General features: G+C 37.3%; 6 protein-coding genes across 12 annotated transcripts; 3 read left to right on the forward strand and 3 right to left on the reverse strand.

Annotated features, from left to right (window-relative positions):
• The first annotated feature begins 11,340 nt into the window (after positions 1 to 11,340).
• Positions 11,341 to 43,090, forward strand: LOC114353500 (uncharacterized). The gene is made up of 7 exons (XM_028305527.1): positions 11,341 to 12,040; positions 29,269 to 29,425; positions 32,033 to 32,588; positions 32,764 to 32,826; positions 33,499 to 33,666; positions 34,107 to 34,402; positions 42,367 to 43,090. The coding sequence occupies exons 1-6, from the start codon at positions 12,037 to 12,039 to the stop codon at positions 34,200 to 34,202; spliced, it is 1,044 nt and encodes a 347-aa protein (XP_028161328.1). The 5' UTR covers positions 11,341 to 12,036; the 3' UTR covers positions 34,203 to 34,402; positions 42,367 to 43,090.
• LOC114353504 (regulation of enolase protein 1-like) lies at positions 36,211 to 38,087 on the reverse strand. Of its 3 annotated transcripts, none has more exons than XM_028305536.1 (4): positions 37,881 to 37,896; positions 37,553 to 37,761; positions 37,039 to 37,195; positions 36,211 to 36,646 (listed from the first exon to the last, which is right to left on the reverse strand). In XM_028305536.1, the coding sequence occupies exons 2-4, from the start codon at positions 37,751 to 37,753 to the stop codon at positions 36,408 to 36,410; spliced, it is 597 nt and encodes a 198-aa protein (XP_028161337.1). In that variant the 5' UTR covers positions 37,754 to 37,761; positions 37,881 to 37,896; the 3' UTR covers positions 36,211 to 36,407. The 3 variants fall into 3 exon arrangements, with proteins under 3 accessions (XP_028161337.1, XP_028161335.1, XP_028161336.1); XM_028305535.1 differs by lacking the exon at positions 37,881 to 37,896 and adding an exon at positions 37,965 to 38,087 and having other exon boundaries at positions 36,212 to 36,646; XM_028305534.1 differs by having other exon boundaries at positions 37,553 to 37,897.
• On the forward strand, positions 38,297 to 53,237 carry Fib (rRNA 2'-O-methyltransferase fibrillarin). 2 transcript variants are annotated; one of them, XM_028305529.1, is made up of 8 exons: positions 38,297 to 38,445; positions 40,053 to 40,229; positions 40,771 to 40,852; positions 49,702 to 49,804; positions 50,361 to 50,531; positions 51,196 to 51,317; positions 52,266 to 52,389; positions 52,881 to 53,237. In XM_028305529.1, exons 1-8 carry the CDS (start codon positions 38,433 to 38,435, stop codon positions 53,046 to 53,048), a joined length of 960 nt encoding a protein of 319 aa, XP_028161330.1. In that variant the 5' UTR covers positions 38,297 to 38,432; the 3' UTR covers positions 53,049 to 53,237. The 2 variants fall into 2 exon arrangements, with proteins under 2 accessions (XP_028161330.1, XP_028161329.1); XM_028305528.1 differs by lacking the exons at positions 38,297 to 38,445; positions 40,053 to 40,229; positions 40,771 to 40,852 and adding exons at positions 46,535 to 46,645; positions 48,264 to 48,440; positions 49,055 to 49,139.
• On the reverse strand, positions 44,422 to 48,263 carry LOC114353503 (regulation of enolase protein 1-like). Of its 4 annotated transcripts, none has more exons than XM_028305531.1 (4): positions 48,190 to 48,263; positions 45,759 to 45,967; positions 45,203 to 45,359; positions 44,422 to 44,869 (listed from the first exon to the last, which is right to left on the reverse strand). In XM_028305531.1, exons 1-4 carry the CDS (start codon positions 48,221 to 48,223, stop codon positions 44,631 to 44,633), a joined length of 639 nt encoding a protein of 212 aa, XP_028161332.1. In that variant the 5' UTR covers positions 48,224 to 48,263; the 3' UTR covers positions 44,422 to 44,630. The 4 variants fall into 4 exon arrangements, with proteins under 4 accessions (XP_028161332.1, XP_028161333.1, XP_028161334.1 ...); XM_028305532.1 differs by lacking the exon at positions 48,190 to 48,263 and adding an exon at positions 46,170 to 46,269; XM_028305533.1 differs by lacking the exon at positions 48,190 to 48,263 and adding an exon at positions 46,086 to 46,141.
• Positions 53,238 to 54,345: 1,108 nt separating the features above from the next.
• On the reverse strand, positions 54,346 to 65,191 carry LOC114353508 (WD repeat-containing protein 43). Its single transcript, XM_028305538.1, has 11 exons — positions 64,950 to 65,191; positions 64,311 to 64,640; positions 63,620 to 63,786; positions 62,811 to 63,080; positions 61,507 to 61,654; positions 60,419 to 60,592; positions 58,467 to 58,591; positions 57,787 to 57,915; positions 56,851 to 56,973; positions 55,499 to 55,611; positions 54,346 to 54,475 (listed from the first exon to the last, which is right to left on the reverse strand). The coding sequence occupies exons 1-11, from the start codon at positions 65,121 to 65,123 to the stop codon at positions 54,372 to 54,374; spliced, it is 1,857 nt and encodes a 618-aa protein (XP_028161339.1). The 5' UTR covers positions 65,124 to 65,191; the 3' UTR covers positions 54,346 to 54,371.
• A 412-nt stretch (positions 65,192 to 65,603) lies between these two features.
• Positions 65,604 to 81,572, forward strand: LOC114353507 (uncharacterized; the record flags this gene model as incomplete). The annotated part of the gene is made up of 3 exons (XM_028305537.1): positions 65,604 to 67,415; positions 69,020 to 69,333; positions 81,499 to 81,572. Coding segments are annotated over exons 1-3 (1,917 nt in total), but the record flags the coding sequence as incomplete, so codon positions are not given.
• Positions 81,573 to 111,971: the final 30,399 nt, after the last annotated feature.

Consider the following 111,971-nt stretch of genomic DNA (forward strand, 5'->3'; position numbering starts at 1 on the left):
AACTGGGACCGCAATTAACTGGGACCGCGGTCCCAGTCGCCGGAAGCCTCAAAGTTGGTAGGTACTGAAATCATTAACAAAGCATTATTGGGTTAATAACACTTAAGTTTTTTTTAAATAATAATATGATTTAGTAAATGACGTGACGTGTTCAATTAGCTAACAACAAGCCACTTATTTTATTGTTACTCATGTCACAAATACATTATTAAATTGCCACGTATTATTTTTTGCTTTTTTGCATGACACAAATAAATATAATTAATTAGGTATAAGTCAAAGGTGACTGACTGACTGACATAGTGATCTATCAACGCACAGCCCAAACCCCTGGACGGATCGGGCTGAAATTTGGCATGCAGGTAGATGCTATGACGTAGGCATCCGCTAAGGAAGGATTTTACGAAACTCCACCCCTAAGGGGGTAAAACGGGATCCAATCGTACGAAGTCGCGGGCGGCCGCTAGTGTAATTAATAAATTTTAATTATGCCCATCGGCCACGACAAGTCAAGACGACAGCAAGCGAAGACATTTTGGTTAAAAACGGTAATGGGCGGGGAATCACGTGATTGTATTGTATGAGCCGCACGCTGCGCCACTCCTTCATACAACCTGTATGGACAAAGCGTTGAATGCATTTACAGAATAAACTCAATGCAGCAATATTAGCTCTATATTTTAATTTTTGAATATAATAAGAGTGGAAGGAGAGACTTGTTAGTTTTTCAGAGACAATAATGTAGAGTTTAGAGAAAATTCGGCTAATTTATATTAATAATATATGTATATTTAATATACTATACTATATACATGTATATATACATTATAGTATATTATATATTTTGTGAATGAGAACTTAATTATTTAATACTAAGTGTAATGTCAGTAAGTCATTAGAGATATTATTTATCTCTAATGTATATTTCAATAACATTATTACTTTCTAGTAAGTACCAACTTAGAATGTAAATAATTCAGTACTTCAAAATTAAATTCCCAATAAGTTGACGTCGCACTTCATAAATTAATTATGCAATTTAATTAAATATTAATATACTATTGTTTGCGTTTCAATTTCATATTCATATCTTACTTCTCTTTACAAATGAAATCGCAGACGAGATCGATTTCCGTGTAACATTCGGCGAGACGCGCCCTTATTGTGTTGTGGTTAGGGTTTATATTTGCGCGAAAATAAAATAGACAGTCACTTCGTAAATAAGGTAGTCAAAGAGCACTCTTTGATGTTACGTGCTATATTAATACGCGTTTGAGAATATATTTTAATATTTTTTTATTTTTGACGAAGCACCTGTCCTGCCAGGTGCCATACCTGATGGAAAGTGATGATCAGGCCTAACGCCCGTATCCACAAACGATGCTTGCTTGAGTGAAGCAGCAAATCGGACGCACAGCGTTGAATAGAGCTCTGCGATTGGTTCATGTGTCACCCTGTGCGTCCACTCGCACTGTGGGATCTCATAGTAATGTTTCTGTATACGTGCGTAAAAGTTGCAAGCGAGCTTCACCCGGAATCCTCAACCACAGAGGAACTGTCTATCTTACTCACCAACAATGCTGTTAACGTAGTTGTTATGGCGATAAACTTAACTAAGATGGTGGTAGCTAGCTATCCGGACTTAGAACCAGCTCTATCACCAACCAAACTGTGCAAAAAAATTTTCCTCCCACTGGAACCACGAACCAGGGACTTCTGAGTCTCGAGCTAGGTTACCACTAGACCACAGAGGCAGTTGAATTTCCCCACGTATACAAATAGCCGTAATTCCTTCATTCCAACGTCCAACCAATAAGTTATTGACCGCGATTTGACACTTATAAACGTCAAAAAGCTAGTTAAAATCACTAGTATATCAATGGCTGCGATTGGCCGAAATCATGGCAACCGCCGAAACTTTAGCATGTTTTCGCCGAAGACACGTTTTCCCATTTTTTTTTACAGTGACAGCACTTACCGCTAAAAAGGCGCCATTTTTCTTACTAGTGCTAGCTAGCGCTATTTTCTGGTAAACGCCCCCAATGTAAAATAGAAGAATCAAAACAATGGTTTAGTAGCACGTTAATTTCATAATACAATTGTAGCAGGCTTCAGGGCTTGCACATAAAGCTTGACACTGTGTTATCTTATGCAGTTGTAATACGGGCGATTTTGCAATAAAAATGTATTTGTATGGTCTGATTTGCTGTTCGTACGTTACACGTCGATGACTGACTTATGACTGAGTCATCCTTGAGCGACGAACGGATGTTGTTTATTAAAAAATAATTAATAATGCTCGCTGAGTGTACTTAAAATCGTCCTAACTCCATTTTTATATTTCGGTTAAAAAACCGAAATATACACGCGGAACAATATATTTTATAATTTTTTAATAAGCGGTTAAACACACCTTCTATTCATTCATTCATTCATTGTTAAAATTTTAATTTCAATTTTTTTTTATTAAATATAGAATTATTAACTTCCAACATCGTAAAAAATTAACCAATAAATTATGAATATTAAAAAATCATCATCATCATCATCAACAGCCCTTTACAGTCCACTGCTGGACTATGAGCCTCCTCCACTATAGTGTAAATATTAAAAAATAAATAAATACATTATGTAAATAAATGCATTCGTTCATAGGTGTCTACATAATTTTTTCAGTGGCATGTGTTCATAAACGAGATTGAAAAAAATAATAAATAAAAAGGAAGTGTCATTCATTTATTTGTTTCTTATGTTTTGTCTAAATAAACTTCATGGAATAAATACCTAAGTATTTATTGTATATTTAATAGCATCTTCCCGAAATACCTGAGCATTGTATTTGTAAGAAACTCTACTAGTGTTATCACTTCCTAATATTACATACATACAGTGTATTATTGCACGCTATAGAATAGAATAATGTGCGTAGGTAACGACGAAGGTCGATTCATTTTGACGATGTAAAATTCAAGATTTATAAAATGTTAAATTAATATTTAAAGACATGTGAACAACCTATCTGAAGACTACACATTTTTAATGTTAAATTCCGTTGTATTTTTACTTAATTGGTAGAGTCATTGCGGTTAATGCGGATGCTCGCGACTTTTTTTACATGAAGTTTGAAATTTTCAGTTACCCTGAGTATTTTTAGAAATTCTATTCGTAATCCATAAGCCTAGTATTTTGATATTATGTAAGTAACTAAACTTTCATAAAAAAACATGTAGTAGATCCAAATATTTTGGATAGTTGAACGGAAGTTTTACATTTTACGCAAAAACTACTCCATGATTTTTTATGAAAGTTTTCAGTTACTTACATAATTATAAAAGTACATATTAGGCTATTACGAATAGAATTGCTAAAGATACTCAGGGTAAATAAAAATTTCAAACTCCATGTATTAAAGTCGATATAACTAAGTACATAACTACATATTTTAATGGGATATTATGATATTTAATTTATGGACGTATAAATTAAAATTAAATACGAATTTTCCTATTTTATATTATTATCACCTTTGTGGTAACCGACTCTACATAATTATTACCATACCTATTATTATATTATTAAATATTAAATGATTAATGAAATAATATCATTTCTATTGCTCCAAGTACAAATACTGAATACGAACGGCAAAAAATAAATAAGAATTTACATAATTATATTTTTATCACCTTTTCCGACTCTACATTTACTGTGATATTACTGGCTTACTGCGAATACAAAAGGAACACGTATCCGCGATAATTAAACACTCACAAGTTTGTAACGCAATCTTAGCGTAGATTTCTTGATATCTGACGACTACCTACCGAGGCTCTGGCTGGCAACAACCTAAAGTGCACTTTCCAAAACCGAATCTTACCGGCTGACGCACTGCGTTTTACCCGCCTTTCACATGCACCTAAAGCAAACCACACAGACCCAAAAATTACTATTTCTTCACATCAATATACATTTTCATATCATATCACAATAATCTACGAGAAAAAACTCGACCATCTACTTCGAAGACGCATAAAACTCACGGCAACTAAATACAACAATGCATTGCCTAGCAAACAATACATCACCTGCTTAACTTCAAAACTAACGCTATACACCGTGGTAACTTTGCAATGTACAGCGAATCTCAATGGAAAGTCAGTTATGTGGACTAGAGGAAACCTGTAGTGGTACGAGCGGCTTCGTGACTCAATCGCAGAAGGGGCCGGTCCGGACATTTATTCATAGAGTACTTTACAACATCACTCGGGCTCTATACAATCCATTGCCTCCTCGATGCGTTCACAACCAAATCATTTACCAATAAAACAGGAATTGCAACGGCATATTATACGCGTGAATGTATCGCTCGATGTCCGAAAAAATATTATAAATTCAAACAGGTTGCCTTTAATTTTCGTATCCTATATTTAGGCCTTTATTATCAGCGAGTTTCTCGTATCTGCCGCATAAGGTGCCTTGATAAATTATTGTCGTACGCTAAATAAATCGAACACTGACATAGGGCGACGCGTTCACAAAATGGCCGCATAGCACCATTATCCGTCATTGAGAATAATACGCGCTCACAAAGTGCGTGTAAAGTATTTATAAAGTAACCGCTCGAAGAAAAAATTCAAAACGTGTTTCGGGGCAGAGTTAATTTTGACAATTAGAATCGCTTTTGTTCTATTACAAACTATAATTTGAATTTGGAACCGGACGCGCTCTGCGTATTTTTAAATAGTTCATTTGTTTCTTTTTAATAACACCATAGACATTATTTGCGACCTGCATTGACTGAAATTTAGTTTTTTTCACAAATCGGCACACAACCTCATTCTTAGCGTTATGTAACAAGCTTAGTTTTATGTTTTTATCCGCAAACCTTGATGCAACTGCTGGTGAATGTTGAGAATCGATTCTACCTTACCTAGTGACTAATTGCGGGCTTTTGTTTTAAAATAATTATGTCTTTTCAGTGAAATTCAATAAGTAGAGTCCCTATACTTTTTTTGGTATAAATTAATAAATCGTTTTTATTTGAAATCATGTCAGGATGATTATTTAACTATTTGATATAATAGTATAATTTATATAAAATATAATTATGATTAACATTAATATTAAATACTAGCTTTCCGCCCGCGGCTTCGCCCGCGTGGAATTTTGTCTGTCACAGAAAAACTTTATCGCGCGCGTCCCTGTTTCAAAAACCGGGATAAAAACTATCCTATGTTCTTTCCCGGGACTCAAACTATCTCTATGCCAAATTTCATCAAAATCGGTTGCGAGGTTTAAGCGGGAAAGCGTAACAGACAGACAGACAGACAGACAGAGTTACTTTCGCATTTATAATATTATAGTTGGGATTGGGATATCAATATAAAAAAAAATTGAAATAAATAATACTAAATTAACAGTAATACAAACCTGAAAAATATAATAAAGCTATACGTGTCTAGTTATTATTTTGGACAGACATTTCGAGACAAATATTTGGCAAGTGTAGAATAGAAATGCCGGAACCAACTCTGCCAGTTTGTCTGCCACTTCAAAATTAAAACATAGTTATTAGAGGCATAAGATAGGAATCAAGTACCAACCATTCTTAGTCACATGCTGTACAATAAAGTATATTATACTAGCTTTCCGCCCGCGGCTTTGACGGCGTGGAATTTTGTCTGTCATAGAAAAACATTATCGCGCGCGTCCCTGTTTCAAAAACCGAGATAAAAACTATTCTATGTCCTTTCCCGGGACTCAAACTATCTCTATGCCAAATTTCATCAAAATCGGTTCAATGGTTTAGGCGTGAAAGCAAGATAGACAGACAGACAGAGTTACTTTCGCATTTATAATATTAGTATACCTAGATTGTCCCTAAAACAAGGCGAAAGTTAAAAAATAATCCTCTCTCTTACTCGTTTATACAAGTCTCTGACTATATTTAGCATGTGACCGCCATTTTCCATTAGTAAGGGACTGCGAACATTTTCTAGATATGCTTCTAGAGGAATATTTGCTTTTCAAATGTCTTATTATATTAGTACTAGCTTTTCCCGCGGTTTTGCCCGCCTGAAAATCAGCCTGTCTCTCAAGAACTGAGATAAATCTCAAAATCTTTTTTAAGAGTGTTAGAATTTGATTTCTGTTTACTATACCTGTATTTCCCTGGATCTCTACCATCTCATCTAAATCGGTTCAGGCCCGATTCAACCAAATTTTTATCCGAGAATAACTCCTGGTATAACTGGCACAGTGACAGTTTCAGTATGAGAAATATGTCAAAACTGACGATTTATTCTGAGATTAATATTTACTCTTGTTTGGTCGAATCCACCCTCAGTGATTTAAGCGTAAGAGAGTAACTAAAATCCATCCATCTATGATCAACTTTAATGGTATATACTATAATACTAGTAGGATATCATAAGGATAGGATTTAGTAAATAGAGATACATAATAAAGAGTGATACCTAATACAGACTGGTAGCGCGGCAACGTGACTACTGCGTTCCAGATACCGTGAGCCCTAACTAAACTGGGTTCTTATGCAGTTACAATAAGATCTATTTTGCTACAAATAGTTTGGCGTGCTGTGATGACCCGGTTGGCTGCAAATTGCTAACAACGTCACAATAATTATATTTATTTATTATAATATAAATAAACTAAATAATAAATATATTATATTTTTATGAAACCAATTTATGCTCAAAAATAATATTTTTTAAATAGGACTTGTTATTGTCTCTAACATGTCTTGTATGTATTACTATCGCGCAAAATTATTATAACACGCTTTCAAAGAATACCGTGATTATTACCAAATGTGATTTTAATTATAATTTTTGACATTTATTAGACAGCCTTTTGCAATGTTCATTTGTTAATGGACTATTACAATAACCATTTAATAATTTTGTTCCAAATCGGCAATTCCAATTTCGAGGTAGAGATAACCATTAACCATAGACAATATTGATGGCAGTTTTTTTGTTTTCCTGTTGCAATTGTTTTTAAATTCCGAATGGCGTGTTTATCCGCACGCTGAGTCATGCGGCCAGTACGTGGAGAGCGGCGTGTAAACTAGTTTTTAATAAAAACCTTTTTTGAATTCCTTCTTCTGACTGTTTTTGAAATGTATTCGAACGCATATCCTGCACTAATTAAAAGTAATGCATTTATCTGTTCCATGTTCAAATATTTTTGAACCAGAGAGAATGAACTTTATTATAGCCTGACCAGGAACATAAAAACCCTCGCCATGTTGCGGAAAACTAATGGTACTAATTTCTTTTAATGGCAACAGTAACTGAAAACTTCATTGACATGTCACCTTGCATGTCAGTCTATTGTTGTCAAAGTGTAAACAAACTTTATTTTAAATGTGTGCAATTGATTTTGTGAATTAAATTGCTAAAATATTTTTATAGTGGTGAAAGAAAAGTGGTTCACGATGTGTTAATGTGTCGAAGAGAAATACTAAGGGTTCGGACAATATTTTCATTGAATAATGTTTCCGACAAAGGTTGTCAAATTGACTGACATGTTTATCGTATAGTACAGTCCACTATGAAAATTAGCTGTAGTCTGTTTCAACTACCTATTTTAAAGTTTTTTGTCACTTTCTAAGTTTTGAATTTTATGGAATTGGGAAAGAAGTACCGAGTTTGAAGCGTTCATGAGCAGACATTGCAGTTGAATATTCAAGTTCTGAATTTGATTATTGATGAATAATAAAATAAATCCTACTAGCTCGATTGATGGTTTCATTTAATTTATTTAAACCAGGTTACCTTTAATAATATTTTTCGTTAATTTATGAAAATATCAAATTAGCCCGTAATCCTGAATCCTGATACATAAATTTAGCCTATTAATTTAACACATGTACGACTGTACTCAGTGTTGCACTATCAAATGCAATTGAAGCGCCTCTATGCCAGGGTTTTTATGTTCCTGGTCAGGCTATAATTACAAAACTTTTCCTGTTGTGTTTGGGTTTACAAAGATTAATCATCCGGCCATGCGTAATCTCTTAATACACAATATTTATATTGATCTTTTAAAATCTATTTACCATAGGATTCGTGCGCAGATATTCAGATTAAACTTTCCGAGCAATATCTCTCAGCGTGACGTCTTTAGTATTCAAGATGGCAGAACAAATCAAGCGAGGTAACTTTAATGAGATTTTATTTAAATACTTTAAGTATTGTGACCATGTAAGTATTTAACGGCTGAAAAAAAACCGAAAGTCGGAAGCCATTTTCTATCTCTACATTTCAATGTGTCAAAAACTAACTGCCACAATTACTAGTATATTTCATCAGCCGATAGCATTCGGAAAGCGAAAATGTAACCAGTAATAATGGCGGCTTCGACGGACGCTAATGTAATAAAGGCCGACGTGCGCCGAGTCGGGTAGACGGAGCAGATAGCCGCGCTGTGTGTAGCGAGATTGACGCTTGCAATTATGTAAAATATAAATGGCAAAACTAAGGACCTATTTAGTTTGTTTATTTTAAAACTAGTTTTCCGCCCGTGGCTTCGCCCGCGTAGAATTTTGTCTGTCACAGAAAAACTTTATCGCGCACGTCCCTGTTTCAAAAACTGGGTAAATAAAAACTATCCTATGTCCTTTCCCGGGACTCAAACTATCTCTATGCCAAATTTCATCAAAATCGGTTCAGTGGTTTAGGCGTGAAAGAGAGACAGACAGACAGAGTTACTTTCGCATTTATAATATTAAGTACTAAGATTGACGCTTGCAATGATATAAATCCAATCCATGACAAAACTAAGGACCTATTTAGTATGTTTATTTTAAAATTAATTATCAACCCGCCCCAGCTTCGCATGGGTGCTAAGTATACAATTATTATAAACTGTCCTCTTAATCTACTCTATCTATTAAAAATTCCGTTGCGTAGTTTAAAAGATCTAAGCATACATAGGGACAGACATCGGAAAACGACTTTGTTTTATACTATGTAGTGATAGTGATATAAGTACTTGCTGTAACTCTACATATTTTATTACATTTTTAAGTATCCATGAAAAAACAAAAACAAAATTTTTGTACACGCACGTGGATAGGAAAAAGTAAATATAATAAAAGTTTGTAAAATATAATTTTAGCTCTGCTTAATGTATTATGACAAGCATAATAACAGACGGTTACTAAGTATATTAATAAGCTACCATGTCAAATGAAAAGTCCCATTCGTTGTGTTATTTTTTTAAAATGGTATTACTTATAAAAGCCAGGTAGATACGTCCACAAACACAGACAGCTATTATGCGTGTATATTATAATGGTAAGTCATAGCTACTATGAGTTCATGACAAAACAACGACCTATTCGGTTATAAATTCATGACAACAAGTAAGAAACGAACTATTCTGTGTATTATATTTAAACAACGTTACTTCATTGTAACTCTACATATTATTGAAAATCGGGTACACAAAATTTTAGATATTATGACAAAACGAAAATATTTTTTGACGTGGATTTCTTAAAATAGGTTTACATTAAATAGCTAGTTAGTAGGTACATAATAATATGAGTTGATAAAGCCACAGATAGTTACTATGTAAAGTGCCGAGCTAGATGCGAGATTGACGCGTGCATATCCATAACAAAAAGATACGGCCTCCTGCACGGCGTGTTATTTTTCATTTAAAATGAATTGTTAGTTGTTACTTCACTGTATCTTTACATAATATAATATTATTTGTACTCACTTATGAACAGATTTACTAGTTGATGGTGGCTGATAAAACTAAGTAATATACGATTGAGGAAAATTAAATAAGTAAATGTGCATTTTCTTTTACTATACATAATATTATAATAAATTATAAAAATCCTGTCAGACCATCAATGTTACGTATACTGTAATTCATATACGATATCGTTAAATAGTTGATTAGATTAATAATCATGTATTTTCATTATGAATTACTGTGATTGTACTCTGTAAATTATCTTGATTACATTATTTGTAAAGGCACAACATAGTGGCAACTGTACTCAAATTTGAACCCTGCACAAATGAGATTATGTAGTTCAAATTAATTAGGTAAAAACATCGTAAGTCCTACGATGTAAACTTATTCGTATTTAGCTTACTCTCTTAGCTAATATTATACCTATTATAATCCATTGTTTAATAAGGAAGACTGCAAACATTGACCACATTATGTATGACCAGAATATTAAAATGTCTGTGAAGTAAACACTGCCTAATTTTAGGCACAGGCACATTATTAAATTTAAAATTATACATAATTCAAAAGCTAGTACTAATAAGTATACTGACAGACATACAAAAAAAATGTCTATGAAAAGACAGACGACAGCCACGCATGCTAAAGAAACACTGTATTAATTTTTGTAGTTCAATAAATACACTTACAACAATTAAAAAGTGTTATTATGTAACAAAAAATAAAGTTTGATGTGCTAACTACTACTTATTGCCAATAAAAAGTTACATATAGAAAACCATGTGAAAGTAAAATGAAATATAATAATGTAGCGAAAACACTGTACTGAAAAATGTCCCTAAAAAATAAGCTTAATCTAATACCAAAAATTATATTGCATGATTAATGTGCCCAATCTAATGCCAGAAAGTACATTCAGATTCAGACGCATCACAGCTTAGTACAATATAATTTATCTATAGCACAGCCGACAGGGGTTAAACTCCGCCAGTCGGACCGCGCCCGTCCCCCCACCTTATCGTCTCGTCGAGTGATCGCAGTCATAGGTAGAAACGCGTCGCGCACCAAAATCTTAGCACCTGTCGTCTCATGCCATCCTGGTACCTGTTGAGTGATAGAATTCGGGTTATTATGATTATTGTGGCTATAAATAATTATTAAAAGATTTTTTGACGAAATAAAAATATCGAGGAAAAAATATTAGTCATCGTTGTTAAATAAATAATTTGTTACTGTAATTTAGAATAATAATACCAAAATTATTAATTATATTTTATAAAATTATAATTTTAAATTATATTTAAAAAAATATACTTAAAAACATTTTTATATAATTTCTTATTTTGCTTCAAAAATTGTCTATAATTATGTTTCGACCTTTGTTATTTTTGACAGAACGTAATAAATTACAGCCGATAACAAAACAGCTATAACTGGTAAACCAAGTAATAATAAAATCAAATACAAATATTTTTTCTCTGCTGCTTTGTTCATATCATATTCCAGCTGGCAAAATAAGACATAAAAAATAATCTACATAATTTTAGTGTTAAAAATACTCGTGCAATAACAAATTGAGTCAAACGGAAAACAAATTCTAGAATAGTTCACAAATGCGTAACTATGTAATGTAATTGTTAATCACGAATACTCGTCAGCGAAAACCGGTTTTAGAAGTTGGGCGTTGAGAATAAAGACAACAATTACTAACGATTAAATTTTATCATTCATACACAATTTAAACAAGCGGTGAAAATCTGCCTGTAGGAGGTACGAAACCTCTCATAGGCAATGCCAGTACTTGACTATCGCCTTCGCGCGCTCGCTCTTCGTATGAAAAGATAATCTTTCTTTAGTGTTCGTTTCACAACGCTGGGGAGCGGAAAACCGAACGCATTCCATATTTAAACATTTAAAATAAATTCAATTTAATTTGCGCGCGACATTCTCTTTTTGAAAAACGTTTCTGCTAGTTCATCACGCGGCCATATTGTTTCCGCCTTTGTGTTTTGAACGGCAAAAGTTCCTCGCTGCATTTTCACTATTAATTTTAGTGCGCGCATAGACGGTGGCGCCGCGTCATTCTGTGAAAATAAATATAAATCGTGTCTTTGATTTTTAAAGGGAAACTACAAACTAGTCAGTGCTATTACAAAATTTATGTCGGACAGATATCTTTTGTTTGACGACACAAAATAAGCGAAAATAAGTTTGACTTTGTGATAACGACACGGATTCGAGTGATTCAAGGCGGAGTTTTGTTTGTGCTGATGAATAATTAGAAATCTGGAGACAACAATGGGTGTGTATAATAATAAAATTATTGTAATAATAATAATTTAGCTATCGTTAAAGTTACTTTAATAGGAAAGGTAGATTGGTTAGCTCCAAGTTATTTGTGATATTTGAAGGACAGTCATGTAGTCGAGCCGGTTATTTATAAAACTACAAATACAGTCATTTATTATTAAATTGTAACCGTTTAAAGTACTTCGTGGGAATGGTTTTGTGTTATTGTGTAAGATATTTATTATAAAACAATTTTTTTCTCGTGTATTTCTTTATCGTTACAAAATGCTTACTATCAATTTTTACAAAACTAATTTACCCAGAATTCACGGTAATTAAAAAATAATTACAAGCAGCTATGAAGTCGGTCGTTGTATAACGAATACCTACCTATTCCTATTGTCTTTTAATGTAGATACCTACTGTTGCTATATTAGTTTAACATTTTCTGGAAATTATTCAATGCTATTGTTATATTTTTGCGTGTATATTCTTTGCCATATTCTTACTTCATAATTATTATGAATATTCTATTAAAATAGGTATTTACATAATTATATTAACATTTTCAAAAAAATATTTATGCTGCATTGTTATATTTTACCGTCCGGCGTCCATAATATGCTTTATTATTACCTCATAATTATAAATATTGCTGTAAAAATATTAATTTTACAAATAAATAATATTTTTTTATATTATACTATTATCCACATATTATTTTACATATTTAGATAAAATATTTATGAAATCAGAATAATTGTTTCTCAATTTATTAATTTTGAGATAATATTTTAAATATATGTATAACGAAATATCCCACAAAATTAAACTATTAAAATAATAAAAAAATATATATTAAAAAGACGTTTGCCGTCGAGTTAAGTATAGTTTTGGCGAGTTGGTCACACCGCGTCACGAGGTATCGACCTCTATGGAGGTCGGCCATCTTGCCGCACAAATATACCATTCGCGTTAAATAACAATTTGAATAATATTTTCCTCGTGTTTCAGGAATTTCTAAAACCCATCAATAATTTGTTAATTTGTTTGTCCAGATAACAAAGGAGATTATTTTATAAATACAAGTCGACAAATAATCATTATCATCGTGAATACTTATTTATAATTAGCGGTTAACAAATGGAATATCAAACCACAAATATTTTTTTTAAATTGTCTTAATTTTACAATTTGTTTGTAAGTATTGGGGAATTTTCACATTATTATAGTTACTGTTTATTTCTTTATAATATAATTAAAATAATACACAATTTAGTACAAGCCCGTACAAGGCACAAACTAATATCATAAAGACAAAAGAGCGGACTTTTATAGTTGTTTTAAATGTTTTTATGTATTTAATAGGTAGAGTTTGATCTCTGTGACCAGTGCTTTAATTTCAAAAAATATTTCTCTATTGAAGAGGTCGGATCTTTCCAGTTGGATATTAAAGGCTAACATCTGTATTCACAAATGATTCTTGCTTAAGTGTAGCAGCAAATCGAACGCACAGCGTTCAATAGAGTTCTGTGATTGGTTCGTGTGTCACCCTGTGCGTCCACGCGCACTGTGAGACCTCATAGTAATGTTTGTGAATACGGGCGTAAGTGCTATAATAATATGTTAATCGAGCGGCATGAGCTACTGGGATATAATAGTTTTAATATCTAACTACACGGACTAGAATATTAAAACGATGAATAAAATTCATCAAATTCAAATCCCTTGTCATTGTATTATCTATACTTCTATACTAATAATTGTAAATGCGAAAGTAACTCTGTCTGTCTGTCTCGCTTTCACGCCTAAACCACTGAACCGATTTTGATGAAATTTGACATAGAGATAGTTTGAGCCCCGGGAAAGGACATAGGATAGTTTTTATCCCGGTTTTTGAATAAGGAACGCGCGCGATATAGTTTTTCTGTGACAGACAAAATACGCAGGCGAAGCCGCGGGCGGAAAGCTAGTCATTCTTAAATTTATAATACATTCAATTATTGCATAATTATTATTGTTAAACTACTGTATTACATTGATAAAAAAATGAAAAAAAAACGAAAAATGATTTTTAGTACTTACCTACCGTGAAAAAATGTTTAAAAGATTTGAAAATAAAATACGATTAGTAAAAATATGCAATAATAAAATCTCATTATACGGTCCTGTTTATAAATCGATTGTCATCGCAATGGACGTTTCGCAATCTGTGGAGCAGACGGCAGACTTTGCGACTCTTCGCGCCTTTCCAACGCTTACACAACTGCTTATTATTTTGTAATTGTTATAGATAATGTACACTCAGGTATTATATTTATTAATATAAGACTAGGAAGCTTTAACGGTTTTATTTATATTATATTATTTCCAATTTTACCCTACTGCGCCAGAAGAAGGGTTTGATTTGAGATGATTTTCCGCTTTAAATCGTAAATCTAAAAAAGTCAGGACCGTTATTTACATATTTAAATTTTTTTTTGGCACAGACAAAAATCAAAAATTCCAAAAAAGATTGTAAAAAAGAAACGTACTAAATCACTATTAAAGCAAAATGTAGAGAAGGTCACAGTCTCAAACGAATTCTAGTTCAAGTGAACATAATGATTTTCCTTTTATTATACAGAAACAATAAATAACCTGGATTTGATATCTATACATATGATACAAAAACTGTTTTATGATAAACCCGACTAATGGAAACTAGTTCGTTGAATCTACTTTATGATTCGACGTAAATAAAAATTCCATATTAAAAACGTATACCATCCTATAATATTTTAAAAAGTTGTGGATTAACCATCTTTAGTGTGTGAGGAAAAACCTGCAATAACTCGCACCTATTTTATAAACCGACTTCAACAAATGGACGAGGTACTCAATTCAGTTGGTATAATTTTGTTTAAGAGCGTTGTAGCAAAAAGTTGGGGTTCGAATTTTAGGTTTTTATTGCTTGACGTTGCGTGGTGAGTGCGCAAACTGCATTTATCTGTACAATTTCAACGCTGCGTCGACTAAACGATCTTAATCCGTAGTTGTATCGTAAGACAGTACATCATACATAATAATAAAGAAATAATGTATAATTTACCTATTTGATTTTTTCTCAGATCAGACTTTTAGCAAAATCAAGTTACGTAATTAATGTATTTTTTACACAAGTAAATCCCGCGACAACTTTTTAATCTTTAAATTGAGTAAAGTAATAAGTTTAAATAAATTTGTTGTAATATTAGTTCAAAGTTGTGCCTTCGCGAGTTACCTGGAAATCGGGCTTTCGAAATTCGCTGTTTTCGTAGGCAAAAATCCAATTTGAACGAGATTTTGTCAATAGACATTCCGTAAAAACGTATGATAACTACGATGATATAAGTCAAAAGAAGCTATAACAATAAATTATATGACTAAAATCATTTCGAAATCTGCCAAATTCTCGATTTCTGCATGAAAAATGTGACAACGCTCTTAAGAAAAAATGTGCTCAGAATGCCTAGTGTGAGTTTATATCAAACGCGCTCACTAGTGAGCGCGTCAAAAAATCTAATTTAATTAGTAAATGTATGACGGATTGTACAGCCCTAGCGGGAAACGTTCAAATACTAAAATTTTCAGTAAAATTCTCAGCCCACAGTATTATTTGCACTATACATTTTGGTGGTTAAAATCTCATCTATTACAAGTAAGATGTTAGTTAATTAGTAATATTCCTAGATATTTTGTAATTTAATCTTCGAACTTGGATGGATTTTCCTAATTTCGAAATAGGAAATAACCGCGTCTTTTGAGTGTCAAGGACAGGATTTAAAAATAAATTAAAAAATAAAAGAAAGACGTCAGACTTTCGAAAAAACGCAATACGGCTTTTCATTGTTGCTCTCTTCTATTTAATTTCGAAGTTTACTATTGTTAAAGTCTATAAATCTATCTATCTATCTACAGATATACCTACAATCCTACATACAATAATATTACATACATAAGTAAGTAAAACCCTTGTAAGATGTTCAGTCGGGTTACCGGGTCAAGGTGAGGTCTGTACCGCGGAACTTTGGATGGTTCAACATGAAAAAAACATATTTGATCAGCTTGGAAATATTTTCATGGGTTTGAAAAGTTAGTACCTACTTAGTTTTTTTTTTCAAGCGCTGGCAGGGCAAATAAAAATAATGACGTAATATTATGTAAAGGCTCTTTAAGAAGCCTAAGCGCAGACCACCGATTTTGAGTTGGCCATTAGTTTAGTCGGGTTGGGCTCTCAGTGCGCACACAAGTAAGAACTAATAATAATAAAATTAGTCTGTACAAATAAAGATATTTTTGATTTTGAATCACCGCCTTCCCCTTTCAACTCAAACTCCCTGGGTTGCTTTTGGAAGGAGGAAGATCGTAGAGCGATCGATGAACGAAATAAATTAAAATAGTTAAATTAATTTCTTACACTTACAACAGACATATATTATACAGAAAACAGAGCCATGGGGATCCACTTAAGCTACCAAGAGATTCTCTGGCTACGTTGATATTCAAGTTTTTTTCACCTATCTCGAGTGCGTATTGGTACTACTGGTACCTCACCTTTGCGTGTGTACGTCATAGTATCACGTGAGTCACTCAAAACGGTCATTTGATATTTGGAACCTATACGTTAATAGTATTACGAGTATTACTAGGTTTTTTATTGCGAGCTTGTTACTAGTTACAGCTAGCAATTTCACTTGCAAAAACTTTGACTACATGCATCCCTTTAATAAGGCTTTAGATTTTACTTCGTACCGCCTATGTTTATTAGAATTAATGTAGAATTTAAATGGTGAAAGAATTTTCGGTGCAGAGATTTCAGAGCCTATTATTTTAATACTCGTACAAACAATCAAATCTTTCCTTGTATATTAGTGTACAAAAATTTGTCAGAAGACATTATTAATTTATTTATGCATTCAAATATTATTGTGATCTAACTTCAAACCTGCAACTTTTTTAGTTTGAAACCTTGGTGGGTCGATAACATCTGGCTTGGTTCGTCATACAGCCTTCAGATTGTATCTATGGTCAAATATCGCCAGTCAATTGACTTAAGCACCATTTATTGGCTGTTAAGACGCTTCTCCCATGGTAATGATGGCGAAAAGAAGCCAATGGACGTCTTGGTCATCAACTCTGATTGATTTTCAATTTTGTTTACATCTAACTGAAAACTGTTGAGTAATCAGGGCCAATAACACCGAATTAAATTATTTTCAAAGAAGTTGTGCCTCAAATTTTTGTTATTGAATAATGTTGTCATCTATCGAATTCAGAGGAGTTAAAAACAACATGATTCACTCAAATCCTCAATAACAGAACAATCAACATCTTAAGAAATATTTTTAAGTGTGTCTTAATTCGAAAATATTTTGAAGTGAGGCATAAAAATGTATCGTCACATAATCGATAAGTATTTGCAGTTCGACTTTTTCAAGTCATTTTAAAAACTTAGATCGATAGGCGACTCTTAACGCCAGAAAATTTTAATAACTACATAATAATATGTAGATAATAACAAATAAAATAAAATAAAAATAAAATAATTACCAAATAATAATTATTGTTTGCAATAAATAAAACTTTTACCTAAAACCTTCATGCTCACATGCTCACCTACGCCCACAATATACTAAAACATATATTTTAGAAATAAACTATTAATAAATAATCCCTCAAAAGAAGCTCATCCCACATCTGCATATAAAATCGATGTATGTATGAATTTATAATGTTCATTATGCAATAGGCCCTCAGAACAACCGGGCCCACGCTGCCTTTATGCCCTTCTATTATTATCTATTGCCAAAAGTTTCATTAAGATGATTTATGAGTATGTATCATCATCATCATTTCAGCCACAGGACGTCCACTGCTGAACATAGGCCTCCCCCAATGATTCCCAGATTAGCCGGTTGGTATGAGATCTGTCCATAGCGCAGTGTAAAAAGTCCAAGATTGTTTACCTATTCATTTGTTAAATAGACTTCGCCCATTGTGTGTTTGGAAAATGATGATCAGGCCGAAGGTGGAAGCGAGCTTCACCCGGAATCCTCAACCACAGACGAACTGGCTATCTTACCTCCTTCACTGGTTGGGTTTTTATTGGCGGTCAAGCTGTAGATCCTGGCTACACAGGAGTTGCAGTGGTGGGAAATTGTGGGAATAGTCCCGTATTTTACCTCCTTCCAAAACAACCTTCAATTTCTTGCCATTGTTTTCAACCGACTTCAAAAAAAAGGAGGAGGTTCTCAATTCGACCCGTATGTTTTTTTTTTTTCTATGTTTGTTACGCGATAACTTCGCCAATTATGAACCGATTTGAACAAATCTTTTTTCGGCGTATAGGTAATACCTTAAGGGTGGTCCCATTTAAATTTAATAATAGAAAAAACAACCCCCAAGGGTGGAAAATTGGGGATGAACTTTTTTATACGCAATATCTCTGCCGATTATAAATCAATTTGAACGATTATTTTTTTGTTGAATAGGTATTATAAAAAGGGTGGTTNGATCTCGTAAAGAAACACCGATATGCTCGGTATTGCGAGCTTGTTTCTAGCCAATTTCACTTACCAAAACTTAGACTATTTATTAAGCCCTTTGCTTTAGATTTTACTAGCTGACTCAGCGAACTTCGTACCGCCCATGTTCATCAGAAGTAATGTAGAATTTAAATAGTGAAAGAATTTTCGGTCCAGAGATTTCAGAGCCTATTTAATACTCGTACAAACAATCAAATGTATCCTTTTATATTAGTGTAGAAAAATTTGGCAGTTAAGACATTATTAATTTATTAATGCATTCAAATATTATTGTGATCTAACTTCAAACCTGCAACTTGTTTGCAACCTTGGTGGGTCGATAACATCTGGCATGGTTCGTCATACAGCCTTCAGATTGTATCTATGGTCAAATATCACCAGTCAATTGACTTAGGCTTAGGCACCATTTATGTCAAAGTAAAAGTCAAAGTCAAAATTTCTTTATTTGTTTAGACTAATAAATAGTTCTTACAAATCGTCATTTTGCTCTTAAGGAGCCTCTACATGTCTCATAATCTTTTTACCCTACCAGCGCTTCGAGACCAACATTTGGCAAGTGCTGAGAAGAAGCGCCGCAACAAACTCAGTCACCACCACTGTCTGCCAGTTAATATAAATAAATAGAAATAGCAGTAGTAGGTACATTCGACGCTGTTTTAAGACGCTTCTTCCATAGTAATGTATGGCGAAAAGAAGCCAATGGACGTCTTGATCATCAGATCTATTGATTTTCAATTTTGTTTACATCTAACTGAAAACAGTTGCGTAATCAGGGCCAATAACACCGAAATTTAATTATTTTCAAAGAAGTTGTGTCTCAAATTTTTGTTATTGAATAATGTTGTCATCTATCGCATCTAAAGGAGTTAAAAACAACATGATTCACTCAAAACCTCAATAACAGAACAATCAACATCTAAAGAAATATTAAGTGGGTCTTAAGTCGAAAATATTTTGAAGTGAAGCATAAATTAATGTATTGTCACAGAATCAATAAGTATTTTCAGTACGACTTTTTCAAGTCATTTTAAAAGTTTAGATCGAGAGGCGACTCTTAACGCCAGAAAATTTTAATAACTACATAATAATATGTAGATAATTACCAAATAATAATAATTGTTTGCAATAAATAAAAATTTTACGTAAAACCTTCATGCTTACATGCTCACCTACGCCCACAATATACTAAAACATGTATTTTAGAAATAAACTATTAATAAATAATCCCTCAAAAGAAGCTCATCCCACATATGCATAATAAAATCGAAGTATGAATTTATAATGTTCATTATGCAATAGGCCCTCAGAACAGCCGGGCACACGCTGCCTTTATGCCCTTCTATTATCTATTGCCAAAAGTTTCATTAAGATGATTTATGAGTATGTATCATCATCATCATTTCAGCCACAGGACGTCCACTGCTGAACATAGGCCTCCCCCAATGATTCTCAGATTATGCTGTTGATAGCCTGTACTTGATTCCTGCTCCTTCCTGCAACCTTTATGAGGTCGTTTGTTTGGCGCAGTGTCCAAGATTATTTACCTATTAATACATATTAATACTAGCAGCCGCCCGCGACTTCGTACGCGTGGGTCCCGTTTTATCCCTTCAGGAGTTGCATTTTCCAAAATCCCGACTTAGTGAGCACCTACGTTCTAAAAGGAACCCCCATACAAAATTTGAGACTCCTAGCACTTGAGATTCCGTGATGAGTGAGTCAGTCAATCAGTGACCTTTCGCCTTTATAGATATAGAAGGTACTACACTTTGCCCATTGTGTGTGTGTGGAAATTGATGATCAGGCCGAAGATGGAAGCGAGCTTCACCCGGAATCCTCAACCACACAACCTGGCTATCTTACTTTACTTTCAAAATAACCTTCCGTTTCTTGTCATTGTTTTTTCTCTGACCTTATTATTCTCATATTAGTATCATACAGCGTATTAGATACGCCATAATAATGACTTATGACAGCAGATCGCCCACATTCGCGTTGCGCACGCGTCGCTTTAATGGCGGACGATGGGGCCCCATTTCAAAACATCAAAACAAAATTATAATCTTTTCTGTTTTTAATTGCTAGCTGACTACTTGGATTCTAAATCTAGTTCTTATCTTATTTTTTGGGAAATCAAAATTAACGATATTATTAAGAAGAGATATTTTATTTAAACGTCGCTACTGGCGACACACTGAAGTGGAGATTTTTTGTCGGAGGCGAATACTAATTTTGGGTTGCTGCGCCATGTTCAAATTCAAATTATTAAGTTATTTAATCATCAAAAATATGTCGAAAAGTAAATTTCAATCAATACCAGTCCATTGCTCAAATTCAAGACTTCCCAAAGAGCTCCAAAGCGTATGATTTTCGGCTTTTCGTGACTTAACTTTTAAAGGTTGCATGCAGACAGCTGTTAGATGCGGGTCGCTTCCAACCGGCCAACCTGGAAACTTTTGAAATAAAGAAAGAAACATTTATTACAATGAACATCACTTAGTTAAGGACAGAGAACGTATACAGAAAAAAGACAGAAATAGCAAATCAATATTACAAGGAAATAAAAAGTGAACTGAGCAGTGCTATCCTGTCGCAACAGCGATGCCCATCGCAATGGGACTCCACTCAGCATATGCCGTGGCCCACGGTGGGGAAGGCCACGACGCTGGTTTTTGCGGAGCGCTTTTGTTCAGTAGTGAACGTCTATGGCTGAAATGATGATGGTTATGACTTCTACAGTCAGAAGAATTCTTTCTTGAGGTCCATCAAGCTGTTTGTTTAGTCATCATCATCAACAGGTAACAGCCCGAGTCTTCTGCTGGACTATGAGCCTCCCCCACTTTAGTGGAATTTTGCCATAATGTCCACGCTTGGCAGGCTGTTACCGCCCGTATTCACAATCACAAACAATGCTTGCTTAAGTGAAGCAGCAAATCGAACGCCCGCGAATAGAGCTCTATCATTGGTTCCTGTGTCACCCTGTGCGTCCACGCGCACTGTGAGACCTCGTAGTAATGTTTTTGAATACGGGCGTTAGTGTCTTACATGTTCTATGTAAAATAACAGTAAGATAATATGTAACGAACAATATGAGTCGTTAAAAGATAAGGCTATTATCAAATCGTTGCGATAAGCCGATATGCACATGCCCTGATAGCGATAGCGAGGGTGTTGGTGCCTGGTACCATGGTACCATTGTCACCACCCTCGTAGGATAATGGCACGTCCAGTTTGACATTACAGCTTATGTGGTTGTAAATAGGAGTTGTATTGCAACGAAAATGTGAAGATCAATTTGCTGCTGGTGATAGTATATCATTAACATTTTAATAATGATAACAGCTACTAAATATTTTACATTATAACCCTGTATTTTCAGAGTAGTACAGTTTAGGCAGTTTGCATTTTTAATTCATTGGCTATTTTCATTCAGCATCATAATCATTTCAGCCACAGGACGTTCACTGCGGAACATAGGCCTCCCCCAATGGTTTAAACACCGCCCGGTTGGTAGCGGCCTGCATCCAGCGCCTTTCTGCTATTTTCATTACATCAAACTCAAAATCCGTTAAGAAAATTCGTTACATTTGGTAGGTCATCCACTCCGTCTAAGATGACCTTTAAATCCAAGAGTTTATTTTGCATAACTATATTTTTGCAGCCAATTAAAATTTACATAAGTGCTAAAAGATCTATGTATGTTGTGTGTATACTGGAGACGTATTTTGGAAGCATTTGTATACAAATTCGCACACGAATCTGCAATCGTAAATTCTTGTTCGATTTGGGGCGTGATGCGCATTCAAACTCCTTAAATATTTAAAAAATCTGAGTAAGGTTTCTTCAGTCACTTCTTCTCCACACCAGCCGATATGTATGTTCTTCTCACCAAGTAATGATGTGCAAGCTATAAATTGTATTGGGACGTGTAAGTGTAAGGCCCAGAACAGACGGTGAAACGAAACTGCATCTTTGTGATGATTCTGATGAATGAGACTGAAACTGAAAGTTTCAAACTGGTCGCGTCATGTGTGGTCTCTCAACGGACGCTATGGCAGAAACTTAGATGCAACTTAAAAGTAACTAGCAGTTGCAGTTGCGTTTCACCGTCTGTTCTGAGCCTAAGTGCTCTGAAATGGGCCTATATCTAAAATTTACAACAAAATATACTTTGTACATTTTTACATAGAAAACACCAAGACCCAATGATGTATCATGTATCATCCGGGCGTGATCGGTTGAACTACTGATCTGATCAGTAGTAAGGCGGCCAACTTTATAATAAGTCAATGCGGGACACCCACCCCTATCCACAATAAGACTTAGGATTTGTTGGAATTGTTAATGGTGTACTTAAATTAGAAACAAACAACACTATCTACTACCGAATTAACATTTATTTTTAAAATCATATTTTTCACATGAGTGGCATTTTTTTAATAGGGTTTTGGTTCAGAATGTCCAAAAAGTTTTCACAGCTGCCCATATTGAATTTTATAATTAGCATTGCACGTAACTTTTAGTGATGACTTTTCGGATGTCCATAAGCTGTTCAAACAAAGTAGGTACTGGACGATGGCTAGGCAAAAGTCATTTGTATTTTGATGTGGAACACTTTTATGCGAGCAAAACGATGGGAAACGAGGAATGCGGGACATACGGGACGCCTCGGACGATTTGCGGGACTATTTTATTAAATATTGCAATGCGGAATTGCAACTGTCATTACGGGACGGTCCCGCAGAATGCGGGACGGTTGGCCGCCTTAACTGATCATGACTCATGAATCACTCTGTATAATAACAGTTTGAAACGAGATTCATTGCCGAGATACGCGTGATATGAGTTTCATCTTTTGGTGTACAATTAGTTCTAGAATGGTATAGTAGGTTGTGCATAGTCAGTTGTTGTTTGTTGTATCATCATCATCAACAGCCCTTTACAGTCCACTGCTGGACTATGAGCCTCCTCCACTATAGTGGAGGGTTTTGCCATAATCTCCACGCTTGGCAGGCGGGTTGGAGATCGCAGTTTAAAAGATTGATGTTTTTTCAGAGAGCGCTGCTGCCCATTCTCTGTTTGATGTGTAGTCCCTAAGTCGCCTCTTACGACACCCGCGGGAAGAGTAGGGGTTGGTGACAAATGTATTCTACTCTGCCGTCACCACACGGCTTGTTGTATGTCTGTATTTAAGTATTAGTGATTCTTCACTCTAGGTTTGCCTTCGACTATCTAAATACTAAATTAACCAAGATCAGTCTGAAATCTGTGCTTGAGTTTACATAAACACCTATCTCTTTTGCGGTTTGGATAGGCGTCGGCAGTTTCTGAATACGGACTTATGTCCAGTACACACAGACGCAATGTAAGCACGATACAAATTGACTAAAATCGCACCTATCTTGATGTGTCATCCTCCATAATACACTCACTTGAGCCTCCCAAGTCCCAACCAGTAGTGTTTTTCATGTGTCTAGTTTATTTGGCAGATTTTCTGACCTTATTTAAAAATTTAAAGCCAACTAGATACATACATACTGAATTGTCGAGAAAGAGCTTATCTACCAGTTATTTTATCAGGTTTTGGTACACTCGCGAAAAGCCATTTAATTTTGCGCGCATGCCATGGCTTTTCGCGCATGTGTCGCGGTCTTGGTGTCGTCGCGCGAATGTCTTTCGCTCAAGTGTCCCGATAGCATTTATCACAGACAAAGTTGTTGTCAGCTGTTGCAGCATGTGGCGTGACGTCACGCGCGAGCCCGCGACAGTGTGACGTCACGGCCTTCAACTTGATCGTCCGCTCGCGACCTCGCCGCGCGTACGCGGAACGTGTTGTTGCGATCAGTATTTAAAATTAAATATAGTACATACTATTATGTACGAATGCGAAAGTACGAGTAACTGTGTTGGTCAGCCAAAAATCTTTTCTTTAGAAACTCAACGTGCCTTACGCGATGAAAACTGGTGTAAAATAACATTTCCGTACTAAATTCACAGCTAAATGTCAATCTATTTAAACTAGGGATCAACACAAGTTTAGCAAACTTCCACAGTTTACCTATTAGTTATTCCGTGACTCTTCATTTTCAAGATAACTTTGAGGCTGTAAACAATAAGCTTCTTACTAAGCGTAAGCGTAAACAAATTTAGGTGTCATGTTTATTTCAACTGCTAATAAAAACAAAATTCTTGTTACCATAGAAGTCCCTTAAAAATTAGGGATTGATGGTGAAAACGGGCATAAGACTAATAATATTAATAAAATCAGTCGCCTGAACTGTGAATTACTACTGCCTAAGTGCCTACCTTGAAATGAAACTAAAGCGCGCCACTAGTGCAACCGGTGCATTTCGCGAACTCTGCATAATAAAACAAAACGCAATGCAGATGTTACAAAAATATGTTTAAACTTTATTTTCCACTAGCTGACCCGGCGAACTTCGTACCGCCTTAGCGTAGAGATTTTCTTAATATTTTTTTCCGTAAGAACCATCCTTGGACTTCCACAAACATTTAAAAAAAAGAATTATCGAAATCGGTTCAGCCGTTCACACGTGATGCCGTGACAACGCGAAACGGGTTTCATTTTTATATATATAGATATTATTATTCACTTATGCCAATATTGTCGTTGTAACAATTTCACACCTATACCTCAGTTAAATTTAATTAATTTTCTTGTGCAGAGTAGAGGATTTAAAGTTGGATTGAACCTGAAAAAGGCTTTTTGTTTAAAAACGGTAAAAGGATTTATATATATATCTATGATGGATTCTCCATCATTTCTCATCATATTAGGAATTTATGACGATGAATTTATTTATACTTCTGACTAGAAACACACGAGTAAATCTTTACTTTATTTTAGATATCCCCATCTACCGCAGGACTTTTGTTGAACCCACTCCTAACAACGGGATATTACTAATTTGTTTACGACAAATAGTTTTTTTAATTTTCTACTTACTACCCCTTTATCTAATAGTGACAAAAAGCCATAATATTTTTAACTCCCTATCGAAATAACTTACAAAATGCAAAGCTTTTTCTAATTCTATACCTATTCAATATTGCACAATTTTTCCGTCACTCACGCCACGTAAGTGGTTAGGGCGTGTGTCAATCGCAGAACTCATTTTAACTGACACTAAATGGCGGTTAAAACGGAAAACCAGCGTTTTGTGTATATTTAGACCACTTTCTTGGTGTCAGGTGTCATTGGGAAATTAGATAATTGATACCTAATAATTGTTACTTTTGTGCCTTTGTCAAATGGTTTTATTTTACATATTATACACTAGCTGACCCGGCGAACTTCGTACCTCCTATGTATATCAAAATAATGTAGGATAGTGAAAGAGTTTTTCAAATCGGTCTAGTATTTCGGAGCCTATTCAATACAAACAATCAAATCTTTCCTCTTTATAATATTATTGTAGAAATAGAGATATATGTATAACTTTATGAGAAAAAGATATCTACTATAACTAAATTAAACTACAGATGGGAAATTAAGTTGTAATAATTTGTCGGCCGTTTGGTGTAGTGGTTCAGAACGGACTACTATGCCGAGAGGTCCCGGGTTCGATTCCCGGCCGGGCAGAAATTGCAATGATGAATTTTAATTTCTGTGACGGGTCTGGGTGTTACTATGTATAATATGTATGTATTTAAAAAAAAGTATATAAAGTAGTATATCCGTTAAGCTAGCACCCATAACACAAGCATTAAGTTGCTTACTTTGGGGCTAGCTGGCGTTGTGTGAAAAGTGTCCAAAGATTTATTTATTTATTTATTTATTATTTAATAATCTCAATCTCACTGTGACTGCTATTTAATATATTTAAGTAGCCTAGACTGTAAACTGTTTGTATACTCGTACCTGCCTGTTACAAATAAATAAATATATAGTTTTGTGGTTCGTTATACGCACCTAAGATATCATTATCTTAATTTGGAAAAATATTCAAGCCATTTAGTAAAATTCGACGATGAAAAGTGTAATTGGGGAAACCATAAAAATGTCTTCAAAATCCAAACGGTTTGCGCNTAACTATGCTGCTTCTGGATATCTTTGTACTTGACTATCTGAGGAGTTGACCGCCATGTTTCCGCTTACCCTCCTCAAGTTCAAAGTAGAAGATTGATTCCTACTACGCTAATTGAGGACGAAAGACGCAGGAGGACAAAGTGACTGACATAGCCCACAGAATCGCTAAAATCAAGTGGCAGTGGGCGGGCCACATATCTCGTAGAGCTGATGGCCGCTGGGGCAGTAAAGTTGTTTGAGTGGCAACCACGAGCCGGAAGACTAGCGTGGGCAGGCCTCCCACTAGGTGGACCGACGATTTGGGGAAGGTCACAGGAAGTGCCTGGATGTGAGCGGCACAGGACGTCTTTCGGCTGAAACGAAAGAACTGACGCTAAGAGAGATGGCTAAGCTAAAGAAATAGCCAAAATGGACCCTCGTAAAGCACTTGCATTTAATCTGATCACCATGAAGTCCATGGTCTTGACAATGACCACACTGAGTGAGAAGAACCTCGCAAGTCTATTAACTTTGGAAATTATCCATAAGGCTGGCAAGTCGCCTAACGCATTCTCTTATCGCTCAATTAATCTGACATTTGTATTGTTAAAATTATTATTCTTGCTCGTTTATTCCCTTGCCTAAGTATGACAAATGTAATATAGTATACCCGACCATACATTTTGGCAGAAACCATACCAACCATAATCAGTACAATGTTTGAAAAAGAAAGAATCCTGTACGTCTGCTTTCGCTGCGGCTTCAGCTGGGTTTATCATAAAGGACTACTCTTTGAAATTAAAAAGTACCTTCTAGCACACTTCTACTACCTGCGGATGGATTATTATCTCAGTGACAGACAGTTTTAAATCAAACTCGGTGACAAAATCTTTTTCGCTCTTTTTAGCTGCAGAGCTGGAGTACCCCAGGACTCTGTATTTGGTTCGATGCTCTATAACATCTACTAGTAAAGTAGCCCAGACACCAGAATGCTGCGGCATTCCTCAAATGTAACTGTGATCTTAAAGTGACTAGACTTTTGCAATGTCAGCTGCTTGGCTGACCAAGTGGCGCATGTAATTAAGCCCCGAAGTCTCACCATATTATCATTTAAGACGTGAAACTTATCCTCCGGCCAATCTAGACCTCGACACATTGCTGCAATCAACCCGCATTAAAATCCTGGACCGTAGGATGACATGGAAAGACCATAAATATAAATAAAACAGAACTGAATATAATATTCCACCGACAGTCAGCTAATCCAACATTAACTATGTGCCTCCAAAGAGCTCAAAAATACATGTTAAGGGTACTTTTATCGGCACATTACGGTACGCTCGCCTTTAGGAAATACACGAGAACCTGATCTCAGCCAAACCCGCTATCCAAATATCAAAGTATCTTAATCAAGAGAGCTAATTTACTAAGGTAAACCACTGCTTCAGTGGCTCGAACCCCAACCAACTGCAAATCACCTGATTGGTCTTGACGACAGATACTAAAAAGCAGATTTAAAAAAAAAAACCTAATGAACAAAGGTCAAACAAGGTCACGCCGCCGACGCCGCCGCCGCCGAGGTCAAAAAGTCGGCGCGCCGCCGCCGGCCAATTATATATCGGCGCCCACCTCTATTACATGGATCTCACAACTTTTTACCGTAGAACAACTGAGTTGCGAGACTTGGTTTTTTTGACAAGTATTGTTTTTGATGGGATTATATTATTGTAGAAATAGAGATAGAAACTTAATGAGAAAAAGATATCTACTATAACTAAATTAAACTACACACACAATCTTGGTTTATTTGGTCCTGTAATTACAGATGGGAAATTAAGTTGTAATAATCTCAATCTGCCTAGACTGTAAACTGTTTGTATACTCGTACCTGCCTATTACAAATAAATAAATATAATATGTATAGTTTTGTGGTTCGTTATACGCACCTAAGATATCATTATCTTAATTTGGAAAAATATTCAAGCCATTTAGTAAAACTCGACCATAAAAATGTCTTCAAAATCCAAACGGTTTGCGCCATCGTGCGTGACACGTGAATTAATTCAAAATCTCAAGTGTTAAGTAAAGAGTTGTTGTAACGTTACGTAACAGTTTATTGGTTCACCTTTACACCTCACACAAGTTACAAGCTAACAGAGATAATGTTAGTTAAAACGCGACGTTCAGTTCAGTTGTTAATACTAACCGAATTGAAAACCTCCTCTTTTTGGAAGTCGGTTAAAAGCAATGACAGATGGAGACGTGAAGTTTAGCCAATGCCTCTACGTAGGTAATCTCAATATACAATTTATTTATAACTTAAGAAATACTATTCATAATTGGAGGTAGATTCTAGATTCCTGTTAAAACGACGAGAAAAGTTGTCGTTATAACCATTTTTCTATAGGTAGTCTAGGTTTGCCCGCGCTTTCCATCGTTCACATTAAGATAACCTACACTCAGGCAGGAATAATGTAATTATGCTTTCTATCGACTAAGTACCTAGTTCCCAGAAGTAACTTCGTCGCTTTACAAACTTTAGGTACCTTACTTTCCCTGTATTTTTTTCTAATCAAATGTAGAACTAATCCCTCATCATTCTTATGGCTAATTCATCATAATAATTCTTTTCTCTTTTGCCCTTAGGCAAAGAAGTCCAAAAGCGATGGCGCTCGATCCGCGACTCGTACACGAAGGCGTTCCGGCAGGGCAAGTGCGTGCTGCCCGAGCAGTGCCCGCCCGGCAGCCGCCGCTACCAGTACCACCGCCAGATGGCCTTCCTTCTGCGAGCACTGCAGAACAAGTCAGTATAGCATGCCCAGATAGCTTCTAGAGAGAGCCAATGAGCTTGGTCTTCTAAAGCGAGCTACTGAGCTTGATCCTAGCCTGGTGTCGGGAGCTACCAGTACCACCGCCAGATGACCTCCCTGCTGCGACTACTGCAGAACAAGTCAGTATAACATAGCCAGATAGCTTCTAGAGCCACTGAGCTTGATCCTAGACTACCTTTACCAACAGCTATCACTACCGCCGGCGCCTGTTGCAAAACAGAGTTGCATTAGAAAGCTCCGCAGAACAAGTAGCTACAATATGGCCCTGAAGCCACTGACCAATTGAGCTTAGCCCTCACCTGTTACCACCCTACTTTCGGCCACCCTTGCCTCTGTCCAGGCCTCACTACTCCACTCTTTACGAAGCTTCTAGGCGACATGAGTCTGATCCTAGCCTGCTCTTTACCAAGAGCTAGCAATGCCACCACTACATGTTGTTCATGTAGCTCTCTTCGATCCTTTTGCTATTCCACATTGGTCACTAAGCGATGGCGCTCGATCCGCGACTCGTACACGAAGGCGTTCCGGCAGGACAAGTGCGTGCTGCCCGAGCAGTGCCCGCCCGGCAGCCGCCGCTACCAGTACCACCGCCAGATGGCCTTCCTGCTGCGAGCGCTGCAGAACAAGTCAGTATATATGGGCCCTTGTCCAGGTCTAGGTGAGCTTGATCCCAGTCAGGCTCTTTCTAGAGTTATCCACAGGTCCAAGTCTCTTCACCAACAGCTACCAGTACCACCGCCAGATGATCTTCCGGCTACGCGCGCTGCAGAACAAGTCAGTATACCACTTGTGTCCTTGTCCAGGGCTTTTCTAGAGCTAGCCAGTGAGCTTGGTCTTCTAGAGCGAGCCACTGAGTTTGCCCGTTGCTAGGATCTACCAGTACCACCGCCAGGTGTCTTTCCTACTGCGAAACAGAACTGCGAAGAAAGGTCCACAGAACAAGTCAGTACAGCATAGCCTGAGGACACTCTTGCCTCTGTCCAGGCCGCTGAGTGTTCTTGAGCGTTCGCCCTCTCTTATCAAGCTTCTAGGTGACATGAGTCTGATCCTAGCCTGCTCTTTACCATGAGCTAGCAATGCCACCACTACATGTTGTTCCTGTAGCTCTCTTCGATCCTTTTGCTATTCCACATTGGTCACTAAGCGATGGCGCTCGATCCGCGACTCGTACACGAAGGCGTTCCGGCAGGACAAGTGCGTGCTGCCCGAGCAGTGCCCGCCCGGCAGCCGCCGCTACCAGTACCACCGCCAGATGGCCTTCCTGCTCCGAGCGCTGCAGAACAAGTCAGTATGCCACGTCCACTTGTCCAGGGACCAGGATACAATGGTTCGGTCTTCTAGAGCGAGCTACTGAGCTTGATTCTAGCCTGGTATTTGCCAGAAGCTACCAGTACCACCGCCAGATGGCCTTCTTGCTGCGAGCGCTGCAGAACAAGTCAGTATACCACGTCCACTTGTCCAGGGACCAGGATACAATGGTTCGGTCTGCTAGAGCGAGCTACTGAGCTTGGTTCTAGCCTGGTCTTTGCTAAGAGCTTTGCAGAACAAGTCAGTATAGCATGACCAGATAGATAGCTTCTAGCTAGACTCTAGAGCGAGCCATGAGCTTGATCCAAGCCTGCACGTTGCCAAGAGCTACCAGTACCACCGCCAGATGGCCTTCTTGCTGCGTGCGCTGCAGAACAAGTCAGTATACCACGTCCACTTCCCCTGGGCTCTTCTAGAAGAGCGAGTCAGTGAGCGTTGTCTTCTAGAGCGGACTAGTGAGCTTGATTCCAGTCAGGTCCTTTTGCTACTCCACATTTGAACTACATACCACCTACTAAACTAGATACTAAGGTCACTGAGCCATTGAGCTTCAGCTCTCGTCTCTTGCTCTGATGTCGTTCCTGCGAGCTCTGCAGAACAAGTCTGTATACCACCTATGGCTTTGTCCAGGTCTCTTCTAGAGCGAGGCAATAAACTTGATCCCAGCCTGCTCTTTACCAAGAGCTACCAGTGCCATCTCTGCAGAACAGTCAGTATACTATGTCCAGCAAAGATACTTCCAGAAACGCTATCCAAAATTTCGATTGCTTCCTTTCCTCTCACGCAATGCGAGATTCCAACATGAGTGGCAGTGATATAGATCCAAAACTAGGTACATAAAAGATGTTAGGGAAAGCCCTGCCCAAAAGCTTCTAAGCCTGAAGGCTGCTGAGTCTGATCCCAGTCTTACCAATAGCTACCAGTACCACTAGCAGATTTCCTTCTTACTGCGCTATAGCCTCCGCTGTTCGCAATTCCGAATGCAAGAACCGATATGCTAAAAGAGGCGCCAATTACCAGAACGTTGCGTACACTCAATGTAGTAGCTAGAACCGTTGACATTTATTCAGCTGTTCTTTGACTGAATTCACCAAGGTTACATTATTTATTCTATGTTAATATGTTATAGCGATAGCGAAAATTTTAATTGTTAGATAATAAATACTAATTAATCTACTCTATCGCATTGGGGTAACCTGTAATTTTAGAGATATTATTGTTAATTAAATAAATAAATAACATCCCACTTATTACCGTTGTAACTTTTCCAGGAAACCGAAGTACGAGTGCCATTCCGACACATACTCCAACTCGCCCCAGCACCCGCCACCCGAAGACATACCAAAACTTAACGCAGAACTAGAAAAACCTCTAGATCTCAAAACAAAACCTGACAAACCAGAAGCAGAAAAACCAGAAACCGTAGACAAATGCAACCAAGCAGTTATGGCGGAAAAGCCGATTGAGATCAAAAACCCATCGCTCGAAATCAAAATCGACGCCAACTCGATCCTCCCAGACGATCATTTCGATGACGATAAACTGTTCATGAATTCTCTGCTTCCACTTTTCAAGAAGATGGACGATGATACAAGGCTGCTGTGTAGAATTGAGGTTTTAAAGATTATCAGGTACGCATTACAAGGACACAAGTGCTTCGAAGCGTTGAGGATGGCGGAAGACAGCTTCTTCAAGAACAAGATCAGTGGGATTCTGATGAAGGAGGAGATCCCAGACACTCCAGTCAGCACACCAAAAGCGACGGAGTCTAAGTTGTCTATGACTACCAGATCAGCTGATGGCAGCAGACCTGTGAGGAAACGGAAGGTAACTTAACTTTCTAGTTTTTGCTTAACATTCCAATTTTGAATTTTAAAAACCTTTTGATATTCTACACAGATTCAAGTGATAGATCAAAATACTGAAATACAACCAAACTGCACTTTCATGATCTCTTAAAGCATTGATATCGTAATTAATACATGTTTTATATTGTCAACAGACCAGATCACCTTCTCCAACTCAAGTGCCAGTCAAGCGGAGAGGCCCGGGCCGCCCTAGGAAGGTAAATAAATATCATTTTATTGTGCATCTTAATTTATGACTGCTGCTACCTCATCAAGCCAAGCTATTGGTCTAGTGCCTGAGATACGGGACCGGCACGGGAAGTTTTTGTAACGTGAAACGTCAGCGAGACTTCAGATCTCCTTCACAATTACATGCTTGTCACGTCACAATATGTAGGAATTGAAATTCAGGTTGTATTTCTTCAGCTTTATTTGTATTTTCTCCAGTATAAAAACCACAAAAATAGGAAAGTCTTAACCGTCTTAACCTCTCCTATGCTTTGTCTCATATCTGTGCAACCTCTGTCCACTGCTTTGTCTCAGATCTAAGACAAGACTACTTTGCATTTTGAAACATCATTTGAAAACCGTAGCAGTTGGGGGTGCAGTTTTGCGCGGCTCAAAAGCACGCCAAAGGTTAATACCAATCGTCTTCTGTTTGAAATCCCGTCGTTCTTACTTCCTCACTCATTCGTTCCGTCTCACTCACTCCCTTGCGTTCCGTTTCACACTCCCACATGTGAATGTCACCCCTCCCGTGAGACTCCCATCATACGTTAATCCCTAGACCTATAGTTAATAGCGTTATCTGGCTAGTGATAATAAAAGTCACTAAGTAAATTATCTGAAATATTGTACATTTAAACAAAACTCTCCCTAATTCTTTCCAGGTCCGCCCTCCGCCATCGGACTCTGAAGAAGAACACCATACAACGAGGAAACGGTGCCCCAAGATGAAGGTGGTCCCCGTGGAGGTCCCACACGTTATGAGCGAGATGGATGAATCGCTCAGTACTGCTACTAGCGTCGCGCAGCTTTCCACGCCGCTGTTTATGAAGGTATAGACCCCTGTAGAAGTCCTTGGTTATAGAGAGAAGATCCCAAAAATGACCCCTGAGGAACGCTTGATAGTAGTAGTAGGATCCAAAACTGACCCTTGAGGAACTCCGCTCTAATAGAGAAGAAGTCCTCAAATTCACCCCTGAGGAACTCCTTGGTATTGTAATGGAGGTCCTAAAACTCACCCCTAAACAGCTCTTCGCTAATAAAGCTTATGGTAATGTGGGTGATATCCCAAAACTGTCCCCTGAGGAGACCCTTGGTAATATTCTCATCATTGTCAAATGTCTTTTAGAAAGTCCTTGATGATACATTTCTATCTTTTTTTTAGTCTTGTAAGTTATATTTGTTTATAATCTTCATTAGAAGAAAACGTATTTGTATTTCTGTTTTTCATTTAACTATGATTTTATGATTACATTTTTCATTTTCTTTACAGATGTACAACTTGGAACGCTCAAAATCGTCTCTAGAAAAGTCACAGAGTATGCACGTGTCGATCAAGACGGAACCAGTAGACGACACGACCACCTAAGGAGGTGTATGTCGTCCTGTAGTGTATTTGTGAATAAGTTTTCAGTCTGTGTCATGAGAGATTTGTAGGCGAGAAATTCGGTAATTTTCAATCGTATATCCTTGGTAATACTGCAATTTAAGTCACATCACTTAACTGAGTTTTAGCATTAAAAAGATAAAATCACTTAGCTTATACATTAGTTTTAGCATCCAAAAAATGGATAGTANTGATAGTAACTGATATGACACACTTGCCGTGGATGTCGTAAAATGATGATGAAGATCCATAAAATATTGATAAGAATTTGTGTGTCAATCCAATATAGTAATTTTTGTAAAGTTTGTACTGCAGTATTACATAAATAAAATATATCTCTCAAATATATAAACAGTGTGATTATTTGGACTATATTGCTACCATGGCATTTTAATTTGTTGAAGAAAAACTTCAAATTATCAGATAGTTCCTGTATGTTATTAAACTTATTAGAAGTTATTGTATTGCTTTTGAATTTGATTTCTGATTGTGATAAATATAAATAATTTGATTTATTATTTTTCTCTTCTCACTCTCATGACACTAGCAAAACTTATAGTCATATCTTGCTGATTGTTGATGAAAGAGAAAATGTGATATTTTATAAAGTTAGAGCTTGGCCATTTAGGTTCATAACTATTATCCTAAGATATTTTTAAGTGTATATTGTATTTATGTAGGTATTAACCACACCTCAACGAATTAGTGTACCACAGTGTAGAGTAATTGAAACAACAAAACATCATAAAACTTTGAAGTTTGTAGCATTTTTAACGACATCCTTGTACTTTTTCAAGGTGTTTATACACAAATAATTCATAGGTATGTATTAGTGGCAACGCTTTTTTAGTAAAATTACACAAATTAAGGTGATTTGTACGCTTATTTAATACTTTTAACAAAGTAATGATTTAATTACATAAAAACACTGAATACTTAGTAATCCATCATTTGTTTACAAATTACCACTAACTGACGTACGCGACAGTGACACTACTAAAGAAAATGATTTTGAATTAATTAATGATTAAAAATCGGCTCAGTATTAATAACTTGATTCATAATGAAAACCATTGTTTTGTCCGAAATATTGAGGTATAAGTAAGTATTTAAATGTTTAAGTTACGCTTTCCTATATGTATGTATAATTAACTCGATCAAATAAAATGTAGGTTACTAAGGTTGCAATTGCGGCCATTTGTAAATGTGAAATTACAAGGGATATAATAATATTATACAATTATCACTAGCTAAGTGTATACGTTCTTGTCTTGAGACATAATTTTGTATACTATAGCACTGTGAAGTAAAGTTAATGTATATTATACGCGATTTTATAAATGTAACACAATGCGGGGCACAGTTGACATCAAAAAGTTATTTGTTAAAAAAAAACCATCTACATTTTTAGCCTATGTGATTGTTATCGAACGAAAACGTATATTTTTAACACTTTGACAGTATTTTTTATGTTGACTGTGCTATTCTTATTATTGTGCTCGCAATCAATAACAACGTGTGCAATAAAAATTTAAAATGCATGCGGTAAAGGCCCATATTATGAAAGGACACTCAAGTATGATTATCAAGAATAAATTCAAAACAAGTGCCTAATTAAGTTTCTTCCGGCACTACTCAACGCTAGCTGATAATTTATGTTTTCTTCAAGTGGTAAGGTAGCTGTTTTAAGTGATAAATTTTAATGTGCCGTGAAAATGTCTAAGTAACTAATGACATAAAATTTGAAAACCGGTAACTTGAGTTTAAATTTATTTTCGGTTTCGTTTCAGAATATGGGCCGTGTCTGCCACGAATTAATGGAACAAAATTATTGTTTATTCTTCGACTGGTAGACATTATTAAGATGTGACTAAAGCTAAAGATCGTGTCGTTATAATACATTCCAAATGTAAGGTTATTGTTAGGACAATAAAAATGATTTTATGTATGTGACAATGGAAATAAAACAAGTATTTTATATATTATTTCTTTCATTATGTATTAACAACTTGATTAACATTGCCAAAATAAAATAAGGTTATTGATAAATAACATTCATAGTAACAAAACAAATAAGAAACGATAATCCGACTACGTGTACCTCTCTCATTCACTCAAGTTAACATTGTTTTCTGCGAAAAAGAGACAGGTACAGCCGAAATATCAAAATCGTGGTATTTATCAACATCAATTGGAATGCAAAATATCATCAGCAGGCTCTCCTATCTTAATATCACTGAATTTCACAACCAAACCCTCTCTTTGCGGGCTACAACACATAGGACCCACGAGGACCGTCTCGGCCTCAAACGGACTTAACCTCAAAAGTATCCAAGTAATGTTATCGATGGAGTATTTGACGCAAACCACACCTTTTGTCCAGGTCAGCCGCAGCCAAAATTTACGAGGATTGCCGGGATAGACTCCTGAAGATCAAAAATTAAGTTTTAGCGGTAACTGTAACAGGCGGCCGCCATTTTGAAAATCTCCCTGTCATGGCGGGTAATTAATTAATTTAATTAATGAAGCTTCCGGAAAATTTTCTTTGTTAAAATCAATATACAACAAGGTTTATTCAATATCGTTGGCATTATTAAAAATGAATTCAAATTCAAATAATTTATTTGTGAAACACAGGTAAGGAGTATGATATACAAACAAAATGAAATTAATATTATTTGTATATTTGCAAAAAAATGCACACCCATCCAAATATTAACCACTCCGGAAGTTGCTTAATCATTATTATTTTTCGGTAGTTTTCCCCAAAACTACCCCAAAAAATAAATCGTATTTTATCAAATGAATAAAATCTCACCAGTAGCCCAATCGGATAATACGTTGGTCATTACGCTACCGATCATAGGCTGCCCGTCATTGTACTCGATGCCAGCCTTCAGCCAATGCTTTTCATCTGAATAAATCATTAGCCCAGCTTGATCATACAATGTCGTGAAATCGGCTTCGACACGCACCTGAAATAATATTACTTTTTTACTAACTTTAGGATATTCCATTATCGCGGTTTAGTAGTTGTTAGATAGCGCCATCTTTTGAGAAAAGGTAGTAACAGTCGTACAAGGTCTTCAACCTACCCTTATTTACTTACCTACTATTTGGCAACATTCGTTAATCAAAGCGAGCAATGCTTGCGTTGTTAAAAGCCGGGTCTCAGCTTCAAGTCCCGGTTAAAGTAGGTACTTTATAAATAAAAAAAAAGTTACATTAATTACATTCAATTATTTGCTAAGAGACTTAATTTACTTTGTTATTTTTTTTTCAGGCTAAGTAACAATTGCAATTTTTTATTTGCAAAAAATACTGTAACTTACTGTAAATTCGAAGTCATCTTTTAGTCGTGCGCCGAAGACGTGGCCAGTATTGACGTGGAAGTTATACCACGTTCCTTGCCAAAAGTCGGTTCTGTTGTCCGTGGTGGCTTCCAAAGTCTCCTTGTCAAGGTGCCAGTGTTTTGGTTCGTTTAGCCACTGGAAATCTTTTAGTGTAACGTTGTCAAAATCAGCTCTCTCCATAGTATGAGCTAAAATATTAAACGACAACAAGATTAGATAGATAAAGACCAAGCTTAAATAGTTCAATAAATGAAACATTGTTAAAATTATTGTAATGAGGACGACTATTCAAAGCAAAATGATTTACGAATAATGCTCTTGAAATAGCAAAACAATCATTTTATACATCAGACGCACTTAATTTAGTTATTATTATCTATAAAATACCTACTATTTTACTACCTATCTTCTGAATCTGATTGAAATGTTGTGGTAAGTGTTCTGATAAATACTCAAGTGTTTACTTATTGTGTGTGTGATGTGGACAGCGGTTATCTCACTACCACTACTACCAGTATACATTAATAAATATTACCAGTTAGTAACTTTTGTGCCTATTCATAAACTTACGTAATTTAATAAAATCACAAGTTATTATTACAATAAAAACTAAATTCTATCAAGTAATTGGTAGTTATATTGAGTTTAATGCTTGTAACCCTAAATATTTTTCTTTGGTGGTTGGTTTGAGCTTGCAACATCGATTCTCGTCCATTTTTGAAAATGTCGTCATTTCCGCAAGCGGCAGCACGGCGCAATGGCTCCGCGCGGTTTATGAAGAAATTAAAGTGTATATTTGTGTTTAGATAGATAATAGAGGTATTAATTGAAGAAATATTATATTTATTGCATTATCACGATGGGAAAACCTGGTAAGTGCAACTTTTCATTACTTTTATCTTTATTTCAAGTGCGGGTACCTCATGGTGGTACCACGCCGCATTAGGTTTAATAATTTTTTATACAAGTTCTATTAACAGATAATAAATTGTATTATAAAAAGCCACGTGTGTATGCTTAAAACTCTATTTTAATATTATTTACGCATTTATTTGCTTGATGCCCCACACGAAGCGGCGTGGTATTTTAGGTTATGTTTTGTTACCGAATTTTTCAATCAATATCAGCGTTTATTTTTGACTAGCTGACCCGGCGAACTTCGTACCGCCTTAGCGTAGAGATTTTCTTAATATTTTTTTCCGTAAGAACCATCCTTGGACTTCCACAAACATTTAAAAAAAAGAATTATCGAAATCGGTTCAGCCGTTCACACGTGATGCCGTGACAACGCGAAACGGGTTTCATTTTTATATATATAGATAACAACAAATTAAATGTAAATTATAAACCAGTATCTAGGTATATTAGCCACGATTTGTTTATCTTTAGCCTAGAACTACCCTCTGACTAACATGGTTTTTACTTGGGCACCCATGCTACGGTCACCACGTTGTGTAACCATACCATGATATTGGTGAATTTTACGTGATATTTTATGTAAAATACCTTTTTTGTCGTGGTAATAGAGCACAAGCCACGATATCAAGGTGGCTTGAATGAAATAATTATAGTCCTTAAATGTCTGCATTATAGAATCTGGACAATTTATACCTTCCTACCTTCATCCACATTTATGGAGGTCTAACCTAGCTCTATTATCCATAAGGAATCTACCAACTCGTCAGTAGCTTTATGAAACATTTTGCTAAATCCAGTATTCAAGCCATATAATAAAAAAGTTGTATGCGCAGAGTATTTGGTTGAAGAGCTTCATGTAATTTAGGAATATAACTACTTACATTGCAAAATGAAATTGTTAAGCATTTACATGTGAATCTGCTATTTTATTTCCACATACCCACATCTGATATTATGTTAAAATTTAGTTACCTACCTACTTAACTACTTCATAGGTCCAACACAATGTATATTGTTTTTAAATGGAATAAACTTATGACTTATAAAAAGTACCTGTACCCTAAAAAGCAGACAGGCGACACATTTTTCTAAATTTTTTTTTACTAGCGACCCACCCGGCTTCGTGTGGGTGCTGAGTATAAATAAAATAATAAACCTGCCTCTTGAATCACTATCTATTAAAAAAAACGCATCAAAATCCATTGCGTAGTTTTAAAGATCTAAGCATACATAGGAACAGAGCGTTCCCACCACTGCAACTCCTGAGTAGCCAGGATCTACAGCTTGACCGCCATAAAAACCCAACCAATGAAGGTCAAGTTTGTCCCGGGGGAAAGTTAAACTGTCATTGGACCCGCAACAAAATTAATCAGAAGAACTTAAGGAGTTCAAAATTATACATATACTATGTAGTGAAATACATAAAATGATGATTGTGGTCCCTCTAATCTTGACCTATTCGTGAAGACTATATCCACATACCCACTTCTGATACCACTTGAGCATATTCAAACTCCATCCTTTTCCATCGCAGTCTAACTAATTCATGTTAATATTTCAGAGTTCAACAACCGCGGAGGCGGCGGTAGAGGCGGCGGCGGCGGGCGCGGTGGCGGTGGCTTCCGCGGCGGTCGCGGTGGCGGCGGCGGCCGCGGCGGCTTCGGCGGCGGTCGTGGAGGCGGCGGCGGTTTTGAGAAGAGAGGAGGAGGCGGACGCGGGTTTGGAGGCAGAGGCGGTGGTAAGTGTCTAAAAGAAAGACTTTATTGGGGAAAAAATATGTATTGAAAAGATAGACTGAAATTGTAGGCAACTGCTTTATAGAACACAGAAGCAGATCATTAAAATTTCTATGTGATTAGTTGCTTCTCAAACTAAATTATAAATAAGTATCTTGAAAAATCGATTTTTTTATTTGCGTAGGTACTTTTTTTCAATTCTCTACTCATTTTTGTAGCAAATATGTACAGGAACATGTGAATATTAGCAATTTATCTAATTTAAATATTAAGTGGCTAGAATTTGACAAAATTACTGAGATCTGAATGAAACAATGCCTATCGCCTAAGCATGAATCTACAATAAGTATCATTCTCAACTCAATGTATGAGGTATGAATTTTGAATGGTTTCTTCTGTAGTATTAACAAAATGATGATTGTGGTCCCTCTAATCTCGACCTACTCGTGAAGACTATATCCACATACCCACTTCTGATGCCTCTCTACCAACAAATCAACAGACATCCAGAAAAAAAGATATCAACGAAGTATAAACTTACAGGCAGAGGCCGTGGCGCGCCCAGAGGCAGAGGCGGTGGCGGTGGCTTCAAAGGAGGCAAGCAAGTTATCATCGAACCACATAGGTTTGTTATTCTTCCTTCTAATAATACTGTATATCCAAAAAAAAAATTGTCTTTATTTGTTCAGACTAATTAAATTAGTACTTACAAATCGTCAAATGCTCTTAACACTTTCCCGGACAGTAACCCAGACACAATAGAAATTTAAAAATTGTTATGACAGCTATAGCAGTTCACTGTCCAGGAAAGTGTTAAGGAGCCTATACATGTCTCATTCTTTTTATAAGAGTTTGTTAGTACTTTTAATCGAATAAACATACAGATGTTCAAGAAAACAGGAGTTGAAATAATTTTGTATCAAGATATTTTATTTCCTAATCATTTAAGAATCTGCAAAAACTTGTAAGTCCACATTATGATTAGTGCAAAATTATGTGGCTTGTTGATGCATTTCTTTTGTTTGAAAAACCTGCAATAAATGCAAAATATTTTATACTCTTTACTATAGCGATGGTACACCATCGTCTGTTGGTGGTTTATAAATATTATACTAGATCAGTAGATTTCTTGATCATCCTATTTGATTTGAAAGACAATTTGTATTCAAATGATGCTACCAATTACTTTCGTTCTTCTGAATGCGAACGCTTGAAGTGACCATAACCATACTGATAACACTATCTCAAACTACATAACAGTATTTCACACTTCACATATTTAACGGTAGACTTATTTTACAGACACGCTGGAGTTTTCATTGCACGAGGCAAGGAGGATGCGTTGGTCACGAAGAATTTGGTGCCCGGATCTGAGGTGTACGGAGAAAAAAGAATATCAGTGGAGGTTTGTGCTCAATTTTAATTTTAAATTTTATTTACTACAATTATTTAGTTATTGAGATTTTGTTTATGAGAATGTCATGGTAAATTAGCCTAAACGCAGACTGCAGACGTTTCGGCCGATAGTTTAGTCGCGCAGTTAATCAGTATGGGCATGTATGGAAGTGCGCACGTTACGCTGATTTGTTATCGGCTGATTCTTCATACAAATTAGAATCGGGCCCAACTATCGGCCAACTAAAAGTCGGTGGTCTGCACCTAGGCTAAGTTAGCCTTTTTTTGAGTAGTTTAGTTGTCAACTCATAAGTCAAATTTTGTTCATTAGTCATTACTGCAGGTGTTGCTTAGCAGTATTTTTTTAAAGGCAGTTAAACTACCTGTAGCCTAAAAAAGCGGACCAAAAACATTTTGTAAAATTATTAGTGAAAATACCTAAAATGATGATTGTGGTCCCTCTAATCTCGACCTACTCGTGAAGACTATATCCACATACCCACTTCTGACTCTCCCCACTTTCCACTTTACCCCCTCTTTAGCTATTACCCCACTAACTTTCATCTTACTTTCAGACCGACGGAGAAAAGGTGGAATACAGGGTATGGAATCCCTTCAGATCAAAATTGGCGGCTGCGATCATGGGAGGAGTGGACGCTATACACATGCCCCCTGGGTCCAGGGTTCTGTACCTCGGAGCGGCCAGTGGGACCACAGTCAGTCATGTGTCAGACGTTGTTGGCNGGATAGTAACTGATATGACACTCTTGCAGTGGATGTCGTAAAAACTACCAAAGGATTAATACGCGAACATCAGGCCTCCCTAACCCGTCTGGCTAGCGTAGGGAATGTAGGCGAAATCCTCCATTTGCCTCTGGAAAATAAGCATCGTGCACGTGAAGATCCATAAAATGTTCAAATTTTTTTTTTGTTCCAGTTTTTATAATTGTGTCACTCGAATTCAGTCATTTTTGCGTGGAAGTTATTGCAGTATTACCTCTATGGCTCAATATAAATAGTGTGATTATTTGGACTATATTGCTACCATAGCATTTTCATTTGTTGAAGAAAAACTTCAAATTATCAGAATGTTCCTGTATGTTATTAAAATTATTAGAAGTTATTGTATTGCTTTTGAATTTGATTTCTGATTGTGATAAATATAAATAATTTGATTTATATTTTTCTCTTCTCAATCTCATGACACTAGCAAAACTTATAGTCATATCTTGCTGATTGTTGATGAAAGAGAAAATGTGATATTTTATAATGTTAGAGCTTGGCCATTTAGGTTCATAACTATTATCCTAAGATATTTTTAAGTGTATATTGTATTTATGTAGTTATTAACCACACCTCAACGAATTAGTGTACCACAGTGTAGAGTAATTGTCATCATCAAACATCATAAAACTTTGAAGTTTGTAGCATTTTAACGACATCCTTATACTCTTTCAAGGTGTTTATACACAAATAATTCATAGGTATGTATTAGTGGCAACGCTTTTTTAGTAAAATTACACAAATTAAAGTGATTTGTACGCTTACATTACTTTTAACAAATAAATAATGATACAATAGGTTTTCGCGTATGAAAAATCCGCCAGATGGCAATACGTAGACGCGAGGTCCAAATGCTGCATGATTGGTTATTTTTGACATGACATTGACAGACATGTCAAAATCCACCAATCACGCAGCAGTCAGACCCCACATCCACGTCCCGCCATCTAGCGGATCTTTCATACGCGAAAACTCCATCATTTGTTTACAAATTATCACTAACTGAAACACTGCGGCAGTAAAACTACTAAAGAAAATAATTTTGAATTAATTAATGCTTAAAAAATCAGCTCAGTATTAATAACTTGATTCATAATTAAAAGATTAAAATCATTGTTTTAACTGAAATATTGAGGTATAAGTAAGTGATTTAATAATATATTTAAGTTACGCTTTCCTATATTATGTATAACTCGATCAAATAAAATGTAGGTTACTAAGGTTGCAATTGCGACCAGTTTGTAAATGTGAAATTACAAGGGATATAATAATATTATACAATTATCACTAGCTAAGTGTATACGTTCTTGTCTTGAGACATAATTTTGTATACTATAGCACTGTGAAGTAAAGTTAATGTATATTATACGCGATTTGATAAATGTAACAACAAATGCGGGACACGGTTGACATCAAAAAGGTATTTGAAGTGTTAAAAAAAACATCTACATTTTTTAGCCTATGTGATTGTTAGCGAATGAAAATGTATATTTTTAACACTTTGACAGTATTTTTGATGTTGACTGTGCTATCATATTTTTTACTATTGTGCTCGCAATCAATAACGTGTGCAGTAAAATTTTAAAATGCATGCGGTAAAGGCCCGTATTATGAAAGGACACTCACGTATGTTTGATTATAAGAGTAAATTCAAAACAAGTGCCTATTTAAGTTTCTTCCGGTACTACTCAACGCTAGCTGATAATTTATGTTGTCTTCAAGTGGTAAGGTAATTTTAAGTGATACATTTTAATGTGCCGTGAAAATGTCTAAAGATGTAACTAATAAGACATAGAATTTGAAAACCGGTAACTTGAGTTTAAATTTATTTTCGGTTTCGTTTCAGAATATGGGCCGTGTCTGCCACGAAATAATGATTGTTTATTCTTCGACTGGTAGACATTATTAAGATGTGACTAAAGATCGTGTCGTTATGATACATTCCAAATGTAAGGTTATTGTTAAGACAATAAAAATGATTTTATGTATGTGACAATGGAAATAAAACAAGTATTTTATATTATTTCTTTCATTATGTATTAACAACTTGATTAACATTGCCAAAATAAAATAAGGTTATTGATAAATAACATTCATAGTAACAAAACAAATAAGAAACGAGAATCCGACTACGTGTACCTCTCTCATACACTCATGTTAACATTGTTTTCTGCGAAAAAGAGACAGGTACAGCCGAAATATCAAAATCGTGGTGTCTGGCTACATCAATTAGAATGCAAAATATCATCAGCAGGCTTGCCTATCTTAATATCACTGAATTTCACAACCAAACCCTCTCTTTGCGGGCTGCAACACATAGGACCAACGAGCACCGTCTCGGCCTCAAACGGACTTAACCTCAAAAGTATCCAAGTAATGTTATCGATGGAGTATTTGACGCAAACCACACCCTTTGTCCGGGTCAGCCGCAGCCAGAATTTGCGAGGGTTGCCGGGGTACACTCCTGCAAGATCAAAAATTAAGTTTTAGCGGTAACTGTAACAGGCGGCCGCCATTTTGAAAATCTCCCTGTTATGGCGGGTAATTAATTAATTAAAATAATGAAGCTTCCGGAAAATAAATTTCTTTGTTATGATCAATATACAACAAGGTTTATTCAATATCGTTGGCATTAATAAAAATGAAATTAATATTATTTGTATATTTGCAAAAAAATGCACACCCATCCAAATATTAATCACTCCGGAAGTTGCTTAATCATTATTATTTTTCGGTAGTTTTCCCCAAAACTACCCCAAAAAATAAATCGTATTTTATAAAATGAATAAAATCTTACCAGTAGCCCAATCGGATAATACGTTGGTCATTACGCTGCCGATCATAGGCTGCCCGTCATTGTACTCGATACCTGCCTTCAGCCAATGCTTTTCATCTGAATAAATCATTAGCCCAGCTTGGTCATACAACGTCGTGAAATCGGCTTCGACACGCACCTGAAATAATATTACTTTGTTACTAACTTCAGAATATCCCATTACCGCGGTTTAGCAGTTGTTAGACAGCGCCATCTTTTGAGCATAAGCAGTAACAATCGTACTAGATCAAAAAATCTTCCCTACCCTTATTTTCCTACCTACTATTTTGGTGACATCATTCGTTATTCAAAGAGTCAGTGGTTTCCTATGTATTACTTTTCTCTATGGTCAGTGGTGCAATGCTTGCGTTGTTAAAAGCCGGGTCTCGGCTTCAAGTCCCGGTTTAAGTAATTTATAAATAAAAAAGGTTACATTGATTACATTAAATTATTTGCTCTGATACTTATTTTACCTTGTTATTTTTCTAAGTAGGTTCTTCAAAAACAATTTTTATTTGCAAAAAATACTGTAACTTACTGTAAATTCGAAGTCATCTTTTAGTCGTACGCCGAAGACGTGGCCAGTATTGACGTGGAAATTATACCAGGTTCCTTGCCAGAAGTCGGTTCTGTTGTCCGTGGTGGCTTCCAAAGTCTCCTTGTCAAGGTGCCAGTGTTTTGGTTCGTTTAGCCACTGGAAATCTTTCAGTGTAACGTTGTCAAAATCAGCTCTCTCCATAGTATGAGCTAAAATATTAAACGACAACAAGATTAGATAGATAAAGACCAAGCGAAAATAGTTAAATAAATAAAACATTGTTAAAATATTGTAATATAAACGACTATTCAAAGCAAAATGATTTACGAATAATACTCTTGAAATTGCAAAACAATCGTTTTATACATCAGACGCACTTAATTTAGTTATTATTATCTATAAAATACCTACTATTTTACTACCTATCTTCTGAATCTGATTGAAATGTTGTTGTGGTAAGTGTTCTGATAAATACTCAAGTGTTTACTGTGTGTATGATGTGGACAGCGGTTATCTCACTACCAGTATACATTAACAAATATTACCAGTTAGTAACTTTTGTGCCTATCAAACTTACGTAATTAAAAAAAATCACAAGTTATTACAATAAAAACAAAATTCTAGAATTCTATCAATTAATTATTGGTAGTTATATTGAGTTTAATGCTTGTAACCCTAAATAGTTTTCTTTGGTGGTTGGTTTGAGCTTGCAACACCGATTCTCGTCCATTTTTGAAAATGTCGTCATTTCCGCAAGCGGCAGCACGGCGCAATGGCTCCGCGCGGTTTATGAAGAAATTAATGTGTATATTTGTGTTTAGATAGATAATAGAGGTATTAATTGAAGAAATATTATATTCATTGCATTATCACTATGGGAAAACCTGGTAAGTGCAACTTTTTTCTTGTATCTTTATTTCAAGTGCGGGTACCTCATGGTGGTACCACGCCGCATTAGGTTTAATTATTATTTATACAAATTCCATTATCAGATAATAAATTGTATTATAAAAAGCCACGTGTGTATGCTTAAAACTAATTTTTAATATTATTTAGGCATTTATTTGCTTGATGCCCCACACGAAGCGGCGTGGTATTTTAGGTTATGTTTTGTTACCGAATTTTTCAATCAATATCTGCGTTTATTTTTGATAAAAGCAACTTAAATGTTAATTTTAAACCAGTATCTAGGTATAATAGCCACGATTTGTTTTTCTTTAGCCTAGAACTACCCTCTGACCAACATGGTTTTTACTTGGGCACCCATGGTACGGTCACCACGTTGTGTAATCATACCATGATATTGGTGAATTTTCGTGATATTTTATGTAGAATACCTTTTCTGTCGTAGTATTTATAGCACAGGCCACGATATCAAGGTGGCTTCAATGAATTATAGTCCTAAAATAACTACAGTAAAGAATCTGGACATTTTATATCTTCCTACCTTCATCCACATTTATGGAGGTCTAACCTAGCTCTATTATCCAGGAATCTACTACCTCGCCAGTAGTTCATTAAACAATTTGCTAAATCCAGTATTCGAGCCTTAGAATAAAAAAGTTGTATGCGCAGTGTTTGGTTGAAGAGCTTCATAATAGTTTGGGAATATAACAACCACCTCGCCAGTAGTTCATTAAACATTATGCTAAATCCAGTATTCGAGCCTTAGAATAAAAAAGTTGTATGCGCAGAGTATTTGGTTGAAGAGCTTCCTAATAGTTTGGGAATATAACAAGGTACCTAGTACCTACCTACATTGCAAAATGAAATAGTGTTGAAGGCCTTAAATGAAACGCATGGTAGAATTCTGAAATTGTTAAGCATTTACATGTGAATCTGCTATTTTGTTTCCACATACCCACATCTGATATTATGTTAAAATTTAGTTACCTACCTACTTAACTACTTCATACATGTAAATTAGCCTTTAGATACAGAGTTGCTTAGCAGTACATTTATTATCAAAATGTTTCATTTGTTAATTGGCAGTTAAAAGTACCTGTACCCTAAAAAGCTGACGGACTACAAATTTTTCTAATTATTTTTGACAAGCGACCTGCCCGGCTTCGCACAGGTGCTAAGCATAAATAAACCTTCCTCTTGAATCACACTATCCATTAAAAAAAACGCATCAAAATCCGTTGCATAGTTTTAAAGATCTAAGCATACATAGGGACAGACAGTGGAAAGTGACTTTCGCCCATATTCACAAACATTACTATGAGGTCTCACAATGCGCGTGGATGCACAGGGTAACACATGAACCAATCACAGAGCTCTATTCAACACTGTGCGTTCGATTTGCTGCTTCACTTGAGCAAGCATCGTTTGTGAATACGGGCGTTTGTTTTATACTATGTAGTGAACATAAAATGATGATTGTGGTCCCTCTAATCTTGACCTATTCGTGAAGACTGTATCCACATACCCACTTCTGATACCACCCGAACATATTCAAACATCACCTTGTACCATCGCAGTCTAATTCATGTTATATTTTAGAGTTCAACAACCGTGGCGGCGGCGGTAGAGGCGGCGGTGGCGGGCGCGGTGGCGGTGGCTTCCGCGGCGGTCGCGGTGGCGTCGGCGGCCGCGGCGGATTCGGCGGCGGTCGCGGAGGCGGCGGCGGGTTTGAGAAGAGAGGAGGAGGCGGACGCGGGTTTGGAGGCAGAGGCGGTGGTAAGTGTCTGAAAGTTTTTTATTTGGATAAATCTGCATTGAAAAGAAAGACAGTGCGCAGGCAACTGCTTTATTAAGAACACAGAAGCAGATCATTAAAATTTCAAAATTCTAAAGTCGCTTCTCAAACTAAATTATAAAAAACTCATAAATAACTCATAAAACTCATTTATTTCTGCAAATAGGCTTTAAAAAAGCACTTTTACACGTCCCAGTATTAACCCTACCACTGCTTCAGATAAATTACTTAAAAAAGTCTAATTTTTTAATTTACTTCTTTTTAAATTCTCTACTCATTTTTGTAGCAAATATGTACAGGAACATGTGAATATTAGCAATTTATCTAATTTTAATATTGAGTCGTAGTTTGGACTAAATTACTGAGGTCTGAATGAAAACAACGCCTGAGCATGAGTGCAATAAGTTTAAGTATCATTCTCAATGTATGAATTTTGAATGGTTTCTTCTGTAGTATTAACAAAATGATGATTGTGGTCCCTCTAATCTCGACCTACTTGTGAAGACTATATCCACATACCCACTTCTGATGCCTTTCTACCAACAAATCAACAGACATAGAGAAAAAAAGATATTAACGAAGTATAAACTTACAGGCAGAGGCCGTGGCGCGCCCAGAGGCAGAGGCGGTGGTGGCGGCGGCTTCAAAGGAGGCAAGCAAGTTATCATCGAACCACACAGGTTTGTTACTGTTCGTTAAGTTTCCATAAGCTTGGTACCATTACCAAATTGTGAATTCAGTTTGGTCCGAAAAGAGTCTTTGTTTATACTTCTTACTTGGATTAAATAGGATATTCAAGAAAAGAATTTCTAGAAAGCATTTTGTAACAAGAGAGACATTTCTGAAGCACTCCAAATTCCTGATCATTTAAGAATCTGCAAAAAATGATAAGTACTCATTATGATTGGTGCAATATGTGGCTTGTTGATGTATTTCTTTTGTATGAAAAATCTGCATTAAATGTAAATATTTCACTCCTTTATCTGTGAAGTCACTTATTTGTAGCACATGATTTATGGTTCTTCTTATTGTAGCTTAGGAACTCTGTAGGTCTGCTCCAATTTCTTGAACATTCTATTTGATTTGAAAGACTTTAATTTGTATTCAAATGATGCTACCAATTACTTTCGTTCTTCTGAATGCGAACGCTTGAAGTGAACATAACCATACTGATAACACGTTATCACAAACTACTTAAAAGTATTTCACACTTCACATATTAACGGTAGGTTTATTTTACAGACACGCTGGCGTGTTCATTGCACGAGGCAAGGAGGATGCGTTGGTCACGAAGAATCTGGTGCCCGGATCTGAGGTGTACGGAGAAAAAAGAATATCAGTGGAGGTTTGTGCTTAATTTTATTGTTGAAACTACAATTATTTACTTACTTGGTTTAGATTTAGACTTAATGAGAATGTCATGGTAAATTAGCCTAAACGCAGACTGCAGACGTTTCGGCCGATAGTTTAGTAGGGCAGTTAATCAGTATGTATGGAAGTGCGCACATTACACTGATTTGGTATCGGCTGATTCTTTATACAAATAGAATCGGGCCCAACTATCGGCCAACTAAAAGTCGGTGGTCTGCACCTAGGCTAAGTTAGCCTTTTTTTGAGTAGTTTAGTTGTCAACTCATAAGTCAAATTTTGTTCATTAGTCATTACTGCAGGTGTTGCTTAGCAGTATTTTTTTAAAGGCAGTTAAACTACCTGTAGCCTAAAAAAGCTGACCAAAAACATTTTGTAAAATTATTAGTGAAAATACCTAAAATGATGATTGTGGTCCCTCTAATCTTGACCTACTCGTGAAGACTATATCCACATACCCACTTCTGACTATCCCCACTTTCCACTTACCCCCTCTTTAGCTATTACCCCACTAACTTTCATCTTACTTTCAGACCGACGGAGAAAAGGTGGAATACAGGGTATGGAATCCCTTCAGATCAAAATTGGCGGCTGCGATCATGGGAGGAGTGGACGCTATACACATGCCCCCTGGGTCCAGGGTTCTGTACCTCGGAGCGGCCAGTGGGACCACAGTCAGTCATGTATCAGACATTGTTGGCCCGGTAAGTTCATTTTAAAGACATCTTAATTTCTCTAAGCGTAGTGCAGACCACCGATTTTTTGTTGGCCGATAGTTGGAACTGTTAATCAATACGGAGATGTATGAAAGTGCTTACATTACACCGATTTGGTATCGGCCGTTTCTTCATACAATTTAGAATTGGGCCCAACTATCGGACAACTAAAAATTAGTGGTCTGCGCCTAAAGCCTGGTCCGTGAGCACGTAGAATTTTGTCCCGTCGCACAGTCGCGACAGCAATATAATTACGCGCGAGCGATAAGGATGGGTAGCTTGGGGTCATTGGACAAAATTCTACGTGGATTCTACAGGCTTTAGGCGCAGACCACTAATTCTTCAGGGTTTAGGCTTAAGTTTATTTTAAAGACTTCTCAAGCCAATAGGGTTACTTCGAGTAACATTATCCGAAGTCTCGAATGTTGTCATCCCTCTCACGCAAAGCGATGCTATCATGGGCGACGGTGACAGTAGACAGTAGCCCTTTTAACTTGAGTTGTCTAAACTAAAATTTTATTTCCAATGATGAACCAAAATTCAGACCTATTCGTGAAGACTATACTTATCATCACCCACTATACTGATGAATCCCATCATTCAATACTATGTACTTCTTTCTGCCTCTTTCTAATGCTAAGTTTGTTTCCAGGAGGGTCTCGTATATGCAGTCGAGTTCTCCCACCGGTCTGGCAGAGATCTAATCAACGTAGCCAAGAAGCGCACCAATATTATACCTATTATTGAAGATGCTAGACATCCACTCAAATACAGGTAAGTTTGCTAGCTATTTAAAAACCTGTAGGGCCTAGGCGATAAGCTTTTAAGACATTTTATCGATTTTACGCGATAAGTCAATCCAGGTGGGGATTCTTGGATGGCTTAAACATGGAGTGCAGGTGCGGTTTTGTTCCCCAGTCGATGAGGCACCTGATGTCGTGCCCTGAGTGCCCAAGCAACTGCACTCAGGAGGATTTGATGAGTGCTGCCGACAACGCTACTCTTGTGGCGGAGTTTTGGGCTGACACTGTGTAGGTTTGTTGTCGACACGAAAAGAAGAAGTCAATGCATTTGTCGTCTAAAACCGACGATAAAATTTTATCACGGCGCGCATCCTAGCCTGGCTGATGACAATGGTTTATTGTTGATATCCATTTGATTTGTTAAATAGAATTTGACACACATTTTAAATAAACTTCAAAATATGTGCACAAGTATTTCTGGTACTATGGGCCACACTCCTAGCTGCCATTCCCGGTCATGTCGTCTCGTTCTATAGCACAGAATCGCCATTTGATGAGAGCGAGAGAAAAAACGGAAATGGGTAGCTGGAACTGTGACCTGTAGTACTTAAGAACTAAAGTCCGGTCGCCGAGCTAATATAATTTCTTCCAATGACCCTAACCCAAGCTATCCTTATCGCTCGCGTGTATTATATTGCTGTCGCGCTCGCACACTCACTGCGGCCGCCCGTCGCACAGTCGCGACAGCAATACTTATAATACGGGCGAGTGATAAGGATGGTAGCTTGGGGTTATTGGACGAAATTCTATCTGCGCAGCGACCGGACTTTAGTATTTAGTATGTGTTCATAAAATATGATGATGATCCTATGAACTAAATCTTTCATGTTGAAACAACTTTGAACTCTCTCTCTGATTCTCTCCCGGAATAAACGCCACATATCTTCTTCAAAACTCGCTAAATCTCTCTCTCTTCCAGAATGTTGGTGGGCATGGTGGATACAATATTCGCCGACGTGGCTCAGCCAGACCAAGCGAGAATAGTCAGCCTGAACGCGCAGCACTTCTTGAAGAATGGCGGCCATTTTGTTATATCAATCAAGGTAAGTTTTGGTTCTGTAGCTGAGAAATTTAGGAACCACACTCGTAGATGTCAATCTGTTATCGTGTAGGATCATACGGCGTCATTCCTAAAGTATAAAAAATAAACTGGCACTATTAGATGTCTGTAACGACGAAAAATACATAAATATGTGGACTTGACATCTTTGAGTGTGAAGTAAACTTACGCCCGTATTCACAAATGATGCTCGCTTAAGTGAAGCAGCAAATCGAGCGCACAGCGTTGAATAGGGCTCTGTGATTGGTTCGTGTGTCACCCTGTGCGTCCACGCGCACTGTGAGACATCATAGTAATGTTTGTGAATACGCGCGTAAAATGATATTGTATTTGTTGTAATATACTTCCTATGATGAAAAAACATGGCTAAATTTTTCATGTTGAAAGTTGAACTCTCTCACTGAGGAATATTCTTTGTAAAAACTCATCATTCCCCCAAATTCTTTAGAAATAACACCAAACCTTTATTTCCAGGCTTCCTGCATAGACTCCACCGCGCAACCTGAGGCAGTATTCGCTGCCGAGGTGAAGAAATTACAAGCAGACAAATTAAAACCACAAGAGCAGTTGACCTTAGAACCATACGAGAGAGACCACGCGGTCGTTGTGGGCGTATTCAGACCTCCTTCTAAAAAAGCATAGACAATTCCATAGAATATCATAGATTAACCGCGCGCGAGTGTTGCCAGTGCTAAATGAAATATTTTTTTATGAGAACGCGCGATATTTTTAAGTTTTAGACATAAGTGAGTACGAATGGTCGTATAAATAAGATGTTATTATAGCTTTAAGTTGTTAAGAGAATATACAATGATGATGACTGTGAACACATTCTAGTTTTTTATTGGTCTCCTTTTTGTAGTTAACTTTAAATAGTATATCATATTATTAACGATCTTTCACTGTAAAGCGATAGGTTAACGAGAACTGTGATATCAGTAGGACGTACAGTACTTATTATTATTCTGTGGTAGGACTAATAAACAAAACCTCATTTTTTGCAGTGTTTAATGGTTGTTGTTCAGCGGAAATATAGATGACCCACGCTGAACTGTCCCACCAACTCAATGACAGGGGGGCGCTACCATCGTTCAACTATATGGTTTCCAACATGGCAAAAATCTGAACCAGCGATCCGGTATTGACGGTGGTGTCATGGATAGGACTGTTCAGTATATTGGAACTATAAAATGAATGAACTGGTTAGCGATCATTATGAGAGGGTGAATAAAATTTATCAAGTTGAGTTGCAAGACTATCCACTAGCACTCTTATGGGAAAAACAAAAGAGAAAGAATCAAGAGACACATTTCAGGAATTGGTAAACGCCCGCGCTCTGAATTGCATACTACTTTGACTTGGTGAACCGATGATCTCGTAAAAGTCGCGGAAAGCACCTGGATGAGGGCAGCGCATGACTAAACGGGTTTGACTATAGATCACTTGGTCACAGGGATCATAATTTGTGACTGCCCCGCCTTGCCCCACGAATCCTTTCCAGAGAATCTCAATTGAACGGAACTTTGAAAATTTCTCCCATTTTCAAAATAGAGAGAAATTCGAAAGTTATAACTAGGGAATTCCCCTAAATTCTTTCTGTGGGTTGGCATTGTTGTAGCAGTGGGGCCCCATCTTTTTATTTGCCCCTGGGCCCTTGGTTACCTAACTACGCCACTGTATTGGGACCCCTTCAAGCGTTCATCATCATCATCAACAGCCATTTACAGTCCACTGCTGGACTATGAGCCTCCGCCACTATAGTGGAGGGTTTTGCCATGATCCCCACGCTTGGCAGATCGCAGTTTAAAAGATTGATGTTTTTCAGAGAGCGCTGCTGCCCGTTCTTTTGATGTGTAGTCCCTAAGTCGCCTCTTACGACACCCGCGGGAAGAGTAGGGGTTGGTTCAAGCGATAATTTAATAGAAATAAAACAAGTTCATAAGTTAACATGGTCTATATTGATCGTCAATCCTCGTCGCTGCTGGCGGCCGCTTCGGCGTCGTCGCTCCACGACGCCGCGCTGTCTGACTGGTATTGTTCTAGCTCCATCTCTTCGTCTGATGATGTGTCTGGAATAGAAGAAAACATTAAATGTGACATGAATTTACGAATATGGGCGACTGCTCTGTCCTGTGTTTCCCAAACAAGTTTTTGGACTTGTGACGCTATTGGATTGTGAATTTGTGATTGCTTTTCCAGATAAAAAGTATCTTTTTTTACCGATTATTTATTTTAAGGGTAGTTCACACCATTAACCAATAATTCTAATAGACAACTTCTGGAACACCCATTTCCAGCTCTGAAAACCGAGATTGTTTTCAATAAAATACCTTTAAAATCGATAAAGTGGCTCACATTATAATCTCCTTTGTCATGCTAAATCTTTGGAAAGTAAAAGCCTTGTCAGTAAACTTTTTAAGGCTGGGTTGCACCACCTTATTTTGAATTTAACAAACGTCAAAAATCTGTCAAATTCCATACAAAAACCACCGGTTATTGTTAAAGTTAGGTGGTGCAACTCAGCCTAACAATGTTATTTTCGAGTATGCGCCTAGTATAGTGGTGTCAACTACCCTTTGAAACCTGTAGGGGATTGTAGTATACTAAAGCCCGGTCCGTGAGCACGTAGAATTTTGTCCAATGACCCCAAGCTACCCATCCTTATCGCTCGAGTGTAATTATGATGCTGTCGCGCTCGCACACTCACTGCGGGCGCCCGTCGCACAGTCGCGACAACAATATAATTACGCGCGAGCGATAAGGATGGGTAGCTTGGGGTCATTGGACAAAATTCTACGTGCTCACAGACCAGACTATACAATCATAAAATGCAGAGCATAATAAAATGGTCTAAATCAGTGTTTTTCAACCTTTTTCATGACACGACCCCTACTGTGAAAAAATTTTTTCGACGCGTTCGCGTTTTTTTTTTCATGCATTTTATAATGTTGCAAAGATGGGACCGAATACTTCAATCCATACAACATTTGCATAATTCGATTTCGGATTAATCTGTCTTTATAAGAAGGAGGTAGTATTTTCGACCCACAGGTTGAAAATCACTGGTCTAAATGATCGGAATCTAGTCTCACCGTTATACTCGAGCACGGCGGGTGCGTCGTGGCTTTCATCTCTCGCGGCGCGCTGGCTGCCCGTGAGCTCCAGCCGGCCCTTGAGGTTCAGCAGCTGGCACAGGTGCGACCGCCTGCAATACACCACAAAATTTTTATCATCGAAAAAAAAATTCTGGGTAATGATGAATTATTGATACTGATCCTATTTATGCAACAAAAAAAGTTAAATAAAGTTACTCAAAATTTCCTCCCAAAATTGGTAATTTATGGACACACGCGTCGCTAGCACTATTTACGTAAGATAATGTTACACTTATTAGAACTCAAAATTACTTGAAATGTTGCATTAAAATGGTCTAAGTTAGCTAATTAATAATAACACTGGAAGCGTGGTCGAAGCGTGAGCGAGACAGACATTCGGGACAATGTGCGAGCGCGTACGACTACTCGGAGTGCCCCAGCTGTGCCGCGTAAAATACGGACTAAAGAAAATTTAATAAAAAAATTAACTTTATGAACAAACAAAAATTTTTTTTACTTTATATTTTTCACACATTTCTACATAACCTGTACATTGGTTTATTAATTTAATAATATGGAATTCATTTATTTAATTGAAGTAAGTTTACAGATACAATACAGATTTATTCAAAGATACTACAAAGATTGTTAGTTTGGTGAAATACCTAGGTTTTAAATTAATATTTTGTATGTCAGGACCTGGAGAAAAAAGTATTTTAGTGTACAACACAAACAAAATAGTTCTTGTAATTTGTAGTTTCCGTGTTGATTTAGTTTAAAAAAATCCTTAGATATTATGTCAACGTGAAATTGTAAACTCCGTCAGTTTATAATACAACGCATGGGATTGTAATCCAGGACGTTGTAAGATTGTGATTTTACAACATCCAACCAATCATCATCCCATTTCATAAAAAAGTACGTGTGTATTTTTGCATGTAATAATGTTTTGAGCATATTATTATGATAGACTTAATTTCGTTAGCTGCAACCGGAGGTTCCAAGAAAAAGCAAACTTTATTTAATTAAATTTAATTTAAAAGAAAGAAATTACAATTAAACTAAAATTAGCCCAGCCTAGTGATACCGTCTCGAAGTATGAAACGAATATGATTATAAAATAATTAGTAAAATTAATGAAACGTCGCCGCTGTCGTCATGAGAGGCGCATTTTGCTGATGCTGCTCTTCGCGGTCCATAGTGCAGTTGCAATGTTGATTTGGGTAAACTGGGTCAGCGTCGATGCAGCGATCTTCATAGATTAGGCGTACGTAACAACTTACAAATCCGAAAATGAGGCATTTCTCTTCCATTCAACCTTAATGTAAACATGAATAATATCAACTTACCTGTAAGTAAACAATGCCAATAGCTGTGTGAGGTGATTCGAAGTGCGTGAGTTGGTCGTCGCCAGTAGAAGAGCAGAATGAGCTTTGAGCGTCGCCGCCAGCCATGAGCATACCGACGCGCATCTGATGAAAATAAAAACTTTGGACTTGGTGGAAAAATTCAATAAAAATTCATTTGCTTAGCCTTCTCTCTAAGGTCATTTTCACACGTCCCGGTCGCCGGCTATCCGGCGCCGGGTACCCGGTAGCTACGTACCATGCCCATACACTTCACCACCGGATACCCGGCGCCGGTTAACCGGCAACCGGGACGTGTGAAAAGGGCCTAAGGCACTGATAGTTGTAAATTTTCGTTAAATATCAACCTTATGATAAGTGAATAAGGTTCAAATTACAGGGGCAATATGCCAGAGTAGTGCAAAAAACTAAACGTCTAGCAAATATTCAAACTTAATCATCCTCACGTTTTACCAATATTGGCAATATTAATTACGGCATGCAAACATTTAAGCCTTTACCTGGTAGTGCAGAAATGTTACCACCATATTTTGAGCCTTATTAAGAAAACATAAGGTACGAAACTAATGAAAAATATTTTTCTCTATACCAGTTAAAGGGTTAAAACAGTTTTTGTTTTCTAATTATTTTCCTGTCTCAAATTAAGCCAAATCATTAACCATGAGTATAGGTCAGCTATTTGTGGAAATCCTTGGGAGAGGCATTTGTTCAGCAGTGGACGTCTTTCGGCTGAAACGAACGAACGAACAGGACAGTTGTACAATTACACAAGGCCCCTTGCCCAACAGTGGGCTTCCAGAATCTGATAGTGACACTCCATCCAATTTTGAAGTTAGATCTTTCAGTTCTCACTACGAGTATTAGTCAACTATATCACCACACAAGGCTCTTTGCCCAACAGTGGGCTTCAACACTCACTGGCTGGTCTTCCTGGTGGCCATGTCTGCGAGTTGCTCCAGCAGCATGGGCACGTAGCCCGCTGGTAGTCCAGAGACCGTCTGCGCGGCTACTAAGGGGTCGTCTTTTTGGAGCACTGTTAGTATTAGACTGAAAAGAAAAGAATAACATAAATTTAATTGAGTAGCACTATAATAATCTACTAATATAATCTGGGTTTCATTAAACAATCTCTTACCAAATTACTTCAACATTTACGATTAACAAACACCCATCCTTACAAACTTTCACGTTTATAAAATTAATTATTAGTGCTATGCTACTAACTTAGGGAGTATGCAATAGGTAAGTAAAAATACTAAAATTAGTTAAGAAATTAATGGTAAATAATAGGATTCTTTTCTTCTTTTTTTAAACGCCCAAAAATTTTATCTTTAACCCTAAACGCAAAAGTCTATAAAACTGTAACTGTACACAAAATTATATCTTGAAGTAAAAAACAAAAAAATAACCAAAACTTGTATGTGTTATTTACGCAATTTGAAAACAAACTAAAATTCACAAAAAACTCATTTAGTTTAGCAAATAGGCTTTTAAAAAGAACTTTTACACGTCCCAGTATTAACCCAACTAGTACTTCGGGACAATAAATGGGCCAGGGCTGAGAAGAAGCAGCGCAAGAAACTCAGTCACTAACTCACCTCTTATCCTTCGAGTGTAGTCCTTGCACGAGGAGTTTGGTGAGGTTGTGTCCCACCGCCGCCTTGCCGCGGCCGCGCGGCTCCAGGGACAGGTTCTCGAGACGAGCCTCCATTGGGACCTCCACCTGACAAATAATAGGGTTTATTCACAGATCACAGAAACTACGGGCTATATTTCACCGGGACACCATGGCGGCGCAACCAGTCGCCGCTACCACAGAATAATAATAAGTACTACGTACAGAAGTTTTACTTCGCGAAGGTATTTAAAAAAATGTATGCTCAATGTCGTTAACAATATGGTGTAATTTAGCTTGTCTCAAAAGTCGAGCACCATTTTGTTGACAAACGTCAGTGATCGGCACTGCGCGGAAGCTATAGGGCTGACTTCGGTAAAATGATGTGTGACGTGAGGTGCCAAACTGCGGAAAATGGCGGAGGAAATACACGATTAAGCATGAATTATATTTTGTGTTTCTAATATTATTCAGGCAGTTAAAAAATACTGCACAGTATTAATTACACCACCGTTTTTACATATTATTATTGTTTATTGTCTTTACAATGCAAATGGGTGAAGAATACGTGCGTGCGTCAATACTCGCTCGTGATTGTCCTGTCGATTAGGTATCTCAGGAGGGGTAGTCGCGCGTGTTTTGTTTTCGATGCAAACTCGCGGAGATGAACAGGCCTGGTTTTATTCACAGATCACAGAAACTAAAGGGAGATGTGACAAGGGGGCGGGGCCGGTGTCGCAGCAATATGCCCAAAAACAGAACACATTGCTCGCGACAGCAATGATGACAGCAGCGACGTCATAATGTAAATAGTTTTCATTGCTTGCGTAGTACTAAAGATTATTTGAACGTCGAGTACTGATACCGCAGTGGATAATGAACACATATTTTGATTACTTCGTGTGTGTGAATTTATAATGCAACAATGAGTTCCGAACTCAGCGCATTAGTTGGCATCTCTCTATATCTCTATGATTTTATTACTAGTTAGGTATAGTTCCAAAATACTGAACTGTCCTATGCATGACATTGACAGTGGGGCGCCACCGTCCATACCGGATCGCTGGTTCTGATTTTTGCCATATTGGAAACAATATAGTTGAACGAGGGTAGCGTGGGTCACCTATAAGGTGGATTTTAGTTTATTTTTCTAATACTGCTAGCCATGGTCACGATAAGGAAAACAGTTATTCGTGTATCATATATGACTTGACCTTCACTGGTTGGGTTTTTATTGGCGGTCAAGCTGTAGATCCTGGCTACACAGGAGTTGCAGCGGTGGGAACGAGAGATGGGAATAGTCCGGTATCATAATAATATATGACTTATGCCACACATTAAAAATTGCAGATGCGTTTTTACTTTCTGTGACCACATCGTGCCCACAAGTAATGCATTAAGAAAAGTACATGTCTCATATTCACATGAAAATTCATGATAGTTACTTCTGTTTCACACATGTTTATGTAAATAAATATCTTTATCTTTTATCTTTATCTGATTCATTGCAGTAGCTCTATCTGAATTCTGTAGATCTGGCGCGTTATGATGTCTCCACAACAAAATTTGTTTGAATTATTTTTAACTTGATCAACAGTCCAAACTATACGAGTATCACATAAAATAGTATGTCTCACATTATCATCATTCATCAACTCTAAAAGCCTTCGGACGCGTGCCATTCCCTAGTAACTAGTCTATGAATGAGCTCAAAAACTTCAATACAGGGTGTTAGGTGAATGGGTAAAATAAATTTTATAAAATCCGATTTGTATGAAAATTAAAATAATTAAAATGATGATATCAATTTTCTGACTCCACCATACCATTTATATGACCATGTTAACATGGGCTAGTGTCGGCTCATATACCCATTTACCTAACACCCTGTATATCACATGTGATTCACATATTAATTTTGAGGATTTCACTTACCTCTCCCCCAGGCGCGTTTCGTTTCCTAGTGACCCCGCCCATGGGCTCGACGTACGTGACGTCACGCTCGGGCTCGCCGCGAACTTTGTTCGCGTCGTTTGTCTTGTTCTTCTTCCGAGCTGGTTTGCTGTCACCCCGTATTAGTACTTGGGTCTTTGACGATGTGTCTGGGCTCTGAAAGAAGGTAGATTTGAAACATTTAGAATAAACACTGTATTTTAGGCCTGGCTTCCTCCAAGGCGGAGCAGAGAAATATTTTGAACTAGCTTTCGCCCGCGTGGAATTTTGTCTGTCACAGAAAAACTTTATCGCGCGCGTCCCTGTTTCAAAAACCGGGATAAAAACTATCCTATGTCGTTTCCCGGGACTCAATTAAACTATCTCTATGCCAAATTTCATCAAAATCGGTTTAGTGAAAGCAGGACAGACGAGACAGAGTTACTTTCGCATTTATAATATTAGTATAAATAACCAATCAGATTTCATGAAATATTGGAAAATCCGGGCATTTATTTGTTATTTTGTAATCATGTGTGACATCATCATAATCATTTCAGCCATCATAGGACGTCCACTGCTGAACATGCCTCCCCTAATGTTTTCCATCCATATTGGCCAGTTGGTAGTGGCCTGCATAAAGCACCTTCCTGCTACCTTTATGATATCGTCGGTCCACCTTGTGGGTGGACATCCCACGCTACGTTTTCCGGTATGTGTTGGAGACATTGAGGGAGGCCTATGTTCAGCAGTGGACGTCCTGTCGCTGGCAATAAACATAATTATTACTAACGGGATTGCTACCATGTCCCTTAACTTTGAGTTTCCGATATTTCCGCACTGCTGCAAGCGTCATGGTCACGGAGTAACTGAGGTCTATAACAGTGGACGTCTAATAGCTGAAATTATTTCTTTTGAAACTATTAAGATCGTCGTTCTGTCTCCTTCCTAAAGTTGCTGTGCCCTAACTGGGTCCACATTGTATAACTGCCTAAATTGTAAGACCTAAAATGTGAATGCTAATGTGGTTATGCAAAATAAACTATTGAGTATTGATGATGAAGTAAACTGGCAATAAAGAGCCTACTCACAATCTTCTCGAAGACCACAGCGGGTCCGTCTGTGTACGCCAGCGCGAGTTCAGCGCCCGCCAGCCGGCACGCCAGCAGCGGCAGCGGACACGCTTCTGCTGTCGTCACCTGCACTGTCACTGACGGCTTGATGGGTTTCGCTGAGGCGCTGGAAGAGATTTGAGACTCGTTAGTGACAGTATAGACTTGCAGGAATTAAAAAAGAAGCCACGATAACCGAATGGTAAAAGGGTCGGACTGGCCGACTCGAAAACCAAGGACCGCTAGTTCGAACCTCGCCGCTAGACAACTCGTAACACAAGAAATGTATTTACTATTTAGCATCCATAATAAAAAAAAAATTGGAATTAAGCTTTTGAATAAAAGGCGCTATCACATTACGTGTTTGCGTTTTTATTTTAATATCATAATGTAATAGAAAAACAATAAAGAATATGAATTTCAGTCAAATAAATTTTTAAACTGCTTCAGGGTAAAAAAAAAATAATTAGGCTACTGCTGAAAAGATGCAGCCACAAGAAACTCAGTGTAAGCTGGACCAGGGTTTCCCAAATGGTCACCAGCGAACATTGAGTGGGCCCTGCCTGTGGAACGACACACGGCCCTACCCATCCAACCGCTGGGCAGCGGACGAAATTTCCTATAGGTGGGTCCCGAGTTTCGGAATTTGTATTAGATGAGTCGTAGCCCAGACAACTTTGGGAACCACTGAGCTAGACAGTTAACAGCATTATGGGTCATCATTAAACAATAGATAAAACATGTTTAAATACTTTCTTATGTTAATAAATACATTATTATTATTTCTCTAGTCTTTTTTCCTCCATTCTTTTATAAATAAAAGCCTGGGTAGTTAACCTATTACGCGGACCTCAGTCAAGCGAAATAGGATGTAAGGCAGTGGTCGTTAAATTAGATGATAAAAATTTCCTAGTAATTCGGCAGGTGTTTAGGATAGTGGCTTTTTGTAGAGTGTAAATTATACTGGGTGGCATCGGCAGGTGTTTAGGATAGTGGCTTTTTGTAGAGTGTAAATTATACTGGGTGGCATGTTGATTATTATTATTATTATAGCTTTATATTCCACATTTTTACAGTTTGATTAAATTAATCTGTATCTCTTGCTTGTGGCCCCACTTGGGTAAAAGCCTCCTCCATCTTTTTCCACCTTTCCCTGTCGCTGGCTATATAAGAAAAGATGGGCCGATGACATAACAAACAAGGCAGGGAAAAATTGGATGCACACACACACACACACACACATAATAAATACATAACACAGAAAATACCAAGTAGAAACTCACCCGTTCAACATATGCCCATAATAATGCACCACTCCGCTCCTCGTGGCCGCAGCCAGCCGCAGCATATTGCCGTCTCCCTCTGCCCTCACGTCCACATCAACAAACTTAGGGGCGTCTTCCAACACAAAGTTGTACGACGGAGTCGACGTGGTAACGCTCTTCCGTCTCTGTCTTTTGTTTGGGGTGGCCGAGTCGTCTCCATTGCCGTTCAGTTGGGGGAGGTGTTCGTCTGTGACGGTTATGTCCCAGAATGATAGGAGGCGCTCGGTTCTGGAATGGATTTGGTTTTGATGAGTTTTACTGTGTTCAGTATAGGTTGCTATAACTTTCTGTTTTGCCCAAATGATGACTGTAAGTGAATGACATTAAGTTCATTTTTTGTGTTCTGACTGATAATAATAATAATGTGCAATAAAGGTTTTAAATAAGAAAATAATGAACAGTTTTTGTACTGTAACTCTAATTACATAATTGCAATAGAAAGTCACTTATTTTAATACTAAACTTTTCTCAATATTGCAGGCACAGGCTGTAAGTAGCTTGATCTCGTTAATATTGCACAAGTATTTAAAAAATCTTATTGGCCACCCTAAGATAAGTTTGTAAAGTTTAAATTATGGTGGCAATATCAAGAACAGACCCCTAAAAGGGTTAATAGACAGACATAGACAACAGAATATGGACAATAGATAGCTGCAGGTGCCTTGTGGCGAAAATACACAAGTTCATCACCATTAATAAAAGAAGAATATAGCTGCAGGGTAGTCAAAATTATGGCAATATTCAATAAAAAGATGATGTCCACTCACTGTGAGCCCTCAATAAGCCAGCAGCTGTTCTCAAGTTGTGCAACGGTCAGCAGCGCTCCCGCAGACGTGTTGTGTCCCAGCTGCCGCACCACTGTCGACTCTCCTTTGAGGAGCCGCCACACGCAGACTTGCCATGACGACGTGACTAAATATTTTGCTTGTGTTTTCTGTAAAGTTGCATTTATATTTGTCACAGAATGTAGGCAAACAATCTGGTTAAAACGGTACATTTATTATTAATATAACAGCTGTAGCAAAACAGCCATAACGTCAAGCTGTAAGTACTTATAATAAATAATGTTTTGATACTCATCATTTTCTATTTTTTCACACAAGGATGAGTAGGAATTGCTCGACGAAAAAGAAAAAAATATAGATGTATAAATGAAGAGATCATTACAGTAATGAATCCACAGAATATTTCCCAAAGAAATAAATTGAGTACAATTTCAAAATGCTAATTAGTAATTACACTCAATTCATGTTTGTAAATTCAGTATCACCCCTACTTTAGATTGTGTTTACTTTTGTGTTGTCTATGTTACATAGTTTATTTGTTTATACCACCACTTATTGCACAATATTACAAAAATTCTTTGCAATGATCATACAACTTTTCTGGCACTAGTATGCGATAAAAGACTTATTTTTCATTGCAATCTGAGATAAGATATAAAAAAACACCACTCACCTGATTATGAGGCACTATTTTGATTGAACTGACACTGTTCCCTTGTTTGTTTTTACCATCTGTAACTTTATACTTATTCCTAACTTTTCCACTGTTTAAATCCCACTCGTACACAAAACCAGCCTTGTTACAACTGAATAACCCGTAGTTCCTGCGCCAATCCAGTGCAGTTATATTTTGATTGAAACCACTCTTTTCGTCTGATATAACGTTTTCTACTTTTGCCTGTGTCACGGAGTACATAAGAATCTTGCCATTTGTTGTCCCTAAAGCTATGAATTGTGCTTCGCTTATGCTCTGTTTACGTTTTGCACCTTTTTGTGGGGAGCCCTGAAATTAAGGTTATCATAATCATAATCATAATCATTTATTTATTGCTTCATAAGTGTACATAGGTGGTGATCTTAAACTTAGTCTCAACTTATGACCCTGTAAGGGTGTTGCAAATCTTGTATCGTAGGTACATTACTAAGGTTATGTTATAGGTTATCTTGTTTTCTAGATAAAATTGAATATTTTTCGAGACAAAACTTTATAAAACAGAGTCAATATGAAATATACACATTGTGTTGGGATAAAGAAGGTACTAAAAGTTAAATACAAGTAGATAATGCACAAAAAAACCACGTGTGTACTTACAGCCGTATTCGTGACGCTTAACCATTGTAAACAGGACGGTGGCGAGCTCAAATGGAGGTTTGGTGTGTACTCCTGTTTCAGCACATTGGTTTCTGTGTCCCATATCCTTAATCTACCATCTTTACTTATATTAGAATAATATTTTCCGTCTTCGGAAAACGCGGAAACTGCCATGTTTCATCTCAGGATTATGACATTTGTGAAAGATGAAGTGACATTTGAGAGCACCAAAAAAAAAATTATGTCCGTTCCATTTCTTCTAGACTTGAACATGAATGCAAGACACCTTCATTTACTTTTTTAATTAATATTTTCAATGTTTCAGCAAATCTGTAACATAGAAACACATGAAAATTAAATTTATATTTTTTTTATGCTTTCTGGAGGTTAAACAATATAATACATTGGTTTTTAAGAAACGGTAAATGCGTATGATGTAACATAAAAATTTGACATAAGAACGTAGTGTTGCTAGTAAAAAATATTACTAAATTACGTTACCTTATTTTATAAACGAAATAATCAAATTCGCTGGTGCAATGGTAAATAAATATAATAACGTTTACTAAAAATTCACAGAGATAAAGGCAAACATTTTTTACCACCTATTTTTGGTTGGTGACAAGGCCAATGTTACCAGTGCAACGGGCAAAAACTTCCAGTTTCACTCCGAACGTCATTGGCACCTGTCATGTCATTTCTCCGATCCGCTCTCGTTTGTCCGTGGTCGTGAATGTAGTAGGCGGAGTTCATTACAATTATTTTTTAGTTTAGTGTTCTCGTTCCACTTTTCGAGAGTATCTTTTTATTTTTAAATCAAGTGCTCTGTGCTGTGTTTTACGCTTTCGCCTTGTTCGTGTGTCGAAACGGCTGTGTTCAAATTCCTTGAAATGGTTTTGTGATATGATGTCATTTTTCTGTTTGAAACCTTGACAACATGAGTGCTAGTGTCGATCTGGACGTGTCCAGCCCTCTGTCGGAGGGCCAGAGCGCGGCTTCGGATCATATCTCGAAGTCTTCGTCGGAGAGTCCTTGTAGTAGTAAAATCAACGATGTTACGGCAGGTCAGGAAAACAAAGCTGATTCGTCGGAGCCAACGACTCCGAAGCCTTTCCCGATGGCGTTCACGATTGATTTCGGGAGCGCGAAGCCCGTGGACAACCGCAGACTCGAGGAGTTAGCGAAAAAGTCCCAAGCGAGGCACCAGAGGGTCCAGTCTATGTCTGCAAGTCTAACTAGACCGGCCCCCGCGGTCCAGAAGCCCCCGATGAGCGCCAAGCTGCCCAGAAAGGCACAAGGATACAACTCCGAAGGCTACTTCTCCTCTGACCAAGAAGATTCCAACCTCTCCGGCTCAGTGAAACTCCGTCACAGTCCGCTAGCCCAAAGCATGCACGCAACTTCTCCTGTGGTCAACAGACATATCAAATCTCCAATCGAATCTGTCCACTCTAAAAGAACGTCCAAAAGCCCGATAGTCGATAGCATTATGTCGAGAAGTGAGAACTTCACTTCGCGGCAAGGTCTGAATCTGCCTATCAAGAACCCAACTAGTTCCTATTCCAGAGACGTCCATAGAACGCCTAGTTATGGCAACCTGTCTGCTAGCTATCAACCGAGAACCCTCATGACTGATATAATCGATCGGAGCCCTGAAGGTGTGATGCTCACTGATATCTCTAGTCCTGAATTAGATATCTTAACACCGGACAACGGCTTGTCCACACCGGAACCAGTTAAGAGTCCTCAAATCCGTAAAAGCAGAGCATCTTCAGAAACGCCTGATTTGTTCAAAAAGTGTGTACCGAAAGTTGAACCGTTGTACATTGATGATGATGTTGATCAGCAATCGAATAATTCTTCCACTGGTACGTATACAATCGAGGGTGATAATTACACCGAAGAACAAAAGGCTAGAATGAGTATAGACAGGACTTTTGGTGCTAATTTGTTAGATGAAGCGATTGAAGACTCCTTGAAAAAACATAGTACTGAGAGGGACCCTGAACTGATCTTCGACTTCCAAAACCCCAGGGTCATAACGAAAGAACCAAGAAGAGACACCGGTCTCCGTAGTCCTCTATCAACGAACAAAACCTTTGATTTGCCTAACAAAGTTTCTAAAGACAAAAATGTGTTAGAAATCTCGTGCTGCTACGAATCTCCCACAGAGCACGATTTGGCAGCACAGACTTCTAAACAGATAAAATCCACTAGGAGTTATCTTGAAAAAATTAAGAACAGAGTTAGGACAATAACAGAGAAAACGTTTCCTAAATCTCCACCAAAACATGAGGAGGAGCCGGATATGGGAAGTTTTACTTCGGTGACCACATCAGGGGTGTTGAGTTCTAAAAACCCGGTGAAAATTGAACCTCCAATTCAGTACAGAAGGAGGTGTAGTTTAGCCAAATCCGAAATAGACCAGACAGACTACGTTCACCGGTTATGCAGAGAGACATCCGTCCCTGTATNGCCTGTATCGTTACCAAGCAACAAACTCCCGTTTGACGATGCCAAATTCGAGAGCACTGCGTTGAAAAACGCTCAGAAAGCAATGAGAGACGACAGTGGGGTATCTTCGGACATAACCCCGGACCAAGTAGTAGGAAAGTTGTCGTATTTGAGCCTGAACCGGTGCAAAGGGGATAAAACCTGGATTCAGGACTGGGCGGAGAGTGTGAAGAAGTATAACAACAATACGCTGGCAACAAAGGACGAGTTGAACACCACTTTCATCATGGACGGTGACCGACCACCGCTGAGTCCTAGACATATACCCGGAAAACGTAAGTAAACTAAACATAATATTTTATTTAGTATATTTTAACTGAAACCCTAATAATAATGTATACCTTTTAGCTTAGCTTTTGGTGCTTTATCAATAAAATAAAAATTAAAAATAATAGGTTCCAAAATGGTTTTCTTCATTGAATTTGATAATGACACCATTAACCAATAATTCAGGTCATAATTTAACATTCTCTAATAACTTCACTTTAACAGGCTGAAAATCCAATTTAATTTTTAGGGCTAGATTTTTTATGTTTTTTTACAAAAGTTGTAGCATGGAATTATTGTTTATAAAACGGTGTTAAAGCTGGTGCATCCAATCATCTTTCATTTATTTAAAACTTTTCATAAATTACGGTACATAAGGGGAAAACTTAATGCTATTAGGTATTCTCCTCCAGTTAACCTTAGGGCCAAACTGAGAATATAGTAGGCGGCTAGGCAGTACTAAATTATTGAATACAAAATTAAAATTATTAGTTAAAAAATATTATTCTTAACCTGATGTTAAAAGTCTAATCGTTTTACTCTATTTACTGAATAAACATTTTATATTACATTTGCTAAATAATTTCAAAGTAAACCAAGCACTAAAAATTAAGATAAACCATAATCACAATACATTCTCTCAGAACTCATGTATGTTGCTTAAAGTTTATAATGACTGTTGTGTCACTATCTACATAACTAAACGACCCGCGAGAATGCTATGAGCACTTCCGCACGATAAAATAATGTTACGTGTCAGCGAGATCTCGTTTGTCTGTCGCAGGCAAATTGTATGATTCCGCATTTTACAAACGGCGACGTCAGTTTACAAACGCTCGCTGTTCTGTGAAATGCCGAAGGCAAATTGGCGACTCGTTCAATTTATAAAATTTCGACTATGATTGTTGCAATAGGGTGACCATCATAAAACACATGTAGGATAAATCGGGCCTTATATCAGTAATTCAAATTCTATTCAAATAGACAATATCGATCTTTAATTTGGTACTGAATTTTGTCTCGACTACCATGTCCACTGTCCCTATGAATATCTAACAATATTTATTTATTTGGTCACCAACAAGGTTACACTTTAGCGTTCACATATCATAATAGTCTTCCATGGGTATATTTTCCGTTGGGCTCTCAGGGCTGTCTTTTTTCAGAATAAGATAGTCCACATCGCCAATACTCATACATCATATTTTTTATACCATATAATATTCCGCAGCAGTCCTCCGAGCACCAGATCCCACTGTCACCTTAGCGTTTTTTACATGCCTGATAANCCCTGTATCGTTGCCTAGTAACAAACTCCCGTTTGACGATGCCAAATTTGAGAGCACTGCATTGAAAAACGCTCAGAAAGCCATGAGAGACGACAGCGGGGTCTCTTCGGACATAACCCCAGACCAAGTAGTAGGAAAGTTGTCGTATTTAAGCCTGAACCGGTGCAAAGGGGATAAGACCTGGATTCAGGACTGGGCGGAGAGTGTCAAGAAGTATAACAACAATACGCTGGCAACGAAGGACGAGTTGAACACCACTTTCATCATGGACGGTGACCGACCACCACTGAGTCCTAGACATATACCAGGAAAACGTAAGTCAACTAAACATATTAGTATATTTTAACTGAACAAAACTGTAATAATAATAAAATTTATGATACTTTTTAGCTTAGCTTTTGGTGTACCTTTATCAATAAAATAATAAAATTAGGAGTGTAGGTTTCAAAATGGTTTTCTTAATTGAAAAAAAAAATACAAAAATTATTGAATTTGATAATGACACCATTAACCAATAATTCAGGTCATAATTTAACATTTCTGATAAAATACGTCACTTTTCAGGCTGAAAATCCAATTTAATTTTCAGGGCTAGCTTTTTTGTTTTTTTTTTTTTACAAAAGTTGTAGCATGGAATTATTATTTATAAAACAGTGTTGAAGCTAGTGCCTCCATTCATCTTTATTTATTTAAAAAAATACATTTGGCATTCTCCTCCAGTTAACCTTAGGGCCAAACTGAGAATATAGTAGGCGGTACAAAATTATTGATAAAAAAATATTACTTAAAAAAATATTATTCTTTACCTGATGTTAAAAGTCTAATCATTTTACTCTATTTACTGAATAAACATTTTATATTACAGTTTTGCTAAATAATTTCAAAGTAAACCAAGCACTAAAAATTAAGATAAATCATATTCACAATACATTCTCTCAGAACTCATGTATGTTGCTTAAAGTTTAATAATGACTGTTGTGTCACTATCTACATAACTAAACGACCCGCGAGAATGCTATGAGCACTTCCGCACGATAAAATAATCTTACGTGTCAGCGAGATCTCGTTTGTCTATGGAATTCAGCAAATGTAGAGCGCAGGCTGATATGATATTGCACCGGATTTGGCAGCCCAGATTTTGTGCTGCTATTTATCAATTTGGCTATGCTTATCTTGATATTACTACCCCGCAGATTACATACTTTTGTCGGCCGATAGTTTGGTCGGGCTGTTAATCAGTGTGAACATGTATGAGAGTGCGTAAATTACACCGATTTGGTATCGGCCCAGTGGCGTAGCGTGCCTTAGACGGGCCCTATATCAACATTTGGTGGGGGGCCCCATCAAAGTCATTTAAATCATGGGACCTTTTTCATCTAAAAAAAGGTCATTGCAATATTAAAGAACTTCCCTAGGCAGCCTACTCTGTTTAGTCGAAAAAGTCTGGCACTTGAGCCCTTCCTTGTATTCTGGGGGCCTATATCGGCCAATACCTTATCGGTCGACTAAGCCTAGGCGCAGACCACCGACTTTTAGTTGGCCGATAGTTAGATTGGGCTGTTAATTAGTATGGACATGTATGAAAGTGCGCACACTACACCGATTTGATATGGCCGATTCTTCGTACAAATTAGAATCGGGCCCAACTATCGGCCAACTAAAAGTCGGTGGTCTGCGCCTAGGCTAAAAGTCAGTCTGCGGAGTGTGAGATTATCAAAAATATGAAAAAGAAACACTTGAGTAAACCTAAACATGTTGAAACAACAAACAAAACACACTGAACATTACGTTTTATCAGCTTATCAGTGACAAATTAGAGCAAGCAACAATGTGCCTTACTCCATTGTGATAATGCGATTAGCACCCGGATAACAAAGAATGATAACGATAAGAAAAAAAATGCGATAAAAGTGCATGTTCTACCTACGTCAGTTCATTGTGGTTCCGAAATAACGATAAAAATGTATAATAATCAAAACCTACGACGCGATGCGATAATAAAAGTCCCAAACTCAACTTTATTTTGATTCATCGACTCATTTGTATGAAGAATCGGCCGATACCAAATCGGTGTAATGTACGCACTTTCATACATCTCCATACTGATTAACAGGCCGACCCAACTATCGGCCAACTAAAAATCGGTGGCCGGCGCCTAGGCTAAGAGCCTAAGAAGCAACTATGGGAGAAATATGAGAGCAAACACCAGAGTTCACCAGATCTACCCTAACCCCTTGCCCTTCTATCTACACTATGTTACATTATGGTGATGCAAATTAATATCTATCTATCTACCTTCTTTTAACTCTGGTAAATTGGAAAGAGTCGTGCCTTGCTACTGCAGTGGACACTAAATGAACTGATGATGATTCACTGTCTAAAGCCCTTTAAAAAGAGTTTAGCAGGCCATTGCCATAATAAAAGAAGAAGAAGAGTTTAGCAGAAAGTGTCAAGGCATTTCATAGCTAAAACTGTAGCTGTAGCTCAGTTTAAATCGGACATATCATACGAAATTGATATTATTTGCCATTTTCGTAATTACACATTTACAACAGGTGCTTCCAAACAGGCCACAATATTCATTACTGATCGTTTACCATCAGGTGCACTTCGTTGAACTTCTTATATGAATACTCATTTAAATTGCATGCAATAGTAACCTACTCATTATGCCACGTTATTGTTAGTCTTTTATTCGTTTCCGTCAGTAAAGGGGGAATGATGATATTATCATTAATATGCAACATTATTTTGTGGATATCGTAAAGGTGATGCAAACATCAGGCCTTCCTAACTGGCCAGAGTGGGGAGGGTAGGCCATATTTTGCCTCTGGTAAGCCTAGGCGCAGACCACCGATTTTAGTTGGCCGATAGTTGGGTCGGGCTGTTAATCAGTATGGAATGGACATGTATGAAAGTGCGCACACACAGATTTGGTATCTGCCGATTCTTAATACAAATTAGAATCGGGCCTAACTATCGGCCAACTAAAAGTCGGTGGTCTGCGCCTAGGCTAAATTAGAGAGGGTCGTGTTCCTGCAATGGAGGCTAAATGACGTTATATGATGATGATGATGAAAAAGCGCTTTTACACGTCCCTGTTAAACCTTACGAAGTCACACTGCCTTAGGACAATCATTGGTTGACCTTCATAGATTGGGTTTATATGGCGGTCAAGCTGTAGATCCTGGCTACACAGGAGTTGCAGCGGTGGGAACGAGAGGTGGGAATAGGCCCGTGCCTAGGACAATAATGTGGGCCAGAAATTGATGACCTTCATTGGTTGGGTTTTTCATGGCGGTCAAGCTGTAGATCCTGGCTACACAGGAGTTGCAGCGGTGGGAACGAGAGGTGGGAATAGGCCCGTGCCTTTAGACAATAATGTGGGCCAGAAATTCAGTTATTAAAAATAATACACGTGTAAGTTTCTCTCGTCATTTACTATTCGTAACTCTACATAATATTATACGCAGTTTCATCGGTATGATTATTACTCAAATAATTTACGTAATAGGCAAAATATTAATGAAAGAAAATTTCAGTGTGATAGATCATTATAAATAATTCAGGAGTGATAGCAATTATAATGAAATGAATGAACGAACAAAAACTGAATACATACATGTAAAATACTTTAAAAAGTGTGCCGAAACGTTAATTCTGATGTAATACCGTTATGCGTATTACAACTATACTGTTTGAAGATAAAGATATAGGTAAGAAATTGATTAAGTTTTATGTAAAAATTGCAATCTTGCAATTGAAACTGATCCGAATCGCTAGTTATGTAGAGGATTATTTGAACCATTCCCACCTCTCGTTCACACAGCTGATCAACTATGTTAAGGTAACAGCACCTGCAGCTTGACCGCAAATAAAACCCAACTGCTACAGGTCAAGTTTGTCCCGGAGAAAGTTAAGCTGTCATTGGACCCGCAACGAAATTAATCAGAAGAACATAGGAGTTCGAACGAAGTTAAAAATTGACTTTTCCCCAGTGCAGTGCAAAGCGGATGACAGATAAATAAATAAATTAATAAAAGATGACAACAATAACGCCCGTATTCACAAACGATGCTTGCTTATGTGAAGCAGCAAATTGAACGCACAGCGTTGAATAGAGCTCTGTGATTGGTTCGTGTGTCACCCTGTGCGTCCACGCGCACTGTGAGTCCTCATAGCTTAATGTTTGTGAATACGGGTGTAAGAGTTATGCCCGTTTTCTGACCCCTATGGTAACACATAACAGGAATTTTGTTTACATAGGGGTCACTTAAAAATTAGGGATTGATGGTAAAAACGGAAATTATAATGGCAGTGAATGAAGAATAGTAATTGTTAACACTTTCTTCCGGTGATATGTCAGTTTGATCCAACAAACATGCGCGCGCGTCGCTTTAACAATAAAAACGACGCGTGCGCCTCCGTGCATTCACCTAGTACTTAGTTTCGCCTGCATTATTATATCGTATCAATATTTAACGCGTACGCACAATAGAAACCCAGCGGAGTATTCCGAAAAACGATATCCGAAGTTTCGAATGTTGCCATCCCTCTCGCGCAAAGCGAGATGCCAGCATGAGCGACGGTGACAGATAGACCCGAAACTTCATTTTATTTTCAGAGTAGACCTCCAGTTGTCTCTGCCTCGGCCGCTGATGCGTTAGAATATTTTGCGAATCGGAGTCGAAATATTTTCATATGAATATAAAATTAATTCGGTTATTGGGTTTGTTTAGCTGGTAATAAGTTTTAAAAGACTCAGTGTGATTTTATGTGTGTTTTAGGCAGCCTTTTCCCTTGACTTCGCAATTTCGCATGTGTGCTATTCGCTGCCATATAATATACAGGGTGTTAGGGAGGTTGGAAGAAACTTTAATATTGAATTTAGAGCTCAAAATATCATGGTTCTACCTTGAAAACCAGTGGAATATTTTCTTCGGACATTGTATTTCTTCCCACGTTTATATCATGCTTACTAATAAGTTTGAGAACACATAGAAGTTCTTCCCGGAAAACTTAGATTTTCCAAAATCCTTCCAACGACATTTTTAATTTTTACATCATAATATGATTACATCATCTATGTAAATTTTTATTATCTGCAAAGTCACTTTTTTTTTTATTATGCCACTTTGCCAAAGTGGCATAATAAAAGTTTCAAAATATAAGTCAATAGTTAAAAATTTCTAGCGTATCGTTTAGCAACGTCAGTTACAACGTTTTACACTATTGGCCATCCTATTTTCGTCATCATAAGTACTAAAGTTACAATGTTAAACAATCCTGCTAGGTCAACAGTATGAGCACAGGTGTAGCCAGTAAACTTGGCTTTCAAAACGTTAACCAACTGAATTTATTCAACTTCAACCTTCGAGTGCAATCCTTGAACACAAGCAATACATTGACGTAAGTGCTTTTGCTTTTGAAGTTATTGCAAAATGTGTTTTTTGCAATAAAAATATCTTACTTATTGCCTCCAGTAGAAAGAATGCCTATCGACCTTTACAAATTGATACTTATTTAATGAGGGTTTTCGCGTATGTATCAAAAATCCGCCAGATGGCAATACGTAGACGCAAGGTCCAAATGTTGCATGATTGGTTATTTTTGACATGACATTGACAGATATGTCAAAATCCACCAATCACGCAGCAGTCAGACCCCACATCCACGTCCCGCCATCTAGCGGATCTTTCATACGCGAAAACCCTCATTAATATTCATCACCATCATCATAGGACGTCCACTGCTGAACATAGGCCTTCCCCAATGATTTCTAGATTGACAGATGACCTCATAAAGGTTGCAGGAAGGCGCTGGATGTAGGCTGCTTGCTACCTACCGGCCAATCTGGAAGACATTTGGGCTATGTTATTAATATTAATAAAATATTTATGTTGTCAATGCCATATGAACAAAATATCTTGAACAAGATATTCGCTGACTTTGTCTCTTTTCAACCCAAAAACTCGACTCAACTAAAAACCTTAACATAATAATAACGACTTCCAAATATTTCGCAAAATAGTATCTCTAAACACATAAAAAATCCCAATTATCACCTTTACACCATCGTTAAGCTCATCTGTGATTATTTACATAACTCGTACGCCCACTTATATGACTCAGCTATGTATTATGCTATGTTGTGTCTAAGATGGCGAATACGGAAGTCGCAACCTATGATTGTCTTTGAATATTGTGTTGGCGATGTCCTAAAATGGATACAGAAGCTAAAACAATATTTATGCACCTAAAGATCTAAAATGGTGCGTTTTATTGCTATTAGTGCTAAAGCAGAGTTACAGAAGCCACGAAACTATGTTACGGTCTTCTTTGGAAGAGGTTCTTGTTGATTTGGTTTTGCGTAACGTGTCTTCCCGCGGGTGTCGTAAGAGACGTCTTAGAGACTACACATCAAACAGAGAACGGGCAGCAGCGCTCTCTGAAAAACATCAATCTTTTAAACTGCGATCTCCAACCCGCCTGCCAAGCGTGGGGATTATGGCAAAACCCTCCACTATAGTGGAGGAGGCTCATAGTCCAGCAGTGGACTGTAAAGGGCTGTTGATGATAATGATGATGATGATGACGGATTTAGACTGTCAATTTTGGAATTGACATACTAATCGGTATATATAATATCCATAGTTTACAATACTGTACCATATTGTCTTGTCGGCCGTTTGGTGTAGTGGTTCAGAACGGACTACTATGCCGAGAGGTCCCGGGTTCGATTCCCGGCCGGGCAGAAATTGAAATGATGAATTTTAATTTCTGTGACGGGTCTGGGTGTAACTATGTATAATATTTATGTATTTAAAAAAAAAGTATATATTATATGTTACGGTTAATGTGATAAATTGAAAATTATTAATAATAACCGGTTATTATGAATAATTACCGTCAGTCGCGGTAAAAGTGATAAATTAATCACATTTAACAGTGATTATTTAATAATTCAACCTTAGTACTAACAAATTTCTTAAAAGAGAACAACATCTTGTGTACGTGCTCGTGTACAGCCAATCTTTTGAACGTTTTGATATCATATATTAATATAATTTGGCAAAATGAGTTNGCCTGCGACATGTCTATGGAATTCAGCAAATGTAGAGCGCAGGCTGATATGATATTGCACCGGATTTGGCAGCCCAGATTTTGTGCTGCTATTTATCAATTTGGCTATGCTTATCTTGATATTACTACCCCGCAGATTACATACTTTTGTCGGCCGATAGTTTGGTCGGGCTGTTAATCAGTATGAACATGTATGAGAGTGCGTACATTACACTGATTTGGTATCGGCCCAGTGGCGTAGCGTGCCTTAGATGACGCCCTATATTAAAATTTGGTGGGGGCCCCATCAAAAAAGGTCATTTAAATCATGGGGCCCTTATCGTCTAAAAAAGGTCTTTACAAAATTAAAGAACTTCCCTAGGCACCCTACTCTGTCTATTCGAAAGTCTGGCACTGGAGTCCCTCTATTCTGGGGGCCCATATCGGCCAAGATCTTATACTAGCCTAAGCCTAGACGCAGACCACCGACTGTTAGTTGGCCGATAGTTAGATTGGGCTGTTAATTAGTATGGACATGTATGAAAGTGCGCACACTACACCGATTTGATATGGCCGATTCTTCATACAAATTAGAATCGGGCCCAACTATCGGCCAACTACTTAAAAGGTGGTCTACGTCTAAGCTAAAAATCAGGCTGTGGAGTGTAATGCCCGTTTTCACCATCAATCCCTAATTTTTAAGTGACCCCTATGGTATCACATAACAGGCATTTTGTTTTCATAGGGGTCACTTAAAAATTAGGGATTGATGGTGAAAACGGGCATAAGATTTTCAAAAATATGAAAAAAGAAACACTTAGTAAACCTAAACATGTTGAAACAACAAACAAAACACACTGAACATTACGTTTTATCAGCTTATCAGTGACAAATTAGAGCAAGCAACAATGTGCCTTACTCCATTGTGATAATGCGATTAGCACCCGGATAACAAAGAATGATAACGATAAGAAAAAAAATGCGATAAAAGTGCATGTTCTACCTAACGTCAGTTCATTGTGGTTCCGAAATAACGATAAAAATGTATAATAATCAAAACCTACGACGCGATGCGATAATAAAAGTCCCAAACTCAACTTTATTTTGATTCATCGACTCATTTGTATGAAGAAGATTCTAATTTGTATGAAGAATCGGCCGATACCAAATCGGTGTAATGTACGCACTTTCATACATCTCCATACTGATTAACAGGTTACAACTATACTGTTTGACTTTGAAGATAAAGATATTGCATTCGTTCGAAACTGGAGCGAATCGCTAGTTATGTAGAGGATTATTTGAACCATTCCCACCTCTCGTTCACACCGCTGATCAACTGTGTTAAGGTAACAAGTAACAACAGTCAACACCTGCAGCTTGACCGCAAATAAAAACCCAACTGCTACAGGTCAAGTTTGTCCCGGAGAAAGTTAAGCTGTCATTGGACCCGCAACGAAATTAATCAGAAGAACATAGGAGTTCGAACGAAGTTAAGAATTGACTTTTCCCCAGTACCAGTGAGTGCAGTGCAAAGCGGATGACAGATAAATCCCAACTAATATTATAAATGCGAAAGTAACTCTGTCTGTCTGTCTGTCTGTCTGTCTGTTACGCTTTCCCGCTTAAACCTTTTGATGAAATTTGGCATAGAGATAGTTTGAGTCCCAGGAAAGAACATAGGATAGTTTTTATCCCGGTTTTTGAAACAGGGACGCGCGCGATAAAGTTTTTCTTTGACAGACAAAATTCCACGCGGGCGAAGCCGCGGGCGGAAAGCTAGTAAATAAATAAATAAAAGATGACAAAAATAACGCCCGTATTCACAAACGATGCTTGCTTATGTGAAGCAGCAAATCGAACGCACAGCGATGAATAGAGCTCTGTGATTGGTTCGTGTCGTGTGTCACCCTGTGGTGAGTCCACGCGCACTTTGAGACCTCATAGCTTAATGTTTGTGAATACGGGTGCAACTCTTATGTCCGTTTGGTACCACATAACAGGAATTTTATTTACATAGGGGTCACTTAAAAATTAGGGATTGATGGTGAAAACGGGAATTATAATGTCAGTGAATGAAGAACAGTAATTGTTAACACTTTCTTCCGGTGATATGTCAGAATTGATCCAACAAACATGCGCGCGCGTCGCTTTAACAACTTCAAACAATAAAAACGACGCGTGCGCCTCCGTGCATTCACCTAGTACTTAGTTTCGCCTGCATTATTATATCGTATCAATATTAAACGCGTACGCACAATAGAAACGAGTTGTCTCTGCCTCGGCCGCTGATGCGTTAAGAATATTTCGCGAATTGGAGTCAAAACATTTTCATATTCATATAAAATTATATTTATTCGCAATAATTCGGTTTTTCGGTGATTTTTTATCTGTTTGTAATTCATCATCATCATCATCAATTCAGCCACAGGACGTCCACTGCTGAACATAGGCCTCCCCCAATGACTTCCACATCGCACTAACCACGTTTGTAATTAATGTTGACTTATCCCGTGACTTCGCATATTATGTTATGTGCAATATAGAGGATGTTTGATAGGTTGGAAGAAACTTTACAGTGAATTTAGAGTTCAAAACACTAAGCTTACCTTGAAAACCAGTAGAAAATAATTCAATTTTATTTTCCTACGTTTTTTTATCATGCTAATTAGTTTGTAAAACACGTAATTTCTTCCCGGAAAACTAAGATTTTTCAAAACTTTCCAGTTTCATTTTAACTTTTTGAATCATGACATGTTTGCATCATCTATGTAAACACATATTTTATAATGTGTAAAATGGCATAATATAGTTTCAAAATATAAATAAGTAAATAGCTAAAAATTTCTAGCGTATCATTTAGCAACGCCAGTTACAACGTTTTACACTATTGGCCATCCTATTTTCGTCATAAGTACTAAAGTTACAATGTTTAAACAATCCTGCTAGGTCAACAGTATGAGCACAGGTGTAGCCAGTAAACTTGGCTTTCAAAACGTTAACCAACTGAATTTATTTAACTTCAACCTTCGAGTGCAATCCTTGAACACAAGCAATACATTGACGTAAGTGTTTTTGCTTTTGAAGTTATTGCAAAATGTGTTTTTTGCAATAAAAATATCTTACTTATTGCCTCCAGTAGAATGCCTATCGACCTTTACAAATTGATACACTTATTTAATGAGGGTTTTCGCGTATGAAAAATCCGCCAGATGGCAATACGTAGACGCAAGGTCCAAATGCTGCATGATTGGTTATTTTTGACAGATATGTCCAAATCCACCAATCACGCAGCAGTCAGACCCCACATCCACGTCCCGCCATCTAGCGGATCTTTCATACGCGAAAACCCTCATTAATATTCATCACCATCATCATAATTTTATAGGACGTCCACTGCTGAACATAGGCCTTCCCCAATGATTTCTAGATGACAGATGACCTCATAAAGGTTGCAGGAAGGCGCTGGATGTAGGCTGCTTGCTACCGGCCAATCTGGAAGACATTTGGGATATGTTATTAATATTAATAAAATATTTATGTTGTCAATGCCATATGAACAAAATATCTTGAACCAGATATTCGCTGTCTTTGTCTCTTTTCAACCCAAAAACTCGACTCAACTAAAAACCTTAACATAATAATAACGACTTCCAAATATTTCGCAAAATAGTATCTCTAAACACATAAAAAATCCCAATTATCACCTTTACACCATCGTTAAGCTCATCTGTGATTATTTACATAACTCGTACGCCCACTTATATGACTCAGCTATGTATTATGCTATGTTGTGTCTAAGATGGCGAATACGGAAGTCGCGACCTATACTCTTTGAATATTGTGTTGGCGATGTCCTAAAATGGATACAGAAGCTAAAACAATGTTTATGCACTAAAGATCTAAAAATGGTACGTTTTATTGCTATTAGTGCTAAAGCAGAGTTACAGAAGCCACGAAACTATGTTATGGTCTTCTTTGGATTGGTTCTTGTTGATTTGATTTTGTATAACTTGTCACTTAACCCAAATCAAGTGAATATTACAGCCAATGAATATAAATTTAATACGGATTTATACCATGTAGAATACAACATTTGAATTAAAACTCATTTATTTCTGTAAATAGGCTTAAAAAAAGCACTTTTACACGTCCCAGTATTAACCCTACCACTGCTTCAGGACAATAAATGGGCCAGTGCTGAGAAGAAGCAGCGCAAGAAACTCAGTCACTAATGTCACTATTGTCAGCCTCTTTTTCAAAGGTTTACATGCTTTAAAATGTACAAAGTTATAAATAAATATTTATGCGAGCTAGGCAGTAACGTATCCCAAACATTTTTATCTTTTAAATAATCATCTACTTTATAGTAGCCCTTTTTCATTTTAATATGTGCTTTGAATTTATGAATGGGTAGTTCTACAACAGTTTGTGGTAATTTATTAAAGAATTTAATACATTTTCCCATAAATCAATTACCAATCTTATGCAATCTGAAATTTGGAACGGAATTTGTCACCAACCCCTACTCTTCCCGCGGGTGTCGTAAGAGGCGACTTAGGGACTACACATCAAACAGAGAACGGGCAGCAGCGCTCTCTGAAAAACATCAATCTTTTAAACTGCGATCTCCAACCCGCCTGCCAAGCGTGGAGATTATGGCAAAACCCTCCACTATAGTGGAGGAGGCTCATAGTCCAGCAGTGGACTGTAAAGGGCTGTTGATGATGATGATGATGATGATGATGATGACGATGATGATGACGGGTTTAGACTGACAATTTTGGAATTGACATACTAATCGGTATCTAATATCCGTAGTTTACAATACTGTACCATATTGGTACGGGATATTGTTACCTCTCGTTCCCACCGCTGCAACTCCTGTGTAGCCAGGATTTACAGCTTGACTGCCAATAAATACCAAACTAGTAAAGGCCAAGTTGGTCCCGGGGGAAACTTAAACTGTCATTTGACCTGCAACGAAATTAATCAATGAAAAATAGTAGAGTTCCAATGCGAAGTTAAGGATCGACGATAATCCAACGGAAAACAGATGACAAATAACAAACAATTATGAAAAGAAATAAACGACACAGTACTTTGCATTTTACTAAGGACTTGCCAATAATATTTTTCTCAAAATTTTCCTTGTCGCAACAAGATTAGTATAATTATTATAGCAGAAACAAGTGTAGGTGGAATCACTCATCATCTGTATGTTTCCAAAGAACATAGTTTCAGAGAGAATACTATGATAGTAGATTGATGCCCGTTTTTACCATCAATCCCTAATTTTTAAGTGACCCCTATGGTAACACAACAGGAATTTTGTTTTCATAGGGGTCACTTAAAAATGGTGAAAACGGGCATGAGACTTTTTTCTAGCTAATTAAATGTATTTTTGTTTGTTCCAGCTCGTAGTCCCATGGGTGGGACACCTACAAAGATCCCCAGTCCAGTGGGCACGCTACTTCATAGGCGAACACCGGTAAGTTTAATTATTTACTTAGAATAAGATAACAAACAAAAATAAGTCTTTTTTTATTTTAACAGCTTCCAAAAAGGATGGGCCCAAAAGATAAGGAGACATGTAAAGTGCCCCATAAGGGCTACCTTTTCTTTTTTATTATTTACATTTTGACGTTCACGCCACTTGTGGTCTAAACTGAACATTTTTTTTTGATGATAATAATATGTTTTTATTTGTTATATTTCGGTAATTTCGGATCTTGAAACGTCACTCATGCAATTTTACTTCATGTAAAAAAAAGAACATCATTGTACAGTGCCACAGTTAAGCCGGGTCTCCTCGTGTTTTGCCCTACACAATCAACAACAACAACATGTCAACATTCAACATTTTTGTAGGCAGTTTTGTTGAATGTTGATTGTGTTAGGCTAAACACACGGAGACCCGGCTTTATACATACTACCTACAGAGTTACTTTGTTCTGCCTATAAAACGAACCAAAAATAAATACAAGAATTCTTAAATTAACTACTCAAAGTCACAGGTGACGCGTCTCCAAGAAAATAATGACAAATCATTGTAAATTAGATGTTGATTACACTAAGGTAACGTCATCTGCATCCATGACATCATGTTCGTTAGATGTTTATTTAAAACCACACCAAATCGATCGTAAAGTACCTAACTACGTATGTGTTATTGATGAATTGAAAGTTCACCTTTAGATGGCATCATCAGTTAGTTTAGAACTGGCTTTGTCTTTATTTACGCGTTACTTTTATGTTAAGAAAGGAAGGTTTTGTCTCTTTCCATTACACTGAAATCAGCATTTGACAGAAAGAGACCGATAAACAAATAAGACTGCTAGTAAGATAATCTTTGGCGTAGGTATTTTCACATTGCATTGTCTTTGGCTAAGTAAATAGAAGGATGGGACAGAATTATTAGCAAGAAGGTATATGATAAGTTTAGATCTAATATTGACTAAGAGATGGCGCTGTCCCGATTTACTTCGCGGTATCATTAGGAAGAGATTTTTACTGGTAGTCTTTGACGGAACCTGACGGAACCTATAAGGAACTACTGCGACTTATTTCGTTGTATGTCTAGTTCATCTATACCCAGCTGGTTTTAAAGAATAATAGGAGTATTTTGGGCCAAGTTTTTGTTTGGTGTAATAATAAATAAATAAGTTCATTGCAAACAACACCTAAATACCGGATTACCGCGAAACAGTTGCTGTGTCGAAACTGGTAATTGAATTATCAACGCAATCTTATTAGTTCAAGGCTGCGCTGTGGTAAAATATGGTGAGGTTTGTTGATTTCTAAGTTTTTACCAAAGTATGTTATGTATATGTACAGACGACGATACATCAAGCTAGAAGTTCTATGTCACATGCAATAGATGCAGTTTTTTGTACAAAAAATACAGCTGATCTTGATTTTGATTTGATCAAACTTGAGGATAGGGCGATGTATGGATGGATGAAAAAAATGTTCAAAATGGAAGTAGCCCCTTTTGAATAGAGGCTCTTTTTGATGATAGAATAGAAATAAAATGGATTTTATTGACACAGTGAGCACAATTTATAAACAATCCCTGTATCCCTGTTTTGTGAACCAAATAAAATAAATAAATAACAACACAACACGAAGAGAAAAAAAAGAAAATTAGTGAGCCACTGCGCCAATAGGCTCCCCTCAAAATTTTTTTTATCCAAAACGAGGAAGCTCTTGGTCTGTATCTCACCTGATGGTAACAGGCAGAAGGTGGAAGCGAGCTTCACCTGGAATCCTCAACCACGGAGGAACTGGCTATATTACCACACCTCTAACTGCCTGAACACAATAATGCTATTAACATTGTTGTTATGGCGACAATCTGCCCCCACTGGGAATCGAACCCGGGACCTCTGCGTCTGAAGCAGGTGCTCTTACCACTAGACCACAGAAGCGGTTAAATTTATCTTGACATGCTCGTAAGGGCATGTCGTACTCGTAGAGTTAGTTTCTATCAATAGAATTTGATTTATATTTCCAAGGGCCATTGTTTTGTTTTGGGGTGAAATACCCCTAGAAATTATTAATAGTTCCTAAGTGAGCTATTGTACCAAAGGTCTCGGGTTTGTTACACTCAATCAAGTACAATCACCTGAGTGGATATCGATCGAACTTTGAGTTAATTGAGCTAGACTTAATTGAGCTAACAATACTTTTTAATAGACATCGGAAGTTTTAGTTGTGTGACTCTGGATTTACATACTCATCATCATCAACAGCCGTTTACAGTCCACTGCTGGACTATGAGCCTCCTCCACTATAGTGGAGGGTTTTGCCATAATCTCCACGCTTGGCAGGCGGGTTGGAGATCGCAGTTTAAAAGATTGATGTTTTTCAGAGAGCGCTGCTGCCCGTTCTCTGTTTGATGTGTAGTCCCTAAGTCGCCTCTTACGACACCCGCGGGAAGAGTAGGGGTTGGTGACAAATGTATTCTACTCTGCCGTCACCACACGGCTTCATTACTAGGTTTTAATAAGTTTTGAGTAGGATTTTCATACTACTCTAAACTTATTAAAACTCATTTTATTTTTGCAAGTAGACTTTTAAAAAGCACTTTTATACGTCCCAGTATTAACCCTACCACTGCTTCGGAACAATAAATGGGCCAGTTGAGTGCTGAGAAGCAGCGCAAGAAACTCAGCCCTTCTTATCCTATCACTAATGCCCGTTTTCACCATCAATCCCTAATTTTTAGTGTGCTGTGTTAAGTGACCCCTATGAAAACAAAATTCCTGTTATGTGTTACCATAGGGATCACTTAAAAATTAGGGATTGATGGTGAAAACGGGCATAAGGCACGTTTTCTACCAAAGCGGAGAGATGACGTGTTTGAATAACCAGTTAGATTTCAGAACCGAAGCTAAGTGGAGAGGTGAAAGGGGACTATTCCCACCTCTCGTTCCCACCGCTGCAACTCCTGTGTAGCCAGGATCTACAGCTTGACCGCCAATAAAAACCCAACCAATGAAGGTCAAGTTTGTCCCGGGGGAAAGTTAAATTGTCAATGAACCCTAAATTATACAGTTCGAAGTTAAGGTTCGACTCAAGTGATGAAGTGAACTCTAAACACAAGGGCTGCCACAATAGATCAAACCTGTGGGTCTAGACAAAGTGCAAATTATAATCGCAAACCAGTCGAAAAGTGGTCGAAAAGCCCCTTTTTTGTATGGAGTTTTGACGGATTCGATTTTCGATTCGATCAAAAAGTGCGTTTTGTCTAGGGGGGCTGGTCGAGCTGGCGCAAATGAAGGCCCAAAAAATCAATAATAATAATAAAGGTTCGACTTTCAGTGGAGCGGAGATGTAAAGAAATCTGATTGGTTATTCAAACACATTACTTCTCTTCGCTTTGGCGGATAGCGCGGACATTATTGGAGTATAAATAAAAACTTTTTCGTTTATTAACTTTTTTGTTCATAGACAATCTCTAAATTGTTTTTTTAATTCTAGAGCGCAATGGAACCGAAGAATTTGCGAATTTTCACAATGTTTGTGCCAATAAATCAAGATTTCAAGACCGAAGTCAATCATTTAGAGTGCAAGAAAGGATTTTTCCCTGGCGGCTTGGTGACTGGAATTGAACCGCCACCGGTGCAGACGGAGACGATGGTGAATTGTCTGCACGTGGAAAAGAGGTTGTCCGGCTTGCAGAAATTTATATAAGTACCGTTCCTTGTGTGAAATTAAAAAAATTTAAATAAAACAGCTCCCTCTCAATTGACACAATTTATTTTTATCTATATGCTCATATACAGTTAACAATTACGATATTATAATAACTACTGTAATAGTGCCAATCTCAAGGGATTCAGGGTCGTTAATTAGGTTCGGTTTGGTGAATATTATTGCCACTACAAATTTCTTAAAACTCAGCCTAAATATTTAAAGACTCTAATAGTTAAGATAACTGCGCGATGTCAGGTCGGAAAGACTCCTACTTGAAGGATGGAAAAGTGGGTACCTTGGAAGCCATGCGGTTACAAGCCGTTACCCTGAACGTTCCTCTCTTCTTCCGGGGTCCAACGGGTCTCGCACNATCAATTTGTGAAAACAGCCAAAACTGCAACGCTACAAGAGAAGTTTTAAAGTTATTTTTAACGGTATTAATTGAATAAATTTGATTTTAATTGTACGTTTACGATTATTTGTAGTTAGATGTAAATGAAGTGACAATAACGCGTCGAATATTGTTATTTTTTCTCGGATTCATTATGATCTTTAAGGCTAATTATTTTTAAAGACTAGCTGGCTGAAAAAAACTAAGCAGAGTTCAGTGACTTGCTACGGTAAGTATAATAGAGTACAATCTTTAAATTTAGTCCTACGAGCCTGGAACTAGGGTTGCTAACTTTAAAAAAAAAAGTATCAAAGAAGGAAAACAGACAGTATTAAAAAAAACAGTTTAACTCTACATCGCGCACCTAAATGTAGTGTTGGACATTTATCTATGCATACCATAGATAGACACTACTAGTGATGTTTGCTGAAAACGGTATTTTGTCTACTTTTTGTTCAACAGTAAAAATTATTATGTATTGGAAAACAGAATAATACTGTTTTTAACACTTATAGTTGGCAACCCTACAAAAGTCAGACTTCTCACTCGATGGACCTCGTAAAGGTTACCGACCTAGGAAAGGGACTGAACGTTGTGGAAATCCTTGGGGGAGAGTTTTGTCTAGCTGTGGAAGTTTTTAGGAAGAAAGGATGTCTTATATTTGGCACATGACTCGTCATGGAGCGCTTAGATGTGGCTAGCGTAGGACCGGTGGGGACCGGTGGTTGTGAAATCCTTGGGGGAGGCCTTTGTTCAGCTGTGGACGTCTTTTAATTCAAAAGTATTACAACTACGTATAATAGGGCCCTGGCGCGGATCCAGCCCTCAAAAAAGGTTGTGGGCACAGCCACCAAAAATTAGCAAAGTGAGAGTTGGATCACTACATGCCCGGACATACATATATGACTATCGATCTTATTAATAGATCATAATTAAAACAAGTAAATTAGGGTTGTGGGCATGCCCTCAGTGCCCACAACGGTGTATCCGCGCCTGAATGTGGCAGACCTCGGAACTCTGTGGACGGAACGGTGAAAGTGGGGGAGGCCTTTGTCCAGCAGTGGTCGTTTTAGGCCCACGTCGTTTCAGCCAAAGACGTCCACTACTGGACAAAAGCCTCCCCCAAAACTTTACATAATGAACGGTCCTGCGCTGCTCGCATCCAGGTTCTTCCCGCGACCTTTACCAGATCGTCGGTCTACCTAGTAGGGACCTCAGGCCCAAAGTTGTTTATATTCGACACATGTCTCGTCGCTTTACATCACGATCGAGTGAAACCTGCCGTTCTCTGTTCCACTCTGAATCGTTGTGCAATTAGTGTGTGCATAATTTTAGCCACGAAATTGTAGCTATGGCCGCTACGATTGTATAGCTAAAATAAATAAAACGTTCAATTTTGTTGATAAACTTACTTTTATGTCTTTAATAGCTCGCTGTAAGCGAGTACCTACTGGGATAAAATTTTCGAATTTGTAATATTGAAAAAATCACGCTAGCTTACAGTTGGTTGGGGTAGTTGTAGAGCAGGGGTGGCCTTGATTAGACAAAAGATCTACAGTACTGTCTACTAACGAAACCCTGGGTGATCTACCACTTACATACTTCTTGAAATCTTAAATGAAGCAGCATAGTTTAGTACACAATCATGTAGTATTTTTTGCCTTGCCACGATCGACTGGACTAATAGTCGCGATCGACCGGTTGGCCACCCCTGTTGTAGAGAGATAGCGAAGTAATACCTATTATATTAATGATTCTGTGCATCAAATAAACGCCATTAGATCTCATACCAGCCAGTGATATTATATTGATTACGTTAATTGTGTTGTTCAAAGAAGAAGACAGTTGACAAGTATTAATTTTAAGAAGCTTATTCTTATTGCTTTGGTCTACGCAAAAATTGGGTCAAGATAATATTTTATTAGTCAAAGGCCAAAGCTTGAGCGGGGTGATGACAGGGTGTGGTGGTTTTATAATGACCACCAATGAGTTGGCCGTTTTATCGGGGCTGTGACGAATGTCCGAGGAAGTGGTATAATTAGAGCAATGTGATAAAACCCGAATGAGACTGTCTTTGTAGTGTTATTATATTTAGCGTTTGTTATAATTCTGCTAAACAGTTTCTTCCTGTCTTTACTTCATGAGCCTTATGTCTAAAGGATTAGAATTACAATTCGATGTAGTTAATATGTGGTTAGCAGTTAGTTGCTAAATAAGGAGATCATACTCGTATTGATGTCCAACGATTTTGAAACGCCAAGTGGCAAAAATCAAAAACTAACAACACAGTACAATGAGGGCTATCGTTTTAGCGCTCACCAGTTAGCGCCACTGTAGAGTAAGGTCCTGTCACTTGCTAGTAGCCAAGACAGTGGCACCAACTGGTGAGCGCGACAGTGGTAGGAGGACTATCGCATTTGCACTCATCAAGATGGCGCCGCTGTAGAGTAAGGTCCTGTCAATCGCCAGGGGTGCCAACTGTTAAGTAATAAAAACGATAGCCCTCCTGTAATGTTATCCAACGTGACAATAATAGGAACTAATAATCCAGATAGATAGTAGCGCCCTCCTGACAATGTATAAGACGGTTCAGTGTAGGTCATTATTTAAATGCTTTGATGTAACTTGTCTAAGAAAATGGCGTTAAATAAAACATGCATCCCACAGTCGGCACCATAAAATCTTTTATAGCTCTACAAGCTGTAATGCCGTAAACTTTTATATGTTTAAATATACAATAATATGAAATGACTTCATTTTCTTTTTCCTTGTTAGATGTTAGATATCATTCATTAAACGGTCCGGAAAAGTAATTCAGATTTAATTGGTTTAATTAAGAAAGTTAGTGCAATTTGAAATGTGTTTTATTGTGAACTGAATTACAGACAAAGACACATCAAGTTTGACGTCTTATGTAGTTATAAATTGGTGCTATTTTCCAACAAAAAATACAGTTTGATGTGCAGGCGACTCTGCAAACTCTACATGTTTGCAGATTAAAATTTGTGCCATATTTTTGTAGTAGCACGTGTTAATCATAGCGAAAGGGATATAATATAATATTTTATCAAAAAAATGCGTATGTTAATATTTTAGATAAAAATAGACTATAAAAATACCAATCATTAGACAAAACACCCCTTGAACTTATTTATTTCAGTCAGAGTCTCTTACTGTAAATAAAATGTAAATCTGTACAATAACTGGACTACATGGCCCTTTTAAGTTACAATGACTGAAAGTTTACCATTGGTTTTAAAATAGGCTTTTCGCCCAAATTTCAATAATTAGTTAATAATATACCTTGATGCCTATTTTATACAAATGCGCTCTTATTTTGGAAAAAAATCTCATCTCCAAGGATTATTTTGCATTTTCAATAATATTTGACACTAGCTTTCCGCCCGCGGCTTCGCCCGCGTGGAATTTTGTCTGTCACAGAAAAACTTTATCGCGCGCGTCCCTGTTTCAAAAACCGGGATAAAAACTATCCTATGCTCTTTCCCGGGACTCAAACTATCTCTATGCCAAATTTCATCAAAATCGGTTGCGAGGTTTAAGCGGGAAAGCGTAACAGACAGACAGACAGACAGACAGACAGACAGACAGAGTTACTTTCGCATTTATAATATTAGTTGGGATATAGCCCTCAAAAACGCTCACGACCGTCATGGCGTCTTGAATGACGTCACGCCTTGCAAAACACAGCTGTTTTAGTACGGAAATTGTAAAGTTAAATTAATTACAAATGGATCCATCGTATTTCAAGTCCTGTATAGTGCCCCAATGTACAAGCATAAGAATAAAAACGCCAAACAAGTTATTTATAGGTATACGTACCAAACAATCAGCAGATACGTAATAAATATGATGTCCATTGTTTATCAACAAAATCAAGGATGTATTTTTGTGAAGATCATTTCAATGTAAGTTAGATATTTCACACAACATAATCTGATATCACGTACCTACCTACATATTATAATGAAATTGTTGAACTTTGTTTAAGAATAATGATAACAACAAAATGAGGTTAGGAACTATTCATGACATATTTACCAACAAACTTCACTTTTTTTTTAATATAGAAATTCACGGCTCTGGGTCAAGACTTCACATGAAGAAAAGTGTTGCCAGTCGGGTCTTGTCAGAAATTACCAGAAATATAAAAAAATGTAACCTATTTTTAAAATGTACTCTCTCATCTTATTCATATGGGAAACTATAGTATTATTATATTATTTATATCACTTAGTTGTACTGTACAGTACCTATATCTAACATTATTTGGCAAAACTCGAGACATAATGTAAAATTATTTGATGAGCCCTATAAAGGAAAAATATCTACAAATTTCGAAAAATCACCTAAAAGGTTACAAAAATAACCTTCTAGCAACACTCAAATGTTGGCAATGACAATCTGGCCTAAAAGGGCTTGTACCCAGAGCCGTAAAAAACTATATTTAAAAAATAGAAAAAATGACGTAACGCTTTCTGATTGGTGTTTGCTGTCACGTGACTTATGGGCCATTTTTTCCGAATTTATTTGCTAAAAATATAAATAATCTTTAATTATTATTTTATGTAGTTTCGTTTTTCATTAATTATACGACTATCTTAATAGTTATACAATCTTATACTGCAGATTTATTCACTGTGGATACAAGCCTATTGGATTTGACTAAAAACCGGTTCAAATCATTACAAAAGATATTTGACTATTAAATTACAATTGAAACCGATTGTCTATGATATAACTTTAATTCATAAATGGACGATTGACCTAATTGTAATTTGATAACAGTTGACAGTGAAATACGAACCCAGAGCACACTGTAACCGAATAATATTGTTATTTATACGCCCGCATGACTTAACAAGGCTATAAAATGAGCTATAAATATTCAAAGGAAGACATTTTTTGTAAAGTTCAATGATATTAATGATACACGTTAAAGATCAATAAAGTTTAAAACCATGTTATAGGAAGGCCTGCTAAAGATTAAGCATAGTAAGAACAATGTATGTAGTAAAATTTAAAATAAAGACAATAAAGTGATTGTCATAATACGTGGGAAGATCTGGGAATCAATTTTATAATTTCCTCGATGTCTTTTATATTCGTTAAGAATCATTTTCATTTTAAATTGCGATAAGTCACGTTTTCCTGTAATTTAATGATTCAATATTGCGTGGCCATCTTGTGCCAGCAAAATAAAAAGTTCACAACTGTATTTTTTTTATTTAAAAGAAAGGCAAAGGCATTAACAACATTCAGCCGCAAATCATAGACAATAACTTTTATCGTCCAAAAAGTTGGAACACTCCTAACATTATTAAAAGAAATGCAACTTAAAGGCATTATCGATGTTCAGCTTTCAATCATAGACAAACTTTAATCGTCCAAATCCTTTGGCAAAGGAATCCGTATACGCATCCTTAATTAAAGATTAGCAAACCCAGCTGTGGCATCGAGTTAATTTTAGCTGTGATGCTAACCGGCCATTTTAATAGTTTTTTTTCGATCGCGAATAAACTAGGAAGTCCTCCATTTTGATTTGTTGGTATCTGGATGGGTATAAATTGGGTTTGTTTTATTGGCTGTTAGGTTAACAGATACGCTGGCGTGGTACGATTAATAAATTTAATAGCTAGGGAGTGTGTTATGTCTTGTGATGGCCTTGCTTTATTAGTGTCTGACATAATAAACAGCTTTAAGTGTCAGACATGGTTTTCTTCTGAATCAGGAGCAGATTTAGAACCTAGTCTTTTTAACCAAATAAACATTTTATCTTTCTTTCTTTCTTTAGGGTTTCTTGGCTTAGTTATTTGGTAATCGTAGACAACGATCTCATATACTTAGGTCCAAAAATATTAAAAAGTGTCCAGCTTCGATGGCAATTTTTGTATTAAAACGGGTGTTAAAATTAAGTAATAAATAGTTGGTTAACTCGTCTGGAGTCAAAATTTTGTAAGAGAGATAATTGTTTAAATTACACGGTACGCTTTCAAGCTCGTTTTGAATTAAAATGGTCGAGGCGTGAACAAAATAAAACAGCTAGTTAATGTCTTTGCGAAATAATGGTATTATTTTTAGTGATAAATTATACAATTTTTTTCTGTTATACGTAGATGCCGTTTCTTCGATATTTTTTCTGTGAGATGAATGAGAATATGAGAGCATCAGGCCTCCAAAAACCCGTCTAGCCAGCGTGGGGAGTGTAGGCCAATTCCTCTATTTGCCACTAGTAAATAAGAAAGGGTCGTGCATGCTCGTATAGTGGAGGCTAAATGATCTGATGATGACTTACTTGACTTATGGTCCTATGTCCCCTAGATGGGGCAGAGGGCGTCCACAACAGTCCTCCATCGCGTTCGGTCTTGAGCTATGTGTTTTATCTCGCTCCAAGTCTTGCCGATCTTCTTCGCCTCGAATCTGATGATGATGAACCGAAATTTTCTGAAAAACACTTGTTAATATTTTCTTATCTATTATCTAGTGGTGTGGCTGGTAAATCTGAGCTAAGTTGTGAAGACAACATTCAGCGATTATTGCGAAGCCAAAAGATTAAGATCGCTACAATGCGGCTATGGTGAATCGCGCGTGCCTTAATTTTTTTTTCCAACACGTACGTAGTAGCAGATGTAAGTAGTTTTGTTGGAACGTGAAATGATAGCGCAGTTTGTAGTTTGGACGAAAGCAGATTAAATAAATAAATTATGTGACATTATCGATAAAATTTAATTAGTAACAAATTATGCATTGTAAGTAAATACACTTCCCTAAGTGACAGTTTAATATTTGTTTTAACGATAACTGCTCTATGTTAATGCCTGTCGTTGCTTAATTACTGTTTCCGCGCTAGACGAGAAAAAATTAACTTGTTAGAGCTGTAAGAAGATAATTATTTCTGCTTTAAGATTTATGCGGGCCATTAAACTAAACGTTATGTTTTTTCGGTTTAAAATTAACCTCCATGTAACACTGACACATTCCATTGTTTCCGACCGTGAGTCACCTGTCAAACTTTCGCGCGAAAAAATGGCTATTTAAATGGCGGGTCAGAGAGAAAAATTATCGTGTTATTTATCTACTATGAGAAGACTCAGTACTGCTTTATTATAAATTCTGGTAATTACAGTACGTCTTCAGTAAAATTAACCACTATGTCCCCTATTTAACCACCAGACATACTGGTTTGATTACTGACAAAACGCATTCCACCGTTTCCGAACGTGATTCACCTGTCAAAACTTTCGCGCGAAAAAATGGCTTCAAATATGGCGGGGCTGTAGCACCACTGAATCACTGAATCATGATTGCTTCTTTTATTTGGGCCATTTGCGAATCTTTTATGCGTTCTTTCTTATAACAGAATTCTTAAAATGTTAAGTTTTTGTGGAATAAGCGAAAGTTTTAGGTTATGCAGTGGAAAGCGAGTAAAAGTCATTTTACCGTCGATGAAACATATTAGCAAAAAGTTTTTGAAATGAAAAATCTTGTTTAAATTATGTAATGAAAACGGTGAACAATAGTTACCGTTGTGAGTTATTTATTTCTTTTATACATATATGCACGTAATAAAACATCACATTAATAATATGCAATTTTTTGTACTTAAATAACGATGTACAAAACAAATACTTTATTATGTTGGCATTTTAAAAGCAGGCTAATATAGTCCGTGAAATATTTGTTTCAGAACAAAATAATAGTAAAACTTCTTTCTGTACATAATTAAGTTGGCATCAAACTCAGTCTGTCAAATTATTGCAGAAGAAAAAATGCGCCAAAATTATAATAAAACAAAACTTCCTGCCAAAAGGTCGTTCGCATGTCCTTTATCTTAAAGGTTTATGAGCCCGGTCGTTTATCATAGTTTATCGTGCACTGTAATTGCATCAGCGGTGACTCACGATGCATCTTGCAGCTTTTGTAAATGCAAACATAATATAAACGTGGAATGGTGACTGATTATGCACATTACAGAATAATGTATGAGCTGAATGACGGGGGGCATTTAGTTTTGTTTCAAGGTTGGCAGTTCACGCACGGTGCATTAGAACTGCGCCATCCCTCCTATTTATTTATGTTTTTGGTGCAAAATAGCACATAAGAGTCTTCCACCAGCGACTTGGCCCACTCTTAGCTTTATCCACGGTCCAAGTCGTTGGATTGAATTTTTAAATATTTGGCAACTGGGACCAATCTTAAGATTCTAGAGTAGATTTTTGATGATTTGATGTTTAATTTATTAATAAAACATTAAAGAAAATATATTTTAAAATGCAAACCGGCGCGACTTGGCCCTTGGACCACGCTGAAAGTGGGCCAGTTCCCTGGAAGACTTTGAGTTCAAGCCCTTTAATTAAAGCCAATTTTTGTTGGTAAAGTCTGTATATAAATACTAGAGCACAGATAAAGCAAAATATCAAAGTCTATTCGCTTTGTAAAGCCACGAGCAGGGTTCTAAGCCGTGCCGTGTCGTGGGAGGTGATAAATAGTGGCGCTTCTATTGGCAGTATTGATTTTGTTGCCAATACGACGGTTATGTTGCAATTTTAAAGGAAGAATGGTTGTATCTTCGGTTTCGCGACAGTTCCTATTTATCTTTAGTGTAGCGGTTTGGAATGAAAAAGTAACAAATTTTGCTTTCGCCTTCATAATAGAACATGTTTCATTTGAGTTCAAATAACAATAAATAAACATGCGTTTAGGTGTGTAAATAAGACACCATTACACCCTAAACTAACACCACAAGAGCATGAAAAATAAATCGGTTAACACCATAATTAATGGTAACCCACAAACGTATCCATAAATCAGTACCATGATAGATGATCAACATAAACATTGAAAGTGAATAGTAAAATCTGGCGGAAGTATCCTGGCAGCCATATTGGCTGCGCGGGAGCGGACATTGCTCTCTCGTCTATGACTCAACGACGCATTGTCGTCGGGTAGTTTTTTGAAAAAGGAATACGCGTTCGGAAACGGGTGATTGTTTTTTCAAACGTCAAGTGGAACGTCACGTTCCGGCTAAGGAGGTTGGTTTATTTTCACTTTTTTACTGCCAGTACAGACGGCAAATTAAGTTAAACACTGTGACATTTATGCAGTTGTAATTAGGTACTATTTTGCACTGAAAAATACAATCTGATGCGCTGAGATCCTGTACAAATCTAAAGAAGAGTAATTAAGTTATTTTCATGTAACTGGCAGTTATTAAAATCTAAATAGAAAGAAAGTTCGATGAACAAAAAATTTATTCTAGATGGAAACTCCTTTTTTTACCAGCGCAAATCATTATTATCTAAGCCAATTGTTATGCTTTTATTAAGCCTCATAGTAGCATAATGATATGTTACAACTTTTTTTACTGTAACTAATGTCAGTAACCTTTAATTTACACATAATAGCTAGTCTGTGAACACGAAATGCTTTTTTATAAAAGCTACTATGTTACGCCAAGCTAGAAGTATAAATTCAAATAAAGGATTAGGTTTTAAAACAAGGCAAATATCTTCATATAGCATAGCTATTCATATAAATAAAGGGACTGGCTAGTCTGTGTGAAAATGGAAAGTTTAGTAGTTAGACTGAACGTGTAAAAACTTATTGAAAAAATGAGAACTGTAGATAACTGTTTTGAACGCGATCGCAATTGGACAGACAGAGAGAACGTTAATTTGTTTCTATTTTTACACTTTAAAGGTAAAACGTTTGTTTTGTTTGAAAATATACTAACAAAAAATATCACTGTAGGTTATACATCACTGAGCTACATTCCAGAAAAAACATTTTACAGAATGTACATTTCTGCAAAAAAAAAAACTGTTTATGGCTAAAAAAAGTTGGTCGTTGTAGAAATCCTTGGGGGAGGCCTTTGTCCAGGACGTCATTCGGCTGAAACGAACCTCGAAAAAAAAAAAACAATAAATGCTTAGATAAGTAACTCTTGAGTATAAGTAAACAGTAAAGACTACAAACTAAAATATTTGTTTTAACATTGATAAATAAGTATAATAAAAATAAAGTTAATGAAGCGTACAACCATATTTGGTAACGTTGGAACAAACTGAAGTAATTCAGCTGAAACTGCTCTTGGAGTTGTGAAAAAGCTGGCAAGTGCAACTGCTGTATTTAAAGTGCTCGGTAAATCCTACAGTGCTGGCCGAGTGCCAAGTAGACCAGGGATATTGTTAAATTGTTTTGTTTCTTATTAATTAACTGAAAAAAAAACTGCCTACCCTTTGTAACAATAATGCAGAGAAGATAATATGAGGGAAACATTGTGTTCGTCTGTCAGTCTGTTACGCTTTCACACCTAAATTTGATATAGAGATATATTTTGAGTTCCGGGAAAGGACGCAGGAGATTTTATCCCGGTTTTTTAAGCACGGACGTGCAGATTTTCTGTGACAGACAATATTTCACGCGGGCGAAGACGCGGGAAAACACTAGGAAATCATAAAAAGTGACCGACTCTAAAACCCTGGAATGTTTTTGTTTAGGTCAGGATGCAAACCATATTGCTAACTGCTTATACAGGGTTAAAGACCATAACGTTACCGTTGAAACGTGTCATGGTGCCATGAGTTTGGGTCATGGAAAGCAAATTACCATGGTTTTGCTGCTAGTAGCAGTCGTTCCGGTAGAGTAGACTAGGACCACCCCCATTCTTCCCGTGGTTGCCGTAAAGCCATAAAAGTAATTCATTTTCTGCAAATAGGCTTTTTAAAAGCGCTTTTAGAAGTCCAGTATTAATTTAACTGCTTTGGGGCAATAAATTAGCTGAGAAGAAGCAGCGCAAAAGACTCAGTCATCTTTAGTAAGCTACTGAGGGAGAAATATGCGAACATCAGGTCACCCCAACCCGTCTGGCCAGCGTGGGAAGTGTACCAAATGCTCAATTTAATTTCTTCATTAAATTAAAGAGCGTCGTTCTCCTAAAGGCACCAGGTAGGCGCTGGATACAGGCCGCTACCAACCGGCCAACCTGGGAATCATTGGCATATTATGTCCAGCAGTGGACGTCCTGTGGCTGAATGATGGATGATGATGTTTTCCTGAAGTGGAGACTAGTGACCTGGCTAATGATGATGTTGAATGCTACTATAATATGCTAATGTTTTGTCTACATAATGTAAAACAATAAGGATAATAGCTGTTAAAGCTTTTCAGACTTGACACTTCCCGGTCACGTCGCTAGGTGATACAAGTTTACGGCTTTTCACTCATTTTTAACGACAGCGATTAGTTCTTATGACTTGTCAGCCTACCACAGTAGCTGACGTTACGACAAAATGTATGCTTTTATTGTTATGTTACACAATCGGAGAATATAATTCATTGTGGACAATTAAGTCACTGGATCGAGTTTTTTTTAGATAGAGCTGCAACTTTAAATGTTATAGTTGTCCAAAACGAACTAACACGAGTCGTTACACTAAAGTACGGCCAACTAGCAGCGATACAAAATGTCGATACGACTGTCGAGTTGACAATATATTCTGTCTCTTCCCATCATGTGTATTTGTCGTAATGTCTCGTTCTCCCGCCAAAATATGCCAAAGTCAGACGGGTTCACCCATGACATTGGGTTTGTTTACATTTGGTAGGTATCGCTTCTCGTTGGCCGTAATTTAGTATTATATTATCTGTGGTCGTACTCAGCTATGACATTGACAGCAAGACGCTACTATCTTCATTAATGGGTTATTAGTTCCGATCTTTGCCACATGTTCTACCACTACCTTACTACACAGTCTACCATTGCCCAGTTTTCTTACATTTAAGGCTTTGTACCTTATTGGAGGGTTTAAAGGCATTTAATTGTAAAGAAAGAGCTACTTTGTCATTCAAATGTCGATTCTACGTAGAACTGNGAGAACTGACAGCCAGTTTTCCCACACTAAATCATGGACCTCTCGCTTGCATGTATATGAATTAACCTTAAAAGGGACAGAAAAGTCGTGCTTCGGAACTTTGCATACCGTCTAAACCTGAATTAACAATAAGCTTCTCGACATCTTAATGGATTTTGTGTCCTGTTTTAAAGGCCGTTAAGTTGGTTTTTCGTCCACCACACAAAGCAGGACATAGTATGCATATTTCAAAAGATTCTAGGAATGTACAGGAATACGTGTCGGAGAAACAATTGAAGATCGAATTTTACTCGTCAGAGGTGACAAGAAAACTGATGACAAATGACGCCTGTCGTGTACCTAGTTAAAGTATTTGTTGTTTTAACGATTAGTGGAGATTGAGGTATATATCACATGTACGCCAGATCCGTGGCCAGATGTTTGAGTTTCAGTCTGAACAGCGTCGACTATCCATCCACGCCTACGCGAAGTGACTAATAAAAAAATATTTTTGTATTTGATCGCAAATCACGCGGCTTAAAACAATATAAAGTTTTATTTTGTTGAAAAATCCAAGATTTACCGGATTTATGACATTGTTTGATGGATCAATGTTATGACATTACTTACATAATTATATTTTGAACAAGCTGTTGATCGTTTTAATAGTCAAATGTCTCAATAAACATGTTTTATGAAGAAAAAATGTCCCCTTTTCTTGTTGTTTCTTATATTTCAGACATTTTTACAGCCAAATAAAAAAGAACAAAATACCTAATTGTTATGTGGAAGTTATTAAACCAAGTTTAAAGTTTTTGTAAACCTGCTTTTATAAATCCTTTTCCTTTGTTGACAAAATGACTTATGAAATGAAATGAATTATTTGTCTTTCAATTTTAAATACTTTTAACGCCATCATGTGCCCATTGATTTTTGCATTACGCAAGATTGCTATAAAACAACTCGATGTAGAGACTCGTTTCGTCGCTTGGAAACAGTTTCCATCAAGGATCTAGAGAACATTACGAATGTTTATGATCCTGAACATCACTAGATGCTCCCAATCCGATGCAGACGGCATGGTGCCAACTCATATCGATACTTTATTTGAATCGATTCCAAATGTGCACCCAAATGGATTCGTATTGAAAACCATATTACGTACGGTGAGCTACTTCCGGCGCGTCACAGATTCCTTTTTCGAAAACATGATTTCTGCCCCCCTCTAGACAAAACGCACTTTTTGATCGAATCGACAATCGAATTCGTCAAAAATCCATACAAAAAAGGGGCTTTTCGACCACTTTTCGACTGGTTTGTTGCGATTATAATTTGCACTTTGTCTAGACCCACTGAACGAATCCGAAATATGTATTTGACATATGAAAAATTTTACGATTTTTTTTTAATAGCAAAGGAATAAATACATATCGTGCGTGATAATGTATTCGAGATATCCGTATATTGAATTGATTTAATATTTCTTCCTTTAAAAAAATTAAAATGATAATACGTAATGCTGTTTAAAAATTTATGGACATTCTTTCAGGTAGCGAATTTAATCGAAATGTTCTACCATCAGAACCGTTTGTTATTGGAGAAAGTGTTATTTCTGTCGGAATTTGATGGCTACGTCTAGTAATGGACTGTAACGAATCTAGATTCAAATCTGAACCGAAAGTGTAAGCGGACTTATGCAATGTCTAGCGTGAAGTTGGACCAAGATTAGCTCTTTACTAGCTTTGCCCCCGACTTCGTACGGCTGAAAATTGTTTGAATAATATTTCCCGTTTTTGCAACATTTTTCTTTACTGCTCCGCCCCTATTGACTGTAGGGTGATGTTAAAAATGTATCCTCGATAAATGGGTTATCCAACACAAAAATATTTTTTTTAAATCGGACCAGTTCCTGAAATTAGCGCGTTCAAGCAAACAAACTCTTCACCGTTATAATATTAGTATAGATTTAATACAGATTTGTCTTTATCAAGATTTAATTGGACTTGTTGAGACTTGGCGTGTTATTTTTGAGATAATATTAATTAAATGTCAATTAGATTCGCGATAGCGTCGTGTTAATCTTATAAAGTTGTGATAGCTGCTTTTTTGCAACAGAAATGTGAAATTTTATGTCGGTTGACTCATTTAATAAAGAGTACTAGCGGCTGCCCGTGACTTCGTACGCGTGGATCCCGTTTTACTCCTTTAGTTTCGTAAAATCCTTAGTGAGTAATAATTCTTAGTGAGCACCTACGTTCTAAAAGGAACCCCCATGCAAAATTTGATACTCACACAAGTGCTAGACTTGCAGTTTCTGAGATTTCGTGATGAGTGAGTCAGTCAATCAGTGACCTTAGATTATAGTGTTTTTTTGCAGTAACTATTTTTTCCTGGATCTTGTTTAATAGTATACGTTTTTTTTAATATTAACGTTCACGCGAACATCCCGTTTGCAGTGTCCCGCATGGACTAACGTGTGAACACACATAATAATAGGTATGTGTGTTCACACGTTAGTCCATTATTTTGCGTGATCCTGCATTCCTGCAAACTGGATTGCCATGGGAACGAGCCCTTTTACTGCTTCATCGTTTATTGTAGTAAATCTCGACTTAACAGAACATTTAGTAGCATATCAGAAATGTAGGTTAAACGTAGCGCCAACAAATAAAATTATTGTTTTGTAATCCTACGCGATGCTGAAAATAACTCGTTCCATTTCCTAACTGCCTATTATTGTGCTGTAATCTTTTATACGTGTCTTTTGAAGAATCAAATCGTGAGATGGTAACATTATCTTTTAAATGCGTCAACCTTTGTTTTGATGCAGACATCACGAGCTCTTTGTGAACGGATAACAGATGATCTCAAGGTCAAATGCGTAAAGTTTTAAATAGCGACCTAATTTTCCCGCCCGAATTTGACTGTTTACAAGATGGCCGCCGGAAATAACTCGGGAATAACGTTCGGAAATTGTAATTTGACATTTGGCATTTACGCGCGCGGTCCGATTTTGGCAAGCGAAGGTCCGAGTACAATAAACCTCCTTGGCTGTATGAACTTTTCCGTTGCTTGTAGGAAAATTGCAAAAATAGAACATTTAAAATTCGAATGAATAATGTAACTGGCAACGGTCAAGTCTTTTTGTTTATGAATTCATTTATATTAATTTATTTATGCGAAAAGTTAAAGTTGCCTTGTAAACGTATAACTTTTAAACGACGGATATTTTATCATCGCCTGTCTTTCATTAGAATCGTGAGTAAAATCATAGAAATACCGTCATCCGTCATCAACAGTTTAGTCCATAAATTAATTTAATTAGCTAACACACAACAGGTGGAAAGGAGTGGTCCGCCATTTTTTTGGGTGACGTCACCGATGTGGAACAATGCGAATTGAACTTTAATTTCTCGGTAATGGAGTAATAATTCGCTTGAACTCCGCCCAGACTAGGTGCGGTGTTGGTTTGAAAATAGTATTTCGCGTGTAAACTTTGATTTTAGTGCGATGAAATCAGGTATAATTTTAACAACAATTTTTGCTAAAATCTACTAGACTTTTTTATATTTGAAGTAATGGACCAGAATATTTAACCTATTTTTCATAAAAATAATTATAAAATAACACAGTTATTGCCATTTTTGAAAAGGATTACTTGTCTTTTAACAAGTATTATAGCTTACAGCTTCTTTTTTTTGAAATTATGTCTTTTTAATTATGTTTTTTCTTTTTTTTTTGTGTTGGTGTTCACTCTATATTGATGAGGGCCTCTTTGAAAGTGGAGTGTGAAAGTGTTTTTTTTTGTTTAATGAGAAACAACACTGACAGCTTTCAAAAACATTTAACTAGTTTCTGGTTAAGAAAAAAGTAACTAGTGGGTGGATGGTGCCACTTTATTTACTAATCAAATCCCACTTATGTATGTTACAAAAAACTGCACACTACATTCACATTTTTGTAGCATAATAATAGCTATTATTACTACAATTGCTTAGGATGCCACAATGTTTACCTTTGCCGACAACTTTACTACACTTCCATAAATTTTTTTAGTACATAGTTTTAAAAAGTTTCTACATTTCCAAGTAAACCGTGCCTTTACCGTGCAGACTATTAAGGTCACTCGGTAAAAAATTGTAATTTTATTTGTTTTTAATAACTGTATAAACATAACTAGCTTTCCGCCCGCGGCTTCGCCCGCGTGGAATTTTGTCTGTCACAGAAAAACTTTATCGCGCGCGTCCCTGTTTCAAAAACCGGGATAAAAACTATCCTATGTTCTTTCCCGAGACTCAAACTATCTCTATGCCAAATTTTATCAAAATCGGTTGCGAGGTTTAAGCGGGAAAGCGTAACAGACAGACAGACAGACAGACAGACAGACAGACAGAGTTACTTTCGCATTTATAATATTAGTTGGGATTTGCGAATTTTGCGATGCTCAATCTCTGCGTAACGGAACGCATGCTAAATGCGAACAATTTGCACATTTCAATTTGCATTTATTGTTTACGTTTCGCAGCAGTTAATGTTCAAGGTTTTTGTTTGGAAAATTTTGGAAGGAAAATCCCGCCATTTATACATTTGACTTTAATGCTTCTGTTAAAATTATATTCCTGAACGTTCTGTAACACAAATTCGAAATTTAAATTCGATTGGCGTCCAATTTTTTTCTTAGCTTCAGCAAGCGTAGCCAGCCAGTGTTTAGAAAAATAAAAAACCTTTAATTTGAAAATTCGAATTGTCAATCTTCTTTTGTCTACAAAGTTGCTTCAAACTACAGATAATGGTAAGTAGGATTTAAGAGATTATTTCTTGGTCAGTCCAAAGTTAAAAAATAAAAGCCAGCCTTATAATACACGCAACAAAATCTCGCAATTATCGTACAGATGTAAAGTAGCATAGAAAGCAAGCAATTACCGTAATTAACAAGGTTGCAAAGGAAAGCAGTAACGGTAGCATAGCGGATGGTGTTGCGAAAAAATATTCCCACACACAGTGCTGGTATAAGAACTAAAGTATGATGAAGATGTCGTAGATATTATTGCCTTGTGGAAAGTCGTGAGATTATGGGTATTGAGTATCGATGCATATCAAGCTTACTCAAATGCCACTAAGCGATTGTAGAACAATAAAACGAGTTTGAACTGAGTTTCAAGGAAATAAAGTCAAAAAATACAGTCTGTTGACTTCAACATCACGGTCAACATTTACATTAAATTGTCAACTGTATTTATACCTTATTATCAGCTTATAGCCATATACAAAGACACCACCAGCTCTTTGAGATATTTTTTTTTGCATGACGAACTAAAGACTTTTAGATAGTCTTTAGTTCGTCATGCAAAAAAAATCTATACTGTAGGTAATGAACTGTCCACCTCTTGTACCATTTTAAAAGTAAATAAATTCTATTCTATTCGTAGGGAAGAGAGAAGAGTTAGTAGAGAAATATAACCACGTTTGATCTTCAAACTTTGACGTCACTTGAAGGTTCTGAAAATGAGCTAGATTTTCGAAAGATCCTATGATTCTGTTCTAAGTTTCGTCTTTTCATTCTTTGATCTTGACTCCTTATTTAGCCTATCACTTAGTTTTAAAATGCCCGTTATACCAACCTCTTTAGCTCTTTTAACGTTATTCATGTAATTGCCATTATATTCTTGACAAGTATATGCTAAAAAGCTTTTATTTATACTGTTACAATGATTGCTAATCGCGATTGTGATTGTAAGGTTCCGTTACCGTGTTACCGTGAGTCATTGAACGGTATACGGTCGACTAACTAACAATAAATCTTAAGATTGTTAAGAAATACTAATTTAAATGACGCTTATAAATGCTACCTTAAAAATAAGGCTGTCAATAGTGACATTAGTGACTGAGTTTCTTGCGCTGCTTCTTCTCAGCACCGGCCCATTTATTGTCCTGAAGCAGTGGTAGGGTTCATACTGAGACGTGTAAAAGTGCTTTTTTAAAGTCTATTTGCATAAATAAGTTTTACCAGTGGGCTGTCTGTCCAGAATCAATTTAGTTAATTTCAAGCCGGTCGGAAAGACATAGTGTGGGCAAGCCCCCGCTAGGTGGACCGACGATCTCGTGAAGATCACGGAAAGAACCTGGATGTGGACAGCGCAGGACTGGTCATGGAAATGCTTGGTCCCGAGGCATTTGTCCAGCAGTGGACGTCATTTGGCTGAAACAAACGAAGATGTTGTCCAGTGACCAGTCACCTGTCATTTTAAATGCTAAATTTGGTTCAACCCTTCCGGGTTATTAATAATATTAACTTCGAACTCCCCTATGTTCTTCTGATTAATTTCGTTGCGGGTCCAATGGCAGTTTAATTTTCCTCCGGGAGAAACTTGGCCTTCATTGGTTTTTATTAGCGGTCAAGGTAGATCCTGTCTACACAGGAGTTGCAGCGGTGGGAACGAGAGATTGGAATAGTCCCGTTCCAGGTTATTGGCACCAGGGGGTTCCCATAGGTACCCTAGTTTGAAAAACTTTTAATCTAGACTCAAGCGGGCAAAGCCATATTACAGAAACTATATAGTTATAAATTAAAGGGCAGGGCACACGTTATATTGTTTTGGGTCACATAACGAGGGTGGGGTATAATAATTAGGTTTTTGTCATTCAACGCTCAAGGTTGTACAGTCAGTGACAAATAGTTGACACCCAAACTGGCCAAAAAGTTCGCAACACTTTTTTCCAATTGGAATAAGGCTTGGCCGCTTTTTGCCATGGCAACCTCTTCTTATTACCCGACTGCACCAGGAGGGTTATGTTTTTTATAGTAATGACATGGGTTTTGGAACCCGTACGAACTTTATGTTTAGAAGCTTTTTTAATTAAAAACAAAAATGAAAATGAAATATTAAAATGCTCATTAAAATTATCGCAATTTACTGGTGGTATGCTGGTGATGGTGTTACATCCCTATTTACTTTTTTTAAGCCTAGGCGCAGACTATCGATTTTTCGTCGGCCGATAGTTTAGTCGGGCAGTTGATCAGTATGGGAATGTATGGAAGTGTGCACATAACACCGATTTGATTTGGCCGATTCTTCATACAAATTAAAATCGTGTCCCAGTGTGATCCCAACTATCAGCCAACTAAAAATCGGTGGTCTGCGCCTAGTCTAAAGCTCAGTTTTCACGCTTATTTATTAAGGTAATACAGTTGAAAATTGAATGTCAACGTTGAAGTCAAAAGACTGTAAACTTTCGTCTCTATTACCATAGTATAATAATGAAATTTCTACAATAGCTTAGTGGCATTTGAGTAAGCTTGATATGCATCAATACTCAATACCCATAATCTCACGACTTTCCACGAGGCAATATATCTACGTACGACATCTTCCAATTGGAATAAGGTTGTGTTGTGAACTTTTTGGCCACCCTGGGTGTCACGATCACGAACTATTTGTTCGTTCGTTCGTTTCAGCCAAATGACGTCCACTGCTGGACAAAGGCCTCCTCCAAGGTTTTCCACGATGCACGGTCCTGCGCTGCCCGCATCCAGGCTCTTCCCGCGACCTCTACCAGATCGTCGGTCCACCTAGTAGGAGGCCTGCCCACGCTACGTCTTCCAGCCCGTGGTCGCCACACGAGAACTTTTTGACCGTGCGCCACTCGTGAACTTTTTGAACGAACTATTGGACCCTGTTCAAATTCACATTAAGAGAAGAACAACGGTCCAACTTTGCTCCGTGGTCTAACTACAAAATTATAAAAACATAATTTTAATTTATAAAATACGAAAGGAAGTAAACTTTTTTTTTGTATAAAGGACGGGTCTGTTGGCGACCTTTTGCTGAAAGATATCTGAAAATTCATACAATTATTATTCAGGCAGGATCATGTTATGTTTGGTCCTCCTTGGCATATTACATGCAGCAGTTAAATTAAAACATTGATTAAATTAATTAATTTGGTAACAAATACCTAGTGTTTTTGTTCCTAATAAATTTTCTTTGACTAACCGAAATCCATTTAATTAATTATTTATTTGACTGTTATATGTATAAAAAGTACATTAATACTTTTGCTATTATAGCCTGACCAGGAACATAAAAACCCTGGCATAGAGGCGCTTCAANAATACTGGAACGTGTAAAAGTGCTTTTTTAAAATCTATTTGCATAAATAAGTTTTACCAGTGGGCTGTCTGTCCAGAATCAATTTAGTTAATTTCAAGCCGGTCGGAAAGACATAGCGTGGGCAAGCCCCCGCTAGGTGGACCGACGATCTGGTGAAGGTCGCGGGAAGAACCTGGATGTGGACATCGCAGGACTGGTCATGGAAATGCTTGGTCCCGAGGCATTTGTCCAGCAGTGGACATCATTTGGCTGAAACGAACGAACGATGTTTGTCCAGTGACCAGTCACCTGTCATTATAAATGCTAAAGGTTTCCAACCCTTCCAGGATATTAATAATATTAACTTCGAATTCCTATGTTCTTCTGATTAATTTCTTTGCGGGTCCATTGACAGTTTAACTGTCCCCCGGGACAAACTTGGCCTTCACTAGTTTTATTGGCGGTCAAGGTAGATCCTGGCTACACAGGAGTTGCAACGGTGGGAACGAGAGATGGGAATAGTCCCGTTCCAGGTTATTGGCACCAGAGGGTTCCCTTAGGTACCCTAGTTTGAAAAACTTTTAATCTAGACTCAAGCGGGCAAAGCCATATTACAGAAACTAGTTATAAATTAAAGGGCAGGGCACACGTTATATTGTTTTGGGTCACATAACGAGGGTGGGGTATAATAATTAGGTTTTTGTCATTCAACGCTCAAGGTTGTACAGTCAGCGTTAAATAGTTCGTGACACCCAAAGTAGCCAAAAAGTTCGCAACACTTTTTTCCAATGAGGGCTATTGTTTTAGCGCTCACTAGTTAGCGCCACTGTAGAGTAAGGTCCTGTCACTTGCTAGTAGCGAAGACAGTGGCACCAACTTGTGAGCGCTAAAGTGGTAGGAGGACTATCGCATTTGCACTCATCAAGATGGCGCCACTGTAGAGTAAGGTCCTGTCAATCGCCAGGGGTGCCAACTGTTAAGTATAAAAACGATAGCCCTCATTGGAATAAGGTTGTGTTGTGAACTTTTTGGCCACTTTGGGTGTCACGAAATTTTGACGCTGACTGTAACGTATATCAAGGACCGTGTCCAAATTCACATTATGAGAAGAACAACGGTCTAACTACAAAATTGCAAAAATATATTTTTTATTTATAAAAATACGAAAGTAACGGCCCTTTACACCATCAATCTCTAATTTTTAGATGACCCCTATGGTAACAAATAACAGGAATTTTATTGACATAGGGGTTACTTAAAAATTAGAGATTGATGGTGAAAACGGGCATTTAAGTAAAATATTTCTTTGTATAAAGGACGGACATCTATTGACAACCTTTTGCGGAAAGAAAGAAGATAGTATAGAATATTAGGATAGAGGTAGAAAATTTCTTTGGAAAAACCCATTTACTTATCTGAAAATTTATACAATAATTACTTCAGGATCATGTTTTGTTTGTGGTCCTCCTTGGCATATTATGTGCTGCAGTTAAATTAAAACATTGATTAAATTAATTATTTTGGTAACAAATACTTAGTGTTTTTGTTCCTAATACATTTTCTTTGACTAACCGAAATCCATTTAATTAATTATTATTTATTTGACTGTTATATAAAAAGTACATTAATACTTTTGCTATTAATTGTTGTTTATTCGTACAATTATCATTGGATTAATTTGTAATTTCTAATGTTTTTAAGCAATTATGATTTAATATAAACGGCTGCGGTTACGTTTGTAAAAAATTGATTAAACAATTTAAAATAATTTATTTTATTAAATTATTGTAACCAGATATTTCAACAAATAGTCATATTTATTGAGCTCTTCGATAACATTACTAAGATAAGACAAAAGAGTGACACATTTGACACAGAATTTTGACGAATCTTCCGTCGACTGACCTCACTTCGAAGTTCGAAGAACCGCGGGTTAAAAACGGGGTTATCGACGGAAAATTCATAATAAAAAATAGGTATTACCATAAAATAAGTACTAGTTACGGGCAGCGCAGAATGGGTCGCTATGGAAACCCTTGGGGAGGCCTTTGTCCAGCAGTGGACGTCATTTTGGCTGTAACGAGTGAAGTCAGTAAAACACTATTACCAGGCCTGTGGGTCTAGACAAAGTGCAAATTATAATCGCAAACCAGTCGCAAAGTGGTCGAAAAGCCCCTTTTTTGTATGGAGTTTTGACGGATTCGATTTTCGATTCGATCAAAAAGTGCGTTTTGTCTAGGGGGGCTGTTCATCTCCGCGAGTTTGCATGGAAAACAAAACACGCACGATGGCCCACCTACAGGATACTATTCAACAAGGCCTCACATGCGAGCGAACATTGACACACGCACGCGTATTCTTGTGTATGATGGAAGAAAATAAAGAAAATGGTGTACTAAATACTGTGCAGTATTTAACTGCCTAAATAATAATAAAAACACAGAATGTACTTTTTTATGTTGCCTCAAGACACTGAGAGGTAAATAAGTAGTTAATATTATTCATGATAATTCATGCTAAATCATGTATTTCCTCCGCCATTTTCCGCAGTTTGGCACCTCACGTCACATTATTTTACCGAAAGTCAGCCCTATAGCTTCGGCACAGTGCCGATCACTGACGTTTGTCAACAAAATGGTGCTTGACTCTTGAGACAGGCTAAATTACACCATAATGTTAAGGACATTGAGCATACATTTTTTTAAATACCTTCGCGAAGTAAAACTTCTGTACGTAGTACTTATTATTATTCTGTGCTATTACCTACTTATTGAGCTCTTTGATAGAGTAGGACAATTATTAAGGCGTGACAAAAGATCGGTATTTCATTCACAATCTGACACGCCTTTTTGCCACAAAAACTGTGTCACCAGACAGGTCATGCCCTAAACAGACTCCATTAATTGTCTTTGAATCGTAGCCTTGATCGACTCTACTATAGTCTATGCCTCGATCGATTGTCTGCAACTCTACAATGTCTATGCCCGCTAATGTATCAATGCACCGGTGGAAACTCGACACGGGAAACACACTTCTTAGTATGCTACTAGACAAACTGTTCAGAATAAAAGTTAAAACAGACCTGCAATTGTTACTTTAAATAATTTAAAATCACACTATCACTGACAAAATGAGCACGTGATAAAATAAGGTCAGGATTCCCACCTCTCGTTCCCACCGCTGCATCTCCTGTGTAGCCAGGATCTACAGCTTGACCGCCAATAAAACCCAACCAATAAAGGTCAAGTTTGTCCCGGGGGAAAGTTAAGATGTCATTGTTGGACCATCTTCGCGCGCATGTCTTAAAAGGCGACTAATGCTTACATAGGGGTCACTTATAAATTAGGGATTGATGAAAACGAGCATAAGATACTTAAATTTCGTGAACATTAGGTCTCCCCAAACCGTTGGCAGCGTGGGGAGTGTTTAGTCCAAAGTCCTTTTCCCTCTGGTAAATTAGAGAGAGTCGTGTAGTTGTGCTCCTGTAGTAGAGACTATAGATTGTATAATTCCTTCGCACATTCTCCGAAATAAATGTAAACTTTAGTTAGAGGTAGAGGTAAGATAGCCAGTCCTCCGTGGTTGAGGATTCCGGGTGAAGCGTGGGAGGCCATTTCTGCTGTGTCAAAAAAAAAGACAGTCGGTATTATAGCAATACGTCTGATAGTGAAAATGTACATCGATTTTATAATTGTATTACGAAAAAGTTTGTTTTCAGACATTTTGCGCGTAGCATATAGCCTGAGCGCATTTTTGAAAATGTCAACAAATTTAGCCGACCTGTATCATAGCAATACGGATAAAATTTTTTTTCAACTTTTCGTATTGTTGCCATGATTACCAAAGGCAAAAACCTGTTTTCAGACACTTTAAGTGTAGCATATACTCCCAAAAACGAAAATAACGTTTTTTTTTTTTTTTTGGACTATCCCGCGGATTTATTGCCGCTCGCTTCCACCTACGGCCTGATCATCACTCACAATCGTTTATTCCCGATGTCCCCCACTATTTGTCCACCACTGGTGGACATCGAGAAAAAAAGTTGCAATGTCCACCAGTGGGGGACAGCGATACTGAAATCTTCCCATTGGGCCCTACTGGTGGACACTGAGAAGAAATGAGTTGCTCTGTCTTTATTTCTTTATTCGTTTAGTCCCTTGTCGTTATAATATGTATAGAGTTTGCATTGTATTTTAATTTTAGCCTGTCTATTGATTCTTAAGAAGTGTTCGTACTTCGTGGCTACCTACAATGCGCGTGCGGCGGATGCACGCTCGGTGCTCGCGACGCGGCGCGAGTGACACGCTCCGGTGAATGATAATTCTTTATTTTCTTTTTAGTGGATTGTTATCATTTCACCGAAAATAATTCGTTGTGGTTAGATGGGAGAAAATTACAGAGGATACCCCGATTTGAGGAAAAGAATGTCTATGTAGTTGATATGATCTAATCTATGTAGTTTCCTTTAAGACATTGAAAATACATAATCCAGCTCGAAAACTGTTTGTTATCATAAATACACCTTTGTTTTATTAGTTTATTCCATGTTAGGCCGCATAAGAAGGCTCAAAGTCACTCAAAGGGCGATGGAGCTGGCCATGCTTGGAGTTTCCCTGCGTGATCGAATCAGAAATGAGGAGATCCGCAGGAGAACTAGAGTGACTGACATAGCCCGCAGAATCGCTAAAATCAAGTGGCAGTGGGCGGGGCACATAGCTCGAAGTGCTGATGGCCGCTGGGGCAGGAAAGTTCTTGAGTGGCGACCACGAGCCGGAAGACGTAGCGTGGGCAGGCCTCCCACTAGGTGGACCGACGATCTCGTGAAGGTCGCGGGAGGTGCCTGGATGCGAGCGGCGCAGGACCGGTCTTTGTGGAAATCCTTGGGGGAGGCCTTTGTCCAGCAGTGGACGTCTTTCGGCTGAAACGAACGAACGAACTTCTAGTTGTAAACTCTTATGAATTGGACCACAGGTGGAACATTATGCTAAAACCACCTGTCGTGACGTCACTTCCCTGTATTGTCGGCCCTTCGCCCTTGCTCGCAACTTTACGAAAGGTTCATAGAAACTTGAATCAAATTACTATGACTTACACAAGGTTACCTAATCTACGCTAAATAATATGGTAGTAAGGTACGTCTAAACATTATAACGTCTTAATATTATAATAGCTTTCCGCCCGCGGCTTCGCCAGCGTGGAATTTTGTCTGTCACAGAAAAACTTTACTCTGGTTTTTTCATGAAAATGTTTTAGTGCAAAAATAATGCTGTTGATTGATATGTTAATAGAAATCAATACGCTTAGTAGTAGCAGTAGTAGGTATACTATTTCATAGAGGTCAGTAGGACACATTTTAGTGGGTGGACATGATTGGTATGCAATTTGTAGGGGTCAGTGGTGGCCATTAACTTATTGAGGTAGGCACAGCAGAGCAGACTATCGCCCGTATTCACAAACGATGCTTGCTTAAGTGAAGCAGCAAATCGAACGCACAGCGTTGAATAGAGCTCTGTGATTGGTTCGTGTGTCACCCTGTGCGTCCACGCGCTCTGTGAGACCTCATAGTAATGTTTGTGAATACATACTCCCATATTACTCGTATATTTCTGTTGCTTAGCAAGCAGGTACTATCTATACTTCTTACTGATATAATCTAGAGCAGACGAGATTGTTTGCTAGAACGCGCTAATATCAGGGACTACTGGTCCGACTTGAAAAAATATTTTTGTGTTGGATAGCCCATTTATAGAGGAAGGCTTTAGGCTATTAACATCACCCTGGGCCTTGTCCTTCAGGCGAGGAGAGCCCCACATAACTCACTGGCTCCCCGGGCGGGAGTATGCAGTTTCATGCATTCTCCAGTCAAAAGTGAAGTAAAGAAAAATGTTCCAAAAACGCACGAAGTCGCGGGTACAGCTAGTTGCTGATAAGCCACCGGTATATAGAGGTGAAATGAAAGGACTAACAACAAAATTCCACAGCCAACACACCTAACCCGATTGTAGAAAGGAGGGCAATGGATTTCGAATATGATTTTCATTTTGATAAGCATTAACCGCTATCCTGTGGGTAACTATCAAAGATTATGTCGTGAAAAGACACAGAGGTGACAAAAGCGACTCGTTTTTTTACCTATTTTTTTAAACGAAAATTAAAAAATCATACAAAAAAAAATAGGTAACTTTATGAGCTATCAATATCATTTATAAAATGTTGAAATTATGAAAACCACGTCATCTATGATGATGTCAATGGAAAATTTTATGAATGCTTAGTATAGTCAGTTACTGATAATAATATTATGTGCTGTATCTATACTAATATTATAAAGCTGAAGT

The sequence above is a fragment of the Ostrinia furnacalis genome, unplaced genomic scaffold (genome assembly GCF_004193835.3).
Source record: "Ostrinia furnacalis isolate ACB-3 unplaced genomic scaffold, ASM419383v2 OfSCF1716, whole genome shotgun sequence".
In the NCBI taxonomy this organism is placed as follows: domain Eukaryota; kingdom Metazoa; phylum Arthropoda; class Insecta; order Lepidoptera; family Crambidae; genus Ostrinia; species Ostrinia furnacalis.

Bases quoted from the DNA above. Each gene is read 5' to 3' on its own strand.
- LOC114353500 (XM_028305527.1), top strand. The intron at 32,589-32,763 runs GTAACTTAACTT...TATTGTCAACAG, and splicing joins GACCTGTGAGGAAACGGAAG to ACCAGATCACCTTCTCCAAC. The intron at 33,667-34,106 runs GTATAGACCCCT...TTTTCTTTACAG, and splicing joins CCACGCCGCTGTTTATGAAG to ATGTACAACTTGGAACGCTC.
- LOC114353504 (XM_028305534.1), bottom strand. From the start codon at position 37,831: ATGTTTCATTTATTGAACTATTTAAGCTTGGTCTTTATCTATCTAATC. The intron at 37,196-37,552 runs GTAAGTTACAGT...ATATTATTTCAG, and splicing joins AAGATGACTTCGAATTTACA to GTGCGTGTCGAAGCCGATTT. The intron at 36,647-37,038 runs GTGAGATTTTAT...TTTGATCTTCAG, and splicing joins ATTATCCGATTGGGCTACTG to GAGTCTATCCCGGCAATCCT.
- LOC114353503 (XM_028305530.1), bottom strand. From the start codon at position 46,037: ATGTTTTATTTATTTAACTATTTTCGCTTGGTCTTTATCTATCTAATC. The intron at 45,360-45,758 runs GTAAGTTACAGT...ATATTATTTCAG, and splicing joins AAGATGACTTCGAATTTACA to GTGCGTGTCGAAGCCGATTT. The intron at 44,870-45,202 runs GTAAGATTTTAT...TTGATCTTGCAG, and splicing joins ATTATCCGATTGGGCTACTG to GAGTGTACCCCGGCAACCCT.
- Fib (XM_028305528.1), top strand. The intron at 51,318-52,265 runs GTAAGTTTGCTA...TCTCTCTTCCAG, and splicing joins AGACATCCACTCAAATACAG to AATGTTGGTGGGCATGGTGG. The intron at 52,390-52,880 runs GTAAGTTTTGGT...CTTTATTTCCAG, and splicing joins ATTTTGTTATATCAATCAAG to GCTTCCTGCATAGACTCCAC.
- LOC114353508 (XM_028305538.1), bottom strand. From the start codon at position 65,123: ATGGCAGTTTCCGCGTTTTCCGAAGACGGAAAATATTATTCTAATATA. The intron at 63,081-63,619 runs GTGAGTGGACAT...AATCCATTCCAG, and splicing joins TGGCTTATTGAGGGCTCACA to AACCGAGCGCCTCCTATCAT. The intron at 56,974-57,786 runs GTGAGTGTTGAA...TATTTTCATCAG, and splicing joins GCCACCAGGAAGACCAGCCA to ATGCGCGTCGGTATGCTCAT.